At 40.2% G+C, this 144,179-nt stretch overlaps 3 protein-coding genes, 1 long non-coding RNA gene and 1 pseudogene across 4 annotated transcripts; 4 read left to right on the top strand and 1 right to left on the bottom strand.

The window, feature by feature from the left end:
• Positions 1-38,191: 38,191 nt before the first annotated feature.
• Positions 38,192-79,864, top strand: LOC128579024 (serine/threonine-protein phosphatase 2A 56 kDa regulatory subunit epsilon isoform-like). The gene is made up of 10 exons (XM_053581330.1): positions 38,192-38,308; positions 38,785-38,886; positions 47,211-47,303; positions 71,392-71,522; positions 71,736-71,795; positions 72,784-72,892; positions 74,848-74,901; positions 75,004-75,054; positions 77,836-77,955; positions 79,733-79,864. Exons 1-10 carry the CDS (start codon positions 38,192-38,194, stop codon positions 79,862-79,864), a joined length of 969 nt encoding a protein of 322 aa, XP_053437305.1.
• Positions 79,865-94,155: 14,291 nt separating this feature from the next.
• Positions 94,156-95,455, top strand: LOC128578985 (prostate and testis expressed protein 2-like). The gene is made up of 4 exons (XM_053581309.1): positions 94,156-94,207; positions 94,337-94,360; positions 94,844-94,972; positions 95,319-95,455. Exons 1-4 carry the CDS (start codon positions 94,156-94,158, stop codon positions 95,453-95,455), a joined length of 342 nt encoding a protein of 113 aa, XP_053437284.1.
• A 2,412-nt stretch (positions 95,456-97,867) lies between these two features.
• LOC128579023 (oxysterol-binding protein-related protein 11-like) lies at positions 97,868-98,384 on the top strand (annotated as a pseudogene).
• Positions 98,385-99,360: 976 nt separating this feature from the next.
• On the bottom strand, positions 99,361-102,305 carry LOC128578986 (prostate and testis expressed protein 1-like). Its single transcript, XM_053581310.1, has 5 exons — positions 102,254-102,305; positions 101,933-101,968; positions 101,311-101,346; positions 100,938-101,060; positions 99,361-99,494 (listed from the first exon to the last, which is right to left on the bottom strand). Exons 1-5 carry the CDS (start codon positions 102,303-102,305, stop codon positions 99,361-99,363), a joined length of 381 nt encoding a protein of 126 aa, XP_053437285.1.
• A 29,652-nt stretch (positions 102,306-131,957) lies between these two features.
• On the top strand, positions 131,958-133,986 carry LOC128579122 (uncharacterized). Its single transcript, XR_008378053.1, has 3 exons — positions 131,958-132,128; positions 132,258-132,382; positions 133,122-133,986. It is a non-coding gene; the product is annotated as an uncharacterized LOC128579122 (long non-coding RNA).
• The last annotated feature ends 10,193 nt before the right edge of the window (positions 133,987-144,179 follow it).

Genomic DNA, 144,179 nt, shown 5'->3' with positions numbered 1-144,179 from the left:
ATGCCAGAGAAGATGAAATATCTGGGAGTGTACCTAACAAAGGATGTGAAAGATCTCTATAAAGAGAACTATGAAACTCTGAGAAAAAAATAGCTAAAGATGTTAACAAATGAAAAAATATACCATGCTCATCGCTGGGAAGAATCAACATTGTTAAAAAGTCTATACTACCAAAAGCAATCTACAGATTTAATGCAATCCCCTTTAAAGCATCTCTGTCATACTTTAAAGATCTGGAAAATTTAATACTTCGTTTTATATGGAAACAGAAAAAAACTCAAATAGCCAAGACATGACTCAGAAAGAAAACCAAAGCATGAGGAATCATACTTCCAGACTTCAGACTACACTATAAATCCATAGTGATTAAAACAGCATGGTTCTGGCACAAAAATAGAGAGTTAGATGTATGGAAAAGAATTGAAAACCAAGAGATGAATCCAGACATTTATCATCATTTGATATTTGATATGCCTATCAAAAATATAAATTGGGGGAAAGATTCCCTATCTAACAAATGGTGCTAAGTGAATTGGCTGGCGACCTGTAGAAGACTGAAACTAGACCCACACCTTTCTCCGCTAACAAAAATTGCCCCTTACTAGTCAAAGGACTTGAACTTAAGACATGAAACTATAAAATCCTTGGAGACAGTGCAGGGGAAACACTTGAAAAAATTGGCCTCGGAGAATACCTTATGAGGAGGACCCTCCCCAGGAAATTGAAGCAACATCAAAAATACATTACTGAGATCTGATCAACCTAACCTTCTGCACTGCTAAGAACACGGTAAGTAAAGCAAGTAGACAGCCCTCAGAATGGGAGAGGATTTTTTGCACGTTATATTTCCAACAGAGGTCTAATAACCAGAATACACAGAGAACTCAAACTTATTAATAGGAAAAGAACAAGTGATCCAATTTCATTGTGGACAAGAGACATAAACAGAAGATTCTCTGAAGAAGACAGGCACATGGTCTACAGACACATGAAAAGATGCTCATCATCTTTAATCATCAGAGAAATGCAAACCAAAACCACTTTGTGATAACATCTAACTCCAGTAAGAGTAGCCCACATCACAAAATCTCAAAAGTACAGATGATGGCATGGATGTAGATTAAAAGGGAACACTTCTGCACTACTGGTGGGAATGCAAGCTAGTACATTCCTTTTGGAAAGAAGTTTGGAGGACACTCGGGGATTTAAATGTAGACCTGCCATTTTATCCTATAATTTCTCTACTAGATGTGTATCCAAAAGACCAAAAATCACTTAACAGCAGAGATATTTGCACCAGATTGTTCATCGCAGCTCAATTCATAATTTCAAAATCAGGGAAGTGCCCAAGTGTCCATTGATCCATGAATGGATTAATAAATTATGGTATATGTATACCATGGAATGCTATGCAGCATTAAGAAAAGATTGATACTTTACCTTTTTTATGTTTACCTGGATGGAGCTTGAAAATATTCTTCTTAGTAAAGTATCTCAGAAATGGAAGAAAAATATCCAAAGTACTCAGTAGTAGTATGAAACCAATTTATAATCACTCACACTTTCATATGAAAGATGAATCACAACTATAGACCGGAATGAAGGAGGGATAGAGAGGGGATGGGAAGGAAGGGATGTGGTTTGATAGAAGGAGGGTTAGTAGGGGGAGCACACCTACAGATCATATTGCAAGGGTACAAGTCAAATCTATCAAGTATAGAACACAAATGTCTGAACACTGTGATTAAGTAAAAGAGATAAAAACTATGTTAATTAGTAGGAAGTAAGCACTCCAATTTGTACAAATAATCAACACATTGAATCTCACAAAGGCATAAATATATTAATGATCTATGTATGTATTACTTACTAAAAAAAAGAGAACTGTGAAAACCTGAAAAAAAAGGAAATAGCAGAAGACATGGAAGAATAAATGAAAGAACATATCATGCTGTGTAGGAATAAACATCATTTAAATGTCCATACTACCCAAAGCTATCTTTAAATTTCATGCAATCCACATCAAAGCACACATGTCATGCTTTGAAGAATTTTAAAAGATAGTACTTCATTTCATACGGAACCAGGAAAATCCCTGAAAAGCTAATGCAATTCCTAGAAATAAAAATAAATCTGGAGGCATCACATTACCAGACTTCAGGTTATATTACAAGTCTATAGTCATCAAAACAACATGGAACTGGCACAAAATAGAGATATCAATCTATGGAATGGAATAGAGAATCTAGAAACGAACCCAGCCACTTATCGTCACTTGATCTTTGATAAGCTTAATAAAGCATGCACAAAATAATTCCTGTTTGATAAACTTAATAAAGCATGCACAAAATAATTCCTGTTTAATAAATTAAACCAGTTTAATAAACTGAAACTGGACCCATAGCTCTCAACATTGACATTGATTATCTCAGAATAAAATATTTAAATTTAAGATATAAAACAGGAGGAGGAAGGAATTTGGCCAATTTGAGGCAGGTTTTTCCAGAGACTCCTGTCCAGAGAGAGAGATACTGGAGAGAAGTGGACTCGGTGAAGGTGAAGTTGGGGAGCTGAACTTAGAAAGAAGATAGACAAGAGCACATCATCTTTCCTGAGGCAAGCTGACTCCAAGAAGAGAATCCAAGAAAGCAAATTCCAAGTAAGCCCATCACCAATAAAAAGAGAAACCCTCCCCCAAGTGGGATGCTCTGTGTAAGTGAGCAATGAATAATAGCAGTTATTATTTTACACTATGGGAGGGAGTTGAGAAACACTAAACCTCCTTCTCCAGGGAGATCCCAATTGTAAGCTTAGGTATCATCCTGCCTGACATCAAATCGAACAAATATTTTTCCCCACAATCCTGAACTTCCAGTCCACCTTTCAACCCTTGCCTGGATGTCTGAATGTCTGACCCCTGCAGAGCGCAGAGTGTATGGCAATTCTCTGACAGGCCTGGTGATTGTGTGGCCGGTTGAACAGCTGTGTGGAAACAGTAACACCAGTGGAATCAGGGGTCAGGGAGAGTGAAGGATTTGCAGGAGAGAGGGATTCACAGTCAACATGTGTGGACATCCTATTCTGACTATGGTAGGTGAACTTTTCTGGCTCCCTCACTCACCAGAGGTTGCTGGTGATGGTGCATGGCAAGGGCAGAGGCACTGGTGTCCCTGGACTGACTTTGGTGGGTGCTGACTCTGTTGCTCACATGAGGGAACCAGGCTCTAGCCCCCCAGGTTTGCAGGATAGAACTGACTGTGGATTCCTACTGTTGGGTGGCAGGAGACCCTTTGAACTCCCCCTGCTGAGCACTGATTGTACAGTCCAGGAAAATCGGATTAGAACCCTTGACCTTGGTGGTCCACCTGGAGACCCTGTGAGGTTGAGCTGTGCTTGTTGTCTAGTGGGGAGGGACTGATTCTCCATGTCCAGATATCTCTGGTGGATGACAGGGCACCACAGTTGCTTGTATCACTCCCAGCCTAATGCACAACTAATATTTCAACCTAACACCACAACTCGTTAGGATTGGGTAGAGGCTGGCTGACTACAAGACAGAGCCAGCTTGTGTGCTATCTCACTAAGCGATCCTCGGAGTTTCTGGCTGAAGCTCTGAAAGGGACCTTCATAAGTCTGTATGGGATAAGTCAAAATCACCAGTCCTAGCTCATTGGTAAAGGTGCTCTGAATCTAACCTCAGCCAACCAGTTTTAATTGACAAACTGCAGAAGATATTCATGGAGCAGAACCAGTAGAAGAACAGTGGTAATATGAATAATCAGAGTAAATCAACTCCCTGAAGAAAGTAAAAAGAGTTACAATGGAAGATGCCATTCATAGACAAGTGGCTGAATTGTCAGAAACGGAATTCAGAGTATAAATGACAAATAAGATGAATAGAATGAAGGAAAAGATGGAAAAAGAAATCCAAAAGTAGCTAAAAAAATTGTCTCAAGGAATTAATGAATTCAAAGACAAAATCAACAAGGATATAGACATAATGAGAAAAGAGCATAGCTCAAGGAAATGAAAAAGTTTCTTTGAGGAGCTTCAAAATACAGTAGAATCCCTCAGTAATAGAGCTGAACAGGTGGAAGAAAATATCTTTGAAATTGAAGAGAAGGCTGTTATCAATCCCAAACATTCAAAGAGGCAGATAAATGGAAAACAAGAACAAATCATTTCCTTACAGAATTGGGGGACCATTCCAAAATATCAAAAATCTGACTTATTAGGAATTCCTGAAAGAGAAGAGGATGGTCCTAAAGGCACAGATTCTCTACCCCAAGATATTATGGAGATGAATTTTCCAAACATTGCAAGAGATACCAAAATTCAGATAGATAGTTTCAGAACCCAAGTATTACTGAATCCAAATAAAGCATCTCCCAAACACATTGTAATTAACATTCCCCCAAGTTAGTATAAAGGAGAAAATCCTGTGACAGCCAGACATAAGAAAAGCATCACCAGAGAGGAAGAAATATAAGGTGGACTGAAGATCTTTCAGCTGAAACTTTTCCAGTCAGAATAGGATGGTTATTGACTTTCAATCTTCTAAAGAAAACGAACTTTCATCCTAGTATCCTGTATCCAGAAAAACTGAGTTTCATTTGTGATGGAGAAATCAAATATTTTATGAATATATACATGTTACAGAAATGTTTCAAAACTAAACCAGCCTTCCAGGAAATACTCAGACCCATTTTTCCATAAAGACAAACACAACGGTCTACCACCAAAGTAAACTCACCCAGAATTTATCAAAGAAAACATAACTTCCACATGATGAAAGAATTAAAAATATTCACTAGACTTTTGAAAAACATGATGGCCAAAACACTACCACACCTATTCAGTTCCCATTAGTGTAAATGGCTTAAATTGTCCTCTAAAGAGGCACAGGTTGGCTGACTGGATACAAAACCTCAGATCATGTATCTGTTGAATACCAGAGATTCATTTTACCTCAAAGGATAAAAAAAGACTCAAGGTAAAGGGATAAACTTCTCTAATATAGGCAAGTAGAAATCAGAAAAAAAGCAGGAGTGCAATCTTATTGGCAGATACAAGTGTTTTTAATCCAAGAAAGGTAAGGAAAGACAAGGCTGTACAGTACATATTTGTCAAGGGAAATGCTCAAAATGAAGAAATTTCAATAATTAACATTTAGGCACCCTACCTAAATGCTGCTCAATACAGAAAGTAAACCCTAATGGATATGAATAATTTGATATCTTCATGCACTATGATAGTTGGAGATTTTAACACCCTTTTGGCAGTTCTGGATAGACCCTTCAAGAAAAACTGAACAAGGAAATAATAGACTTCAATGTGACCCTACTAGAAATGGACTTAATGGACACCTATAGAGCATTTTAGCCTAATTAAATTGATTACACATTCTTCCCATCAGCCTATGTTTCATCTTCCAAAATTGATCATATCTTACGAAACAAGTCTTATCTCAACAAATTTAAAAGAATAGTAACTATTCCTTGTATCTTCTGGAACCATCAAGGCATAAAAATTGAAGTCAACAGGAGCAAAAATCTTCATACTCAAACAAAGTTATGAAAACTAAATAACTTAGACTCAATTATAACTGGGTCAAAGATGAGATTAAAAAAGAAATCATCAAATTTTTGAACAAAATGATAATGGAGACACAAGTTATCAAAAGCAGTAGCTACTGCAAAGGCAGTCCTAAGAGGGAAATTTATAATTTAGAAGATTTCATCAAGAATACAGAAAGAGAGAAAGACAGCATCCTAATGGGTCATTTCAAGCAACTAGAAAAGGAAGAACAATCCAACACTAAACCTAGCAGAAGAAAAGAAATAACAAAAATTATAGCAGATAATATTATATTAAAATTATAGCCTCTTTTTAATTCATTGCAGAATTAAATGAAATTGAAAACAATAGAATTATTCAGAAGATCAACGAAACGAAAGGTTGGTTCTTTGAAAAGATTAATAAAATTCATAAATGGTTGACTAGTTTAAACAGAAACAGGAAGTGAAAACTTTCATAATGTCAATGAGAAACAATAAAGGAATAAAACAATAAATACCACAGAAATTAAAATAATTCTCAATGATTACAAAAACCCCTCTATTGTGAGAAATATAATAATCTGAAGGAAATGGAGAAATACCTGAAAGCACACCACATTCCTAGACTCAACCAGAAAGAATTACCAATTTTCAGTAGATCTACATCAAGTGCTGAAATACCATCAAGTATGCAAAATCTCTTAAAAAAGAAAAGTTTGAGACCAGATGGCTTCACATTAGAATTCTACCAAAACTTCAAAGAGGAACTACTACTTACATTCCATGAGCTTTTCCAAAACGTAGAAAAAGAAAGAATCCTCCCCAACACATTCTATGAAGCAAATATAACCTTGATTCCCAAACCAGGAAAGGACAGAACAAAGAAAGAAAATTATAGACCAATATCATTAATGAATATCAATGCAAAATTACTCAGTAAGATCCTAGCAAACATAATTCAACAACACATCAAGAGAATTATACATCTTGGTTGGGCACACATAGCACAGTGGTTAGAGTGCTGGCCCCGTCCACCTGAGCTGGCTAGTTCAAACCTGGCTTGGGCCTGCTAAACAAACTATAACAAAATAAATTATGCATCACAATCAAGTTGGTTTTATCCCAGTGTATGTAAATCTGTAAAAATAACACACCACATAAATAAAATTGAAAACAAAGACTTTATGATTCTATCAGTTGATACAGAAAAGGCTTTTGATAAAAAGATGCTGTATCCTTTCAGGATTAGAACACTGAAGAAAATAGGCTTAGATGGGACATTTCTTAAACTGATAGAGGCCATTTAGAGCAAACCCAAAGCCAATATCATATTTTTATGAAGTCATTTTTACATAGATCATAAATATAGTTATGCCATTATGGGATTCCATGTGTTGGTTATTTGTACAAATTGGAGTGCTTACATCCTACTAATCAACATAGCTTACACCTCATTTACCCAATTACAGCATTAAGACATTTGTGTTCTACACCTGATAGATCCAACTTGTACTTGCAATGTGCTCCATAGGTGTGGTCCCCCTACTAACCCTCCCTCTATCAACCCACCCCTTCCTCTCCCCTCTACCTCCCATTCCCTCCTTCATCCAAGGCTATAATTGTGTTTCATTTTTCATATGCAAGTGTGAGTGATTATAAATTGCTTTCACAGTAGTACTGAGTACATTGGATATATATATTTTTTATTCCTGAGATACTATATATCATATTGAATAGAGTAAAATTGAAAATATTTACACTCAGATCTGGAACTAGACAAGGATGACTAATGTTACCACTGGTATTCAAAATAGTACTGGAAGTCCTAGCCATCACAATCAGGTAAGAAAAGGGGATCAAGGGTATTCAAGTGGGGTCAGAGGAGGTCAAATTCTCAATATTCATAGATGATACAATCTTATACCTGGAAAACCCTAGGAGCTCAATTACAAAGCTCTTAGAAATGATCAAGGAATATAGCAGTTTCTCAGGATACAAAATCAATACTTACAAAATGGTAGCCTTTACATGCGCCAACAAAGTGAAGCCAAAAATATAATCAAGGACTCTATTCCTTTACAGTAGTGCCAATGAGATGAAATATCTGGGAATTTATCTAACAAGGGACACGAAAGATCTCTATTAAAAAAAAATATGAAATCCTGAGGAAAAAAATACCAGAAGATGTTAACAAATTGAAAAACTTATGATGCTCATGGCTGGGAAGAACGAACATTGTTAAAATGTTCATACTACCCAAAGCAATCTACATATTTAATGCAATCCCTATCAAAGCACCAATGTCATACTTTAAACAACTTGAAAAACTAATACTTCATTTACTATGGAATCAGGAAAACACTCAAATACCTAATACATTACATAAAAATAAAAACAAATATTGAGGCATCACCTTACTAAACTTCAGGCTATACTACAAATCTACAGTGATCAAAATAGGTTGGTACTGGCACAAAAATATTGAGATAGATATATGGAATAGAGTAGAAAATCTAGAGATCAAGCCAGCCACATAGCATTATCTGATCTTTGATAAGCCTCACAAAACCATGCACTGGGGACAAGATTCCCTATTTCACAAATGGTGCTGGGTGAACTGACTAGCAAAATGTAGAAGATTGAAAGTGGATCCTCACACTTCACCACTAACCAAAATTGATTCTCAGTGGATAAAAGAGTTAAATTTAAGCCACTAAACTGTAAAAAATACTAGAATACAATGCAGGGAAAATGCTTGAAAATGTTTGCCCAGGAAAATTTTTATGAGGAGGACTCCTCTTCAATTAAAACAACACAAAAATATATTACTGGTATCTGATCAAGCTAAAAAGCTTCTTCATAGCTAAGGAAACTATAACTAAAGAAAACAAACAGCCTTCAGAATGAGAGACTATTTTTGCATGTTATGATTCTAATAAGGTTTGATAACAAGAATCTACAGAGAACTCCAATCAATAAGAAAAGGAAAAGCAACCCCATTTTTTTTGTGCACAGGAGATTTGAACAGAAACTTTTCTGAAGACCTACAAACACATGAAAAATGCTCATCATTTTTAATCATCAGAGAAATGCAAATCAAAACCACTTTGAGATATCACCTAACTCCAGTAAGATTAGCCCATATCACAAAATCACAAAACCGTGCATACATGTGAAGAGAAGGGAATACTTCTACACTGCTGGTGGGATTGCAAAGTAATAAGGCCTTTTTGGAAAGAAGTATCTCCACTTACCAGTTGATCTGGTCATTTCATCACTAGGTATCTACCCAGGTGAACAAAAATCATTTTACAACAAAACATTTGCACCAGATTCTCTATTGCATCCCAATTCATGATTGTCAAGTCACGGAAGCAGTCCAAGTGCCCATGGACTCATGAATGAATTAAAAAACTGTGGTATATGTATACCATGGAATATTATGCAGCCATAAAAAGATAGAGACTTTACCTCTTTTATGTTTACCTGGATGGAGTTAGAAGATATTCTTCTTAGTAAATTACCTCAAGAATGGGGGAAAAAAGGTATCCAATGTACTCAATACTATCATGAAACCAGTATATAATCACTTACACATTAATACAAATTATAAAACAAATAATAGTTCAGCAGGAAGGAAGGGAGAAGAGGGAGCAGAGAGGAGGAGGGAGGTCAAGTAGAGGGAGGAGTGAGGGCAATTGGTGGGATCTTACATAATGAACACAATGCAAGGGTACATTTCAAAACAACTAAGAGTAAATTATAAATGTCTTGCCACAAAAATAAGTGAGTGATGCTTATGTTAATCAGTTTGATTTAAGCATTCTCCATTGTATATCAAATCATCACACTATAACCCATAATGTATACAGTTGTGATTTAATAAAAATAAATTAAAAAGAGAAAGAAACTACATAAAGAATTGTACATGATAGGCACTGAATGTTACTCTTCAAAAAAATTAAAAAATAAAAATTAAATAAAAAATATGTCAAATAATAAAAATCCTAGAAGACAGTGTGGGGAAAACACTTGCAAACATTGTCTTGGGAAAAGATTTTATGAGGAATAACCCTTGGCAATTGCAGCAACATCAAAAATAAATAAATAGTATTTGATCAAGCTAAAAAGCTTCTGCAGAGCTAAGGGCTCCACAAACAAAGCAAACAGATAGTCATGGGAATTGGAGCGGTTTTTGCATGCTACAAATCTGAGAAAAGCCTGTATACTAGAATCTACAGAAAACTCAAATTAATCCATAAGAAAAGAGCAAACAACCCTATTTATAAATGAGCAAGAGACTTTAATAGAAACTTCTCTGAAGATGACAGATTAATGCCCAATAAACAAATTAAAAAATTCTAATCATCTCTAGTCATCAGTGAAATGCAAATCAAAACTATATTGCATATCATGTAACCCCTGTGATAATAGCGTACATCACAACATTCTGCAGCTGGAGATGCTGGCATAGATGTGAAGAGAATGGAACACTTTTGCACTGCTGGTAGGATTGCAAAGTAATACAACCTTTATGGAAAGAAATAAGGAGAATTCTCAAAAATACTAAAATCAGACCTTCCATTTGATCATGAAAAAAAAAAGAAAGAAATACATTGGTATATGATTTATATAAGGAACCAAACTAAGAAATTATCTCTTTACAATGTGCCTCTCTTGAAGAATCTTTGGAGATTTTTGTATATCATCTAGTGTTCACAGTGTTATGGATGATAAAAAGACTCTTTCTGAATAAAATCAAAGTGGTTAATAGTTCTGGGGTACTTTGTGAGTGGACTAACAAGACGAGGATTGAAAAATATCCTTTGATTTTGGCAAATGTCATGGAAGCCTTTGTGGATATTAGGGAGAGTGTCATGCATTACCTCTAAGTAGGGCTATACAGAGGAATTGAGAAAGGGGTCTTTAGATTTAGCTGCTGCCACAACACTGCTTTGAGGAGGAGGAAGGAAGACCATATGTTTTCAAGCACCTCTGGGAAGGGTCACACTTCCTTGCTGCTGGCTGTGGTTAAGATTAAGACAGAAGTAGATTGCACTCCTCATAGCTTCTTGCACATGCTGCATGACTGTGGTGGTAGAGATGCCCTCGCTGGTCAAAGGCCTTAGGTGCCACTTTGCAAGACTGATGCTCGACTGTGCAACACCCTCAGGCCAAGTTTGTGATAATGAGGTTTAAGCTGCTACCTGACAGGGAGGGACAGAGGAACAAGGCTATCTTAAGTGCCCTTAAGATAGTATTGACTGCCCTTCAATGAGCTATTATGAGGCTGAGATGTGGGCATACCACATTACCATGCTTCTTGCCTAAATAACATGCTTCCATTTATGACTGCAGATCCACATCCATTGCCATTTTGACAGTTTAGTGTCAAAAGAGAGAGGAAAATGAGTTATCTCTCATTCTGCAAAGCCAGGATTGCCGTGATACCAATATCAAACAAACACGCACAGAAAAGGAAATTATAGACCAACATTCTCAGTGTACATAGACACAATAATCCTCAGCAAAATATTAGCAAATCAAATGCAACAGCACATCAAAAATATCTTATGTCATGGTCAAGTGTCTTTTATACCAGGGATGCAAGGATGGGTCAACACATGCAAATCAGTAAATGTGATATATCGCATAAACAGAATTAAGGACAAAAACCATATGATCATCTTAATAGATAAAAAAAAGCATTCAATATAATTCAGCATCTCTAGTAATCCAGTAGGTTTAAAAAGTAAAATGAACTTACCAAAATTCATTAATGGATAGTCATTGTGGTAAGAAATATCCTCTACAAACTAATTTCCCTGTATTATAAATACACTCGTACATGAATTGACCACATTAGGTGTACAAATAACGAGTTCCTAGGACTTCAGGAAAATAATAATATAATTATGAATTAAAAAAAAATTGATATGAAGTCAGGGTGGAGGGAGGGTAATGGGTGGGGTCACACCTACGGTGCATCTTAGAATGGGTACAGGTGAAACCTACTAAATGCAGAATGCAAATGTCTACAGACAATAACTAAGAAAATGCCCTGGAGGCTACATTGAACAGTTTGATGAGAATATTGCAGATTGTATATGAATCCAGCACATTGTACCCCTTGACTGTACAAATGTACACAGCTTTGATTTAACAATAAAAAAATAAAGGAATTAAAAAAAATAAAATGTTTAAAAAATTGATATGGCCATCATCTTCCAAATATGTACAATAAACATAAGAAAAGAAAAAATTCAGCATCGCTTATGATGAAAATCCCCAACAAACTAAGCATAGAAAGAACATACCTCAAAATACAAAGTGCCATATACAAAAAAATGCACAGCCAGCATCATACTTAATGAGAAAAAGTTGAGGGCATTTCCCCCTAAAAAGTGTAACAAGACAAGGACGTCTATTTTAGCCAATGTTATTCAACACAGTATTTGGAAGTCTTGCTAGGGCAATCAGACAAAAAAAAAAAAAAAGAAGAAGAAGAAGAAGAAGAAAAGAAAAATAAAAATGATACAAATATTCTTGTTCAATGATGTTATACTTGGAAAATCCTAAATATTCCATTAAAAAACTTCTAGGTCTGATAACTAAATACAGAAAATTTAAGGATACAAAATCAATGTACAGAAACCAGCAGCCTTTCTGTATACCAACCTAGCAAAAAACAAATCAACAAAACAATTTATTTCCTGCAAAAAGGAAAAAAAAATACTAGGAATATATTAAATAAAATAGGAAAAAGATGTCTAAAAGTAAAACTAGAAAACACTTATAAAATAAATTGCTTCCATTGTTTCCACAAATGGAAACCCATCTTATGTTCCTCGATTGGAAAAACCAATATTGTTTAGAGGGCCAGATGACCCAAAGCAAGGTTCAGTGCAATCTCCATCAAAATACCAATATTATTTTTCACAGATTTAGAGACAACATTTATAAATACCATATGCAATTATGAAAACATCTGGATTTCCAAGGTAATCTTGAGGAAAAAGAACATATTTGGAGGCATCACTTTGCCTGATTTAAAAGTATACTATAAGTCTACAGTAACTGGTATAAAAAAGACGTATAGGTCAGGGGTGGTGGCTTATGCTTATAATTCTACCACTTTGGGGGGGAAAGGTGGAAGAATCCCTTGAGGCCAGAAGTTCAAATTCACCCTGGGCAATAAAGTGAGCTCCTGTTTCTACAAAAAAAAAAAAAGAAAGAAAAAAAAAAACAGCCAAGTGTGGTTGTATGAAGTCCCAGCTACTTGGGAGGCTGAGGTGGGAAGTCCACTTAAACTCAGGCATTTGAGGTTCCATTGAGCTATAGTCATCACACTCCACTTTAGCCTGGGAAATAGAGGAAGACCTCCATTTCTTTCTTTTCTTTTTTTGAGACAGAGTGTCAATATGTTGCCCTTGGTAGGGTGCTGTGGTGTCACAGCTTATAGCAACGTCCAACTCTTGGACTTAAGTGATTCTCTTGTCTCAGCCTCTCAAGTAGCTGGGACCACTGGTGCCCACCACAATGCCCAGCTATTTTTTTGCTTGTAGTTGGCCTGGGTTGTATTTGAACCCACAAGCTTCATTGTATGTGGCTGGCACACTAGCCACAGAGCTACAAGTGCTGAGCCAAGACACCCGTTTCTAAAAAGTAAAAGAAAGAAAAAAAAAGAGAAATAAATATATGTATATGAAATGGAACAGTGAACTTAGAAATAAACCCACATACTTACAGCCAACTAATCTTTAACAAAGTCAAGAAGAACATAGACCAGGGAAAATATATCCTTCTCAATAAGTGGTGATGGGAAAACTGGGTTGCCATATGCAGAAGGGTGAAACTGGATAACTATCTGTCACCACATATGGAAATAAACTCAAAATGGATTAAAGTCTTGAATGTAAGACCTGAAATTATAAAAAATACTAGAGAAAACTCTTCTAGACATTATCTAGGCAAAGAGTTCATCACTAAGACCTCAAAAGCACAGACAACAAAAACAAATACAGAAAAACAGAACTTAAACAATAGAGCTTCTGCACAGCAAAGGAATTAACCAACAGAGTGAAAAGGCAATATTCAGAATGCGATAAAATAAGATATTCAGAATTTATAAGTAACTCAAACAGCTCATCAACAACAACAACAACAAAAACAAGTAACCCCATTAAAACATGAAATTCTACTCTCAGAAATCTGAAAATTTGAAAAAAATAGACCAATACCTGGAAGTACACCACCTACCAAGACTTAGCCAGAACGAAATGGAAATGTTGAACAGTCCTATATCAAGTTCTGAAATAGCATCAACTATGCAAAATATCCCCAAAAAGAAAAGCCCAGGACCAGATTGCTTTACGTCAGAATTCTACCAAATGTTTAAAGAAGAACTTGTACCTATACTACTAAACCTCTTCCAAAATACAGAAAAGAAGGAATATTACCCAACACATTCTATGAAACAAACATCACCTTGATCCCCAAACCAGGGAAAGACCCAACAAGAAAAGAAAATTATAGACCAATATCACTAATGAATATTGATGCTAAAATGCTCAATAAGATCCTAACAAACAGAATCCAACAACACATCAAAAAAATTATACACCATGACCAAGTGGGATTTATCCCAGGGTCTCAAGGCTGGTTCAATATAGGTAAATCTAGAAATGTAATTCAACACATAAACAAACTAAAAAATAAGGAAGATATAATTCTTTCAATTGATGCAGAAAAAGCATTTGATAATATTCAGCATCCCTTCATGATCAGAACACTTAAGAACATTGGTATAGAAGGGACATTTCTTAAACTAATAGAGGTCATCTACAGCAAACCCACAGCCAATATCTTATTGAATGGAGTTAAATTGAAATCATTTCCACTTAGATCAGGAACCAGGCAAGGTTGCCCATTGTCTCCATTGCTCTTTAACATTGTAATGGAAGTTTTAGCCATAGCAATTAGGGAAGAAAAGGCGATCAAGTGTATCCACATAGGGTCAGAATAGATCAAACTTTCACTCTTTGCAGATGATATGATCGTATATCTGGAAAACACTAGGGATTCTACTACTAAACTTTTAGAAGTGATCAAGGAATACAGCAATGTCTCAGGCTACAAAATCAACACCCATTAATCTGTAGCCTTTATATATACCAGCAATAACCAAGCCGAAAAAACAGTCAAGGACTCTATTCCTTTCATAGTAGTGCCAAAGAAGATGAAATATTTGAGAGTATACCTAACAAAGGATGTGAAAGATCTATACAAAGAGAACTATGAAACCTTAAGAAAAGAAATAGCTGAAGATGTTAACAGATGGAAAAACATACCATGCTCATGGCTGGGAAGAAAAAAACATGTTAAAATGTCTATACTACCCAAAGCAATATACAATTTTAATGCAATTCCTATTAAAGCTCCATTGTCATATTTTGAACATCTTGAAAAAATAATACTTTGTTTTATATGGAATCAGAAAAAAAACTTGAATAGCCAAAACATTACTCAGCAATAAAAACAAAGCAGGTGGAATCACGCTACCAGACCTCAGACTGTACTACAAATTAGTAGTGATCAAAACAGCATGGTACTGGCACAAAAGCAGAGAAGTAGATGTCTGGAACAGAATAGAGAACCAAGAGATGAATCCAGCTACTTACCGTTATTTGATCTTTGACAAGCCAATTAAAAACATTCAGTGGGGAAAAGATTCCCTATTTAACAAATGATGCTGGGTAAACTGGCTGGCAACCTGTAGAAGTTTGAAATTGAACCCACACCTTTCACCATTAACTAAGATAGACTCTCACTGGATAAAAGATTCAAACTTAAGACGTGAAACTATAAAAATACTTGAAGAAAGTGCAGGGAAAACTCTTGAAGGAATTGGCCTGGGTGAATATTTTATGAGGAGGACTCCCCAGGCAATTGAAGCAGTATCAAAAATACACTACTGGGACTTGATCAAACTAAAAAGCTTCTGCACAGCCAAGAACATAGTGAATAAAGCAAGCAGACAGCCCTCAGATGGGAGAAAATATTTGAAGGTTATACCTCCGATAAAGGTCTAATAACCAGAATCCACAGAGAACTCAAATGTATTAGCAAGAAAAGAACACGTGATCCCATCTCAGGGTGGGAAAGGGACTTGAAGAGAAACTTCTCTAAAGAAGACAGATGCATGATCTACAAACACATGAAAAAAAGCTCATCATCCGTAATCATCAGAGAAATGCAAATCAAAACTACTTTGAGATACCACCTAACCCCAGTAAGAGTAGCCCACATAGCAAAATCCCAAAACCAGAGATGTTGTCATGGATGTGGAGAAAAGGGCACACTTCTACACTGCTGGTGGGAATGCACACTAATATGTTCCTTCTGGAAGGGTGTTTGGAGAATACTTAGAGACCTAAAAATAGACCTGCCATTCGATCCTATAATTCCTTTACTAGGTTTATACCCCAAAAACCAAAACTCACAATATAACAAAGACATCTGTACCAGAATGTTTATTGCAGCCCAATTCATAATTGCTAAGTCATGGAAGAAGCCCAAGTGTCCATTAACCCACGAATGGACTAGCAAATTGTGATACATGTATACCATGGAATATTATGCAGCCTTAAAGAAAGATGGAGACTTTACCTCTTTACAGCCCTCAGATGGGAGGGCTGTTTACAGCCATGTTTACATGGATGGAGCTGGAACATATTCTTCTCAGCAAAGTATCTCAGGAATGGAAGAAAAAGTATCCTATGTACTCAGCTCTGCTATGACTTTGCTAAGACTTTGCTAAGACTCTCTGCTAAGACTTTACCTCTTTACAGCCCTCAGATGGGAGGGCTGTTTACATCCATGTTTACATGGATGGAGCTGGAACATATTCTTCTTAGCAAAGTATCTCAGGAATGGAAGAAAAAAGTATCCTATGTACTCAGCTCTGCTATGAAGCTAAATTATATCTTTCACATGAAGGCTATAACCCAACTATAGCACAATACTAGGGAAAGGGCCAAGGAAGGGGAAGGGAGGCAGGAGGTTTTGGTGGAGGGAGGGTCATGGGTGGGGCCACATGTACGGTGCATCTCGGAATGGGTACAGGCAAAACTTACTAAATGCAGAATACAAATGCCTACATACAGCAGCTAAGAAAATGCCATGAAGGCTACATTGAACAGTTTGATGAGAATATTTCAGATTGTATATGAAACCTGTACATTGTACCCCTTGATTGCACTAAGGTACACAGCTATGATTTAACAATAAAAAAATAAAAATTAAAATTAAAAATACAAATTAAAAATAATACAGTAGGCCAGGCACGGTGGTTTGCACCTGTAATCCTAGCATTCTGGGAGACGGAGGTGGATGGATAGCTTGAGTTCACAGGTTCAAGACCATCCTGAGCAGGAATCAGACCCAGTCTCTACTAAAAATAGAAAAACTGTGGCAAGTGGATCACTTGAGCCCAAGAGAGAGAAAAAAAAAAACAAACATGGACATAGGACATGAATAGACATTTTTCAAAAGAAGATAAACAAATGGCCAAAATTCGTATGAAAAAATGTCACCATCAGAGTTATCAGAGAAATTTTAATTAAAACAACAATGAGATACTATCTTACATTAGTCAATATGGCTATGATTAAAAAAAAAAAAAAAAGATGTTGGCCAGGATGTGGATAATATTTAGATATTTCCCAAAGAACTAAAAATAGGAATACCACACAATCCAGCAATACTACTGCTGTGCATTTACCCACAGGAAAATAGATCAATGTATAAAAAGACATCTGAAGTTATATGTTTATTACTGCACTGTTTATGATAGCAAAGATATGAAATCAACCTAAGTTGCCATCAGTGGAGTGCTGGGTAAAAAAAAATGTGGTCTATATACACAATGAAATACTATTTAGCCACAAAAAGAATGAAATAATGTCTTTTACAGCAGCAAGGATTCAACTGGAGGTCATTATTTTAAGTGAAACAATGCAGATACATAAAAACAAGTACTGCATGATCTCACTTATACCTGGGAGCTAAATGATGTGTAAATGTGGAAGGAGAATGTTGCATGATGGACAATGGAAACTTGAAGTGGGGAGGCTGGGAAGGGGTCATGCCATGGGAGGTTGCTTAGTGGATACAATGTGAATTGGTCCAGTGATAGATGCACTCGAGGCTCTGATTTCACTATAATACAATATATCCATGCAAAAAAATGGCACTTGTACCCCATAAATGATCAAATGAAGAGAAATGGAAAAAATTACAAATAAATATAAATGTAGAGGCAAAAATAATTCAGGTGGAAAGGGTTGCAGAATGTATATAAGTTAAGAGGGGGATCCTGTTTCTACACAAAAATAGAAAAATTAGCCGAGCATGCTGTTGGAAGCCTGTAGTCCCAGCTACTTAGGAGGCTGATGTAGGAGAATCACTTGAGCCGAGGAGCTTGAAAGTGAAGAAAATTACGATGATAACATTGCACTCAGGGTGGGGCAGAGTCTGTCTCATGAAGAAGAAAAAAGAAAGGAATGAGTATTGTGGAAATAGACGTGACAAATATAAACCAATTGTAAAGTTTATCAGGGAAAGAAAGGGCAGGGGTAAAATATAACCTCAAGGATTATGAAGTATTGAAGGAAAGTTTGAAAATATATTTAATGGAAGATATAAAAATGCTTTTATTTCAAAGAGATTATACTTATTGCAGGCATTTGACTAACAGGAAAGGTTTGGTACATAAATGCATGATGCAGTATGTGTACTCCAAAGAGTGAAAAAATGCAACATGCTATGTCCTCAATATATAAAATACATGGGTCCAGGAATAGAGTTGGAACAAAAGTGGCACTGACAAAGATTACCAACAGTGAGTGATTGAGGAATTTGTGCTCCTGGAGGCCACAACTCTGACTTCTGCTTGTACCATAAAGAGATACCAGGTCAGAGCTATCCTGGGTTGTACATTGCTAGGAACCATCTGAATCTGTGAGCTTTCAAATCTAGATTCTGAATTTGAAGTTGAAAGTCACTTCATGAGTTCTTATGAACAGCAGGACAGCAAAGTTAGGAGTGTGGGCAAAGTGTCAGTTTCCCAGGATATAGTTCACCTGAATCTCAGTATCTTTCCTTGATAGAAAGATAAATGACAGAAAATAGCTAGAATAAATGTTTTCAGTATTAAAGTCATACATGTAAAGCAACAAAACAGTCCTGATATTGTAAACATTGCTTATGATACACTATGACTTTTATTTCATTTGGTAGAAGGAGAAAAAATGCTAAAGTGAAGAGTATTAACATTGACAAGAATAGTGTTTGAGGAAATCATGTCTGCATTTGATGCAAAATGTGCTATAAATGTGTCAGAAATTTCAGGAATGGTTGTCAGAAAACTGGCAAAAGATGAAATTTTCTATGTTTCTTCTTTTTCCTTGAGACATAGTCACAATCTGTCACCCTAGGTAGAGTGTAGTGCCATCATCATAGCTTACTGATACCTTAACCTCTTCAGTTCAAGTGACTCTCCTCTATTAGCTTCCTGAGTTACTGGCACTATAGGTTTCCACCACCACACATAACTAACTTTTTAATTTGTTTTGTAGAGATGGGGTGTCATTCTTGCTCAGACTGGTCTCCAAATACTATTCTCAAGTGATCCTCCCCATTCTGATTCCCAGAGTGCTAAGACTACAAGCATGAGGGACTGCAGATGGCCTAAAGATGGAATTTTCTGGACAAAATATAGGAAAGAAATGTCAGAAAGAAATTAAACAGGGAGTTTTGAATAAAAGTAACATGAAAACAAGTGAAAACAAAGTCAAAAATTTTTTTGGCAATAAAAAGACAAGAAGCATGTCTTGGGAGAGAAAAAGACATAGGATATTGAAATACACACCCATTGGCCTAGTTGCCCAAAGAGTTCAAGTACTTCTGAGGCTCTAATTAATCACACACAAGGGCTGCTATTCTGAGGAGTTTTCCCAGGGCTCCATTCACATCTTTGTTCCTCAGGCTGTAGATAAAGAGTCTCAGCATAAGGGTGACTACAACATACATTATCGAGGCAAAATCAAAAGTACCTAAATATTAATCAATAAATGAATGGATAAACATCTTGGGGTTTACTATACCATGGACTGTTACTCAGCCATAAAATATAATGTTCTAAGTTAACAGTAATGAACAAATGGCCAAACAAACACATGAAAAAAAAATGCTCACCATCCCTAATCATCACAGAAATGCAAATCAAAAGCACTTTGACATATAATCTACCCTAATGAGAATAGCATACATTATAAAATCCCAAAGCTGCTAAGACTGGCATGGATGTGGAGATAAGGGAACACTTTTACGCTGTTGGTAGGATTTCAAACTAATATAGCCTATTTGTAAAGAAGTATGGAGAATTTTGAAAGAACTAAAAGTAAACCTTTCATTTGATCCTTCAATTCCACTCCAACCCAGAAGACAAAAAAATCATTTTAACATAGAGACTTTTGCACTAGAAGGTTTATTGCAGCTCAAGTCACAATTGTCAAGATGTGGAATCCACCCCAGTACCGATCAATACATGAATGGATTAACAAAATGTGATATATGTGTACCATGGATTACTATTCAGCCTTAAAAATTGACGCACATGCATTTCTGAACTGATCAACCCCCCCACTGAGGCCCCAGCTCCTGACCTCTTGTTGGCCTCCGTGTCTGCAGGGACGACACGGTCCCCGCAGACACCGGAGGGCCGGCCCTCTGTGTCTGCAGGTTGCTGACTTGTTCTGACTGCGTGTCCCAAGGCAGCACTTTCGGGGTTTCTTTTTTCTTCTTTTATCCCTTGTTTCTCTCATTGCACATCTCACACTTGTGCTCGAACACATGATCATGACGCCTATGAACTACTAAAGGAGATGCTGCGACACACATCCCTCCGTCCTCCACTCCCTCTCCCCTTTCTTTCTCTCCTTCCCTCGTAACATCCCCCCTCCCCTGGTCCCCGCACCTGCCTATGAAACACCGGAGCTAGCTAAGAATGAGTACTCCGGGTTCTCCTGCCAGGCAGGCAGGCATGCATGACACCCACGTAGAGCACATGTGGGTGTTAGGAAACTTGGGTGTGCACAGTGCCCCGCGGATGACCAGACGTCCGTGGCCAACCTTAGACCGGGGATCTTGTCACCTTGGCGCCTGTTGGTAAACCAGATGTCACTTCTGCTGCTTTGGCCTAGTCAGTCCAGCAGGTGGCGGCCTTGCATAAGTTGTGGTTCCCCTGTGACTCTGCGACTCGCCTCGCTCCTCCAAACCCCGTGTTCCTTCTTTCGTGTTCGTCTTCTCTCTCTCTCTCTCCCTCTCTCTCTTTCTCTCCCTCTCCCTCTCCCTCTCTGCCTCCCTTTCTCCCCCCTCTCCGTCTCTCTCCCACCTCATTCTCACTTTCCCTTTATTCTGAAACTGTTGTTCTGACAATACGCACTGCTTGCCTCCTGTGTAACTACTAGAGCTAAGGAGCGAACTGGGCAGTGTGTGAGCCTAGGGGGTGTGTCATTCCTATCAAAAAAAAAAAAACTCTTCTTCATTCAGGTGTGCACAACCAGCTAGGACAGCATATGTGTGTGGGAATATATATTTATTTATTTATATATTTTTTGGCCATACACCCTCAGTCCACCTTCACTGGGAAGAGCGGCGTGGCGCCATTCACATGTCACAGCACACTCGAATTCTTGAGCTCCAGGGATGCTTTTGCTTCTGACTCCCGAACAGGTGGGACTATGGTGGTGTGTGGGGCGTTCGTCTCCTGTCTCCACCGGCCTCGGCCTCCCAGAATGCTGGCATTAGAGTGGAGATCAACCGCCCCCGACCCCATAACTTCTTTGAGTGTGTATGGAGCTGTTCCCCTGGGACAGATCCGTCCTCTCAAAGCCCAGTGGGGAGTCGCTGCGGAGAAGGGCAGGGACAGATCCTAGGAGTTCTTCCCTTCAACCTCGGCTCTGGTCAGGTCAGGTCAGGTCAGGTCAGCGCCTCTGTGCTTGGCTGCTTAGCTCTTCTGTAAAACGGAACAGATCAGAAATAAAGGTCGAAAACTTAACTGAGGGGCGGCGCCTGTGGCTCAGTCGGTAAGGCGCCGGCCCCACAGACCGAGGGTGGCGGGTTCAAACCCGGCCCCGGCTGAACTGCAACCAAAAAATAGCTATGCATGGTGGCGGGCTCCTGTCGTCCCAGCTACTCGGGAGGCTGAGGCAAGAGAATCGCTTAAGCCCAGGAATTGGAAGCTGCTGTGAGCTGTGTGATGCCATGGCACTCTACCCGAAGGGCATAAAGTGACACTCTGTCTCTACAAAAAAAAAAAAAAAACACTTAACTCATTACTGAAGTTCTTTTCTGGATTGGAAAGCGGGGGTTGGGAGAGAGGAAGGGTTTCTGTTCCAGGAACTGTGCTACGTGTCCATTTACTTGTTTATTGGATTAATTTTAATATTTATTAATTTATTTTTTGGTCCATTTGATTTTTTTTCTTTTTTTTTTTTGGTGAGGCAGACGTTCACTGAGTCACCCTCCGTAGATTGCCGTGGTGTGGTGTCACAGCTCTCAAGAACCTCCAATTCTTGGGCGTTAATGATTGTCTGGCCTCAGCCTCCCAAGTACCTGGGACTGCCTGAGCCCGCCACAGCGCCGGGGTATTTTTGCTTTGTTGCAGTTGTCATTGTTGTCTAGCTTGTCAGACAGGGCTGGAATCCGCCAGCCTCCTCGGTGGATGTGATTGGTACCTTAACCACTGTGCTATGCACCACCCCTCAACCCCACGCCAGCCTATTTATTTATCTATTTATTTATTAAATATTTTCCTTCTTCTGCGGTGTTTGACTGGGGCCCGGTTTCAACCCGCCGCCTCTTGTACTTGGGGCCGGTGCCCTACTCCTCTGAGGAACAGGCACTGAACCACTTTTACTCTTTCATTTTCCTTCCTTCCTTCCTTCCTTCCTTCCTTGCTTCCTTCCATCGTTCCGTCCCATCCTTTCTCCTTCCCTCCATCCCTCCCTTCCTTCCTTCGTTCTTTCTTGTTTTTTTTCTTTCCAGTTTTTTGCCGGGGCTTGGTTTGAACCCGCCACCTGCGAAATATGCGGGGGGAGGGTGGGGGTGCCCGCAGGCGAACTCTTTCAACTAAATGATTTTGAGGAGGGGGCAGTTTTTCTCGCCACCCACCTCCTCTGTATATGGGGCCGGCACTCTACTCCTTTCACCCACAGGCGCCACCCGTTAACTTGTATTCTTTTTCCTTTTTGTAGAGACAGAGTTTCACTTTATTGCCCTCGGTAGCATGCCGTGGCGTCACACAGCTCACAGCAACCTCCATCTCCGGGGCTTAGGCCATTATCCTGCCTCGGTCTCCCGATTAGCTGGGACTACAGGCGGCCGCCACAATGGCCGGCTACTTTTTTGTTGCAGTTCGGCCGGGCCTGGGGTTGAACACGCCACCCTCCGTATATGGGGCCGGCGCCTTGCTCACTGAGCCACAGGTCCCGCCCCCGTTATCTTCTATACTTAACAATAGCTTCCCCCCCACACATACATCTCTCCAGATACAGTGAAACCAGGTGTGGGAGAAGGATATTTAACTAAATCAAATTAGGCTGGGCCACGTGAGGTGGCTCAGGCCTGTAATCGTAGCACTTTGTAGGTCTAGGTGGGCGGATCGCTTCAGCTCACTGAGTTGAGCTCCCGAAAATGGGTTTGTTTGTTTGCTTTCCGGTTCTGGCGGAGTCCGGGCTTGAACCAACACCCACGGTATAATATGGGGCCGGCGCCCTAATCCTTGAGCCAGGGCTGCGCCCACTCACAGGCACAGGCGTTTCTGAACTGAGCCAACCCCCCGCTGAGGCTCCAGCTCCTGACCTCTTGTCGGCCTCCAATTGGCTGCGGAGAAGGCCGGTCCTCCGTGTCTGCAGGTTGCTGACTTGTTCTGACTGTGAGTCCAAAGGCACCACTTTCGAGGTCTCTTTTCTCTTCTTTTATCCCTTGTTTCTCTCATTGCACATCTCACACTTGTGCTTGAACACATGATCATGACGCCTATGAACTACTAAAAGAGATGCTGCCACACACATCCCTCCGTCCTCCCCTCCCTCTCCCCTTTCTTTCTCTCCTTCCCTCGTAACATCCCCCCTCCCCTGGCCCCCGCACCTGCATATGAAACACCGGAGCTAGCTAAGAATGAGCACCCCGGGTTCTCCTGCCAGGCAGGCAGGCATGCATAACACCCACGTTGAGCACATGTGGGTGTTATGAAACTTGGGTCTCCACAGTGCCCCGCGGATGACCAGACGTCCGTGGCCAACCTTAGACCCGGGATCTTGTCACCTTAGCGCCTGTTGGTTGACCAGATGTCTCTTCTGTGAGCTTTGGCCTAATCAGTCCAGCAGGTGCACCGGAAGCCTCAGCAGGGGAGTCGGAACCAGCAGGCTCACACACAGCTCCAGGGGGTGCTGGGGCTAAGACAGATGTGCTTTTGAAGTCTGTGTAAGAAGTAGCTAGAATTCCCTATTGCATTTCCACTTTCCCCAAACCATGTAGCCACATAACTGCTTCTCTCAAATCCCAGCAAAAGACTGAAGGCTAACTCTCCAGAGAAACTAAGTTGGAGGGAATCTGCACTTGGGGGCATCAGTCACGCCAGAGAACAGTGGGTACCTTTCAAAAAGTAGTGGACCACATTAATAGGAGAGCCCCAACCCATTCTGCTCCTATATGCCCTTATGCTCTCTAGCCAGGAGGCAGAGGATTCTCTCTGGGGAGAAGACAAAGGGGAGTTTGAGGGTGGGGAGCCTGAAAGGGTGATGGTGGTAAGGAATTTGCTCAGCCAGTCCCACAACAGGGAAGCCCACTTAGTTAGGGTCCCCATTTAAAATACAACTGAGGGTGGCACCTGTGGCTCAGTGGGTAGGGCGCCGGCCCCATATACCAAGGGTGGCGGGTTTGAACCTCGCCCTGGCCAAATGGCAACAACAACAACGACAACAACAACAAATAGCCGGCTGTTGTGGCAGGTGCCTATAGTCCCAGCTACTTAGGAGACTGAGGCAAGAGAATCGCCTAAGTCCAAGAACTGGAGGTTGCTGTGAGCTGTGACACTACAGCACTCTACTGAGAGTGATAAACTCAGACTCTGTCTCCAAAATAAAATAAAATACGACTGAATATGGCCCTTTGGTTAAGAGCACAGACTTTCGGGCGGCGCCTGTGGTTCAGTGAGTAGGGCGCCGGCCCCATGTGCCGAGGGTGGCGGCTTCAAACCCAGCCCCGGCCAAACTGCAACAAAAAAATAGCCGGGCGTTGTGGCGGGCGCCTGTAGTCCCAGCTGCTCGGGAGGCTGAGGCAAGAGAATCGCGTAAGCCCAAGAGTTAGAGGTTGCTGTGAGCCGTGTGACGCCACGGCACTCTACCCGAGGGCGGTACAGTGAGACTCTGTCTCTACAAAAAAAAAAAAAAAAAAAAAAAAAAGAGCACAGACTTTCTGGGTATGCACCCTCTCTGCTAACACTATCCTGATAATGCCATTAATTGGTTTTACCTGATTTTGAACTTTACATAAATGGAAATCGAACAAACAGTGTATGTATTTTTTATTTTTATTTTTTGGAGAAAGGGTCTATTTTCTTTCACTCAGTAATGTGTGTGAGAGGCATGCAACTTAGGGTGAAGAGCTATAGTTGATCTTTTTCATGGCTATTTATTAATAATATCCCATTATATACATAATAGGTTGCTTCCAATTTGTAGCTATTGTCAATTGTTTTATTAATTTTCTCACATGGAGAGGGACAGCTCACTCAGTAATCTTCCTTTTATAAAATCCTTGTCTCCAGCCCCTTCCCCGATCTCTTTTCTTTTTCTCTTTTTCTGTCTTTGGGGTGTCTCTTGTCTTCTGATGAACATCCCACAGGTCAAGGGGAGTGGAACAAAAGGTAAAAGTCTTTCTTTCACTTAGTTTCTCCTTTCTGTCCCCTTATAATGAAATGCTTATATAGTCCTCAGAACCCTATCTGTATTTTCATTTTATCTCTATTCTAATTCTGTTGATTCTCTTCTCCTTTCCCCTTCCCGTCCTCCCCTCCCTCCCTTTCTCTCCCCCTCCTCCTTTCCTTCCTTTTTTTTTTGAGACAAAATTCTTTTTTTTTTTTTGAGACAGAGTCTCACTATGTCATCCTCAGTAGAGTGCAGTGACATCACAGCTCTCAGCATACTCAAACTCTTGGCCTTAAGCTATTCTCTTACTTCATCCTCCCAAGTAGCTGGAACTACAGTCACCTGCCACGACATCCAGCTATTTTTTCGTTGGAGTTGTCATTGTTGCATAGCCAGCCTGGGTGTATGTGGCCAGCGCCCTACCCACTGAGCTACGGGCGCTGCCTAGTGACAAAATTCTTAAGTCTCTGGATTCTCTATTCTTGATGTCTCTTGGACAATTCCCTTCTTCCTTGAGAATGCTCTGATCTTTTAGAAACCTAGTGGGGTGGAAACCTGTGGCCTTGTAGGTCCTGAAGTGAGGCCTTTTGACTGAATCCCGATTTTATACAACTAATCCTTTTATATTAAAAAGGGGGTGCAGCAGAGAAAGAAGAAGCTCTTCTTTCTTCCTTTGGTGCTTAAAAAAGAACAATCTAGAAATCAGAAGGCCATGGGTCTCCCACCCCTGCAGATACCTTATATAAATTCATCAGAACAGTTACCAACTAAAAGCTCTTATTACTACCAACAGCCGTTGCAGTAGTAACAATGAGAACATTTTTTTTTTTTTTGACTGTGTAAATCTGTACGGTGAGTATTTTCAGTAGAGGGAAAAAGAAATACATAATGAAAGAAGTAGAAGTAATAAAAGTGTCTTCCTTGTGTGTTAGGAAAATAGTACATGCCCAAGATTTCTATTGCTTTAATATTTATCTTTGGAATATTGGCTGTATATTTAAAACTTCTAACTGGAGCAGTTTAAGTTTTTTTTTTTCTTTTTTTGCAGCTTTTGTCCGGGGCAGGATTTGAACCCGCCATCTCTGGCATATGGGGTCGGCACCCTACTCCTTTGATCCACAGGCGCCACCCCAGTCTAAGTTTTTAAACATTTTTGTTATTCCTTTTCTTAAGTTGCCTATTAGGCTTTTTACCATTTTAAGATGTTCCTTCTGCCTCATTTCAGAAATTGGGTTTACTAGAAGAGTTACTAGAAAGGCTTCTAATACAGATTTAAAGTATGGCAGTGAATGGGTAACAATAATTTGGTTGTAATCACTCTTGAAATCTCCTTTCAAATTTTCCTCTTCTAGATTTCCAGGTGTTGTAAAACAAGCTCATAACTGTCACAAGTAAATGCTTCTTCGTCACATGTAAACAGTGCCCTGTGTTTGGTTCAGTGAATGTTTCCTCGAAGGAAAGCTTTGTACACAAAGGAGGTTGGATGATCAAGATGTGGACAACCTTGCCATAGCGGCTTGGTCACACCTACACATTATGGAGTCTCAGACGATCTTCATTGTGCTGCTGAGACCCACGGTCATGCCAAACAAGGCTGTTGTGGGGATTGTTTGAGCTCAAGGAGTCATATGTTTGGAGTAATAACTTCTGAAAATTCTTGCCTGAAAATTATAATTGTATTGATAAGATTATATAACAATGACAGTTATATGTTTAATATGTTAGAGAATAAAGTTAAAACTACTGTGGATGGCCCATAATCTAGGAAATTATCAAACTGATTTAAATTTAAATACAGTAGAAGCCCTGTAAGGAACTGCAACAAACTGGTCCACACACAGAGGTGGTCAACATGAGGCCCCCTGTGTGGATATGTACGTGTGGTGCACGTCTGGCCTATGATAGTGAGGTCAGTTTAAGGAGGTGGTAAGTGTAGGGAGGTGATGAGCTATGGAGGTTCTGGTGTACATGCTCCTTAGGTGCTGAGGGCATGTGTTTATGCTAGAATAAGGGATTTTTTTTTTTTTTTTTTTGTAGAGACAGAGTCTCACTTTATCACCCTTGGTAGAGTGCCATGGCATCGCACAGCTCACAGCAACCTCCAGCTCCTGGGTTTAAGCGATTCTCTTGCCTCAGCCTCCAAGTAAGTAGCTGGGACTACAGGAGCCCACCACAATGCCCAGCTATTTTTTTGTTGCAGTTTGGCTAGGGCCGGGTTTGAACCTGCCACCTTTGGTATATGGGGCCGGTGCCCTACCCACTGAGCCACAGACACCACCCAGAATAAGGGATTTTAATGGTTTCACAAGTTCAGATAACTTAAATAGCTATGTTCACTCACATAGAAAAATTCACTTTATACCTGGTCTGAAGTGGAAACTATAGTAGATTTATTGTGGTAATTAAAAGACATAGTTTGGCTTTAGAAACAAATTATTGAATGAACAAGTTGACAGTGAAATTAAGTTAAGTGTTAATGAAAGCTTAAAATTTTTGCCATTTGCCTCAGTGCCCGTAGATCAGTGGGTAGGGTGCCGGCCACATACACAGGGCTGGCAGGTTTGAACCTGGCCAGGGCCTAATAAACAACATTGACAACTATAACAAAAAAATAGCTGGGCGTTGTGGCGGGCACCTGTAGACCCAGCTACTTGGGAGGCTGAGGCAGGAGAACCACTTAAGCCCAAGACTTTGAGGTTGCTGTGAACCACGACACTCCACCGAGGGTGACATAGTAAGACTCTGTCTCAAAAAATATATATATATTATTTTTCTTCTTTTTGCCATTTGTTTCCTGATCAAAGCATCCATCAGCTTAAAAGATATTTATCTGTTCTGATTTTCAGGCCCTTGAGCATAATTACAAATGCTTTGGTATCATTCTTTCTGTTCTTATTTATCACTGCTTATTTATCTGTATTTAATTCAAAGGGACTGAGGGTCAGTTTTGAAAGGTTATCATTGGGACCATTAATAATTTTTAAATTTAGGCTCTGCACCTGTGGCTCAAGTGCATAAGGCGCCAACCATATACACCTGAGCTGGGGAGTTCAAATCCAGCCCAGGCCTACCAAACAACAATGATGGCTACAACCCAAATATAGCCAGGCATTGTGCAGGTGCCTTTAGTCCCAGCTACTTGGGATATGGAGGCCGGAGAATGGCTTGAGCCCAGGAGTTGGAGGTTGCTGTGAGTTGTGATGCCACAGCACTCTACCCGGACGACAGCTTGAAGCTCTGCCTGAAAAAAAAAAATTTTTTTTAATTTAGTGTTAACAAAAGTAATGAGATACACATTTTTTTATTAATTATTTTTATGTTAGCACATTTTGTTAGAATATTGGTTTTTATTCCTGGAGTTGAATATTTCATATACAATCTACTGTGTCTGGGAATACCATTATGTGTTCAAGTGTCTGAGAGATTTAAAGTAGATCTTGCTTATGTTCTATTTTTTATTTCAGGTATAATTATTTTTTTAAAGTGGCAGTCATCGTTGATGTTGATGAAGACCTAGTTTTACCACATGTACTTAGATTCCTCTTTTGTAACAGCGTGTTATGGGAATGATACCTGGTGACCTAGTGTCAACTCTGCATTTGCGGGGTCCTCGCTCTGGTTGTAAATGCTTGATTAACTTATTTTGGCTTCTTTTTAAAACATGATGAGTGAAATGGATGAGAAAACTCAGGGATATCATTGAAATTGTTACTTGTATTAGGTCTTAATGTAAATAGTACTTGAGAAATAATGGTACCTTTTGATTTATTTGAATGTTCTTTTTAAAACATCATACAAATGATGAAAGAACTCCTATGGTCTTTTTTTGTTAGAAAATGTATCTTTTAATTTTTTTTTTTTTTTGCAGTTTTTGTCCGGGGCTGGGTTTGTACCCGCAACCTCTAGCATATGGGGCCGGCGCCCCACTCCTTTGAGCCACAGGTGCTGCCTGAAAATGTATCTTTTAGATGTAATCTCAAGAAATTCATTTTAAAACTCTGATGCCATTATTTTGTTTTTTTGTTTGTTTAGCCAGGCGTCCTCAAACAGCGGCCCACAGGCCACATGAAGCGCTGTGAATTGTATTTGTTCCCATTTTGTTTTTTACTTCAAAATAAGATATGTGCAGTGTGCATAGGAATTTGTTCATAGTTTTGTGTTTTTTTAAACTATAGTCCAACCCTCCAACGGTCTGAGGGACAGTGAATTGGCCCCCTGTTTAAAAAGTTTGAGGACACCTGGTTTAGACAGAGTCTCACTTTGCCGCCCTTGGTAGAGTGCCATGGTGTCATAGCTTACAGCAACCTTAAACTTTTGGACTCAAGTGATTCTCTTGCCTCAACCTCCTGAGTAGCTGGGACTGCAGGTACACAACTGAAGTAATTTAAATTATAAATAATGCCTGGCTATTTTTAGAGATGGGGTCTTGCTGTTGCTCAGGCTGTTCTCAAACTCCTGAACTCAGGTGATCACCTGCCTCAGCCTCCCAGAGTACTAGGATTACAGGTGTGAGCCACCACACCCATCCTAATGCCATTATTTTTGTACTTAGAATTGATAAGCTTGTAGTATCGCCTAATTATATGAAAGTGTATAGCATCACAGGCAAAAAGGGGAAAATATGCTTGAGGTGAACTAGTTGATCTACTTTTCTCGAAGAGAGATGATACTTTACTATCTAGAAGGTATATTCTAAAACATAGGAAAGATGAATTAAGTCAGTGTGTTAAACTGTAGTTCAAGTGGTCCTGGTCCCCTGCTCACACTACATGCCTCACCACATACATAACTAAAGGAAATTCAAAGTACTTATTAATTTTTTATAAATATAACTCTCACTGTATTGTTGTCCTTTTTTTTTTTTCTGTCTTAATCTTAATCCACGTATTTAGTGAAGAACTACTAGGTTCTGGCCACTCTGTTCTTTCTTAACGTGCTCATCATTTCCTTAACAACAAAGAAATGTCTGTGGAAACTGTGGCATAAATTCATGGTTTCTATGGAGATAAAGGGGTAGGGAATGGTGAATTATTTTTTCTGTAGTAATTTAAATGTTTAAAAATGTAACAGATGTATTTTGCTATTGCAAGTCAAAAAGTAATAACTTGTTTAATCTAAACACTTCTTCCTTTTTCGCTTATTGGGCCATGAAGTTGGAAACTTTGTAGTCTGCTCTGTCACATTAGGCCAAGAATATGAAATTTATTTTTTTTGTGCCATAGTTAAACTTAGTCAGTAGTTAATTAAAGTACTGAAAAATAACACAGCAGCCAGCCCCTCAGAGTAAACAGCCAGGAAGTTCTAGATCAGTATTTTTCAACTTTTTTTTTTTTTTATCTCAGAGCATACTTGAACCTATAGTTAAATTTCCATGGCACACTTAAATTATGTTGAACAAGAAAAAGAGTGAAAATGGCTCGTCGCCTGTAGCTCAGTGATTAGGGTGCCCGCCACATACACCGGGGCTGGTGGTTTTGATTCTGGCCCAGGCCTGCTAAACAATGACAACTACAACAAAAAAATAGCTGGGCGTTGTGGCGGGCGCCTGTAGTCCCAGCTACTCTGGAGGCTGAGGCAAGAGAATCGCTTAAGGCTGGGAGTTTGAGGTTGCTGTGACAGCACGGCACTCTACTGAGGGGGACAGAGTGAGACTCTGTCTCAAAAAAAAAAAAAAAGAAAGAAAAGGAAAAGAGTGAAAAAAGAATGTATTTATTGTGCTTTGAACTTCTTTTGAAAAACAATTTTCATATTACTCCTAAGATCCTTTCATGGCACACTGGTTGAAAATCATTGTTTGAGACTCTCTAGTGGAGGGTCTTAATTATTATTAGTATTGTTTTGGGGTTGTCAGAGTTAGCAAATAAAATACAGGCACCTAGTTCTAGTTACATTTGAATTTTAGATAATGAATACTTTTTTAGTCTAACATTGTCCCAGATACTTTGTGGGACAGGATTATACCCAAGAAATTATTTGTCATTTCTTTACATCACAGTCCATTCACATTTAACTTGTGTCTGGTCTGGTCTTTTATTTGACCACCATAGTTATTTCTATTTTTAAAAAAATTTTTAATATTTTTACTTTTTTTGGAGACAGAGTCTTGCTCTGTCGCTCTGGCTAGAGTACAGTGGTGTTATCATAGCTCACTACAACCTCAAACTCTTGGGCACCAGGGATCCTCCTGTCTTAGCCTCCCAAGTAGCTGGCGCTCTGGGTACATGCCCACACGCCTAGCTAATAACTCTTGCTCAGGCTGGTCTCAAACTCCTGACCTCAAGCAATCCTCCTGCCTTGGACTTTTAGAGTACTAGAATTATAGGTGTGAGCCACCCCACATAGCAGTTTTTATTTATTTTATATTAGATGCCAAGCGGTTCAGGGATGATTAAGGAGTTTTTAAGAGTCTCAAAATCTAACTGGGAGAGGCAAGAAGGAAGAGATGTGGAGAAGAGAACACCAGAGAGGGGAAAACATCACGGGAATCTATGTGTTTGGTGCTGGGGGTCCGAGCCACAGTGGGGGTGAGGAGATTGTTACAGTGCCTTATCAATGCCGAGGAAGGTCATCAGCTTGTTTAGACCCAGACGCCATCCAGGTCGGCAAACCGCGCCTGCAAGTGCCTTTGAGTGGATGATGGGAAGGGAGAGAGGAGGAAACTAGAGAGTAATAAAAATGATAAAAAGAAATGAGAATGGGAGAAATTAGAGGAAAATGAGAGAAAGAGTCGAGTCCATCCTTTTTCTTTGGTTGTGGTGTCTCAGAGAAGGAGCCCTGAGAACCCTCGGTGCCTGGCGTGGCGATTCCTTACCTTGAGAAACTAGCAGACTCTGCACCTCAGGCTCCTCACTGGTTAGATGAGGGGCTGGCTGAGACAGTCTCGGACGTGATCTGATTATCAGGCCGTCCACACAACAGAGGCCTAACCCCCGGCTTTCTGTCTTTGAAGAGGCATTATCCAGGTTTTGATACCCTTCCTCCCATTCCCTCAGACTTGCTCTGTCCTTCCAGCCACTTTTTGGAGGTTACAACGGTGCCTTCAAGCCTTTTGTTTGACCCCAACATTCAGTATCTTTGCAATGAAAATGGTTCAGACTGCCTCGAAGATATTTGTTTCTTAATTTTTTTTTCTTTGCACTGACACCAGTGTAGTTTAAAATAAACAGTTGATAAATAAATCCTTCTAATATATTTTAAAATTTCCTTTTGTTCATTTCTGATAATTCATTTCAGATTGAATAAAATGAAGGCTTAGAGCTAAAGCCTTGTATTTTAATATATAACAGAGGCAGTTTGTGAGATTGGAAATATTCAAATGTGTTTTGATCTGTCCCTTGTATGCTTCACTAAACTACCACGTGGTGGGGAATTAGGGCAGGGGTTACTTGTGGCCATTACCTGTTTAATACTCCATTTAAGCCTAGGCTATAAACTCAAAAGTGATTGCCAGTGATGATGGAACATTTAATAGAAATAAATTTACTATTTAAAGTAGTGTTTTTTAACCATTTTTAGATTTGGAAAGTGTTTTGAAAATCTGATGAAGGCAACCAGCCCTCTTATCTGTTGAAGATAATTCAGGGGATTTTAGAGACGTCCTCCTCTCACTGATGGATGACCAGATTTTAAATTCATGATTTTGGACCTCACCTGTATAGTTAAACTGGTCTGTTCATTCAGTTCTTAAATCATTCATTCATGAACTAAGCTTAGGTATTGTGGGAGGCTCTGATTTTTAACTCTCTCCAAACAGCAATAATAGTAGTAATATAAACAGATTCAAGAGACCATTTTCATCTTGAAATGAGAAGCGTTATCTCACATACTGTGTGTCTCTAGCACGTGCTTTCTAAAGATGTAAGACTTACTTGGTGTGTCCTAAGGGAAACACGTAGCAACAGCGACCTCCCTGGCTTGTTGTCCGTGGCCTTCTTGCTTCCTTTTAGTACCCGCATACGTTATTTATAGTTATAATCACATAGTATTCTCTCGCCTCCCCATCTAAATCTTTATTTATAGAATTTTTGTGCTTCCATATGACTGTTATCTTTTTTTTTTTTTTCCTTTTTTTTGGGGTCAAATATTAGTGTAATGTTAATTTACAAGAAAGTAAACCAAACCTCTGCAGCAGCTCATTACCAACTGGTAAAACATAGGGGTCAGTGTTCTAGAGCTTTAAAAGGTAAGTATCAATACAATTGAGGAACCCTCCTCTATAGATAAAATGGGATGCTGTATCCATATTGCCAGTGACATTCTCCCCAGGAAATGCAATCAGCCACATCCACCCTCCTTCAGACTGTAGAGCCATTACATTGTCACTGAAGACTCGGACCCAGCCATCCTTTTGCGTGTGATAAGAGGTCAATCAAACCTCCTGCGCAGGCATTTCTGTTGGTTTGGTAGATGGCTCAATGGGTCAGATCATAGGAGTAACCTTGATCCATGACCCCATAAGCATATACAAAGCCAGAACTCAGAGAGAAGGTGTCTCCCTGAGGTCCAGTTCCCTTCACTATCCACATAGTAGAGGCCGGCAACAGCTCCATGTCTTTGTAAAGATGCGCCCTGTTGGCCAACAGCTTGGAGGCAGCTGAGACCGAGATGCCTCCCTTATTTCAAAGCTTGTAGATTTGATGCTGCTGAGCCAGTAACTACTCCCGGAATCTGCAGGCTGCTGCATTCCAGTCATGGTGCCCAGCAGGTACCTTCTTCACCACCCGGGAGGCTATGTAAGTACCCAGTATAGTCCTGGAGTTGGCTACAACTATGACTGTGACAGAACTTGAAGGCCAGAGTGGTGTTTCCATGAAGCATTTCAATTCCTGTTCCTCTGGGATACCCCAGCTGGGCATGACCAGGCTCAGCCTATCAGCCTGGACTCCTTGAGCCCAGATCCAACAGTCTGCACCACCCCCAGGTCTGAAAAACTCACGCCAGTAGCAGCCTCTCTAGAGTGCTTACCACACCACGTCTACTGAGGGCAAAAGGAACTGACTGCTATCTCTAATGCTGCGCCACACTCCACTGAGTTGATGTTCCTCTCTAACGCTGGCCATAGATGCTGTGTCCTATTTTACACTTTTTGGAGAACGTTGAAAGTAACAATTTTAAGTTGCTTTTTCAGTCTTGTCTTGGATTAGTTTTTTCTGAGGGTAGATTCTCAAGGATGGAAGTAATGGTTCATTCGTTAACGTTTTTATTAAGTAGCTACTATATATCAGGCTGGGTCAAAGGCTTGGCTATTTCCGTGACACTTGATATGGTTTGCCATTCTTTCCCTGTGTATGGGAGAAATACTTAACCAGTCAAGTCAGCTCTGAATTATCTAACCCGATAGACATGTGTTTGGTGAATATTTAGAAGTAAACAAAAAGCATGTCAGAAAGGTAAATTTGAAGAAATGTCAGTATATAGCTAAATGAGATGTGGGTGTTTTTAGAATGATCTGCTGTTTGGTTTATTGACCCAGCTTGGCCTTCTTTTGATATGGTAACTGAGTCATGAAACTGATAAGATCAGAGGAGTAGAAACATACACAAAGTTAAACATCCTGATAAATAACCTAGATTTATTTAAATCACCCAGAAAACTTTAAATTGAGTATTGACTGGGCCAGGTGCAGTGGCTCATGTCTGTAATCCTAATGCTCTGAGAGGCCGAGGCCGGTGGATAGCTTGAGCTTACAGGTTCGAGACCAGCTTGAGTAAAAAGTGAGACCCCGTCTCTACTAAAAATAGAAAAACTGAGGGAAGAGTATCGCTTGAGCCCAAGAGTTGGAGGTTGCTGTAAACTATGATGCCACGACACTCTACCCAGGGCAACAGCTTGAGATTCTGTCTCAAAAAACAAACAAACAAACAAACAAAAACAGCAACTGAATTTTGATTAAAGCAAAACCATAGTACACAGCTTTATTAATATAGCCAAACTTCTATTTTTGAATATTTTTTGAACACAGTATGTTCTAGGAAAACAAATGTGTTGCCTATTCTTGATTATTTCTTGATTAGTGGGGAGAGACAAATATGCAAACAGATAGTTGTGCAGCATGTGGCAGACACTGGAAGAGAGTTTGTATGTCAGAAAATAGAAAGGAGCAAAAGTTTCTGTTTACCCAGATTTTTTACTATAGAGAGGCCTTTCTTTTCCTTTCATGGTTTACTTTTATGTCTTTGGAGAGGAAAAATAACACTTGTTAAAGAGTATGGTAAATATAAGTAACTTAGTTGGGATGAAAGTTCAACGAGTTTTTGACATACATGTATAATTTAATGAAGATTCAAAGTTGCATAATTAAAGGACCTTTGACTTAATGGATTGCGGTATGGCTGGCTGGTTGAAGAAAAGTCATGGGTTGATGGTTATCTGAAAAGTAGCTAGTTTCTTCATCAATATAATTTCTAATTATCTTTGGAAGAGAAAATAGAATTGTGCATGCTGTCATTAGCCATAGCAAAAACATATTCTAGGATCTTTTTTTTCTGTCATCTAAATTAAAGAGCAAAAGGGTTGGTTTACCTGCTCTTCTAGAACACTGTGGAGATCTCTGTGTCCTTGGTGGTAAATTGGGATATTAACAGCACACACTTGATAAGGCCGCCCAGTCCACTACTGTGCTGTGTTAGATACAGATACTGTACTGTGCTCATCTTTGTCAACCTCTGAGCAGCTTTTGTTACTCTTGACCCTTCTTTCATCTTAAAGACTCTTCTCATTTAGCTCCTGAGACTGCAAACTCTAATTCTTTTCTTCTACCCCCTGCTCCTTTTCATTTTCTCTTCTTGGCTCTTCTACTTAATTACTAAATGTTGGGTGCCAAGAACCTCTAATCTTTCTGTTTATTCCTTTCCAAGGTGATCCATTAGTCCCATGGTTTTCAGTATCATCTATATCCTGATGAATCTCCAGATATGACCTGTGCGACTCAGAAGTCCAGAGTCCAAGCTGTTACTCCTTTAATCCATCTCTAAGTCGGTCTCTGCATCTGTCCACCAAAACAGCAAACAGAGGTTCCCGTCCTCTGTAATCTCCATGTTCAGTAAATGGCCTCGGATCTGTGACTCGTCCATGATGTTTCCGTCTTTTCCAAGCCAGCAAGCGGCAAGTGCCGTCTCCAGAACGCATGTGTTTTGAATCCATCTATTTCTGTATTCCCTACCACCATTGTAGTCCAAACCATCCCTTGCCACACAGCCTTCTAATTTTTCCCTTTCCTATCTATTCTGTATAGATCTCAGATCACGTGACTTCCCTGTGTAAGATCCACTAATGACTTCCCATTGCAGTTAAAATTGAGTCTTTTTCCTTACACATCTGAGCTCGGTTTCCATAGCCAGGGAAATGGGGATAACTATAGCTTTAACTAGAATACATCCCTGAGGACATGGATTTTTTTTTTTTTTTTGAGACAGAGTCTCACTATGTCACCCTGGATAGAGTGCTGTGGTGTCACAGCTCACAGCAACCTCTAACTCCTGGGCTTATGCAACTCTCTGGCCTTAGCCTCCCTAGTAGCTGGGACTACAGGCGCCTGGCTATTTTTTGGTTGCAGTTGTCATTTTTGTTTAGCAGGCCGGGGCTGGGCTCAAACCTACCCCCTTCGGTGCATGTGGCTGGTGCCCTACTCACTGAGTTACGGGCGCCAAGCCGAGGACATGGATTTTTATCTGCTTTGTTCACTACCGTTTTCTCATTGTTTAGAATAATGTGTACATAGAATAGACAATAAGTATTTGTTGGATGAATAAACAGATGTAGATTGTCTGGAGCCCCCAAAGCCTTTTTTCTTTCCTCTTTGAGAGAAACATATTATAGCTCGGTATTTTCCACATTACATAGAAAGTTCATCAAAGGCTTCTTGTGCCAGTGTCTCCTTCCTTTGCCTTTCTCTGCTTCTCTGCACACTCTCCTCCTGCCCTCCTTGTTTTATTCTTTAGACCTGAGGACATTAGGAGAAGTTAGGTCATTAGTAAGTAGGGCAGGAAACAAATCAAAAAGGCACCCTAATATCAACAACAATTTATTTATTTATTTATTTATGTATTTAGACAGTCTTACTTTGTTGTCCTCGGTAGAGTGCCATGGTGTCATAGCTCACAGCAACCTCAGACTCTTGGGCTCAAGCCATCTTCTTGGCTTAGCCTTCCAAGTACTGGGACTACAGGTACCCGCTGCAACACCCAGCTATTTTTCTTTTTTGTAGAGACAGAGTTTCACTTTATTGCCCTCAGTAGAGTGCCATGGCATCACACAGCTCACAGCAACCTCCAACTCCTGGGCTTAGGCGATTCTCCTGCCTCAGCCTCCAAGTAGCTGGGACTACAGGCGCCCGCCACAACGCCCGGCTAACACCCAGCTATTTTTAGAGATGAGGTCTCACTCTGGCTCAGGCTGGTCTCGAACCTGTGAGCTCAGGCAATCCACCTGCCTCGGCCTCCCAAGTGCTAGGATTATAGGCATGAGCTACCACGCCCGGCCTAACAACATTTTAAAAGTAAACATTTTATTATAGAAATCTTGTCATAAGTAGACAGAAATAGTAGATAATGTAATGAATCCTCATCTCTCTATCACATAGTTAGAAGAGTTACCAGTCATGGCTGTTGTGGCATGTAATTTGATGCCTACGGTAACGGAATGCCTAGAGCCCTGGCCTATAGAGGTTTATATCACAAACATAATCTTACCCTGGGCATCGTGGCCTGCCATTTTGTAAATGAACTTATTGAGGACAGATCAGGAATATTTTTAAGGGTAATAGAAAGGTTCTAAAATATCTCTCCTGATTCATTTTTGTGAATATCTAAAATTTCACCATTAGTTCAACCATAAATTTGCAAATTGTGAATAAGCCTGAGAAGGGAAGGACATGAAGCCCCTTGCAGTTACTTTTATCTTAGTGGAAATTGGCTAATTATAAGCAGGCTTGACAGGTAAGCAAGCAAGAGCAGGCTTTGATGGAAGGTAGAGAATCATGAGGACTTAAGGTGGAAAGGGCCAAATAGAGACAAGACATGCAGCATTCAAGACAGCAGGAGGGGCTGCTTTGCTCCCTTCCCACCTGGCCTCCAGGTGATCCTGGTGGCAAAGCCTGGAGTGAGGGGCCCTTATTCCAGTTGAGGGTGCCCCTCATGCCGTTACCTGGGTTCCCATTAGCTGGCTCCTCAGGACCTTATGTAAAGCTGTCCAGAAGATGCTTCCAGCTAACTCTCCTGCTTGTTTATTTTTAGGTATCTTGCAATATATTCAGAACTCTCCCTCCTAGTGACAGCAACGAATTTGATCCAGAAGAAGATGAACCTACCCTTGAGGCGTCATGGCCACACTTACAGGTACTTTGAACTACCATTTGTTATAAAAGAAAGCTCCATTAACTCATTAGCTGATTCAGCATGGAAATTCCTTTGAAGGCCGTTATTCACCAAGATATCAAATTAGAGTACATCAATGGAAAATTGGAGACTGCTTTTTATGTTTTTACTCTTGATAATCGGGATGCCAAAAGAATAAAATAATAGGTGTCAATGTAATGCTTCAGTGTGGGTCCCCCATGTTGCAGGGACAGGCATAGTTCTTACTCTTTTGATAGAGCTTCTCGAAGATCCTGCCCACTGAAGTCTCAAACAAGAACAGCTCTGTTTCCACATTATTATTAGTTGGATGTGCTTAGGTCACAGAGTACATATCTCACTTTTAGCAGTCGGTACCCTGGGGACTTTGTATGCCTGTCTTCGTGATGACCACTAATATGTTCCTTTAAGGACAAAAACTGCGATAGCTATTTCTTTCAGTGTTGTAAGGGAGAGCAGCAGCTGGGAGAAAGCCTGGATGAAGGCCAGTTGTGTTCTCTGGCCCTGAGAAGGCCATGCTTTGCCATCATACCTGTGTGCCAGGACAGAATGGGGCGTCTGCGTCTGCTTGTCCAGGACAGATCGGGGCATCTGCGTCTCCTTGTCCAGCACCAGGCCCACCTGTACTGTAGGTAGTTACTCAGACTTGTTGCTTTGCAGCTCCTTTCTAGTTGCCTTCTCTATGTTGACATTTCTCAAAAGAATAGAACGAGGAAAATTGTACATATTGAGCCCCAAAGCCATCTTTCCATTCATTGAGTCAGAATGTCTTCAGAGGCTGGTTGACCAAACATAAGGACGGAGGATTAGAAGACAAGGACTATGACCTTGTGGGCCGTCTTCACCCCTAGGCAGAAGCCACTGCATCTCTGCAGAAGTGTGTTCACTTTGAAGAGCAAAAAAACATGCAGCAGGGAGCTAGAAGGCCTAGAGATATCTAGGAGTTAATTTTTTCCCCCACTTTGGAATTTTTGGCATGAATCTTCAACTTTGCCTGTCCTGCTTTGGCAACTCAGGGTTTCTACAGATACATGTGTGTGCTGTTTCTCTGGTTATACAGAGAGCCTTGGGGGGCTTTGTTTTCTTATCTCTTACTCAGGCACGTCATACATGGGTATATATTCCTGCTGCCAGGGCCAAGATTGGGTAAATTAGATAAAACACTACAGGTGATTTGCTATCTTAGATGTTTAATTTTTTTCTTAAGGTGCTAGACATGTTATCTGCATTCTAAGAACTTTGTAAGACTATTTATGCTTTGCCCAGATTGTGACAAGTTCCAAAAAAGAGTTACTCTTTTGAATGGGCATGTCTTATTTGTAATTCTAGGTCATCAGATTACAGTTTAGTCTGGGAGAAACTTTTAAAAAAAAGAAAGATAATCTCCTCAGGAGATCCCCACATCCTATGGTGGAAGAGGCAAAGAGAGAGATGCCTTTAAACATTCAACTTACTTTCTTCTCTGTATCCCAAAGAAGACCACCTTGCCATTTGTAAGAATTTTTTCAATACCTTAAATCATGATCACCATAGACAACTTCCCTCTAAATTACAAGAAAGTTTAACTCAATATTTCAGTTAATCCTTCCTATACTTAATAACTCTATAAAATATAAGATCAAATTATTTTCTGAACCTATTAAACTAAATTCTGCCACCTGAAAAACTCTAGGACTGTTAGTACTGTAGGAAAATTAATCATTAGTTGATCTGAAACCTGAAAACCAAAGTGATGATGAGATCTGTGCTCTTTTGGCTATGAAGTCACAAATTTCATTACAAAACTGGCTCTTTCATCTGGGTTGATGTCCTCTTCAAGCCTGAGATCCTTCTGGTCCCTTCTTTAGCTCAGATCCCTAACTAGATCATTTTAAAATTCCCAAACCAACAGGCACGCTACTGCCTCCTGCCTGTTGTTCTGTGTAAATCTTGTACAAGCTCCTGACTTGTCTCGAGAATCCTGTGTTTCCTTTATATATTCTTCTTCTTTTTTCAATATAATAGTCACTTTTTATTATTATGAGTTTAAAATATATATATTTTTTCATAGCTGTGTACATGCAATCATGGGTCCTGTATATATTCTTAACTGCACAAATGAGTTACCTGTCCATTTGCACCATGGGGTGGTTTTAGCACTGTCAAGAGCATTCATGGAGTGTGTAAGAAATGGTTTTTGTTTATGTATTTTCTGAAATTAAGTCTGTCTTTTTAGTAAAATACGGTTTTGTGGGACTTCCATTTTACAATTAAGGAATTGTTGTTAATGCACTTGAGACTGAAAAACGGGAATGCTGAAATCTTTTTATTCAATTCCTTGGAGAATTCATCTGTGTGACCTTGAGAAGCAGGGTGTCCTCCTTGGCCCTTTAGAAATCGTTCTCTTTAGAAATTTAAGAGAAATTTTTCATTCTGAGGTAATAACGTTTCTCTTAAGCTCAGAGAACATTTATTTATACTTATTAATAAATGTCTGAAGTGTTTCCACCAAACTGTTTTAAGCCACATCTGCTTTCAAGGGACCAGAGATACAGGAGAGCTCTGCCACCCTGCGTGCCTGGGAGATGAGACTCTCCCCATTTTGTGGGAATTAAAAGAGGGATAAAACCCACTTTGAATAAGGCTAACATTCTGTTTGTAAAACTGAGAGTTGGAAGATGCATAAATTAATAAAAGAACAATTCTATGAGGTGTTAGGACTCAAGCATTATTTTGACCAGAAGAACAACATATCAAACTCAGCAACACCCAGATCATTGGAAAGAAATTTTTCTGACTTCAGAGTTTCAGAGAGAAAAACATAGTTTTATAAAGAAGTAAAACGCTAATGTGAATACCAAATTTAAGTTTTAAGTGGAGTCAGAAGTCACAAGGTCTGATATATAGGAAGCACGTAAGTCAGTTGTATCTGTGGACAGGTAAGGGAAGCCCTAGACGTGATTTTCAGTGGCCTGCAAGGTTAAAACTACTTTAATGCTGGGGAGTACTCCCTATGCTGTTTGCCCATGTCACCATATTGACACTTGTACTATTCATTGTAAAACCAGTGGTGCTTAAAAGTCCTGCTGCCTTAGTGACAGGATGATAATTAAGGCATTTGTGCCAAACTGGTCAAGTTGTCATTGCATTCTTTTTTTTTTTGAGATAGAGTCTCAAGCTGTCGCCCTGGGTAGAGTGCTGTGGCGTCATATCTCACAGCAACCTCAAACTCTTGGACTTTAGTGATTCACTTGCCTCAGCCTCCCAAGTAGCTGGAACTACAGGCGCCCACCACAACACCCAGCTATTTTGTTGTTGTAGCTGTCATTGTTGTTTGGCAGGCCCGGGCTGGATTCGAACTCACCAGCCCTGGTGTATGTGGCTGGCTCCCTAGCCCCTGAGCTACAGGCTCCGAGCCATCATTGCATTCTTTACTACTGTCATGCATTTGCAAGTAAAAAAAAAAAAAAAAAAAAAGCCAATTGAACTTGTTGAACATCGTTGAAGAAGCACTATAAATTATTAACCTGGGCAGCGCCTGTGGCTTAGTCGGTAGGGCGCCGGCCCCATATACCGAGGGTGGCGGGTTCAAACCCGGCCCCGGCTGAAATGCAACCAAAAAATAGCCTGGCGTTGTGGCGGGCGCCTGTAGTCCCAGCTACTCGGGAGGCTGAGGCAAGAGAATCGCTGAAGCCCAGGAGTTGGAGGTTGCTGTGAGCTGTGTGATGCCACGGCACCCTACCAAGGGCGATAAAGTGAAACTCTGCCTCTACAAAAAAAAAAAAAAAAAAAAATTATTAACCTTATTAAAGTTTGACCCTGGAGCACATATTTAAAAACAATATCCTGCATGACAAAATGGAAAGTATTGATGAATCACTTCTGCACAGCGTACCAGTTATCTTGTGGAAAGGCACTGGTGTGATTGTTTTTATCTGCGGGGTAATCAGCAGATTTTCATGAAACATTTTTACTTGAAGAAATGATTAGCAGAGAGCAGGATGTCCAGCTTCCAGCTTAGAACTCTGGTGCTGTCTTTAACCAAAGAATGAATTAAACATGGGTGATACTGAGAAAGGAAAGACGATTTTTGTTGAGAAGTGTGCCCAGGGCCATACTGTGGGAAAGGGGGGCTTACAAGACTGGCCAAATCTCCATGGTCTCCGGGGCGGAAGACAGGTCAGGCTTCTGGCTCCTCGTACACAGAGGCCAATGAGAACAAAGGCATCACCTGGGGAGGGGATACACTGACGCAGTATTTGGAGAATCCCCAGAAGTACATCCCCGGAAAAAATAAAAATGATCTTCACCAGCATTAAGAAGAAGGGACAAAGGGCAGACTTGATAACGTGTCTCAAAAAAGTTACTTATGAGAAATAGTTGGCCACGGCCTTACTTATTACAAAAGAGAAATATCTCACTGCTTTTTTTTTTATGTGTATAGTAATTTGATCCGTCACATTTACCAGAATTTAGACCATGAATGAGTAGCAGAGTATTTTTGTTAGACAGTCCTGATTTAACTAAGACTGGCTTGTGGCTAAGTGAATAGGATTGGTTTTTTGGATTTTGATAGTGATTCCAGTTCAGTAGATGTTATAACTGTCTTCCCGTTCTAAAGATATGATTAGATTTAATTAGTGATGTTCACCTTTTCACAAAGGTAGTAAACTGTCATCCCCAAACCTACTGAAGAGTAGTTTATATTAAGATTTATATAACTGGTTATGTGAATATATTTAAATACTGGGGAAATCCCCTCACTGTCTCAGAACCAAACAAGACTCATTGGTGTTTTAATTGATGTTCATTAGGTGTTCAAGGCTGGAGAGAAGGTTAAAAAAAGAAAAAGAAATGATTAGCAAACTGTGGTCATTCAGACTTGAGTATTTGGCAAATTCTTTCTCTAAAACAAGGACACCAATTAACAGTTTTGTTACCACTGATCAAATTGGAGCATTCAAGCAAAATTTAAAATTAGAAATTTTAAAAACTTGTATCTGTTTTGTGTCAGTCACCATGAGCTGTATACAGCTTCCCAAAACTTGAAGTATTTTTTAGAGTAAATTTGGAGATATTAAATAATATATTTTTTAAAGATAAGGATCCATTCAAAGCATAAGACAAATGGTTGGATTTTAGTGTAACGTATGAAAAGTTCACTGATACAGTTTCAGATTCTACTTTACAACTAATCTTTAAGAAATGACACATTTTTGAGTTTTGGTGTAGTATCAAGGAATATCCACAATTATGTAAAAAGATAAAGTAGTCTTCCTTTTTCCAACTACTAGATCTCTGTGAGGCTTGATTTTCTTTATATACATCAACAGTGTATCACAACAGATTGAACACAGAAGCAGATGAGAATCTGTCTTCTATTAAGTGAGACATTAAAGAGATTTACAAAAATGTAATCAATACCTCTCAATAATTTGTTTTGGGAAAAAAGTTATGTCTCATTATGTTGCCCTTGGTAGAGTGCTGTGGTATCACAGCTCACAGCAACCTCAAACTTTTGGGCTTAGGCGATTCTCTTGCCTCAGCCTGCCAAGTAGCTGGGACTACAGGCACCTGCCACAACGCCCAGCTATTTTTGGTTGCGGTTGTCATTGTTTAGCAGGCCTGGGCCCGGCTCGAACCCACCACCCTCGGCTTATTCACTGAGCTACAGGCACTGGGCCCCCCAAATATATCCTTTAACATGTAATACATTTTATTGTTTTAAAATGAAATACTAAAAACATTTTAAATTTTCACAGTCTGGTGGGGTGTAGTGGCTCTGCAGTGCAGTGGTCCTAGTACTCTGGCAGGCCCAGGTGGGTAGATTGCTTGAGCTCAGGAGTCTGAGACCAGCCTGAGCAAGAGTGAGACTCTGTCTCTACTAAAAGTAAAAAAAGTAGCCAAGCTTAGTGGTAGGAGCCTGTAGTCCCAGCTACTTGGGAGGCTGAGGCAAGAGAATGGCTGGAGCCCAAGAGTTTTAGGTTGCTGTGAGCTGCAACACCATGGCACTCTACCCCAGTGCACCAGAGTGAGGCTCTGTCTCAAAAAATAAAATAAAAGTTCACAGTTTTATATATAGCATATAAACAAAAGCTTTTTTGTTTTTTGTTTTTTTTTTTTTTGCAAATGCTGTTCTAAGAATAGTGACAGTGATGCTATTTATTATTTGCTGTACAGAGGGCTTTATGTATATTATCAAATTCAGTCTTAGGGATTATTATCCCCAGTTTCAGAGAAATTAAATTGCTCAATTTTATACAGTTTGTAAGGGAAAGAACTAGGCTTCTAGCCCTAATGCTTTTCTCTTAAAAGTTCTGATTTTGATGTTCTGTTGTATATTACACCAGGATCGAATGTAGCCTTTAATAATAATTTATTATGTAAAGAGAATAAACAGTTATCTCCCACTGTTTATCAGAACAGTAATTTGGGTTTGACTCTTGGTAGATGAGAATATTGTGCTGTACCACCCTATGTTGCTTGGAGGAATGTACATTGCCGTAAACTTTCTGAAAGGAAATTTGACAATGAGTATCAAAAACCCTGAATGTTTTGATATTTTTTGCTCTAGCAATTTTACTTTTAGAAATAGTTCCTCATAAGGTAATTGAACAAGTGCACAAATGATGTGTGTTATGCCACGGACCACCCTGTCGGTGGGCTCCAGTCCGAGGGAAAGCAGGGAGAAGGAACGAGGAAAGTTGAGAGGTCGGCGCAGGAATGACAGTCTGACACACAGCACTTGGTGAAGTATGCAGCTGTGTTTTACTGAGTTCAGAAGTTGGTATTTATACATTTTACACAAAGCATTACAGGTTACACAAAGTATTTTTACAACTTGCTGACCTTTACAGGTTATATTTTAAATTTTGCAGACGTGAGTAGTCATCCATTGCTATTTCTCAATGTTCTGCCCTTAAGGGGAACAAAGGTTAGTGGTTATCAGCAAAACCTGCTTGCTTCCTCTTATCTGTGGAATGTTAACATAGTGTGATTCTTTTACATTTGTGTTTAAGTAATAGTAAAGGCATACTTTCTTTTAAAAGCTTTTGTTTGATATATAAATGTTATTTTACTGTTGATTATATATATATATTCTTCCTATATATTTATTATAAATCATATGTGCTTATTCTATTGTGAGTTAATTAGTAAGTGAAGTAAGATATTCTTTAAGGAAAGTTTTATGTGGGTGGTGATGGTGTATATCGTGATGGAACATCTTGTTTGAACATCTTGTTTGTTGTGCCTGCATTGTCTTAGCCCACTGGCGTTTATGGTGGGGACTTGCTTTTGTGCAGGCTTACTTGGAGCCACTGAGTCTGGCACAGTCATACTTCTTGTGCTGTTTCTGAATCAGCTATTATTGTGTTCATTCTGACAAGACTTATTGCTTACTTATCAGGACAAACAGACATTCAGCTTAACATACACTTACACTGTAACAGAAAGCCATACCCTTAGATTAATGCGATAAAAAACAGCATGCTGGGCAACATCTCTGTCGCTGCGCACACTGGGGGTGCTGGGGGCTTCGCTCCGGGGAGCACAGACCTCCTTTCCGTCGTTTTACAACGCGGACAGCGCCACCTCGCTGCGGCTTGGTGCCGAGGGTGCGGCAGTGTTATATGATTCATATTGTGGCATAATGACAGAGAAATCATTCAGAAATTACTTAAATGTCAAAGCATAGGAGATTGATTAAATTAATCGTAAATTGTGATGACTACTTAGTAGCTACTAAGATAGTTGATGTAAATTGTTTGCAATATATTGGGGTTTTTTGTTGTTGTTGTTGGGGTTTGGCCTGGGTCGGGTTCAAACCTGCCACCCTTGGTATATGGGGCTGACACCCTACCCACTGAGCCACAGGCACTGCCCGTGCAATATATTGTTTAAATGGTAAAAGTAGTTTGCAAAACTTTGTAAAATATAATACACTGGTATGTTGTAGAACAGCGGTTCTCAACCTGTGGGTTGTGACCCCTTTGTAACAATGAAAATACATCATTAGGAAGGTTGAGAGCCACTGTTGTAGGAGGAGGTATATACGTTAAAATGGTAATAATAGTGGTTGTCTCTGAATGGTGAGACTACGGTACATTCCTATTTGCTTTGTTTGATTGTATTTTCTAATTTTTAATTTTAAAAGTTAAAAAGCATAACAATAACTGTGAGCTACAAAAAGGCTAGCATGATTGTCAATTGATACAAAAATTAATTTTCTAAGCCCTGTCAGTTTTGGTGTTATAGGCTTTTCATGGTTTTTAATACTATTCTCAGCGACTCGTGATTTGAAATTAACTATAATCTGTTTGTTACAGCTTATATATGAATTTTTCATCCGATTTTTGGAAAGCCAAGAATTCCAACCTAGCATTGCCAAAAAATATATAGATCAGAAATTTGTATTACAGGTAAGCATATTCTTGTAGACATGGTTATCTGTTAATCAATTAACACTGTGTAATTTTCTATTGGTGTTTGTTTAGAGAAAGTTTGCAGTGACAGTTAACATCACCTCATAAACGTATATACGTGGGTTAATTTCCATTGCTGCCCATTAAAAGTTATAGGTATAGCTTTAATTTATGTATGGTAGAAATCAGTAACATTTTAGATATTTAGGAATGCTAGTGCCTGAATCCTGTGGTGTTCTTTCCTAAAGTTTAATTATAAAGGAATTTTATTTATGTAGTCCTAGTTTTTGTGAATCTTTGTGTAGCTTAAAAACTTATATTTACGTAAAGAACTATTGGATAGACCTGTTAAAACTGAGTAGATACGTTCAGACTGCAGAGCTGAATGCCTTTTAATAAACAATCTTAAAGTCAGGGTGCTGTGTGCTTCCACTGCTAGGGAACAGCACAGTTAGCTAATTCCATACAGGAGTTAACTCTGACCTATCCATTGGAAACTTCTCAGGGAGCATATTTTTTGTGATTCCTCATTTTGTATGTCACAATCATGGATTGCATCTTCCTTTTTACTGAGACTTTTGGGTACCTTCATGGCATTGGAATTTTAGGTAGCAGCTTTTTGCTCCTCTTGTTGCTACTCATGTATAAAAATGGGTACTTGAGCCAAACTGGTGTATGGGCTGTTGTAGCTCCTTTCTGAGTGACATATGAGGCACCTAAGGTAGAAAGGAACAAGTATCTATCTCCTAGTGAGCCAATAGCAGAATTTCAAATTTAAAACATTAAGTTTTCAGGAATTTAATCTATGCCTTACCTGGATAAAGTTGAATAACTTTCATCACAGCTGACCTCTTTTCCCTCCCTCCATAATTAAATTAATAAATTTAGAATTTGGAGCATGTAGATTGATCCATAGCCAATATTTAGACTGTTTTTAACATTCGAGACACAGTTTCATGGGGTTTAACCCAACAGAGTGCCAGCAGCAAGCCAGGTCCAGAGAGCAGAGGGCTGTGGTCATGTGGCTAAGTGGAATTAAACCTGAAGTACAGTGGTCAGCTCAGAACAGGAAAGGAGCTTGGTGCCTTGCCTGTGGGGCTCATTAGCACCAGTGTACCCTGCTCCCCCAGGTGCAGGAAGCAGTTCACTGAGCTATGATCTACTGTACATTTACAGTACTTTGGTACCATACTGGTGAATTATGGCTCTCTCTTCAACCTGGGAGGCTCTGGAAAACTGAGGTTTGAGAGAGAGTTAGGAGGAAAGGTGGATACGTGGATCACTGGGCAAATAGGTAGATTGATACAGATCCTTCCATTCCTGGAAAATGACAGTTTGCATGATAGACCTGTATTTTGTGTTGGAAAGTTGTTGTACTTACGTAACATGATGTAGTCGTCAGGGTAAATTCACATGCACTATTTAATTTGAGTTATACAGGGATCTTGTAGAACTCACGTGGCTAAGCTTTTATGCTCTTTCCTGGATGAATAAACTGAGGTCTAGAAAGATCATCCAGGTTATTCAAGCACATTCCTGTTGCGATTTTCTGTGCTTTATGCCATGGCCTCTCCTTGTGATTCCCCTCTCTGTCACTCGGAATGACTTCAAGGAAGGAGTAGCTCTCCTGTCTCCACACTAATGAAGTAATAGAGTTCTCAGATTTATGGTGAATTAACGTGCCTGTGAGGATCAGATAGTGATCCTCTGTTAGAGCCTGTGTTGGGCTGACATGGAATCAGCAAATCCTGTGATCTTACCATGAAGCCAGGGCTTTTCTGACACAGAAAGCAGGCAGCGCTCAGCCCAGTGTGCTGTGCATGGCAGATGGCCCTGAAGATGAAACTCGTAACGCTGAAACATCAGAGAAACCCAGATTTGGAAAGGAAGCTTTGGGTTGTATACCCTCGTTCTTTACCCAGGGAATCAGTCTCCTCTGAGACTCTTTTTTAGTGTGGAAAAGCCACACAGACAGTTTATTCCATTTTTGTTAGAAAGTTCTTTTTTGTGTTGAACCTCCCCATACCTTGTACCCTTTGGCCTTATTCTCTGTCAGCGTATCACTAGCCCAGACACAACCTTTCAGGTCTTAAAACACTGCTCTTGTTTTCACCTTTGGCTCTTTTTCTCTAGAACAGCTCACAGGCTCATTCCTAGTGTCAGACAGTAGGATATGGCCTGGCTCAGATTAAAGGGGTCTTTGTCTACACCTCTCAATTCAGTTACTACCAGGCTTTTCTTTCCCTTACCCCTCCTTTAAGAGAAAAAGAAATCCAGATTTTTACATGAAATTTTCTGATCTTACTAAAATGTTGCTCAGGATGAGCTAAGCCTGTTTGCCTTCTGGATCTGGCCTGCTGGCTGTCTGTGTGCATTCCTGCTCTAGACTGAGACCTTAGGTCTGTCAGCCTTTTCTGCATTTGCTAGTTTTTGAAGCCTTCATGGTCTTCTGAATGTGTCTGTTTGTCTTCAAGAATGACATCTGTCTCTGAGCACAGTGACCTGAGCCTGGTCAGCACAGTGCAGCTTGGAGTTGGAGTTTTCACCCTCTTGTCTACACTCTAAAAGGCCAAGTCTCACCAGCACTTCTTGCTGGAGCATGCCATTGCCAGCCTAGGTTAAGCTGTGGTCATAGCTGACTTCTCATTGAGCTTTACTCATGTTGCTGTAAAACCATGTTTTCCTTTTATTTCTCCCTTAAGAGATGATGTCTTGCTGTGTTACCCAGGAAGGCCTTGTATTCCTGGGCTCAAGCAATTCTCCTGCCTCATCCTCTCCAGTAAGTGGGACTACAGGCACGTACCCTGTCATCCAGCTTCCTTGTGCTTGTTTATGCAGTTTGCTTATTTTTTAATCTAAGTGTAGGACTTGACATACATTGCTGTGGAATATCATTTCTCACCAGTTTGTGGAGGTCTTTCTGGATCATTATTCTGTTATCTACTTTATTCACCATGTTTTCCTCTTTTATGACATCTGTAATTATTGGTCTCATCTAAGCCATTGATTAAAATTGTTCCAAGTCCTGAACATGCTTTTTAGAAATTCCCTGATTGTGCTGGTGCCCGTAGCACAGTGGTTACGGTGCCAGCCACATACACTAAGGCTAGAGGGTTCAAATCCAGCCTGGGCCTGCTAAACAACAATGACAGCTGCCACAGACAAATAGCTGGGCATTGTGGCAGGTGCCTGTGGTCCCAGCTACTCGGGAGGCTGAGGCAGGAGAATCTCTTGAGCCCAAGAGTTTGAGCTTGCTGTGAGCTGTGACTCCACGGCACTCTACCCAGGGCGACAGCTTGAGACTCTGTCTCAAAAAAAAAAAAAAAAAAAAGAATTTCCTGATTGTACACAGATTCATTAATCAGTAATCTTTGAATTCCATCCTTAAACTAGTCAGAAATCTACTAGCATGTTATCATCCCTTCTGCATTTTTTAATTTTGTTCATAAAGAGGGCATAGTGACTTTGTTAGATGCTGTGGTAAAAGCCAGGACTTTGTGTTTACTGCATTTTTCTCGTCTGCAGGTCTTGTAATGTCATCGTGAAAAGGAATGCCATTTGTCTGCCACATGGCCTTGGTGAACTCCTAGAGCCAAGTAGTGAGGTCCCTCTACGTATAGTTCATATTTGCAGCTCCTTCCTTGTTTTTACAACCTTTGCCTTCTTTACCTGCCATCTGTTAGATTTGTTGATGAATTTGACCTTCAGACCAAGGCTCAGAAGAGTTAATGCTCATATTTCATTCCATTATTCCACATTATTCCCTCCTTAGTCCTCCTTCCCGCTCAACGTGCCTTAACTGTCTTGAGCCAGCAGGTCTTTCCCATCTCTGCACTCTGTAGTCAGGTCTTTTTCACACACCCCTTTTTTCCCTTCTCTACTTCACAGACTCCTATGATAGCACTTGGTCCCAGTGTGTTCGTGCCCTAAGCCTGGTTCTTATGGCACGAGAACCATCAGACTTTTCCTTTTGGCAAGTCAGGATGATGTTTACCTTGTTCCTTTTATTTAGGTAGATTTCTTACTTTCTGTGGATTCTCAGTGATCTCAAGAAGAGTTTTGGTGATCTCAACTTAAAGCTTCTTTCTTCTGTTAGACATAATTTATTCTACGAAATTTAAGCTTACTTCCTATAAAAGCTAGATGTGTTTTTTTTACAGTCTTTTCTGACTCTGATTCCCTCATCAGTGACTACAAAAGCAAAATAAGAATTGAGCCATTTTGCCATGATGTAATGGAAAGTTGGTTAACCCTGGGTTTGAGTCCTGATTCCCCTCTGTACTATAAGCATAGGTTAGGAGCTGAGGATGTGAGCTGTGGGATGGGAATGAACTGCATACAAACTCTGGCTTTTCTGCGAACTTGCAGTATGACTTTTAGCAAGTTTGGACACTTGCTGCCTAAGCCTGGGTTTCCTTATTCAAGACATGGGCAAAACAGGAGAGACCCTGTTAAGTAAAATAGGAGATAGTTTCAAATTGACAACTGGTAAATCTGCTTAGTTAAGCTGTCAGTGTGGATACAAAGACAGGATCCCTACCTTCACTCCTAAATAGGTACCGAAAATCTTGCGCAGATTATTAACGACCCTGAGCCTCAGGTTCATCTGTAAAATGGCAGTAAGAGTCACCTCTGTCACAACAATTCACAACAAGTGGGTTCGATATGATGTAAAATGAGATGAGAATGTCTGTTAATATCATGCATGGGACATAATTGTTCTTTAAATATTAATTTTTCTTTTTACATCTTTCTTATATTATCTGCTCACATTGGTAGGGTACCTTATTTTTCTTGATTCCAATATTAATTTTCAAACCTCTGCCTTAAAAATGTATGAGAAACTTACAATGAAATTTTGTAAAGAAGGTTTGAATAAATGTAGACTTTTAACATATTTCCAGATTAGAAGGCTTGCTGCCATCATAAAGATATTAATATAATCTCCAAAATGAGTTATACGTTTAGTGTAGTTCTAGTTAAAATTCTACTCATTTTTATTTGAAATTTTCAGAGTTCACAAAATAAATGTTTGAAAAACACAACTAATGATATGGTACTTTACAAACTATTAGATAACAAAACATATTATAAAGGTGCGTTACTTAAAACTATATCATGTTTAAAAAAAACTATATTATGTTTAATAGGAAAATGGAACAGAGTAGAGGTTTAAGTGGAGGAAAAACTTTTGAATATGCCATAAAATCCATAAGAAAATATATCCATCAGTTAATAAATAGGCACATACATATGTACATGAAATTGTTATAATTGTTCAGAAGAAGAAACCGTACAGGTGTTCTGCCAACTCAAATATTGATCCAGCAATTCCATGAGAAACAATCAGATATGTACACAGAGAAACATGTACAAAGATATTGAATGCATCATTGTTAATTCCAATTAGAAAATTGGAAACTTAGAATTTCTGAGTAGAAGGTAGTTGAATTGTAGACATTTGTGTATGGAATATTCATCATTTAGTAAAAAGAATCTGATAGAGTTACTATCTGTTTTTAAGGGAAACATGCATTTTACAGAATAGATGAATTTTTGAGCCAATGGGAAAGGAATGTTGGTATGTTTGTCTTAGTTTGGCTGCTGTAACAGAATATGTGAGACGAGGTAATTTATAAAGAACAGAAATGTATTTGCCATATTTCGGGAGGTTGGGTCCAAGCTGAAGGCGCAGGCATCTGATCAGAGCCTTCTTACTGTGTCCTCAGAGGGCAAACGTGGAAAGACGAAAGTGAACTCCAAAAAGCCCTTTGTGTAGTGCTGTTATTTAGTTTGTGAGAACAGAGCCCTCATTACCTAACACCTCCCAAAAGGCCTTCCCTCCTCACAGTGGTGCCTTGCGTTGCCGACACATGAATTCTGGGGGACACGTGCAGACTACAGCAATCAATACGCGTTCACAGCTTTGGAAAGATATCAGATTGTTGTTAATTGTCTCAAAGGGTGTGATTACATGATGATCTTCTCTTTCTATTTTTTTTTAAATATTTCTCTATTTCTTGCATTTAAAAATAATGAGCGTATGTTACAATCAATAAGAATAGTAAAAAGATTTTAATTGCAAGTACATTCTCGTTTTACTGCCTTGGATTTTTCATAAACGTCAATTGATTTTGTGTGTTAACCTAAGACTATATTTGTAGGACTGCACCATTCTTTTATGCCCAATATTCGTAGTGTTTCCTTCCTTTCAGCATTTATATATGTCCTTTTAAAATCTGCAGCTTGAAGGAAAGTTTCCCGTGTTGTCCTAAAAGCCTTTTCCATACCTTGAGTTTTTATTCTTCACCAGGAAGCAGTATGTATACATTGGGGGTTAAGTGTATAGACTAGTTTGAATTTAGACTTGCCTATTTTAATTTTTTTCTTTTCTTTTTTTTTTTTTAAGGAGATAGAGTCTCACTTTTTATCACCCTCAGTAGAGTACTGTGGAGTCACAGCTCACAGCAACCTCCAACTCCTGGGTTTAGGTGATTTTCTTGCGTCAGCCTCCCCAGTAGCTGGAACTACAGGCACCTGCTACAACACCCAGCTATTTTTTGTTGCAGTTTGGCTGGGGCTGGGTTCGAACCCGCCACCCTCAGTATATGGGGCCAGTGCCCTACTCACTGAGCCACAGGTGCTGCCTGTAGACCGGCCATTTTTTAGTGTGTGACCTTCTGGGAGTTACATACTCTTTGCCTCAGTTTTCTCATCTGGAAAGTAAATGCAAAATATGTACAATAGTAATGACATTGTGAGGTTGTTGAGATTTAATAACTAAATACCTGTACAGCCTGAGCAAGAGTGAGACCCTGCATTTAGAATAATTCCTGACACATGGGGAGTCAGTAAGTGTTATGCTGGTTCTGTCAGTAATGTTTTCTTTAGGATCAGTTCTGATAAGAAAGGTTTTGAGAACTTGTGGTTCTTCTCAGAGTGTCAGATTCTCTTACAGTATCACATGCCGTCTCGTGTGTCCCTGGATCCTCATCAGTCCCACTTTGCCAACTGAGTTCTTCCAGTCGATGTTGGAAGTAAATGTTTATTAGTGCCAGGAGCATATAACTTATGTGAAATAAGGGATAGTACATTTAAATTTTGTAGAAGACAAAAGGAAAGGAGTGATGGTAACTGTGGTGATGTAGAGAGCTTGGACCCATTTGTCAACCCACTCCTGTTAGCTACTGGCCTCTAGGTAGGTAAACAAGACAAGTGTCGCTAGGTCTTCTGGTTTTATCCAGAGAAGCTGGAAATCCAGGTTTTTGTATGGGCCAGGCAAAACAATCCGTTTCACTGTTGTTGTTTGAGACAGAGTCTCACCTTGTTGTCCTGGGCACAGTGCCATGGCTTGATAGCTCAGAGCAACCTCAAATTCCTGGGCTCAAGCGATTCTCCTGTCTCAGCCTCCTAAGTAGCTGGGACAACAGGCAGCGGCCACAAGGCCCAGCTATTTTTTGAGACAGCATCTCACTCTTGCTCAAGCTGGCCTCGAACTTGTGAACTCAGGCAATCCACCCGCCTTGGCCTCCCAGAGTGATAGGATTACAGGCCTTAGCCACTGCATCTGGCCTTGTTTTGTTGTTTTTTATTCAAGGATCTGGAAGGGTCTTGAACCTTCATTCAAAGGTTCTTCATTCAAAAATAATATGGCTGGCTCACTTGAATTTCATAATTTTTATTAAATTTAGACTTACATAAGCTTTAGCATTTTTTATGTATCGTTTTAAATGTTTATGCAAGAAAGTTGTCAGATTTATCAAAGGTAGTCAATTTCATTGTGTAATGTACTTGTATCTGTAATAATGTTGATTTTAAGAAACTTGGTAAATTGTATTCTGCAGCTCTACGTGTATAGACTTGCCTTAGCTTATGGAATAATTTTGTCTATTCTCAATAAGGTTATTTTTTATCTATGTTAGTATGGTTGGGGAAATAGTTTCTTTATGACCTCCCCTACCCTTTCTTTGGACAGAAACGAATTGCCAAACCTTAAATTATTTCATCTGGTGGGTTATTGTGGCAAGAGTTTCGCAGCATATTTCTAAAGATTGCTTTTCACCACTCCACAAATCTGAAAAGCAGTCAGTGGTTGCTAAGAGACATACTATTCAAGTATCCCCATAAACATATGTACTGCTGGAGATAGCTGTTTAGTAATTTGTACTTCATGTTTGCGGTTATATTTAGCTGAAAGGTATTGTAATTATCATGAAAATTATGCAAATTATGCATCCTTAAAAGTGACCTTTTGCTATTGTGTTTTTAAAAACTGAAGACTAATTAGACATGACACAAAGCAACCTGTTGAAAAAATTTTACCTTCTAAACTGAAATAAATTCCAAAATCCTTGAATCTTAGCCCTAATACAAAGTACAAAATAATACTGTTTTTCAAATAAGTTCCTTGAATATGTCTAAATGTTTACATTTCTCTCTCAGAACCTATAGCAAATAAGCCTGTAGAGAAGTAATTTCTCCCTGGAATTCTATCAGTCATTGTCAGTTAGCAATAAATCACTTCATCCTGTCCTGTCCACCACGTAACTCAAAGACCTTTTTAAAAGGGCTTCACTGCTTCCAGCATCCAGAGCCAGCCTGCAACATGTGCAGGTAGGTGCTCCGGGCCCTGTGCTTAGAGGGCCCTGTGCATGGTTCAGCCTCTGCCCTTGCTGCCTTGAAAGTCTTAATACTTTTTGAACAAGCAGCACTGCGTGTTCACTGGGCACTGGCCCCACAAATCCCAGGCGTGCATCATCATTGAGCACAACAGCTCTTTCTTGAAATGCTGGCCAAATGAGTTGTCTTAAAAATTTAAATAACAAGATTTTCTTGAGTCAGACAGAATACAGAAAGAAAGAATACGCCTGAAATTAGAAGTAAAGTAAAAGCATGTGACCTGGTAGAGTTGTTCATATTTGTATGACTTATACCTTTCCCTAGGGGTCTGGGAGTCATAATTGCTAACTTACAACATTTTGATCCCTTGTCCCCACTGTCCTTTCTTGATGGCTGCCCCTAAATATAATCTTCTTTCTTTTATTCTTTTTTTTCTTTTTTTTTTTTGAGACGTGGTCTCGCTCTGTTGCCCTGGGTAGAGTGCTCATAGCAACCTCAGACTCTTGGGCTCAAGCGATCCTCTTGCCTCGCTGGGAGTTTAGGCACCTACCACAGCGCTGGGCTAATTTTTCTATCTAGATAGCCCTGTCTCATGTAGTGGTTCCCTTGAGTTCTGATTCGCTAGACTCAGACGACCATTCACTGTTGTTTCTTTGTTCTGGGCTTTCTCCACTTGTGTTGTTTGGACAAGATGAAGGCATCAGGAGGAAAGTCAGTTTTCAGTTAGTAGAATAGTTAAAGTTGCAAACAAAGCAGAAATGTGGACATCTGATTTAAGTGCTCTGTGATAATTTGGATGAAAACATTTAAAAACCAATTTTATTGACTATCAACTAAAAATGTCTTTTCTAAAATTGCTTTTGATGGAATAGGGCAGGGCACTTACTTCTTTATTGTGGAAGGGGGCAACTGGATTTTTTACTTGGAAGTCTTGCTTGCTCTTAACAACTTTTAAAAATGGTTTTAATTAACAAGGTAATGTCTACTTTAAAAACTCAAATATATTTATATGACTTTTAAATGAAAAATAACATTCTTTTTCCTCACCCTTTCCCAGTCCAGAGTCCAGTCCCTTGGAGGAGCACACTCACATCTTCAAGCTGTTTCCATGTATTTATATGATATTTCCAAATATCATGCTTGTACTGCTATTTCTCAGTCTTTCATTTTAGATTTTATCTATCTATTGACTCCCAATACTATAGGCATTGTATATCTCCTTCTATAGCTTCCTCCTCCACCTCCAATCCATTGCCACAAAATTTAACTAAATCAAATTATAGTATTTACAGTAGTATGACTATATGCATATTGTTCATACCTGAGGCATGTAATTACATATCTTATAGAGCTTTAAAAAATTCCTAGAATTAATTGTTGCCTTATTTCTTGCTGGCTTGTTTTTCTGTGTATTGATTGGTCTCTGGTTCATCCCAAGGCACCCTACAGATCTTTGCAGTACGGCCCATACATCAGCTGTTCTGTCTGTGCGTTTTTTGTTTGTTTGTTTGTTTGTTTCTTGAAGGACTTCTGAGATTCCTGGTCATCCTGCTTTCATGGGCACTGGTTGCCTCCTCTAGGCTGTATCCACAGTGGGCTTCCTGGGACTGCCCTTTCCACTCTTCCACACCACGTTTTTGCTTCCTTAACTTCCTCTCATCCCATGGAACGTAGCCTTCAGACGCTTCTCAAGAAAGCACGAACGGGACGTGATGTTGGAAGATTGCTTGTCTGAAACATACTTGACTGGCGTTTGGCTGGGTGTAAACTTGTACACACATGTTGGAACCCGTACGCCCTCCGATGTTAAGGAATTGTTCCTTAAAGACAATGTTGGCATTGAGAAGGCCTGTGTTAGCAGAATGCCCTGTCTTTTATAGTGATCTGTCTTCTCTGTAAACTTCTGAGATCTTTTCTCTGTCCCCAAGTCCAGAAAGTGATATTCCTTGGTGTGGGTGCTATATCTATGTTGAAATAATTAATTTTTTTTTCCTGAAAAATTCCATCAGATTTTTCCACCGTGGTTTTCTTTTCTCCGTTTTCTGTTTTTCTGTCTCTGTGTTTCTCTGAAGGCCTGTTGTTCGTGTACTAGACTTTCTGGATTGAGCCTCTAGTTTCTTATCTTCTTTCCTTGATGTACATCTTTTATACATCTCTCTGTCTTTTGGTTATACTTTCAGAGGTAAATTGGCTCATTTTAATGTTCTAGTGCTCTGCTGAACTACTTATTTCTTATATTTTGAATTTCCAAAAGCTCTTTTTATTTTCTGAATATCCACCTGTAATAGCATTCTACTTTTGTTTCAGGGGTCCGGTATATTTATCTCTGAAAATGTTATAGTTTCTTTTTGCAGTTTCTCTACTCTTTGCCAAGTAGAGAGCATCTGTACTTTTCCTCCAAGTTCCTTATAATTGTTTGTTTACATTAGAATATCTGGTGATCCTTGACTTCCTAGTCATAGTTGTATATTAGTCTACCGAGAGTCTGCTTATAACCTGTGTATGTGCATGTGGGTGTGCATGTGTGCACATGCATACGTGTTTATATTTGCATAGTAATACTTGGCAGCTGGTAACTTTTCATAATATAATTGGGCAGGAACCTTGTCATTTCATTAGAAACCCTCAGATGTAGGTATAGATCCTCTCTCTTGACAGGGAAGAGGGATGGCAGAGGTCTTAATTCTTAAGTACACAGAATTGTATTTAATCCATTATTTTAAATTAGTGCTTCACTTAATTGTCTCCAAGACTAGGTACTTACTGGTTCATTCTCTGCAGAGTTAGGTTGTAAACTTTTAGTGCTTGGGACAAGGATCTGGGGAATTTTGTTACTTCTTCTAGAAACTTGGAGCCAGTCTTCTGTTTAGCTCCTCTCACACCCTTGCGATCAGATTTATCTGGTGCCTTTAATTCTTAAGCCTTTCAGGGCTTCTCTAGAGTGAATTGGCCACCCTCTTTTTGCCTTTCCTTCCTGCTTGCAGAGTGGAAAAACACGTAGTGGACAGGAGAAGATAAGAGAGAACCTAAGATAGTCAGTCACCTGTTGTCATCCACTTTTTATCTTTGAAAAATTTTCAAATATGTCAAATTTGCTTTCCAAGCCTTTCTGTGCTCTGACTTTTTTCCCTTCTTATTCTTTTACTGTCATTTCAGGGGGGATCAAGAAAAGAAAGGTTCGAGCTCCCTTGTGTAACTTACTGCCTTTTTCATTTCACCCTTCTCATTTCACTGCAATTAATTATGAAGTTCAAAAAAAGATTCTCTGGCTAAATCATGACAGTTCATCCCTGTTTGTTAGCTTCTGGAAAGCTGGGTTTTTGTAAACTTGGAGCCAGCATGTTGACAGGTCTGCCTTTCCTCTGTAATGACTTTGGAAACTCTCCAGCTTTTCTTTGACCACACGCCATGTCCCATCTCACTGCCTGTTTTTTAAGCCTGTGTGTTATGGGTGGCACCGTCCACCTTGGCATTATGGGTCAAGTACAGGATTCTATTTCTCATAGCTTTCTTTTTGGTGGGAGTGTCTGGTAGTATATATGACTAAGCACACGCATTCTGTTTTGGAAATTAGAGCTCCTCCTCCCCCCCCTTTTTGGCCTTTGCACTATTATACTATTTCTTTTCTCTCACACATAAAGTCTCTAAAAGTATATTCATAGAATGAAGGAAAAATAGTTTAATACTGCAATTCATCTTTCTCATAACACATAATACCTTTAATATTTGTGGCTTTATAAATAAAGTTAGGTGCTTAATAGTGCATTTTCTTTGAGAGTGTAATGAAAACATTAAATCATTTTTGTTTAATTATTATGTTTTCACTAAGCTCAAGAATAACACTATATGAGCATAACTGACTCAAGTTGAGCTAACATTACATGCTCATAAGCCTTCTCTTGTGTTTGCAAATTATTCCTTAAACTCTGCAACACTTAAAAATGGAAACCAAATTTAAAAAAATAGAATTTAAAAGGTTAATTATTTTCATTAACAAAGAATGGGACAGGTGGGTTAGAGATCTCATGTAATTTTGAATATGTTATAGATAACGATATACTGAGTCTATACTGGACCTTTTTGCCTGTTGGAGCCACGTTCCTTCCTAGATAGAATGTTTTCCTGTGGAAATGTATTTTTAACCTGCTCTTTGCCTCCCCTACCGGGCTCCAAAATTATTTAACACTCTGTACGCTCAGCAGTAAGGACAGTTTCTGGCACATAGAAAGAACTCAGTAACTCAGTTCGTATTTATTTATTTTATTGCTGAATGGGCAGAGAGATGTTAACAGCAGCCTCTATTTGGATAGGCCCCTAGTAAGAGCGTGCACTGTTAAATCTTCTGTGGACACTCATGCTCCACTTCTAACTCACAGTTTCTTCCTGGGTCAGCCTAGATGTCATCACTTCCTCTAGAAGACTTCCCTGATCACTCCACTTCTTCCAAAAAGAGTAGACGTGTCAACGGTACGTTTATACAGCGTCCATGGTGTTTATTTATCTGTATTCCCCCTGTAGAATAGGCTCCAAGATAGCAGAGATTGTCTTGCTTATCATTACATCCCTGACACCTTGCCCACTGGTTAGCCCTTAATAGGCACACGGTAAATATTTACTCAAATACTCATTGAATGAATGAATGGACGGATGCATTGGTGATAATTGGAATTGTATAGACAAAACGTACGTTCCGTCTCATTCCCTATTTTGAAGATGATTTTTCGGTGTGTGCTTCCTGCCATATTTGAAGGGCTAGTTTTTTGCCCATAACTCAGCTTCCATTCAAAGAAAAAGCACATGTGATTGTTGTTGATTGAGTGATTCTCTTGTTGTCAGGCTCAGCTTTGGTCTTAACCACCAACACCAGAAGTCAAAGTTGTGTATATCTTGATAGCTTTTTGATAATGATGGTTGTCCGCTTTTGTTGTGTGCTCTGGTGTGCTCTTGAAATGTTGTGCTATAAAGATCGGAATTCTGAGTTTTGCATTATTGCAGTAATGATGAATATAAAAACATCAGTAAAATTCAAACCAATCTACCAAGTTTGTTTTCCATCCAGAGGAACTTACCCACTGTCATTTTTAAAAAGGTTGCAGATTTATTGGGTTATGATTCACATACCCCCAAATTCTTTCCAAGTTTCTAGTTTGTGTTTTTAAAGTATATTTACAGAGTTTTACAACCATCACCACAGTATAATTGGAGAACATTTTTATCATCCTCCAAAGAAACCCAGACCTCTTCTCCCCATTCTATTCTCTGTCTCTGGATTTGCCTATTCTGGATATTTCATATAAGTAGAATTTTACGTTATGTGGCCTTCTTTGGTTTCTTTTACTCATCATATTTGAAAAGTTCATTCATTTTGTAACATGTATCACTACGCATTTCTTTTAATGGGTTAATAATATTCCATTATATCACATTTTGTTTATCTGTTTATCAGGTGATGGACATTTGGATTATTTCAGTTTTTGACTATTATGAATATTGCTACTATTGAACATTTGTGTAAAAATGTTTGTACAGATACGTGTTTTCAATTCTGTTGGGTATATAGCTGGGAGTTGCTTTGCTTGGTCGTAGCATATCTCTTTGGAGGATGTTTCTTTTGAGGAACCACCAAACTGTTTTCCAAAGTAGCTGAACCATTTTACATTCTTACCAACAGTAGATGAGGTTTCCAGTTTTTTTACATCTTGCCAACACTTTTCATTATTCCTCTTTATGATTATAGCTATCTAACAAATGGTACCTCCTTCCTGTTTTGATTTACATTTCTGTAATAATCAATGAAACTGAGTACTTTTGAGCTGGGCAAGGTGGCTCACGCCTGTAATCCTAGCACTCTGGGAGGCCGAGGTGGGTGAATAGCTTGAGCACACAAGTTCAAGACCAGCCTGAACAAAAGCAAGACCCCATTTCTACTAAAAATAGAAAAACTGATGCAAGAGGATTGCCTTGAGCCTAAGAGTTTGACATTGCTGTGAGCTATGACGTCACAACACTTTACCCAGGGCAATATCTTGAGACTCTGTCTCAAAAAAGAAAAAAGAAATTGAGCACTTTTTTCACGTGTTTATTGGCCATTTGTATACATTCCTTGGGGTTTATCTATTAAAAAAATCCTTTGTCGGGAGGCGGAGCAAGATGGCAGGCGAGTAACAGCTTCCTTGCTTCTGGGCACCGTGAGTCTGGGGAGATAGGACTCCAGGCATCTCTGGCTGGTGGGATCTGCCTATCATCACCCCTGAGAGGATACAGGGAGTCAGCGAGAGACGTCTGGACCCCAAGAGGAGGACTAAAACAGTGGAAAACTGACAAGTGGTCGCATGTGTTCAACCCGTCTAAACCCGCTCGCAACTGTACAGTAGCAGCGAGACTGCAAACCAGAAAGGCCTTACCTGTGAACTGTTTTGGTGTCTTTGGACTTGGCACTCAGCTGAACTGCCTTGGGGAGAGCCTGAGTGGGAGTGCGGAGAACTTTGGCCTTTGTCTAGGGCCCCAGTCAGAGCCGCTGAGCCAGACGGAGCTAACAGTGTTTGGCACTGGGTCACAGGCAGCCATTGTGAGTGATCTGCCCTGGCAAGCTCCACCCTCAGGGTCCCAGAGCTAGAATTGGGTGGGAGCTGGTAACGCAGCGACCAAGTAGCCTGAGTGTGGGGTCTGAGCCGCCTTGCAGCACTAAACCTCGGGGCAGAGGGAGACGAGTTTTGGCAAACAGGGCAAGTGGATAGCCACTTCAGCAGTGATTCCAGCGACAAGCACTTCCCTGGGAAAGCTTCTGCTCAGCAAGTGAACAAGTTCAAAGTGCCTTTTAAGTGGGTTGAAGAGAGATTTAGGGTGTCTACCTGCTGGGGTTTGAGAAACTAGCAGCCTCCAGTTGTATCAGAACTGTGATTAACATCTCATACCCCAGAAGACCACGTGTCACCCAGACAATATTCAATAACATATACATACTGCTTTGTTTTTGGTTGTGTTTTCTTTTGGTTTGGTTGGGTTTTTTTTGTTTATTTTGATGTTGTTGATTGTTGTTTTGTTTTTTAAGTTCAACCTTTTCCATACAGATCCTTTTTTTTTCTCAATTTTTCTAGTTTAATTATAATTTCCCATTGCTGCCTATTTCAATAATTAGAACTTCATTTTTGTTAGTGTTTCTACTGCTATTATTTGGTTTTTCCAGCCAATTTTATCCCGTAAAGTTTTCTGTTTGCTTGTTTTGGTTTGATTTATAGCATTTTTGTCTTTCCTCTCTACTTGGTGGAGGTGGGGTACTGTGTATGATCAGGTTAGCAAAGAGCTGCTGACCTCCAGGGAACCACCCAACTGGCCACCCCCAGAAGGTGTTTTTTTTTTTTTAAGGTTGTATCAAAGTACCCTACTGTACACCTATATTGCTCTGTTTCCCTCTTTCTGTGCCTCTCTTCTTTTTGTCAATATTCCTTTTACCCACCCCCTCTCCTTTCTCCATTTTTCTTATCACTTGGTCCTTCTTTCTTTCATCCCTTTTTTGCTCTTCAACCTTCTCACCCTACTAGTCCTGTAACCCTTAGTCCACAGGCACAAGAACTTAAAGAGCAAGAGGAAGTGAAAGGAAAATTAGGGCAAGGAAACAGATAAAAAAATCACTCATGAGGAACAATCAGCAGAAAACTCTAGGCAACATGAAGAACCAGTCCAGAACAACCCTGCCAAGGGACCATGAGGTAGCTACTGCAGAGGATTCCACCTATACAGAAATGTTAGGAATGACAGAAAGGGAATTTAGAATACACATGTTGAAAACAATGAAAGAAATGATGGAAACAATGAAGGAAACTGCTAATAAAGTGGAAAATAAACAAAAGGACATTCAAAAACAGAATCAAATAAGAGATGAACAATATGAAGAATATAAAAAGGATATAGCAGAGCTGAAGGAAATGAAACAGTCAATCAGGGAACTTAAAGATGCAATGGAAAGTATCAGCAACAGGTTAGACCATGCAGAAGAAAGAATTTCAAAGGTAGAAGACAAAGTTCTTGAGATAACACAGATAGTAAAAGAGGCAGAAAAGAAGAGAGAGAAAGCAGAATGTTCCCTGTCAGAATTATGGGACTTTATGAAGCGTTCCAACATACGAGTTATAGGAATTCCAGAAGGGGAAGAAGAATGCCCCAGAGGAATGGAAGCCATACTAGAGAATATTATAAAAGAAAATTTCCCAAATATCACCAAAGATTCTGACACACTGCTTTCAGAGGGCTATCGGACCCCAGGTCGCCTCAACTCTAACCGAGCTTCTCCAAGACACATTGTGATGAACCTGTCCAAAGTCAAGACAAAAGAAAAGATTCTGCAAGCGGCCAGAAGTAAGCACCAGTTGAGCTACAGGGCCAAATCCATCAGAGTGACCGCAGACTTCTCTAATGAAACTTTCCAAGCAAGAAGACAATGGTCATCTACCTTTAATCTACTTAAACAGAACAATTTCCAGCCCAGAATTCTGTACTCTGCTAAGCTAAGCTTCAAAATTGATGGAGAAATCAAATCATTTACGGATATACAAACATTGAGGAAATTTGCCACAACAAGACCAGCTCTACAGGAAATACTTCAACCTGTTCTGCACACTGACCACCACAATGGATCAGCAGCAAAGTAAGAACTCAAAAGGTAAAGGACAGAACCTAACCTCCACACTGATGCAAAAGATAAAACTAAGCAATGGACTGTCACAAAATAAGACGAATAGAATACTACCACACTTATCAATTATCTCAATAAATGTTAATGGCTTGAATTCCCCACTGAAGAGACATAGATTGGTTGACTGGATTAAAAAACACAAGCCATCCATTTGCTGTCTGCAAGAAACACACCTGGCTTCAAAAGACAAATTAAAGCTCCGAGTCAAGGGTTGGAAGACAATTTTTCAGGCAAAAGGAATTCAGAAGAAAAGAGGAGTTGCAATCTTATTTTCAGATACATGTGGATTTAAAGCAACTAAAGTCAAAAAAGACAAAGATGGTCACTTTATATTGGTCAAGGGAAAAATACAACAAGAAGACATTTCAATTCTAAATATCTATGCACCCAATTTAAATGCTCCCAGATTCTGGAAACAGACCTTACTCAGTCTGAGCAATATGATATCTCATAATACCATCATAACAGGGGACTTTGACACTCCTCTTACAGAGCTGGACAGATCCTCTAAACAGAAATTAAACAAGGATATAAGAGATTTAAATGAGATCCTAGAACAACTGTGCTTGATAGACGCATATAGAACATTCCATCCCAAAGATAAAGAATATACATTCTTCTCATCACCCCATGGAACATTCTCCAAAATTGATCATATCCTGGGGCACAAAACAAATATCAACAGAATCCAAAGAATTGAAATTTTACCTTGTATCTTCTCAGACCATAAGGCACTAAAGGTGGAACTCAACTCTAACAAAAACGCTCGACCCCACCCAAAGGCATGGAAATTAAACAATCTTCTGTTGAATAACAGATGGGTGCAGGAAGAAATAAAACAGGAAATCATTAACTTCCTTGAGCATAACAACAATGAAGACACAAGCTACCAAAACCTGTGGGATACTGCAAAAGCAGTTTTGAGAGGAAAATTCATCACTTTAGATGCCAACATTTGAAAAACAGAAAGAGAGCACAGAAACAATCTCACAAGAGATCTTATGGAATTGGAAAAAGAAGAACAATCTAAGCCTAAACTCAGTAGAAGAACAGAAATATCCAAAATCAAATCAGAGATCAATGAAATTGAAAACAAAAGAATCATTCAGAAAATAAATGAAACAATGAGTTGGTTTTTTGAAAAAATAAATAAAATAGATAAACCATTGGCCAGACTAATGAGGAATAGAAAAGTAAAATCTCTAGTAACCTCAATCAGAAATGATAAAGGGGAAATAACAACTGATCCCACAGAGATACAAGAGATCATCTCTGAATACTACCAGAAACTCTATGCCCAGAAATTTGACAATGTGAAAGAAATGGATCAATATTTGGAATCACACCCTCTCCCTAGACTCAGCCAGGAAGAAGTAGGGCTCCTGAACAGACCAATTTCAAGCACTGAGATCAAAGAAACAATAAAAAAGCTTCCACCTAAAAAATGCCCTGGTCCAGATGGCTTCACTCCAGAATTCTATCAAACCTTCAAGGAAGAGCTTATTCCGGTAGTGCAGAAATTATTCCAAAAAATTGAGGAAGAAGGAATCTTCCACAACACATTCTATGAAGCAAACATCACCCTGATACCAAAACCAGGAAAAGACCCAAACAAAAAGGAGAATTTCAGACCAATCTCACTTACGAACATAGACGCAAAAATTCTCAGCAAAATCCTAGCCAATAGATTACAGCTTATCATCAAAAAAGTCATTCATCATGATCAAGTAGGCTTCATCCCAGGGATGCAAGGCTGGTTTAACATACGCAAGTCTATAAACGTTATCCACCATATTAACAGAGGCAAAAATAAAGATCACATGATCCTCTCAATAGATGCAGAAAAAGCATTTGATAAAATCCAGCATCCTTTTCTAATTAGAACACTGAAGAGTATAGGCATAGGTGGCACATTTCTAAAACTGATTGAAGCTATCTATGACAAACCCACAGCCAATATTTTACTGAATGGAGTAAAACTCAAAGCTTTTCCTCTTAGAACTGGAACCAGACAAGTTTGTCCTCTGTCACTTTTACTATTCAACGTAGTGCTGGAAGTTCTAGACAATACAATTAGGCAAGACAAGGAAATAAAGGGAATCCAAATGGGAGCAGAGGAGGTCAAACTCTCCCTCTTTGCTGACGACATGATCTTATACTTAGAGAACCCCAAAGACTCAACCACAAGACTCCTAGAAGTCATCCAAAAATACAGTAATGTTTCAGGATATCAAATCAATGTCCACAAGTCAGTAGCCTTTGTGTACACCAATAACAGTCAAGATGAGAAGCTAATTAAGGACACAACTCCCTTCACCATAGTCTCAAAGAAAATGAAATACCTAGGAATATACCTAATGAAGGAGGTTAAGGACCTCTATAAAGAAAACTACGAAATCCTGAGAAAGGAAATAGCAGAGGATATTAACAAATGGAAGAACATACCATGCTCATGGATGGGAAGAATCAACATTGTTAAAATGTCTATACTTCCCAAAGCAATCTACCTATTCAATGCCATTCCTATCAAAATAACAACATCGTACTTTCAAGATTTGGAAAAAATGATTCTGCATTTTGTATGGAACCGGAAAAAACCCCGTATAGCTAAGGCAGTTCTCTGTAACAAAAATAAAGCTGGGGGCATCAGCATACATGATTTTAGTCTGTACTACAAAGCCATAGTGCTCAAGACACATGGTACTGGCACAAAAACAGAGACATAGACACTTGGAATCGAATTGAAAACCAAAAAATGAAACTAACATTTTACAACCACCTAATCTTCGATAAACCAAACAAGAACATACCTTCGGGGAAAGACTCCCTATTCAATAAATGTTGGGAGAACTGGATGTCTACATGTAAAAGACTGAAACTGGACCCACACCTTTCTCCACTCACAAAAATTGATTCAAGATGGATAAAGGACTTAAATTTAAGGCGTGAAACAATAAAAATCCTCCAAGAAAGCATAGGAGAAACACTGGAAGATATTGGCCTGGAGAAAGACTTCATGAAGAAGACTGCCATGACAATTGCAACGACAAAAGAAATAAACAAATGGGACTTCATTAAACTGAAAAGCTTGTGTACAGCTAATTAGACAATAACCAAAGCAACGAGACAACCTACACAATGGGAAAGGATATTTGCCTATTTTGAATCAGACAAAAGCTTGATAACTAGGATCTATAGAGAACTCAAATTAATCCACATGAAAAAAGCCAACAATCCCATATATCAATGGGCAAGAGACATGAGTAGAACTTTCTCTAAAGATGACAGACGAATGGCTAACAAACACATGAAAAAATGTTCATCGTCTCTATATATTAGAGAAATGCAAATCAAAACAACCCTGAGATATCATCTAACCCCAGTGAGAATGGCCCACATCACAAAATCTCAAAACTGCAGATGCTGGCGTGGATGTGGAGAGAAGGGAACACTTTTACACTGCTGGTGGGACTGCAAACTAGTACAACCTTTCTGGAAGGAAGTATGGAGAAACCTCAAAGCACTCAACCTAGACCTCCCATTCGATCCTGCAATCTCATTACTGGGCATCTACCCAGAAGGAAAGAAATCCTTTTATCATAAGGACACTTGTACTAGACTGTTTATTGCAGCTCAATTTACAATCGCCAAAATGTGGAAACAGCCTAAATGCCCACCAACCCAGGAATGGATTAACAAGCTGTGGTATATGTATACCATGGAATACTATTCAGCCATTAACAAAAATGGAGACTTTACATCCTTCGTATTAACCTGGATGGACGTGGAAGACATTATTCTTAGTAAAGCATCACAAGAATGGAGAAGCATGAATCCTATGTACTCAATTTTGATATGAGGACAATTAATGACAATTATGGTTATGGGGGGGGAACAGAAAGAGGGAAGGAGGGAGGTGGGTGGGGCCTTGGTGTGTGTCACACTTTATGGGGGCAAGACATGATTGCAAGAGGGACTTTGCCTAACAATTGCAATCAGTGTAGCCTGGCTTATTTTATCCTCAATGAATCCCCAACAATAAAAAAAAAAAATCCTTTGTCCATTTTAAAATTTGATTGTCTTTATTATTGAGCTTTAAGAGTTCTTTATATATTGTGGATACTAGTATCTTATCAGATCGGTTTGCAAATACACTTGACCCTTGAACACCACAAGAGTTGGGGTGTCAGTATCCCCACACATTGGAAAATTGATGTGTAACTTTTGACTTCCCCCAAACTTACCTATTAATAACCTCCTGTGGGTGGGGAGCCTTACTGATAGTTGACTAACACATTTTATATGTTATATGCAGATGGCGTCCCAAAATGTATATACGTTTTAAGAAATTTTATTTAAAGTTGTTAACACCCACGTCACGTTTGATTTCTGCGATGACAAGAGGTGCTCAAATGTGTCTCACATTCATCTTTTGTTATTCTTGTATATTATTACAATTTTAATATAGTTTTTTCCTTTCTTAAAATGTATGTACATTTTTGGGCACAGTGCATATTATATACCATAGTCTTACCATTAAAGTAAATAGAATTAAATGTTATTAAGAAAATCACAAAGAAGAGAAAGTATATTTACTATTCAGTCAGTGGAAGGGGCTCACGGTAGAGTCTCTATCTGCAAAATCTTCATGTTGTGCAGGATAAGGAGGGGAGAGGAAGGGGGGCAGAGGCCGAGGAAAATTCATGTGTAAGTGGACCCATTTATAAGTTGGTCAAGGGTCTGTGTCTTTTCATTTGCTTGAAGGTCTCCTATGAAGCATGAAAGTTTCCAGTTTTCACCACGTCTACTTTATCTGTTTCTTCTTCTGTTGCTTATTATTTGGTGTCATGTCCAAAAGACCATCCCCTTATCTAGGGTTATAAAGACTTATTCTTATGCTTTCTTCTAATTGTTTTACTCTGCCCACAGGTTGACTATTATTTTGAGTTAATTTCAGTGTATGGTGTGAGTTAGGAGTCCAACTTTATTCTTCTGGATTGCAGCTACCCAGTTGTTCTGGCACCAGTTGTTGAAAAGACTTTTCTTTCCCCATTAAAATGTACTGATGTTCTTTGTTGATAATCAGTTGGTGTAAATGTGAGGGTTTACTTATTTGAATTCCAAATTCTATTCTTTTTTGAATTCTGTTTCTTTTGATCTGTATGTTTGTCCTTATGCCAGTACCATGTGGTCTTGACTACTGTGGCTTTGGCTTTATGATGCTAAGTTTTAAAATTGAGAAGTGTGAGTCTTCCAACTTTGTTCTTTTATTCCCAAAATTATTTTGGCTCTTCTGGGTTTCTTGTATTTCCATGTAAATTTTAGGATCAACTTGTCAATTTCTGCAAAAGCAAAGCAGGAATTTTTTATTGTAGGAGTTGGTTGCGTCTCTTAGCTTGTTTCCTCTTTTGGATTTGTCTCATTATGAGTACATAGATGTGATGTTACCTGGACTCTGTTCTTAACTTTAGATTACACATGATTTGGAACTTAAAAACGTCATTCGTGGACTGAGCGCAGTGGCTCATACCTGTAATCCTAGAACTCTGGGAGACCAAGGAAGGAGGATCACTTGAGTTCAGCCTAAGCAAAGTGAGACCTCATCTCTACCAAAAATAGAAAAATTAGCCAGGTGTTGTGGTGTGCACTTGTAGTCCCAGCTATTTGGGAGGTTGAGACAGAAGGACCCTTTGAGCCCAGGAGTTTGAAGTTGCTGTGAGCTAGGCTGACACCATGACACTCCAGTCTGGTCAATAGAGTGAGACTCTGTCTCAAAAAATAAAAATAAATAAATAAATAAATCCATCTTTTAAAAAAAGGCTATCCATGTATATAACATGTACCCAGAAATAGTAAATGTTCAGTTCAGTGAATTTTTTTTTTTTTTGTAGAGACAGAGTCTCACTATATCGCCCTTGGTAAAGTGCCGTGGCATCACACAGCTCACAGCAATCTCCAACTCCTGGGCTTAAGCGATTCTCTTGCCTCAGCCTCCCGAGTAGCTGGGACTACAGGCACCTGCCATGATGCCCAGCTATTTTTTTCGTTGCAGTTTGGCCGGGGCCGGGTTTGAACCTGCCACCCTCAGTATGTGGGGCCGGCGCCCTCCCTACTGAGCCACAGGCACCACTCCACCTCAGTGAATATTTACAGAATGAAGTATACCTATGTAAGAAGAATCCAGACCTAAAAGGGAAACATAGCTAGTATTACTGGAAATTTTTTGGTGTTTGCTTGATTGTTTCACTTATTTGCATGTTCTGGTATTGCTGAAGGCTTATCTTAATTGTGTGTTTGGAATGTAAGTTCAGTAGCATAGTACAGTGATTGAATTCATGGACTTTGGGCCTTGACAACTTGGGATCTAATTCTAGCACTTACTAACTGTGAGGCAATTGGCAAGTTACTTACCCTTTTTGTGCCCTGTGTTCTTCATCTGAAAAATGGGAGTAAAACTAGGGGGAGGATTAATATATGTAGATTGCTTAGAAAATTGCCCGATGATCATAGTAAGTGCTGCCTGTGTGTTAGCTGCTATTATTATTTTTATTATTGTTGTTATTGTTATTACTGTCGTATATTTCTTCACTAGAATATGAGCCCCTGGTCTGACTTATCACTATATTCTTAAAGAATAACACTAAGCTGGCACATTCGGATACTCAATAACTTTTTTAGGAAGGAAGGAAGGAAGGGATATTCCATAATGAGGATAGAATCACCACATCCTTTGCTGAAGCCGCCTTTGACAATACCGTGTTTCATTTACCACAGCTTTTGGAGCTATTTGACAGTGAAGACCCTCGGGAACGGGACTACTTAAAAACAGTCTTACACAGAATTTATGGCAAGTTTCTTGGTCTTAGAGCATTTATCCGAAAACAGATTAACAATATTTTTCTAAGGTAAGTGGAGGGTGGGGGATAGAATAAGAAGCAGCAAAGTTGGTATTTTTGTAGAAGTATTAAATAAACCTCAAATATGTGAACATCTTGTACTGATTTCTTTCTCTCCCTTCTTCCCCTATACTGTCTTCTTTTGTCTTTTTTTTTTCCCGTTCTTTTCTTTTTTCTTTTTCTTCCTTTTCTCTTTTCTGTTCTGTTTTCTTCTCTTTTAAGGTTTGTTTATGAAACAGAACACTTCAATGGTGTAGCTGAACTGCTGGAAATATTAGGAAGGTAAGCACTTTTTACCTCCCAACTAACCTCAGGTGATTATCATCTGAAAATGAGGCTCAGGCAGCAGGGGAAGCACCGCCCAGAGCTCTGCTGTCTGTACGTGGAGCCGCTCGCCTGTGCTTACTAGCATGTTCCCCAACAACTCCATGAAACACGATTTCCTGTTCCCTTTGTTCCACAATTACGTGTAACTATTTCCACTGGAATTACTGACAGAGCTAACAGTTCATTCATTACTACAGAGATGACATCTATTTGCAGTCAGGACAGTTACTCCAAAATATCTTATTTTCATTAGTTTCTAGGCTGTCTGTCCTTTGCCAAATCTGTTGAAAGCAAGTTCATAATAAGTTGGAAAGATTGCCCTTTTCAAAGGCACTGTGTACCCAGGTGTAGCTCTTAGGCTGCTGCCTAGAGTAGTGGGAGGGCTTGGAAAGACGCAGGTGTTGTGAGGTTTCTACACACAATGGAGGCTAAGACAGCTGGACAGTGCCGTGACTTAGTCTCCTCCTCCTGTGAGGAAAAGGAGAAGGTGGAGTCCCTTAGCCTTGTCTCAGTGACTTCCCTGGCCTGGGTGGAGACTTCAGACTTGAGAAGGCATGATGTCTAGAAAGGGAAAAGAGTCATTTAAAGAGAAGGTGAACAAGGCAGGTGATTATTTCAAGAAAGGAACGGAAGGGAAAATAAAGAGTGTTGACAAGGAGCTTTTGGGAGCATCCAACTAATTTTAAGACACAGGACCCTCTGTTGGGTGATCATAAGCAAATGTTCTTCTTCCCTTAATTCCTTCATCCTTAAATGTATTTTTTGAAGTGACTAAGAAATCTTGGGTGTCACTGGAATGGGTATTAGGTTGTTCTTTACAAACATAAATTGATTACTTTTAACTATCTCACAAGAACAGTATCTTCACTGCAATATAAGCCCCTGGTCTGATTTAGCTTGTTGTGGTAACATAGCTAATATTATGTCTCTTTCTTTTTCCTAGTATTATCGATGGCTTTGCTTTACCTCTTAAGGCGGAACACAAACAGTTCCTGGTGAAAGTGTTGATCCCTTTACACACCGTCAGGAGCTTATCACTCTTCCATGCCCAGGTAGAATTCTGTGCAACTATGTTCGGAAGCAAAAGGTTGTCATATTTCGTGTATCTTTGATGTTTCCTTAATTTCTAAAAAAAAAAAAAAAAAAAAAAAAAGAAACTTGTTAAAGTTTAAAATGCTTGGTTTGGCACCTGTAGCTCAAGCGGCTAAGGCGCTAGCTACATGCACCAGAGCTGGCGGGCTCAAATCCAGCCTGGGCCTGCCAAACAGCAATGGCAACTACAACCAAAAAATAGCTGGGCGTTGTGGCAGGTGCCTGTAGTCCCAGCTACTTGGGAGGCTGAGGCAAGAGAATCACTTCAGCCCAGGAGTTGAAGGTTGCTGTAAGCTCTGACGCCACGGCACTCTACCCAGGTGACAGTTTGAGGCTGTCTCAAAAAAATAAAAATAAAATAAAATGCTCCCTGAGGAAAATACATATAAATGTGTATATTTTCTTCTATTCATAGTAGAATCATAGGAATATTTTAAAAATAGGACAAGCCTTTGTTTGGCCATCTCATTTTACAAAGAACTTAGATGACCCAATTACATAGTGAACATGTTGCATGTAATGCATGTGAGTTTGTCAAATGTAAGTCTTCAGCACATGTAAACGTTTGTTAATGTTCCTGAGATTTTGTCCTGCATTAGTAAATGAGCTGGCCTTTTACCCCCTTCTAGTTCATTCACCATTTTCTCATGTCCTACACATGGATACTCTCACAAGTAACGAAACTGGCTGATATTTTCACACCTTTTTTTAAGCCTTCATTACTTTAAAAAGCATACTGTCTCGTCCCCACGCTAATTCTCGTCCTAACGCTGCCTTGCATGGTAAGGATGTCACTAGAAGGTAGATAAGCCGTCAAGTGGTATTCTCAGTTTTGGGATTTCAAACCTCTGACTCTCCACTCTCTGACAGGAATATTTTGAGTTTGCTCAAAAATGTAATACATGGGCGGCGCCTGTGGCTCAGTGAGCAGGGTGCCGGCCCCATATACCGAGGGTGGCAGGTTCAAACCCGGCCCCGGCCAAACTGCAACCAAAAAATAGCTGGTCGTTGTGGCGGGCGCCTGTAGTCCCAGCTGCTCGGGAGGCTGAGGCAAGAGAATCGCCTAAGCCCAGGAGTTGGAGGTTGCTGTGAGCTGCGTGAGGCCACGACACTCCACCGAGGGCGGTACAGTGAGACTCCGTCTCTACAAAAAAAAAAAAAAAAAGAAATGTAATACATTTTTCTAAGCAGTATTCCTCTTTAGATGTGAAATTCTGTATTTTGAGGAAAAATTAGTCCATATGTTTGTAATTTAGAACACTACCAAATGTTGTTTTGTGAAGGTAGTGTTCTTGTTCAAGAACCTTTACAAGCCCTTTACAAATCTTGCCTTTAGTTTTCAAAATGGTATCATATTCTGTGATTATTTAAAAGAATTCTCACTCTGATGTGTTAAATCAGATGTAGCGCTCTTTTTACATCTCCCCAGGTTCTAGCCGGCAGCCCCAACCTTTTATCTCTTCATAAACTGCTGTAGTTGGCACTTGCGCCATTTCAGGGAGTCAGCAAGGCTTCGAGTAAGTGCCTGTTTCCCATGGAGGCCTCTGCTGGAACAGTGAAGCCCAGTACTGTCAATGGCAGCAGAAAGAAAAAGGAAGCCCCCGCGCTGTGGCTTAACCGCCGTAGATGAAACGCTTCCCCTGCTCACGGGCCGTGACAGCGTACCCCTGCTCCACGCAAGCTGGGGACCTCTTAAAAAACTCCCCTGGAGTCTTGTAAATGTCAATTTGTGGCTTGAAAAAGTTTCTTATTTCACTTCATATATATATATATTTAAATAATAGTTAAAATGAATTGAATGTAAAGTTATTAAAGCCAGTCTGGAAACTTTTTAGGACGTGTTAATAAAATGTCCTATTGAGCTCTTACTATACAGAATTAAAATTTTTGTCTTTCATTTTTTTCATTTCTTTAGCTGCCGTATTGTATAGTACAGTTTCTGGAGAAAGATCCTTTACTCACAGAACCAGTAAGTATTTATTCTTAATTTCAAAAAGCTTCAGAAAAACCACCTTTTCTAAAAGTGTATGTGAAAAATTAAATGTCATTTATTCTTCCCTTTTCTTTTTAGGTTATTAGGGGTTTAATGAAATTTTGGCCTAAAACATGTAGTCAAAAAGAGGTAAGTCCTGGGTGGCGCCTGTGGCTCAGTTGGTAAGGCACCGGCCCCATATACCGAGGGTGGCGGGTTCAAACCCGGCCCCGGCTGAACTGCAACCAAAAAATATCTGAGCATGGTGGCAGGCTCCTGTCGTCCCAGCTACTCGGGAGGCTGAGGCAAGAGAATCGCTTCAGCCCAGGAGTTGGAGGTTGCTGTGAGCTGTGTGAGGCCACAGCACTCTGCCGAGGGCCATAAAGTGAGACTCTGTCTCTACAAAAAAAAAAAAGAGGTAAGTCCTGAATGTCAGAGGGTGTTACTGAATACTTTGTGGAGGCCAGACATTGGGCTAAGCATGTGATGTAAGATACACCATCTCATCCAACCCTCACTGTAGCTCTATAAGGGCTATGAATATTTTTGTTTTACTAATTATGAAACTTCTGAGAGCCTAAGTAGTCTGCCCAAGAACAATAAATAAGAACAGGTGATTAGGCCAGACCCCGCCTCCCTGACTCTGCACACTGAGGTTTTTTTTTTTTTTTCAGACAGAGTCTCACTTTGTCACCTTCAGCAGAGTGCCATGGTGTCACAGCTCACAGCAACCTCAAACTCTCTGGCTCAAGCTCACCACAACACCCAGTTATTTAGAGATGAGGCTGTTGCTCAGGCTGGTCTTGAACCTGTGAGCTGAGGCAGTCCAGCATCCTAGAGTGCTAGGATTACAGGCAAGCCACCACACCCGGCTGCACCCTGGGTTTTTAATTCATGATGTCTCTCAGCCTCAGGTCAGTCCAGGTCAGGGCCCCAGTCATGTGTCCAGTTGTCTAACTCTGTTGATGTCACTTTCCTAGTGACTTCTTTCATAGTATGGAGATTTTGCTTTCACTATAGATAGATGATAAGGCAACCTGCCCAAATGCGCACTTTAAAGCAGAGTATAGACAGAATCTCAACTGTCTTAAAATTTACAACAAGCCTTTAGTTTTAGCCATTCACAAGTGACACTGGAAAGTTCAGACCCACAATCATTTGTGTCTTGTGAGACACGTACAAGGTTGTTACAACGGAGGGAGTAAGTATCTTAGCTTGGAGGTGAACTTGACTGGACACCAGACCTGCAGCGCTCTTCTAGAAGGTTAGAAACTCTGGAAAATGGCCCAGAAAAAAGGTCAGCTTTTAGTTTTATGTTCTTGGAAGAACCTTGGTAGAATCGTGGAAGAACCTCTTGCATATCTTGGCTGATGGAAAGGGTCTACTGTATTTTACTTTTAGCAGAAACATCCCTCTTCTCAAAGTAACTTTAATTCTCCAAACCCTAGTTTATATAATACCTATTAGATAAAATTAAACTAGGGATTGCAACCTGTATTCATCTCAAGATAATAAAGCATGGCTATTTTCATACTTGAATTGCATACCTAATTTTTTCCAAGATAATTATTTTTTCATGGCTGAATAAGTACATTGGTTTTCATTTCTTCATCATTTTTCCATTATATTTAAAACAGTTGACTTGCACCATTGATTTGATGTTCCCTATTGTGGTCTAAAAGTTCTGTTTCTCAAGGCACACAAGATTCACTGTGCCCTGTAGAGAGTAATTGTGTTTGTGTGTGAGCATGGAGAATGGGTCAGCATGTGGTAGTGGCTTTAAAATCGAGCCTACGTGTGGCTGAGTCTGCTATTTTGTGTTTTTTAAGACTGTCTGGCCCAGGCACAGTAGCTCACGCCTGTAACCTTAATACTTTGGGAGGCTGAGGCAGGAGGATCACTTGAGCTCAGGAGTTCAAGACTAGCCTGGGCCAGAGTGAGACCCCATCTGTAAAAAAACACAGTGATGCTATTTCTTGGACGGTGGTGAGGACGGCAGATCCCATCTACAGCATTGGCACAGTGCCTGCCTGCAGGCAGTGCTGAGTATATATTGCCCTTACAGGGATGGGCAATTCTAGGCTTTCCTCAGTAGCTGTGGCTGAACACCAGCCACGTGCTGGGCCCAGTGGTTGATCTGAGTGTGTGGGATCAAAGTGGTGAGCCAGGAAAGGAGGCCTGGACAAGTCAGGAATTTGAGACCAGCCTGAGCAAGAGTGAGATTCTGTCTCTACTAAAAATAGAAAAACTAGCCAAGTGTTGTAGAAGGCATCTGTAGTCCCAGCTACTGGGGAGGTTGAGGCAAGAGGATCACTTGAGCCCAACAGTTGGAGGTTGCTGTGAACTATGACACCAGGACACTCAACCCAGAGCAACAGAGTGAGAGACTGTCTCAAAAAAACAAAACAAAACAAAGAAGCCCACCAAAGACTTAATGTGTTCTGTGCATCTGAGAGGGGCACATAGCTCACTGTGGGACCTGTAACTATCTGGCAAATGACTGCATTTGGACGTCTGCCCATCCATGCAGGAGGGCCTGCCTCCTATTATTTTTACAGAAGCCTTGAGGGGAAATAGCTAAGTTGGAAGCAACAGAGAGGAGAGCCCCACGGGGGCAGGAGTGATTCCCGGGAACCCCAGTGCAGGGCGTAATATACAAACATAGTGAGTAGAGTAGTTTTTCCAAGTAAGTAGAATTATATTTTCAGTGCTGTGGGGAACTTGGGGCTTTTAAGAAATACTCTATGGTGAATTATTTGTGAAACAAACATCTAACATGGAATAATGCCTGGTTCATTTATATTTGGTTTTATTTGTAAATTTTTCTTAAAATATTACAAACTTAAAATTAACTAAATGTCATTAATCTTTGTGATTCATATGGATTTTTAATAGAAAGCCTCACATTTTGTTTTTTACTTGTATTTATAGGTCATGTTCCTTGGGGAGCTGGAAGAAATATTGGATGTTATTGAACCTTCACAATTTGTTAAAATTCAAGAACCTTTGTTTAAACAAATTGCCAAGTGTGTATCTAGCCCCCATTTTCAGGTTAGTAGTAAAAAGAACATGAGCCAGAGTGGCCTATACAGCATGGATTTTTTAGGTTAAATTTCATTTGTGTTGAAAGAAATGTTTGTTTGCTTTTTTCTCCCATGAAGGTAATAATTTTAGCTGCAGTTACCTTTGTCTTGAGCACCTGCTACACAGCAGTGACTGTCGTGGTGTTTTTTCCCAGTAATTTTAATTCTCACAGTATTCTGCTGGGAGGTCTTGGGTGTTTTACAGATTGACAGATGTGAACACCAAAGCTCAAAAGTGTTAAAAAATTGTTCCAAGTAAACTGCAGAAGAAGTGGGCTGGGAGGGAGTGTGTAAGAGAGAATGCTGAATGATGCTCACGAGGAAAGAGAACCTCAGATTCCGCACTGTGCTAGGTGCTTTACATACATTGATTATAAACTTTTCTGTGTCTTCTGATGGGCAAAAACAGTGATGCTCAGCAAATGTTTTGCTCAGGCTCCCAGGTTCACAGGGAGTGGAGTCTAACGCGGATCTTAGGTTAGTTTCTTCTTCCAGTGGCACTGCCCTGCCTCCCCGTGGCCACTCAGGAACACAGGGGAGGTGAACCTGGGCAACTGGCTCTTTTCTTGAAGTCGTAGCTGTAGCGCTGTGGCCTCTGCCGGGAGGAAAGAAGGTTACGGGATTGAACACACTTTAGGTTTTTATCCATTGGCCTCTCACTGAAGGTCATATCATAAACCTGAGAATTGAGTCTTTCAATATTGCCTGCCAATTTGAAGAGGCTGTTCAGATTATAGTTCTTAACACAGAACCACACCTCTCATGGTGGACTTTTTCCTTAAGCTTTCATTATCTTTCATAGTTAGAAATACTGGCTGTTGTTTTAATTGGACCTAAAGACATGTTAGTATGTTAAAGCAGTGATCTCATAACAATCTGGCAGCTGTACCACAGAACAAAACAGAAACCCCGAAACCAGGAATATAGAAACTATTACATGAAGTGTTCAGATAATATAACACATGTAGCAGATAAATATTAGACTTGTAATTGGATATAGGAAAATCCTAGGTTCCTCCTCACTTGAGCCCAAGGGTTTGAGGTAGCTGTGAGCTGTGATGCCATGGCACTCCACCCAGGGCAACAGAGTGAGACTCTATCTAAAAGGAAAAAAAAAACCCTGTAATCCTAGCACTCTGGGAGGCTGAGGCAGGTGGATTGCTTGAGCTCAGGAGTTCGAGACCAGCCTGAGCAAGAATGAGACCTCATCCCTAAAAGTAGCTGGGCATTGTGGCAGGCACCTGTAGTCCCAGCTACTCAGGAGGCTGAGGCAAAAGGACCTCCTGAGCCCAAGAGTTTGGGGTTGCTGTGAGCTGTGACTCCATGGCGCTATACCAAGGGTGACAAAGTGAGACTCTGTCTCAAAAAAGAAAAAAAAAAAGAAAGGGGACGTAGAAGATGGCTAACATGATCAGGAAAATAGAATGGTACGTGGACAGATGGTAAACGTGTTTGTATCTTGGGAGCTATATTGGGAAAATCTGGAATCGGGTGACATAGACAGAATTACAGGAGAATATAAATTAACAGGCCAATTTCTTTTCCTTCCCCAAGTTGGTGAAACACGTCGGAACTTTCTGAGAGATTTTAAATCTATAAAAAAATGTAAAATATAATTAATATTTAATTTTACATTTGAGTGAATGATTTAACAACAGTCTTTCAAAATACTTCTGTTTGGAAAGATGATTTTATTTTCTCTTCGTCTTTTTCTTTCTCTTAACATTTTTTTTCTTTTCCCAAAGGTGGCAGAAAGGGCACTCTATTATTGGAATAATGAATACATCATGAGTTTGATAGAAGAAAACTCTAATGTCATCCTTCCCATCATGTTTTCCAGTCTTTATAGGATTTCGAAAGAGCATTGGAATCTGTAGGTTTTCAGTTTCTTTCCCCTCCCTCCTTTTCTCTCTCTATTTCCTCCTCTCCCCCATTCTTCTTTTTCTTGAAAAAAATGTCCCGAGTACTCACTGTGTGCCAGATGCCCTGCTTGCTGCCAGGGACAGATTTGTGAAAAGATAAAATCCCTTTTAGAATTTCACTGACTGGTTGGAGAAAACCACAAATAAACATTTTAATGAAACTGTGCCGTTTTGTTAAAAATACCTGTTTGCTTAAAAGGCTTCAATATTTATTGATTTAAATTAACATTTAGATTATCCCTTTAGAATTTGTCCTTCAAACAAATTAATATTTTTGAATGTATTTCTAAATGTGCTTCCAGTTAGCCCTAAAATACTTAAATGTTTGCATTTTTGTTCAACAATTGAGATGCCTATTTTATACTATATTTAATTTTCAGTAGCACTTATTCTATTCTGTAACTTAAGTTCTTCTCTCTATTATTCCCACCTTACAATATACACACACACAAAAAAATAAATTCAAAATGGATTGTAGACTTAATTTGAAAGGTAAAACAATAAGACTTCTAGAAGAAAGCATAACATGTCTTATGACTTTGAGATAAGCAGAGATTACTTGAACATGATCTAAAAAGCACAAACCATTTTAAAAAATTGAGAACTTAGACTTCATTATAATTAACAATGTCTATTCATCAAAATGTATCATTAAGAGAGTGAAAGGAAAAGGTAAAGACTAAGAGAAGATAGTTACAACATTTATATCCTACATAAATCTTATATCCAGAACATAAAAGTATTCTTTTTTATTATTATTATTTTTTTATTGTTGGGGATTCATTGAGGGTACAATAAGCCAGGTTACATTGATTTCAATTGTTAGGCAAAATCCCTCTTGCAATCATGTCTTGCCCCCATAAAGTGTGACACACACCAAGGCCCCACCCACCTCCCTCCATCTCTCTTTCTGCTTTTCCTCCCCCCCATAACCTTAATTGTCATTAATTGTCCTCATATCAAAATTGAGTACATAAGATTCATGCTTCTCCATTCTTGTGATGCTTTACTAAGAATAATGTCTTCCACGTCCATCCAGGTTAATACGAAGGATGTAAAGTCTCCATTTTTTTTAATAGCTGAATAGTATTCCATGGTATACATATACCACAGTTTGTTAATCCATTCCATAAAAGCATTCTTACAGATCAATTCAATAATGACATACTACCCAATAAAATGGACAAAATACTTGAACAAGTGCTTCACAAAAGAGAATATCCAAATTGTCAACAAGTATTTTTAAAATGTAGCTGATAAGACTGTAAATTGGTAGTCATTTAAAAAAATCTTTTCTATTCTTGTCAATCTCATCACAAGTGCACCACATGACTCAGCAATTTGACCCTACATATATAACCAAGGGAAATGAGTGAATAGGCTCACCAAAAGGCATTTATAGAAATGTTCAAAGGAGGAGACATGGCCAAGAGAGATAATGGAACTTGTTTAAGTCACATAATCACGTAATCCTAAACCAGGATTTCAGCTCTAATCCAAGATTTGTCTTTTCTCTCCATGTCACTCTGGACAACTGGGCAGGCTGTTTGGACTCCGAAATTCCCCCTCTTTCTTTAATAGAAATTAGCTCACTAGAAGCCAGTGTATATTTCCTGGGGTCCACATTAGTTGTGGTAAATGTGTTACATTTAATCTTTTAAAATGCCAAAGTTTTATAGTCTGCTACTTTTCTAGAAATAATTTTAGTTAAAATCCCAACCACCTGGGGCCCTTTAACTGTTCTCATCCATGTCAGGCCTAAATCAGATCAGGAAATTGCTTTAATAGCTATTTCTCCTTCTTTGAAGTCATTGGACATAGCTATTGCCCTTTCATTAGATAGACAACAACCCTCAGAGTCCATTTGTAATCAATATACATATTCTCTAATAAAGAAATTCCAAAAAAACTGAAAAAGATAAATAAATGTTCAGACCAGTTTTATTCATATGAGCTATAACCTATGAACAACCCAATTAGTTGTCAATGGTAAACAAAGTATGGTGTATTTATACAATGAAATTCTGTCCTACAGTATAAGGACAAACTATTGCAATGTGCAACAACATGGGTTTGTTTGTTTTTTTTTTAAAGCCAGGGACAACATGAGTGACAGGATACAATTTCATTTACATGACATTCAGAACAAATAAGACAAATATATGATGATAGAATTCAGAAACATAGCTATGTTTGAGGATTAGGATATGGGCAGGAACAGAAGGAGCTTTATCTCAAAAAAGGATTTTAAACTACCATTTGAATCATTAAGTAAATCTTTTCAAGAAGTTACTCTCTCTGACAAAGATTTGTAGTTGATTTCAATATTTGGAAAGGTTAGCCTCCTTCATTATTCTTCTTCCTCATTTTTATGAAATTCTTTTTTTGTCTATTCTTTTTTTAATTTCAGATTAATGTGAGGGTATGAATGATTAGGTTACATTGTTTGTGTTTGTTAAGTAAAGTCCAAGTTGTAGTTGAGCTCTTCACCCAGGATGTAGTGCCCTGTACCCCTACATTGTGCCCATTAGGCGAGAGCTTACCAACCTCCCTCTCTTCACCTCCCTCCCCCCAGTTGAGTTTAATTGTGTTTTGCACTCCTGTGAGCATTCAAGTGTTCATGTACTAGCTTCATATCAGTATCGAATACACTAGATACTTGATTTTCCATTCTTGTGATACTTTACTAAGAAGAATGTTCTCCAGCTCCACCCAGGTCAATACAAAAGATGTAAAGTCTCCATCTAGTTTATGGATAAATAGTATTCCGTAGCATATACCACACTTTATTAATCCATTCAGGAGTTGATTGGCACTGGATTGTTTTCACATCTTTGCGATTGTGAATTGAGCTGCTATAAACATTCTAGTACAAATATACTTATGATAAAATGATGATTTCTCTTCTTGGTAGATAACCAGTAGGGGGGTTGTAGGATCAGATGGAAGGTCTACTTTTAGCTCTTTGAAGATTCTCCATACTGCTTTCCATAGAGGCTGTATTAGTTGGCACTCCCACCAACAATGTAAAAGTGTTCTCTTCTCTCTTCATCCAAGCCAGCATCTGCAAATTGGGAACTCTTACTGGGGTTAGGTGATATCTCAAGGTAGCTTTGATTTGAATTTCTCTGATGATTAGGGATGATGAGCATTTTTCATATGTCTGTTGGCCATTAGTCTGTATTCTTTGGAAAAGGATCTGTTCAGTTCTCTTGCCCACTCATAAGTGGGATTGTTTGCCCTTTTCTTGTTGATTAACTTGAGTTATCTGTAGATTCTAGTTATTAGCCATTTGTCAGCCCTCTGTAGATTTTAGTCATCAGTCCTTTGTCAGATTTGTGGCATGAAAATATCTTCTCTCATTATGAAAGCTGTCTGTATGCTTAAGTTATTGTGCCCTTAGCTGTGCAGAAGCTTTTTAACTTGATCATGTCCCATTCATTTATTTTTGGTGTGCTTCAATTGCTAATGGAGTCCTCTTCACAAAATTTTTTCCCAAGCCAGGCTGATATCATCAAGAGTTTTTCCAACACTTTCTTTCAGAGTTTTTATAGTTTCATATCTTAAATTTAAATATTTTATCAAGAAAGAGTTGATTTTTGTCAATGGTGAGAGGTACGGGTCCAGTTTTAGTCTTCTATATGTAACTATTCAATTCTCACAACACCACTTATTACATAGGGATACTTTTCGCCAGTGTATGCTTTTGTTTGGTTTATCAAAGTTCAGATGGTGGTATGTGCCTGGTTTCATCTCTAGATTCTCTATTCTATTCTGTAGATCTATATCCCTATTTTAATGCCAGTGCCATGCTGTTTTGATCACTGTAAACTTATAGTATAAACTGAAGTCTGGTAACATGTTACCTCCAGATTTGTTTTTATTTCTTAAAATTGTGTTGGCTCTTTAGGATTTTTTCAAGTTCCATATGAAGTGAAGTACTATTTTTCCAGGTTCTTCAAAGTATGACATTGGTGATTTAATCGGGATTTCATTAAATAGGTAGATTGTTGGTGGGGAAGTATGGACATTTTTACAATGTTGATTCTTCCCAGTCATGAGCTTCCATTTGTTAACATCTTCTGCTATTTCTTTTCTCAGGATAAAACTGATAGTTTTCTCTGTAGAAGTCCTTTACATCATTTATTCCCAGGAATTTCACTTCCTTTGAAGATACCGTGAAGGGTATTGTGTTTTTTACTTGATTCACAGCTTGACTGTTATTGGCATATATAAAGACAACTGCTTTGTGGATATTAATTTTATATCATGAGATACTATTGTATTTCTTGATCAATTCCAGGAGCTTTGTGCTTGACTCCCTGTGTTTTCTAAGTATAAGATCATATCATCAGCAAAGAGCAAGAGTTTGACGTTCGCTGTCCCTGTTTGGAAACCCTTGATATCCTTCTCTTGCCTGATTAAATTGGCTAGAATTTCCAGCACTATGTGGAGTAGCAGTGGCTATAGTGGGTATCCTTGTCGGTCCCAGTTCTAAGCGGAAATGTTTCAGTTTTATTCCTTTCAGTATGACATTGGCTGTGGGTTTGTTGCATGTGCCTTCTATCAGTTTAAGAAATGTGCCATCTATGCCTATTTTCTTAAGTGTTCTTATCAGAAAATGATGCTGAATTTTGTTCAATGCTTTTTCTGCATGTATTGAGAGAATCATATGGTCTTTGTTTTAGCTTCCATTAATCAATTTGCAAATGTTAAACCAGCCTTGAATTCCTGGGACAAATCCCAGCTGATTGGAATGTACAATTTTTTTTTTTAATGCGTAGCTGTATTCTGTTAGCTAGGATTTTATTGAATAATTTTGCACCAGTATTCATTAATGATATGGGTCTGTAGTTTTCTTTTTTTGTATCAAGGTGAAATTTCCTTTGTGGAAGGAGTTGGGAGGGTTCCTTCTTTCTCAATGTTTTGGAATAGTCCCGCAGTATAGGTATTTTAGAGTTTTCTTGAAAACAAGAGCTAAAATAAGCTCTTCTTCGAAGGTTTAGTAAAATTCTGGGGTAAAACCATCTGGTCCAGGACTTTTCTTTGTTGGAAGAATTTTTATTGATGCAATTTTGGTGCTCAAATTGGTCTGTTCAAGGGTTCTAATTCTTACTGGTTGAGTTTAAGGAGGTAGTGCGATTCCAGGTATTGGTCCATTTCCTCCACATTTTCAAATTTCAAGGCATAGAGCTTTTTATAGTAATCAGTGATGATCTTTGGTATCTCTGTGGCACCTGTTATTTTTTCTTTTTCATTTCTGATTGAGGTTATTGAAAATCTTACTTTTCTGTTTCTAGTTAATCTTGCAATGAAGCCAGAATTAAAATCAATGAAGGGTTTATTGAAGGGTTTATTACTCTTTTCAAAAAACCAACTTTTTGTTTCACTAATCCTCTTAATGGTTATGTTCTCCATTTCATTTAATTCTGATCTACTTTTGGTTATTTCTTTTCTTCTGCCATGTTTTGGATTGGATTATTCCTAATTTTCCAGTTCCTTGAGACGGTTCATTGGGTTGTTGACTTGTACTCTTTCTAATTTTGAATGTGGGCATTTAATGTGATAAGTTTCCCTCACAGGACTGCTTAGCATCCTTAATCATCAGAGAAATGCAAATCAAAACCACTTAGAGGTATCATCCAACTCCAGTAAGAGGAACCCACATAACAAAAAATAAAACTACAGCTGTTGGCACGGATGTGGAGAAAAGGGAACACTTCTGCACTGCTGGTTGGAATGCAAGCTAATATGTTCCTTTTGGAAAGAAGTTTGGAGAACACTTAGGGAACTAAAAGTAAACCTGCTGTTCGATCCTGTGATTCCTCTACTAGGTATACATCCAGATGACCAAAAATCATTTTACAACAAAGATATTTACACCAGAATGTTTATTGCAACCCAATTCATAATTGCCAAGTCACGGAAGTAGCCCAAGTGCCCATTGACACATAAATGGATTAATCAATTGGGGTATATGTATACCATAGAATATAAAGCAGCCATAAAAAAGATGGAGACTTTACCTCTTTTATGTTTACATGGATGGAGCTGGAACACATACTTCTTAGTAAAGCATCTCAAGAATGGAAGAAAAAGTATCCAGTATACTCAGTACTATTATGAAAACAATATAAATTTCCCACACTTTCATACAAATGATAAAACACAACTATAGCCCAGAATGAAAGAGGGAAGAGGAGGGGGAGGGAAGGGGAGGAGGAAGGCCAGGTGGAGGGACCAATTGGTGGGACCTCACCTATTGTGCATAATGCAAGGGTACATGTCAAATCTATTAAGAGTAGAGAATAAATGTCTTAACACAACAATTAAGTAAGTGAGGTGAAGGCTATGTTAACCAGTTTGATGTAAACATTCTAAATTGTATATAAAATCAGCACATTGTAACCCATAAATGAATTAATGTACATAGTTATGATTTAATAATAAATAAATAAATAAATAAATAAAATAAAAAAAGAAAGTCATTTTGTTTCAGTAGGTTAAAGACAGAGGCCCACTTCTTCTGGCTTGAACAGTTTCTGCTAACAAATCCATTGTCATCCCGATGGTTTCTTTGAATTGAGTCATCCTGGAGTTTTGAAATAATCTACTATCTGTATTTCGGTGTCTCTCCTAATGCTTGAGAAATTCTCCACTATGATATCTTGAAGAAAAGCTTCCATGCTTTTTGGAATCTTCTTCTCCTTCAGGAATCCCTAGAATTCTTGTTCTAATGTTTGTGCATTTTGTGTAGTCCCACATCTGTATGAGAGATTGCTCTTTTTCTCTCTCTCTTCTTTTTTGCCTCTTTGAATGCTTTGACTTCTAAAACTGTCTTTTTCATGTTCTACTCTGTTACTGAGGCTCTTTACTGTGTTTTGAAGCTCCTTGAATGCCTCTTGCAATTCTTTAAGCTCTGCTATATTTTTCCTAATTATGTCATATCATTGGTGATTTTGTCTTTCATTTCATTGATTTCTTGAGACAATTTTTTTACTTCTTTTACTTTTCTCTTTCCATCTTCTCTTTGATACCATTCATTTTATTTTCCATCCATATACTGCATTCTATTTCTGTCATTTCAACAATTTCCCTATGGATGGTATTTTCAGCTATATCTCCCTTGTAATCTATTAGGGGAGTTGATCCTCTCTGATTTTTCATGTTGCCAGTGTTCTTCTGCTGGTTCCTCCCCTTATGTGTTTTTGATTTTATATATTTATTACATGATCCTTGTGGCATTATGTTGATACCTGAACATTTGAAAAGGTAGTCACTTCTTCCAGTTTATACAGACTGGCTATGACAGGTAAGTCCTTCATCATTCAGCCCATACAAGGATTCTGGGCAAGCTTCCTGGATCAAAGGTCTGGTTAGTACCTGGGTCAGAAGGTGAGAGAGACTTGTGCCTGGGTTCAAAGGGACTGGCCTGGCAATGGAGTGTACCAGGTGCCTGAGTCCACAGAAATGGGCTTATTCCTTGGGTCAAGGGAGCTAGCCTGACACCAGTGTTCACTGGAAGGATGGTCTTAGACACTGAGTCCATGTGGATCAGCCCAAGGCTGGAGTCCTGTCATGTGTGTTTGGATCTTGGGTCCATTTGAGCAGGACTGGAACCTGGTGCCACGGAAGAGTGGTGCCAAAGGGGCTGGCCTGGTACTGTAATGGACCTGGATTGTGTGCCTTGGGGGCCTGGGTTGGGCTAGAGCCTAGGTCTATAGGGACTGACCTGACACTGGGGAAAACCTGGAGCATGCAGCTGAAGAGGCTGGCCTGGAGTCTGTGGGGAGCAGGCCTATGGTCTTGGGCCATACGGGCAAGCCTATAACCTAGATGGTTGGGGCCAGATTGGAGGCTGGGACTGTAGTCCAGATCTAGAGCATAGGTCTACAGGGGCTGGCCCAGAGCTTGGAACCATGGGTCATATCTGGATGTTGGAGCTCAGTGGGGGAACCTAATACTGAGTCTGTGATGACATCAAGTGCTCACTTGCCTTATTCCATGCAGAGGTTATCTCACTCTATGCTGCACTGCTTGGTCTTGGGGAAGGACTGATGTGGGTAATATGGAATTGTTCTTTCTACCCACTTCAATACATTTTTTCTTATTTGTTTACTCTACTGAGGTATGGTAATCTCTCACCTGAATTCCTTAGCTCTTGTGAAGGTGTTTTCATGGGTGGGTAGTTGTTTATATTGATGTTTCTGCAAGGTAAAAGCACTTGAAAGTTCTGTTCTGTCATATTGATGGTCAATTCCTCATTTGGTTCTTTTTTAATACCTTCTCTTTCTCTGTTGAAATGCACATCCGTATTAAAGCTCCACTGTCATACTTTAAAGATCTTGAAGAAATAATTCTTCATTTTACATGGAATCAGAAAAAAACCTTGAATAGCCAAGACATTACTCAGAAATAAAAAACAAAGCAGGAGGAATCACACTACCAGACCTCAGATTATACGATAAATCAATAGTGATCAAAACTGCATGGTACTGGCACAAAAACAGACAGGTAGATGTATGGAACAGATTAGAGAACCAAGAATGAACCCAACTATTTACCATTATTTGATCTTCAATAAGCCAATTAAAAACATTCAGTGGGGGAAAAGATTCCCTATTTAACAAATGGTGCTGGGTGAACTGGCTGGCGACCTGTAGAAAACTGAAACTGGACCCACACCTTTCACCATTTACTAAGATAGATTCTCACTGGATTAAAGATTTTAACTTAAGACATGAAACTATAAAAAAAAAAAAAAAAACTAGAAGAAAGTGCAGGGAAAACACTTGAAGAAATTGGCCTGGATGAATATTTTATGAGGAAGACCCCCCCATCCCGGGCAATTGAAGCAACACCAAAAATACATAACATTACTAAAAAGTTTCTGCACAGCCAAAAATGCAGTAAGTAAAGCAAGCAGACAGCCCTCAGAATGGGAGAAGATATTTGCAGGTTATGTCTCCGACAAAGTTTTAATAACCAGAATCCACTGAGAATTCAAACATATTAGCAAGAAAAGAACAAGTGATCCCATCTCAGGGTCGGCAAGGGAATTGAAGAGAAATTTCTCTGAAGAAGACAGGTGCACAGCCTATAGACACTTGAAAAAATGCTCATCATCCTTAATCATCAGAGAAATGCAAATCAAAACCACTTAGAGATATCAACTAACCCCTGTGAGACTAGCCCACATCACAAAATCTCAAAACCAGAGATTTGGGGGTGGATGTGGAGAAAAGGGAACACTTCTGCACTGCTGGTGGAAATGCTAACTAATATGTTCCTTTTGGAAAGATGTTTGGCTATCACTTAGGCATCTAAAAATAGACCTGCCATTCGATCCTTCAATTCCCCTACTAGGTATGTATCCAGAAGACCAAAAATCACTTTATAACAAAGATATTTGCACCAGAATGTTTGTTGCAGCCCAGTTCATAATTGCTAAGTCATGGAAGAAGCCCAAGTGCCCATCGACCCATGAATGGATTAATAAATTGTGATATATGTACACCATGCATGCAGCCTTAAAAAAGATGGAGACTTTACCTCTTTCATGTTTACCTGGATGGAGCTGGAACATATTCTAATTAGCAAAGTATCTCAAGAATGGAAGAAAAAGTATCCAATGTACTCAGCCCTACTATGAAACCAATTTATAGCTTTCATATAAAAGCTATAACCCAACTATAGCCCAAGAAGAGGGGAAGGGATGTGAGGAAGGGGAGGGGAGGGAGGAGGATGGGTAGAGGGAGAGTAATTGGTGGGAACACACCTACGGTGCATTTTACAAGGGTACATGTTAAATTTACTAAGTGTAGAGTATAAATGTCTTAACAAAATAACTAAGAGAATGCAGTGAAGGCTATGTTAACCAGTTTGATGAAAATATTTCAAATGGTATATAAAACCAGCACATTGTACCCCATGATTGCATTAATGTACACAGCTATGATTTAATTTAAAAAAAAAAGAGAGCGAGAGAGAAAGAAATTCACATCTTGTCCTCATTTATTTAACATATCTATAATAGTAATTTTTGAAGTCCTTATTTCATAATTCCAATATCCGGATTGTGTGTAGATCTACTTCTATTGCCTATACTTTTTCCTCTAGATTAAGATCACATTTTCCTGCTTCTTTGTCACATACATTTTTATTATATTCCCAGCATTGTAAATACATTATCTTCCCCTAGAGCAAGCAACAGTTGAGAAACTCGTATCCAAGTTCTATTCATATTTGAGCATGATCAGGACTATTTTGAAGCTTTAGTTGGTTTCAGTTCAAACAAAATTTCTCTGTCTATGGAAAGTCTGGTTTTCTGTCAATTGTGAAAAAATTTAGCAGATGTCTTCAGAGAAGAAAGTTCCTATTGTTCTCTGCTCACCTAGGAAGGTTGCATTCTTTTTGGGAACTGAGTTTCTTTTTACTCTGAATCTATAAACTTCCAATATCATTTTAAAATATTTGACTTTACTACTTTTACTACTAAAAATATTTGACTTTTACTAATACATTTTTGCAGTTATTTCAGAAAGATACAGTGTTTTCCATAAGTCTACACATTGCAACCAAAAGCTAGAAGTACAATAGTCATTTTTTGAATCTTTTTCAAGTCTTTTTTGACATAATTTTTTTTATTTCTAAACGTCTCAATATTTTTTTCCTTTTTTACTAAAAGTCAAACATAAGTATTAGCCATCTCAATTTTAAGCTTTCTTAATGTATTTTTTTTCTTTTCTCAAATTGTATTTAAGGATCCAAACTGTAGGCTACATCATATAATTTAGATTGATCTTAGTTAGATTGAAGCCCTACTGTTTTTAATACTACAAAGAATATTGTTTTCTTACTATCATGTAATCTACAGGCCTCCATACAACATTCATTAATTTCCAAGTGACATTCTTCATAACAATGTTCAATCTAGGATCACTATATTGCACTTATTTGCTACATCTCTTTAGTCTCCTCTAATCTAGAATAGTTCCACAATCTTTTTTTTTTTTTTTCATTTTCATCATCTTAATACCTCAAACAGTGATTGGCTAGTACTTTGCAGAATTCTCCTCAAGGCAGGCCTATACAATGTTTCTACTGGATTAGATTCAGGTTATAGAATTTGGCAAGAACATCACAGAAGTGTGTTCTCAGTGGATCATATCAAGAGGTACATGATTTTGGTGTTTTTTTTTTTCATTACTAGTGATGTAAATTGATCACAATTAAAGTGATTTAGAGAAAGTGATTTATATAAAGTTTATATATTTTCCCTTTGTAATTAACAACTACTATGTGGGGAGATTCTTTCAAACTATATGAATGTCCTATTATCTTTCCACTTTCAACAACTATTTTATCATCCGTTAGTGTTTTTTGACTGAATTCTTAGCATGACTTTTGCCAGGTGATGATTTTTCAATTTCAACATCCCTTCTATGTTTGTTAGTTCTTTTCTTCCTAAGAATCAAGCTCTAATATTGCAAAAGAAATTTTAGTGCCTATTCCTATATTTCTGAGATCTCTGAGGGCTTTAGGCCACTCTGGTGGACCCCCATTTGTCTATGCCACTTTCCTTTTGCTATCCTAGTTGTTCTGTCTTTTATAAAAGGTTTTATGGGAGTTCATACTATACTTCTACCTCCAATGAATCCCAACTGAAAATGTGGGACTACCTTGATATTCCTAATCAAAGCCTTAAAATCAGCCCATGAATGCCAAGGCAGGTATCCTTGGCCTTCCTAACATAGCCTCTTTTCAGGGTCTGCTCATAACATTCTTCTTAGGGGCTGTTTCCCATGAATGAGAGCCACTGGGCATATTACCCTGCCAGAAAATATGCATTAAAACCATAATTAATTATATACCCACATAGCTAAAAACAGTACACATAATTTTTTGCCAACTTTTCTTCATCAGCAGCATTCTACCAGCTTAAATTTGGTGATCCACAGATATGTGTTTAACATTCTGAGGAAAAATTTTGAAATCTTCAGCAGGTACTTTAGAGCTCAGTCTATAGAAAAAAAAAATGAGATCAAATTTTAAACTCCAGATTATATAATGTCTCTAGATCAGTGATTTTCAACTGGTGTCCCTCAGGGCACACTGGTGTGCCATGAGAGGATCTTAGGTGTGCAATGAAAATTTATAAAGGTCACTAATTAAACTATTTTCAAAAGAAGTTCAAAGCACAGTAAGTATATTCTTTTTATTACTCTTTTTTTAATCAACATAATTTAAATGTGCTATCAGACAAAAAATGTTGAAAAGCACTGCTCTAGGTAAATTCTACAGAGATTATGGAGCCATAAATAAGGCCACAGTGCCCAGATGCAAGGAAGCTGTTACTCGGCCGCCATCTTGCTCCGCCTCCATGAAAACATTCTTGACAATGAAAGTATGAAGCCTGACAAAGTGAAAGAGCATCTTACCTCTGTCTGTCCTGAAAATGCATCTCAAAATATGGATTTTTTTTTCCTAATAAGAAAGCTCAATTGGAAAAAACTGACACATTTCTGAACGTACTTTTTCCATTTTACAAAATCTTTTTTCTTGGACCTCTTCATAGACTTTACCAGGTTGCTAAGAAAAAAAAAAAAAAAAAGCTCTGTGTTATTGGGGAAAATTTAGTAAACTAAGTCAAAGCTGGTTTGTGGACTTCCATGAAGGTGCAATCTATCATCCATTTTCCTTTTCAAACAGAATAGTTGATATTTGTCTTGAAATTTTTATGTAGTCATTGGGGACCTGGCATGTTTGCCATTCTCCTTCACTTTACCATTGGAAATGGGAGGTATCTTTCAGCATAACCAGTTCCCATTCTTTCTTTTGGTTTTGCTTTTGCCTGTGACAGCCACTAAAGATGAAGTATTACATTATGAGATTTTTTTGGGGAAACTACATTTTGGGGTAGTGGTAAAACGGTGGTTCTACCAGACACAACTGACTGTAAACAAAAGCTTCTCTTCTCTTTTCACAGATGAAGCACCTTCAATGCTTCGTAATCATGAGGTTTTGCTACTTTAGTGAAAAAGGAATTTGTTTACTTTAGTGAACGTCATGGCCACTTACTGGTTTTAGGAAAGACTTCTCAACTCTAAAAGAAATTGTGTCATCAGGCATTAAAGATATCAACTTTTATCGAAGTGGGTTTGTAAATCATCACATTAAAAATATTTTTATAGAGAATAGGAAGTCTGCAGATGTTCCTTGTCTTTCAAGAAGACAAACCTTAAGGTATCTGTTCTAATAAGAGAAGTTTCCTTTTTTGGAAAAAGAAAGAAAGATTTTCTTTTTTTCTTGAAACATTTTGAAAGAGAAAACTTTATTGTTTTTCCCTCATTTAGAAGGTATTTTTTAGTATAGCCTAACACATCTTTTTTAAAAATGTTTTTTTTATTTTGAATTATATATAAAAAGGAATCTTTCACCTGGGAACACCCCCCAGAACTGCTATAAAAATGTGAAAATATAAAGCAGGAAAAAGAGTGGGGAACACAAGTTGCTGTTTCTAGAGACCGATCAGGAAATGCTGCTCTGTCTGAGGGGGTGACGTCTGAGCAAAGATCAGAATGGAAAGGGGGAATGTGTTGGGAAAGGAGAGGTGGCTGTGGCTCAAATGAGGAAGGCTTTGCGATGAACTGTGGGTTTTCTTTTAAAGATAATGAGTACTCTTTGAGAGGTTTTGAGCAGGAGTGTGACATCTCTGACCTATGAAAGGGTTCTCAGACTGCTTTATGGAGAAACTATTGTAAAGGGAAAAAATAGGGAGCAGGGAAGCCTGAAAATAAGGTTATTACTTGGTCTGGGCAAGGATGATGATGGTTCATACTATGGTAACAGCAGTGGCCACAGTATAATAAATTTGTGGGGAGAAGTTAGTAGGTATAATGGATAAGACTTGCTGTCAGACTCCTCCTTGAGGATGGGACATGGGGAGTTGTAAAGAACACCCCCCAGATTTGCTAAGACCTGTAGCACTGAAGTAGGAGCAAGCTTGAAGTAGGAGGAAGGTCACAATTTTATTTTCATTAAATGCTTGATGAAAAATCTAGAGTGAGCACCCTCTTTGGAATGCGATGAGGAAATTGGATATGGTAGCTTGGCTCTGGGAACATTGAGGTACTGTCTGTCTTTGATCTTTTATGAGTATATGATTCAATGACTAGCCCAAGGGCAGAGCACAGGAGGAGGACAACCAGCTTCCCCAGGAAGCTGCACATGACCAAAGTCCCAGCATGTTTGCTCTGCTTCTGCTGGGCACAGTCTTTCTGCTTTACCCATACTGGGGTAAGTCCTGGAGATAGAGGTGCAGCTGGTGGTTGGTTAAGAGATAGGGGAGGTTTCCAAAATTGGTTCTTGGAGTTGTTGCAGATGTGTGTGAGATTATAACAGGGAAGACTTTTCTTCTCATCATAGGTGATCATCAAGGCCCTCTAAAAGGTATAAGCATGGCTTATCTGAAATCCTGGGTAGACAGGTCATTTGTACATTTAGAAGCAAACTTTCCTTCCATCTGCAGAGAGGCCTGTGATCCATTCTTACTATGGAAGTCAAGGAGTTCCATCGTCTTCCAGATTTGTCTAGTCCATTTCTTGGAGTAGAGAGACTAAGATTCCCTTCTTTGCTGCCTGGCTGGACGAGGGGTTCTTTATTGGTTATCCATGGATAAATTTCCCAAGAACCCCGACCTCCTGAAATCATACACAGCATTTGATTTATGTTTGTACAGGTTATCATTCACAAGATGATTAAGGGGATCCATGACCCAGGAAAGGTTATAGACCATCAGATAAGAGTAAGAGAGAGTAGCAGAGCCCCCAGGCCCAGAAAAACTTCTCCAGACTACATCTTCTAAGCATTGTGTGTGTGTGTGTGTGTGTGTGTGTGTGTGTGTGTGTGTGTGTGTGTGTGTGTGTCTAGCAGAGACTGAAACAATGTGTTATAAATGTGGAAAATATCATCTTGGGTTGTGCTGTGATGTCATGAAATCCTCCCGCGTGAAGCATAGACAGTCCTGTGCTGTTGAGAACATCTATGTGCTCACCATGAAAGGTAATGTGGGAGGTAGAGAAATGAGCACCACCTTCTCTGACAAGCAATAGTGTCTTTTGTCCTCAGAGCGAGTGGGTGAATGGGATGGGTGAGGATGGGATTGTCAGGTAGAAGGGGTGGTAAAGATGGGCTCTTCCTTAAGATGGTATGGGCAAAGGGAGGCTGATGCCTGTTGTCTGTTAGGGAACAAAATCCACCCTCTGGGAAGCAATATTAATAGACTCAGCCTTGGAGTTCATTTGGGTTTGGAGAAAAGTTAATAAGGATTTTAAGACAGGTTATTCCTAGGAATTGGTCAGGAAGAAGCAAGGTCATTGTAGTTGTATTCCTTTTTTCACCTCCACAGGGAAGAGTATGTACTATTATTCAAAACTGTCTTGTATGACCAAGTGTGAAGACATCAACTTCTTGGGCTTTGAAAAGAGGACAGAGCTCATCTGTTGTAACCACAGTAACTACTGCAACCTCCCAGATGGCCTCTAGTTCTACATCTCTCCTGGATTTTGAATCATTTTTTAGCCACTAAACCCCTTTTCCTGTTTTTCTAAACCTACATTTGCCCTGATCTTCCAGCCAGCTAGCAGTGAAAGGAGGAGCAGTCACACATACAGTGGAGGGTGAGTCTCATCATTGCTGGGACACTAGGCAGAATCTTTGAAAGTCTCTGTTGCTTATATCTGGCCTGGGGTTTTAGTTTTTCCTGGTGATGCTGACATAAATAAGCTCAGCCTTAGTCATTTATTATCTTCTATGTGAAAATGTGAAGGCTTGGGCCAAAATAATCCCAAACTTGTCCTAAGAATTCTGTGACTCTACCCTACCCTCATCCACATGCACTCTTTCAGGTTGGTACTTTCTTCCAATAAGCCCCAACACTTCCTGGTACTGTCTTTTTGCCTCTGAGAGCTGACCCTAGCTTCCCAATTTGGGGGCCACATGAACCAGCTCTTGGGGGAATCTTGCAGCAGAAAAAAGAGAGACATCAGGATAAGGCATCAAGAAAAATTTTAGGGGCATTTCAGTTTGTAGAAAATAAGATTTGAGAGGCAATTTGGTGTGGGTAGAATTGATTTGAACATGGCCTTAGCTGGCCAGGGAACCTCGGCACATAATTGAACTAGATGATTGGATTGAGAATGAGGCCATTGCTGAAGGAAAGCTAGTTCATTCCTTCTCATAGAAATGAGAAAAGGAAGCTGATAATGAGGAATGGTGGTGGAAGATAATAGAATGCACACAGATACTATGAGGTGGTGTTCAAGTAACGGATACCCTATGTCAAGTAAAGCTCTGAGTAAGCAGAAGGTGTGAAATGGCAGAAAGGTGACAGTGGTGAACGAGAAGCAGACAGACACAAAGTGCAGCAAATAGGCAGAGAGAGACCAAGTGGCATCTCTGTTGGAGTGGCACATTGAGGCAAAGATAGTAAAGTGTCTTTGGATACAGACTAGCCTTTGCATTTCTCTCCTTATGAGGCTTACTAAAGTTCCAGTCCCTTTTTCTCTTATATTATGACATATAAAATTTTCACAATGAAGCAACTAACACTCTACTTGAGTAGTTTGGTGTCTTCTATCTTTGTGTGTTGTCTAATAATGTAATCCTTTCTGAGGAACTCTCAGATTTTGCAGGGTGAGGATGGAAACATATATGAAGACAACTTTTTCTAAACAGATAAGCAGATTGGAAAAGCCAAACTAACATGGGTATTTTGAGCTTGAGTTGTGAGCTCTAGTTGTATGTGAGTATTAGCTGTCTTATCCACTGAATCACGGGGATGGTGAAAGTCAGTCTAGAAAAAAAAAAAAAAGAGAGAACATTGTCTAACTTTGGGTTTCAAAATAGACAGTAATAGTATTTTTGAATTAGTGTTTAACAAAGTCAAAGTTCGGCTTTCTTGTGCAAGAGGAGAGCTCCAATTATAAAAATCTTTATATTATGTTTCAAGAGCAAACACTGGCATTCTCAGCATCAGAAAACTGAATTTGATTTTACATAGTGGGTGATTTTGATGTGAATTTGGTGCCTCACCAAATTCTTTCTGCTGATTAGTGTACCCAGCTTCATTGACTGTTGGCTTATGACAACTCACATTTATTCAGTTCTCTGGATATTTGCTCTCTAACAGGAGCTGCCTTGCCCAGAGGCTTAGCTCTCAACTTGAGCATAGACTTCAGCCAGGGACCAGCTGGTCCCTTGCATGACAGGATTGTCTGTGGTGTAATTTGTGTTCCTGAGATTTTCCATGGATTCCAACTAAAGCTAGTCTCCAGGTGAGATCACATTTTGTTAATGTTTCCCCCTTAACTTTTCTTGCTTCTTTATTCCCTCTCTAAATTTTAAGCTGACAAGACCAAGCATTTTGTCTGAGAATGGAGCTTCAACTCAAGTTGAGGTCATGTTAGGAAATGAAATTAGGTGTTGGCATTTTTTAGTGATAGTGTATGTGGTTCTAAACTGACTCCTCCTTACTGAGGATAATCTTTCATGTTAGGGGTCCTTACAGTCTACATAAAATTGTTCTAGTCCTGGAATATTTTCCTTTTCTTTACCCTACCTTGGGATATTTTCCCAGTTCCATTTTCTAACTTGAGCAAATGAGCAGAACAAAAGCTCTTTTACCAGATGACTTTTTTCCTCCTTGCTTTTGCTAGGAAGGCGATATATATCTCTAAAGGGTATCTGTCCTCATCTTTACACCTGCCCTCTTAAATGCTTAACTTCAGTGGGAATGCATACTCCTTTCTTGGACCATTTGACAGTTTCCACTCTAGCCACCACCATCTGGCTTAGCAACTGAGATCACATTCAAATCAAATCTTATAATTACAACAATCACAAAAAAAAGCAACCTACAAAGCTACAGAGTTGTTCTCTCTTGCCCAAGAAGGGCAAATGGACTGTGGAGTTAAGATGTCAAAGGTGAAGTTCTCAGAAAGCCAAGGAAAGTTGGAGGGCCTGGCCACAGTGACCCCAGCAACAGGAGCAGCGGCAGCAGCAGCAGCTGTAGGGGTGATACAAAAGGCTGTCTGCACAGTGGTGAGGTGGAAAATGTTCATGGTTGTTTAATGAAATACACCAAGTTTGTCACTAGGTGGCAGTACAGAGTTTTTGTTTTAAACAATGAAGCTGGGCTACTGGAATACTTTGTGAATGAACAGTCGAGAGAATCAAAAACCTAGAGGTACTTTGCAGGAGCTGTGATACCACCCAGCAATGAGGATTTTCACACCCTCACTGTAAATGCTGCCAGTGGGGAACAGTATAAACTCAGAGCCACAGATGCTAAAGAACAACAACATTGGGTCAGTAGACTTCGGGTAATACACAACACCTCACGGAAGCTATTGGAAAGAATAATGTTCCTATGAAGCCATTGAGTTTCTCAGGCTTCATTCTTCCAGTTCGTTAGAAAAACAGCCTCAATTCTTGTGAGCAGACTTGTTGCAATCCCTATCTTCCCCCAGGATGCTTTAATTTTACACTGGAAGGCTTGAGTGTGTGTGGCAGGGAGGTGGGGGTGGGAGACACCTGGTTGTGGAACTTCTGTCCACAGGAGTTGCTGAGGAAATGTCCATTGGCTAGACCCAAATGGCCTCCTTAGATCCTGCAGCTCTCAGCTTCCTCTGTGCTGTGCCTCAGATATGGGAGTATTGTGAGACAGCTGCTGGTCTCGTCTCCTTGGAGGCACCCTGCAGCTTCTTTCTGTCTGTTGATGCCTCCTCATGAGTTGGCCAGGGAAGCCAGGGAAGACACTACCTCTAGAATCTCAGATTCCCTCTGTAACTCCCAACCTCAAAGAGAGTCTCAATCTAGAAGGTAGAAAATCTTTCTCTTTTCATGGCTCTGTTGCAAATTCACTTGTATGTACCCTGGGAGCAGAATGAATGAAGATGATCCAAGGAGACTTAAGCTATTTCTCTTCATGAAGAGAAATAGTGCTGTCAGCGTTAACACGCTTTGACTGGAGTGGGATCCAAAGAATGATACATAGAGAAAGAAACATAAAAAATAAAATATTCTTCTATAGAAGGAAATGAAGAAGCAAAAGAAAGATGAAGGGATATTTTGTAACATTGAATTATCCCTTTCCTCCTTTTCTGAACAGCTTGGTTACACAGTGGTAGCACTAGGGGTTATGGCAACCTGCAGGATATATTGACCTTGATCTTGTTCTCAAAGTTCATTATTTATTTAATTATTTACTTATTTATTTTAAGGAGCAGGACAGAGGCTTTAGAAAAGGAGAGGGATTTTTATTTCATATGCAGAAGGTATAACCATGTGTTCACAATCCTCCCTGAAGTGATTTTTTTAGGATGTCATTGTGAAGAGTCTTAGACAACAATCCCAGCCAGACATTGGAGCCACAGAAGAACCAGCAACTTCTAAAGCATTTCATTACAGAGGTCATAGCCCCTGCAGCAGTTGAAGTTCACCAAATAGACACCCCAGTTTATGTTTTTCACATTAGCGCACTTCTTTAGGCAGCCCATGAAGGTTAACCAGGGAGTTCCATCCTCTGTGGGAGGAAGGAGAGGCAGATATCAGCAAATCTGCCCCTGAGGAATCTGCAGACAAACCTCTCCAGATCACACCAGTGTTGAAAAATAACCTTATATAGTTTGAGACTCTGTTATTCATATGCGAAGAACAGGAAAAATGGGGGCCAGGCGTGGTGGATCACACCTGTATCCCTAGCATTCTGGGAGGCCGAGGTGGGTGGATTGCCTGAATTCATGAGTTCAATACCAGCCTGACCCAGAGTGAGACCCCATCTCTAAAAATAGCTGGGCGTTGTGGCGGGTGCCTATAATCCCAGCTACTTGGGAGGATGAAGCAAGAGAATTGCTTAAGCCCAGTAGTTTGAGGTTGCTGTGAGCTGTGAGGCCATGGCACTTTACCGAGGGCAACAAAGTGAGACTCTGTCTTAAAAAAATAAACACCTCCCCCCCCCCAAAAAAAAGAAAAAACAAACCTGAGCCGAGCACCTGTAGTACAGTGGTTACAGTGCCAGCCATATACACCAAGGCTGGTAGGTTCGAACCTGGCCCGGGCAAGCTAAAACAACAATGACAACTGCAACAAAAAATAGCTGGGTGTTGTGGCAGGTGCCTATAGGCCCAGCTACTTGGGAGGCTGAGGCAGGAGAATCATTTAAGGCCAAGAGTTGGAGGTTGCTGTGAGCTCTGTTGCCACAGTACTCTCCCAAGGGTGACATAGTGAGACTGTCTCAACAAACAAACAACAAAAAAGAAAAAAACTGGTTCTTTGTAACCTCAACGAATCCCCAACAATTAAAAAAAAAAAAAAAAAAAAACAACTAGAAAGATGTTGCAAGTTGGAGGCTTCCCAAAAGAAAAAGCAATGGTAGAGCTGTATAAAAAAATTTGGGACTCGGGTAGTAAGGAGAGCATCAATCCATGGATTGCCAAAGCTAGATGTTTCTACTGAGAATCTTAACACTGGTTTAAGCACCTGCCTCCACTTAAGCAAGAGTTATAAATGCTGAGGGATCATTTTAGCACAGAGGGTGGGAAAAGAGAGAAACCCCGAAGTCTGGTGTTACCGGTCAATGGCCATTTAGCTAGTGTCTACTTCTGACACTGGCCCCTCTTTTTCCATAGTTTAGAACTGTCCATGAGGAAATCTAGGCAGACACAGAGACCAAGAGCTCCCCCCAACCCAAGGATTCACTGTTACCCTTTGGGCTAGATCATGCCTTTTCCCCTACCTTCATTCATTCTATTTTGTTCAGGCTTCTCAAAATATCTCCTTAGCTACATACATCCACCCCCTAATGACAATCTATATCTCTTTTTCATTATGTATATGATGTGGGGAGAAATATTAGCCATCCCAGGTATGAGACTGCCTGTCATAAATTAAGGCACCCCTTTCACCGTGGCTGTAGTGTCCCGTCTGTTTCTTCCACCCCTTCCTTTTTCCCCAACCAACAACTTACGTCTGAAAATCCTCCCCACGGTGCAGGCTTCTTGTGTTGTTGCAGTGCATATGCCTCGTCCTCGGGAACACTTTTCCCCTGGAAACTGGAGGTGGCACATCCTGCACTGAACAATTTGTATGCCTTGGCCAGGGAGAAGGGAAATAGGAGGTGTCAAGACCATGAAAGGGTTTGAAGTCCGCTTGGAGCCAGGGGTCTTCCCCATTAGGCATGACACCTGCCTCCACTTAAATAGGCTAAGTCAAAAGAGTGACTGAAAGTTATGGTCACAAGAGTTTTAGCCTGAAAGGTAGAAGGGGAAGGAAAGGTGGAAGGGGAAGGAGGGAAATACCATTGAGAGAGAGGTGATCAGATTAGGTCTCTTCACACTCACCAGAGTAACTGTCTTCCTGAACAATTATTTCATTGACTGTGCTGGCAAAGAGAAATAAAATAAATCCCTAATTTTGTCTGAGATTCAGCCTTGCATAGGCTCTTTGCAATCTCCCCTTAAGGGTCCCTCCTTCACTGTCACATGGGGCTACGTCAGACCCTGTCTGCCCCTCCAAAACCTAATCACCTACTAGGCACCTTCATATCTCTTCTCTCCTCTTCATATGCCCATTCCTACAAGCGCCCAACAGACAAGAAGGCCCTATGTGGCATTCTTATCCATGTGTGCCTAGACTCTTACAAAGGGGACAAGGACCTGAAATTCATGACGATGCTATACTTCAAATTTGGCCAAGAAGGTCCTGCAAAGTCAATATCCCGTCTCTAGCTTTCCCTTATCCTGGCCCTTTATGATACTCCCTCTTAGCCTCATCAGTTACTACCAATATTACTTTGTCAACCTAACACCAGCTCCCAGTCTAGTCTGTCTGCTGAGAGAGGTTATTGAAACTCAAGGTCTATTTCTGTGTTGTTCATGGCTCCCCAACCCCACCCAAACTCACCCACCCTGCCCCTCCCATATCCCCTCCTCAAGCCTTCTCTCATATCATCATTTTACTCACCAGTGTCATCTCTGTGTAGAAGTGACCCAGATAGTACTGTTGGGGGTGGGGTTGGGGAAAAACCACACATTGTCTTCAGATCTCATTCTCCAGACCCCACTTCATAGCCTCTGTGAATTCCTCTCCAATCTGCCTATTTCCTCCCATAAGGGGAGAGTGAAGGCCTTTAAGTTCCCAGAGATGTGGCACACTGGCTGGGAGCACAGCATTTGAGCAGCAGCTTGCCGTGCCTCTGCTACCTGAGCAGGGTTCTGTGACAGGAGCTCTAAACCATTCCTGATGCTGGACACATCCCACCAACTATTAGCTCTAGGGACTGACCTGTAAAGCAGCACAACAGGATAGGGAGTACCAGCAGGAGGGACCTGTCCATTTTGGAAGAAGCCAGGGCCAGCCTCGGGTGGAGTACCTGTTTATATACCTGCAAGGTTGGGCCTCCTGGGGAAGGGTGGGGCATGAGACACTGTGGAAGTCCTTTGGAGGCCTACCCTGTTCCTAGGGAAATCAGTGACTCCTTAATTTCTCTTCTTATCATTTGGGGGGGAAGGGATTTCTGATTCCAGGTTCCATGGCCTTTTTACCATATTGCACTGTGGAAGAACACAAGGATAAATCTGGGCTGGACGGGTAGAATTCCCAGACATCTACACCAAGATGTGCATTACAGTTGAGAGCATGTATACACACGAGTAACTGGAAAGCAAGGAGGCCAGAAGGCAAGAAGAAAGGCTGAGAATAGAATGTTAAAAATTGTATAACTCTGGGCAAAGGAGAAGAGAGAAGATGGGAACTTTCTTCTCAGAGGTACCAACAGAGGATTCTCACAAGGGGAACGAAGTTCCTCACTCTTTATTTATTTATTTATTTATTTATTTATTTATTCTTGAGACAGAGTCTCACTTTGATGCCCTTGGTAGAGTGCTGTGGCGTCATAGCTCACAGCAACTTCAAACTTTTGGGCTCAGGTGATTCTCTTGCCTCAGCCTCCCGAGTAGCTGGGACTACAGGCACCTGCCACAATGCCCAGCATAGTTCTTCACTCTTACATGATGTCAGGCCTGGTTAGAAGGCAGGGGGTAGCAGTAAATTGCAATGAAAGTTGCAGCTTTGTCTTTGTTGTCATTGCAGACACTTGAGGGAAGGATCTGTGCCAATGCTTGGGGAAAAACAATAGGGAAGGGAAACAACAACTGAAAGGAGGCAGGTTGTGATAGGGCACAATATGGGTCTACAGCAAAGTGGGTTAGTGTTCTCAGCCAACTGTTGGCTGAATTCACACAATAGTGAAGCGTGGAAGAGATTTTTGCATCCATGAAATTGTGGAGGTTATTGTTAAATGCCAATAGAGAAAATTGGCATTCCCATGCACAGAAGAAGAGAGGCAGGCACCAAGCAGTAAGTTAACTGCTTCCCTGGAGCACCTATTGTGAAGCTTTGAAACAACACCAAGAAGTGCTCATGTGCCACATGTGCACACACAGACAGGACAGCACTGATTTTTGTGTTCAGTATATTCACTGGCAGAAATCTCCCTTTCTTTACTTCCACTATCGTGAAATTTAGGATCTACTCTTTCATCTTTCCATTTCTTTCTCTTGCGATCCCCTCTCCTTTAGGGATCCCATTTTTAAATCTCTGCCTAATGGCAGCCTATATAAAAGGAGGAGAGGTTCTCTTCTGCCCTGTCAGAAACTGTATCTCACCTGATGACACTTCTGTTATTGTAGGACTTCTACAGCAGAAATTTCCTCTTCCCCCATGTACTGATTCACTTGTATTCCTTGCACATATTTGAACCCTATTACCTTAACTTTTTCCCTAAAATATTCCCAAATGCATACTCTCTCTTTTAGTGGCCCTAATACCTAATTTTTTTTACTGAGTCTCTGTCACTATGGGTCTCATTTTATTTTTGCCTCTACTGCTTTTTTTCTTATCATCTTAAGGATTCCACCCCACCCCAAATTCTCCTTATGTCATTAATTTCAGATCCACAACTTAGAAGTATTCAGGGATCCCTTTTGAACTATTACTCCAGACTCCATTCAGTCTGTAAAGACCTTTTTACACAGAGTTCTGGAGATGTAGTTAGTCCACAAGAGTAAGCTCTGCCTTACACCTCAACTCTGAGCCTGAAAGTTACTTAATTATGTCTCCATGTGTGATCAGAACAGTGGTTCTCAACCTTCCTAATGCCATGATGTATTTTTATTGTTACAAAGGGGTCGTGACCCACAGGTTGAGAACCACTAGATTAGAAGATGCTTAGAGTACGGGCTAGAATTTTTAGTTTGTATCTCCAGTGTTCTCATGAAAATCAATGATGTATCCAGTGTATCATGTAACAATGACGCTTTTTGAATGGAAATTCACCTTTCATTTAGCTATTATTATTTTTTAAAAATCTGCTTCTCATAGGGGGTTCAGCAACACATCCTGAGTTTCATCAGTGATTGAGATGTTTTCATATAATAATCTTTCTGAATAGGTTGATGGGGCTGGGGTGAGCACCAGAATTGAGAAAATAAATCTCAGCTTGGACAGATCCAACACCTGATGAAGTAGGTAAACAAGACGAAGAACTACAGTTACTGTTTCAAGGTGGCACCAATAGCCTTAGATTCTGGAGTTTCCTCAAACCATAGGACTCATATCAGTGACCCAGCAGGGAAAGAAGAGTTTTTTCTCTAGCGGGGTTTGAAGGAATGGTCAGATCAGAACAGCCTGCCTCACTTCCCTCAGGCAGGTGAATAGTGCATCTCGGGCAGACTGGAACTAGATGAAATCAGAGTGGTTCCACCAGCCTGAGCAACATAAAAGATGGAGGAAATATTCAGATAATATTTGCATGTCTAAGACAAAATACAAAATAAGTGAATCTGTGGAGTCCTTATGTCTATTTTCTTTTCTATCATGACACTTACCATCCTTAAGATGTTCTGGGAATCCTTGAGCTACTCAATATGCCCACAGTCCCCTAGATGGTTCCTTTCTGCTGTGCTGAGGGTTGAGGAAGATATCATGGACACGGAAATGATGAGGGAGGTAGGTCTAGGATTCAAGGGTGAGGAAGTAGCTAATAATTTGTCCATTGTTCCTATTATAGCTTACAGATTAAGTAAAATTTTCTGGACTTCAATCTGCTGTGTCAACAAACCTAGCTTTAGTCTGAGAACTGTTTCTAAGAGTGACTTCAGCTAAGGAGAAATAAGAGGTTCCTCCATTGCTTTCTGCGGTAACTTCACCAGCACACAAAGGCCATGCTCAGAGACCTCTTTGCACACTGCCAGTGCTTCCCGGGGGGCGTGTATCTGTCTTTATTGTTGACTTTATTACATACTTTTAAAATGTCTTCCTCCACACTATAAAAATAATCCTTCTATATTCAGAGAGGCTGTCTCTGCCCAGTTACATAAGTAGTTTCCTCCTTTTCTCTCTCTCATTGTATATGTGCATAGGTGTGCATTGGCAAAATATAATACATGTACCAAAAATGCATGAAACATACACATAAGGTTCAAAAAATGTATACACATTTTAAGAAAAAAAACCCTGCATTTAATTGTAATACTCAACATACACCAATAACAAAGGATGAATACAAGTCACGTTTGACTTCTTACAAGAGGCACTCAAAATGTATCCATAATATATAATACATAGATAACATCTCTTTATAATGTGTATACCTCTTTTCGTAACCCCTAGTATCAATACTTTAAACTATTTTAAGGAAAAATAAGTAACTATAAACCAGGTTGGGAAATTGATTCTTATCTGAATCACAGAACCCCCCACACCAAGTACTCCTTCCTTTCTACACTCTGTTCATCCTCATTTATGGGAAACACTATCCTTTCTTCTATGGAGTCTAACCATTGTTTCATTTTATAGTTTTATCACACTATTTTTTTTGCTTGTTTTAAATATTGACATAAATGCAATTGTGCAGTATTCATTTTAGAAATTACTTACGTTTTGCATAAAGCATTAATGTTTTTTGCAATATGGTATTTCTTTATATATTATTGCTGAGGATTTTCCAATACCAATGGAAACTATGAACCCAGAGATTCAAGAAGCAAAGAGAAACAAAAAAATACAGCAGGATTGTGAAATTTCAGAAAGCCAAAGAAAATGACAAAATAGTAAAAGTAATTAGAGAACTAAAGACATTCAGAAGGTCATTAGACTTACAGCTAAATTTTCAACAAGAAAAAAGCTAGATGTTGGTGATATCTTTAATATGCCAAAATAAGATAACCACCAACATAGAATTCTATATCCAGAGAAAATATTCCTCAGGATTAAAATGAAATGAAGACATGTTTATCCAGCCATTAACAAACTTGCATTTATAGGCACTATATTCTATCAATAAATATTTTTTAAATTGACTCAATATGTGAGTCTGAACTAATCAAGGTTGGAGGACAAATGTATGCATTTTTGGATTACTGTAGAGAAGACACATGAGCTTGCTAATGTTCCCCTTCCCAGCAGGCATCTCAGTGTGTCAGTCTGACTTTAGCAGTCACCAGCTCCACAATCCTTTTCTTTGGTAAATCTTCCTGAATGCACAGGGGTTAATCCAGCTTTTCTGACTGGATCTAAAGGGACACAGACAGCAGTATCTTTTGGCCAGCAGTATCCTCAGTATTAAAGACGTTCATGAAAAAAAAAAGTCACCCAAAGACAGCAAGGATGATGCACAAATTCAGCACTAAATTCTAATAGATCGATTAAAGTGAAGCCTGAAAGGTGATAGTATGATTGAGCATGTAGAGGTCATGGGTGTCCACAATGAAAACAATAAGGGGGGACAGGGGAAGCCAGATGAAATGGAATGAAGAGTGAACTGTCTAGCAAAACAATTAAAAATGAAGTTTTAAAAAGCATAAGTAGTGTTAATATGAAATATCCAGGAATAAATCTAATATAAGTTGTATAACTTCTCTAAGGAAAAAGTAATATACTTTTAAAAAGTGAATTAAGATCCAAAAATAAATTGAAAAACAGACTATGATTGTTGACTGAAAGTTTCAGTGTAAACACTGCAAATTTTTCCAGATCTATTAACATAAATTCAATACAAATCTGAAAAAAATCAAACAAGTTATTTTAAAAACTGTTATTTTAAAATAATTTAAGAATTTCAAGAAGTTGCAAAAATTAGCTTCTGTGTATTTTTTACTCAGCTTTTCCAATAATAACATCTTTGATAATCATAGGATAATTTCTAAATCAGGAAATAGACATTAGTATAATACTATTAATTTGTGGACTTTATTTGAATTTCATCAGTTTTTACATGTACTAATTTCTTATTTTTTTTTTTTGACATAGTCTCGCTCTGTTGCCCAGGATAGAATACCATCATCATAGCTCATAGCAACCTCAAACTTCTGGGCTTAAGTGATCCTCCTGCCTCAGCCTCTCAAGTAACTGAGACTACAGGCAGCTGCCACAATGCCTGACTACTTTTTCCATTTTTGAGATGCAGGGTCTCACTCTTGTGCAGTCGGGTCTCAAACTCCTGGCCTTAACTGATGCTCCTGCCTTGACTTCCCAGAGTGCTAGGATTACAGGATGAGTGATTGTGCCTGGCCTATGCACTTATATTTTGGTATATATTACTATGAAATTTATCAGATGTATAGGTTCGTATAAAATCATCACAAGTAGTATACATAACTGCTCATCACCACAAAGAAGCTCCTTCATATTACCCCTTTACACCAGACTCTCCCCCTAACTTTAGAGCCAAATAAGACTGATGATTAGGCATCACTATAATTTTGCCATTCTGAGAATGTTGTATAACTGGAACCACTTGGTATGTAAGCCTTTGGAATTTGATTTTTTTCATTTGGCATAATAACCTTGGGAGACATCCAATTATTATGTGTATCGATAGTTCATTTTTTATTACTGAACAATATTCCATTGTATGGATGTCCTATTGTTTGTTTATCCATTTACTCTGAGTAAAATATGTGCTCTTTTCAGTTTGGGGCTATTACAAATAAAAGTGCTGTAAACATTCTTTTTTAGGTTTTTGCTTAAATATATGTTTTTCTTTCTCTACAGTGAAAATGTTTTACTGAGCGAAAGAAGATAAACACAAAAAGTGTTTGATTCTCTTTATATAAAAGACTTCAGCAGCTAAAACTTCTGTCTAGTGACAGAAAGAAGAGCAGTGGTTACATGGGATGGGAAGTGGAGTTGGAACCTAGTGGTCTATTCCATGGCCATGTACAAATGGAGAAAATCTCCAGAAGGTACCATGGATACAAGTCTGAGGAGGAAATGAAGGCAGTTGAGTCCCTGGATCATTGTAGGGAAGCCTAGGGGATCCTGGAAAAGCTCCCCAGGTGGGGTCCTGCTCTCTCTCCTGGTTGTCCCTTGTGCAATCGGTTTCACTCATCGTGCACTCTGGCCTTCAACAATGAAAACCCTAACTTATTTCCCCATGAGAGCCTCGTGCTCTTTTCTTTGCTTAGAAAACTTCTGCTCAACTTCAAGTATTAGCGTAAGTATTTGCCCGTCTAGGACTCCTTTTCTGATCCAGTTACTTCTGTGTGCTCTTGTAGCACAGGCAAAAGCCATGATGCGAACGCACAGTCAGCACCACCTTTGCCTCCTCTTCCTGCCAGGCTCCACGCTCATCCCGTGACAGTCTCAGGGACTCCGCCCATCACATCCCTATTCTCATTCTCCTTTCCATGCCCACCATTGCTCACCGCAGCCCATTATTTTTTTAAATATGTGAGCATTTTTTGAGTTACTTCACTGAAATCGAGTTCTATGAACATTGGGTTCAGGCAGGGCAAAAGTCAAGAACTCTTTGGCTATGCTCCTCTAAGGGGAGGTAGCGGGAGCAGGGATCCTGAAGTTTCCCAGGCTCTGGGAGCTGGTGAGAGAGGTTGTTTTAAGCAACTCACCTTGGGAAAAGGCTTGGAAGAAGGAATGAAATAATGAAACTGCAGAAAGATGTGTTGTATAAACGAAAGCCAAGAAGAAGGAACCCTGAGAAAAAATTTGTCCCTGGTCATTACTTAAAGTACCAGGGGAAGCCAGATTGATTCTGTTCTCCAGGAGGAGAAAGAATGTAGGAGTTCTTCCTGGGAGCTTCATGGAGCTCTAGACAGGGTGGGAGGAGAGAAGTTCCAGGTGTGGAAAGAGAAGTTCAGTGGTGTGAAACACTGATAAGCCTGGGACTCAGCACATGCCGTTAGGGGAACAGAACATTTTCTTCTTAGGCCCTGGAGCTGAGGTAGAATCTGGTCATTAAAGTGCATCTGGGAAGCAGATGAGAGAGGATAAGCTCATCCAGGTGAGGAAAGGGAACAAGGCACATTTGCACAAGGCAGCACAAAAACTCTAGGCAGCATTCAAAGGTGGGTAGGGAAGAGAAAGAAGGCATTAGTACACTTAGAAGATATAGACACACTCAAGAAAACATTCCAGCTCTTATAATGTCAAAGAGTTAAAAATGTATCAAAATGATGAAAATCCAAGGATGGAAGAGGACACAGCGTTTTCTACAAGTCTTTGAAATTTCCTGAGGATGTATGCTCACATATGCAATAAGAAAGTAAGATCTTTGTAATATCTGCATACTCTCCACCCCATCCAAAGCTTCTCCCCCAGAGAGAGATCCAGAATAGGTGTCCAAAGGCACTCTTACAGGGGCTCTATGCTTGGGTACTGCCAAAGTACACGGATGTCCACAATTTCAAAATTGATAGTCAAAAATTTTTTCTATTTTTTTACCTTAATTTTTATTAAATCATAACTGTATACATTTATGGGGTACAATGTGATAATTAGATATACAATGTGGAATGCTTAAATCAAACTAATTGACATAACCATCACCTCACTTACTTATTTTTGTGGTAAGACATTTACAATGTGTTCTTAGTTGTTTTGAAATGTACATTTGGATTGTGTACACAAATTTTAGCATCACGAATATAACAGGGCGTATTTTGGCTATAGGGAGCATGAGATTTGTTTTTAATTGTCAGCTTATATTTAGTCCTCAGTACTTGACAGTAATTTACCATTCTGTTCCTGTCCTGCCTCCCACCAATCAGTGCCACATTCTGGCTTTATGGGGACCTCACGGGGGCACTCCCATCATTCTTATGGCCTCCATTTTTCTAGATTTCTCCCCAGAAGGGACACAAATTTAACTCCACTCATCTGAGAGGATTCTTTGCAGGTGGCTCAGTCTGAAAACCAAAGAGAAAACACAGGCTGCAGTCTAAAAACCAAAGAGAAAAGACTGTACTTGTTTAGCAGAGCCTCTATGCAAGTAGGCACATAAAAGTTACATGAAACAATAGTAATACCAACATTGCAAATAATAATAATGCCTGGCAGCTTGGGTTTCAGATTCTTTTGTTTCTTTTCAGTAAACCAAACTTAAGGCTAAGGAACTGATAACCTTGCTCAGGCCCTGGCTCTCTTGCCCTCCAGTTATGTCATTTTATAGCACTAAACATTTTCTGCATACTGAAGACTCACACATTTTTATCTTCCTCTCTAAAATTTCTTCTGATGTCTAACTGCCCTCTTTATATCTCCACTTGACCGAGCATTTCCCACTTAACATGTTCAAAAACAAACTATTGATTCACGTCCTAACTCATCCCCACATTGCGCTTTCCCCCACCACTCACTGCTCAGACATTCTTTCTCATCTGGGTGAATACCCGCATAGTCCACCCAATTGTTCATGCTAGACCGTAGGGGCAGTGATAGATTCCTCCTGTTTCTTTCCTTATCTTCCTCCCCCCCTTCAAGCTATTAGCAGGTTTTGTTGGCTGTACCTTCAAAGTAATTTCCTAAGTTCCACCATTTCTTACTACCTCTCCTCTAAGCCTGTTGTCCCCAACTCCTGGGCCATAGACAAGTACCAGTCTAGGCCTGTTAGGAAACAGGCCACATAGCAGGAGGTGAGTGGCAGGTGAGCAAGTGAAGCCTCATCTGTCACTGTCTCCCAGTATCTTCAGATGGGACCATCTAGTTGCAGGAAAACTAGATCAGGGCTCCCACTGATCTTCATTATGGTAAGTTGTATAATTATTTCATTATGTATTACAATGTAATAATAATAGAAATGAAGTGCACAATAAATGTAATGAGCTTGAAATACCCTGAAAACATCCCACCTGTCCCCTGGTCTGTTAAAAAAAATTGTCTTTTGTGAAACTGGTTTCTTTTTTGGTGCCAAAAAAGGTTGAGGACTACTGCTCTAAGCTACCATTCTTTTTCTTTCCTCATTGTTTTATGCTTTTAAAAAGATATTTGAATTTATCCTAATTTTGTCTCAGCCCTCCAGTAATTCTTACTTGTGTAATGTTTCTGCTTTGGGTTAGGTTAAGTTTCTGTGTGTATATTAATTATACATGAGGTAATTTTCTTTTTAAATCATTTGATACCCATGTCAATCCTGTGGTAGGAATTATAATTGACCTTTCTCAGATAAGAAAACCAAGTCTCAGAAAGGCAACACTATCTGTGTAGGAAGCTGGGGTCCCCCCTCTTGTTGGTCTGATGTATGAAAGGTGGTACTCCTTCTCCCACTTCTCTGAGGGCAACTAGTCAACAAGGAATATTTACCGGAGCAGTTATGTAGAACAAACCAAACTAAACATTTCTTTTTAGAATTTAGAGACATGCTAGTAAATTATTTCTTTAAGAAATAAAATGGATTTGTGTCTTTCATTCAGAGAACTGAAGCATCCAGCCATGCTTTAGATATTCCTTGTCTTTCCTGAATTTTCTCTGCTTCCTCCCCAACCCTTCCCTGTCACATCAACTGCATTTTTGCACTAAATGAATACAGGTCTTCAATTCCTTACATTTCTAAAGTTTTTGTGTCAATTGTTGGAAAGATGTTAAAGAATCTCACCATTGAAGGAATAGCTTTTCTTCTCATCCTAGTCAGTGGTGAATGATTCATCCTCTGAACAGCTTTTAGTCTTATTAGGTGGACTATGCCATGAAACTTTCTGAAGGGAATTTAGCTCTATAGCTGTGGGCCTCAGAATAGGCTTCTTGGATGAACAGATAAGTTTTTAATTCACCTATATCTCATATTTGAAAGGAGAGCTAACTAGAAGACTTCAAAAGAAGCTTCTTTTAGCCAAGCTAAATAAGTTGAGGTTTAGACTTGGGTTGTGGCCACATAAATGGTCCCAAAATAACTTAGTCCAGAGACATGGACTAAGAACATGGAAAGAAGAACAAGTAGAGTTAGTGAATGATTTGTCAGAAGAGAAGTGGATGAAAGAAGAATAAAACATATTGGAGTGTTGGCAACCATTCAGATTCCTTTGCTTTGAATAGGTGCCATGGTTTCCTTAATACAATGAATTTAATTATGCTTACATAAGTAAAATCAAATTGTTGCAAATTGGTCAACCAACTCTCTCCTTTATTTTTCCTGCGTACAATTTGTCCTAACTGTGAACTGATGAGTATTGTTCCTAGATTCTCTATCCTGTGGTTGTCTCACCATTTGGAAAAATCTGATATGTCTATATCTTGGGTTCCTTGTGGTGGACCTGTTTTCAAATGATAATTGGATATGGAATCTACAACTTCATTCTTATCAGACATGCTGATAAGAATCAGTATAAGGTGGGCTAGTTCCTCATGTTCACCCAAATGGTCTCCCCTTCATCAGCCCAGTGCTGTGCAATATGGCTGAATCAGGGACTGTAGCACAAACTATAGGTATGCTACGCACTTACATGTCTGTGAAGCAAAGCTATCTTCTCTTCCCCTGATACTAGGCTAAGGGTCACCTCTTCCTTATACAGATTCCTTGGTTGAGGCCTTGAGTTGACTTTGGAACAGGAAGAGGAAGCAAAACACCCACTCTCCTAGAGGTGGGACCCCGCCACTCACCACCAAATAAGTAAGTTAATCGTACCTTTTACAGCCCAAGTCATGCCTCACTGAGCAGAAGACCAAAATAACTTAGTCAAGAGACATGGGAAAGAAGAACAAGTGGAGTTAATCAATGACTTGTCAGAAGGAAACCACGTCTCCATCCCACATCCTGTCCGGCTCACTATTACTAAGTCCCTCCAGGAGCTTGAGTGCCTGCCTCATTCTTTCCTTCTACTTCTTTCCCCAACATATATGGACTGGCTTCTATTCCTCCTGCTCTCAGGAGCCTTACAGGTTTTTTGCTGGTCTCCCATGGAAGGTGAGTCCCATGGCAGGAAGGCAAAGGGAACAGGTTGATGGGGTCAGGGAGTAATGTCCTGAAAGTCCTGATCTGTAGGAGCAGGTGCTATAGGGACAATGTGTGTTGCATCTAGGTCTCTGAGCCCTTGGCTGGGGCAAATTCCCTTCCTCACCATGAAGACTCTTCCTAGGGACCCTACTGTCATTGCTGCCCACCAAACTATAACTCTGGTAAAGCTGTGGAGAGAGAAAGTTTAGAGGAAAGAGTGATAAGGAATCCTTGCAGGTCTATGGGTGGGCAAATCAGAGAGCAATAGCGCTGTTTATGTCAACCAAGACCTAGGACTTGGTAAGCAACTCAGAAAACAGATATTGTTCTTTCTTTCCCCCCCACTGAATCCCGAATCTTTTCTCTCAGCCAACCTCGTCCAGTGTTAGCAGCAATTAAATGTCCATCTCAGTGTCCCCTTCAGAAAACAGGGCTATAGGCAGAGATGACAAGATAAAAAGAGAGGGCTTCCTGTTAATTTCGTGTCTCCTAAAGTGAGATTCCCTGTAGACCTGGACTTGGCTGAGAGAGATCCACCTAGAAGAGAGGGTCCTTAGAGGTCCCTATAAGTCTGGATAGGGAAATCTAGGGCTCTAGCCTCAAGGCAGACTCCTGCATCAGTGATCCTTCTTTCTCCCCTGGTCTCACCCTGTGATTCTGACATAATATCCAGAACCTACAAGGAAATCTACACTTTGCACCTCCTGTGATGAATTTGTTGGCAACATCTGCAGAAAGAATTCTGGTTTCTGTCATTCCAAATATCCTGACTTTGCATGTCAGACCAAAGAAGTGTATATTCAACATTTCACTGGAGGTAAGGTGGGGGCAAGAGAAAGGGGAGGGATGAGAGATTGACATTTATGACTTGTCTGGGGATAAAAAGACTACCAAATCTAGAGTCAGAATTCTCTAGTGACACTAGCTCTGGCAGGAACTCAGCTGATGGTCTAGAATATGTTACTCCTCTTCTCTGAATTCAAAATTCTCAGCTGTACAATGATTGTGTTTTAATAGGTGGCCTTCTAATTCCCAATGCATCTCTGATATTCTGTGCTTTAGATCCTAATACAGCATGGTTGGTACAGCTTCTTTGCTGTAAATGCATGTGTATGCTGGGAGCAGGGGTAAGCTGCCCTGGGAGAAGACTGCTCCTACTGTGGAAGGGCCTTCAAGTCTCAGGCTGTACCTGAGGGGAAAAGAGGGAAGGGAGATGATGCTTACTCAGCCACGTTCCCTCTCCCATCCCAAGTCTAACCTGTGGCCTCTGTTATTTTCCTGCTCTCTTTAGAATACGTGTACCAATATTCCATCTTGCGCTGCCCCAGGAGATGTGTGGAATATGTACGTATCACCAAGTCAGAGAAAAATAGATTCTTCTGTTGTAATGAAAACTATTGCAATAAGCTGCCAATAAAAGACAACATTCCATTCAGTCCCTTTTCACTACAGAATTTTGTCTGAGATACTCAATTGATTAGAAGAAACCTTCTGACTGCATCCTGACCATTCCTTCGTGAAAAACATCAAGATCCAGAAATGCCTTTACTCCCAACCTCCACCCACATTGTCTTTCGAGAGCGAAGAGGCCTAAGAGAAATGATCTGTGGATAAAGAAGGAAGGTGGTGAGACTTTGAAATGCTATCTGTATCTGAATCAGATCTGCCAGGCCCAGCATCTGGTTTTGCTGTTTGGGCTGGGACCAAACCCCAAGTCCAGGTGGGGGTGGGAAAGGGTATCGGCGACATCTGAAACTCCCTAAATGGGTTACTGTAACAACTCTAAGGAATGACATATACATGCATGGGCTCAACTTAGTTGGGGTGGAGATGATTGCAGAGAAAGCAAGGTGAGGTTACTACAGGGTCAAACTCATACACTAGAGACTTGAACACAAACAAGAAGATCTAAAGGGAGTTTTCTCAACAAAGTGGGGATGATGTAGATCTCAAAATGGTCAAATTTAAAGAATAGAAGATGGTATGTGAGGATAAAGTTAAATTCTCCAGAAATAGAAGATAGCTGGAGATTATCCCGGTAAGACATAAAATGACCCTTCAAGGCCCCTGTAGTGGTTCCTCTCCTTGGGATCAGACTTTATTGGTCCTCTTCCCAGAACGTCTCAGATTCATTATCAGTCTTGAGGACATTAGTCCAACCCAGCCCTTCCTCACTTTTCCAGGAGAATGAAGGTTTAGTGACCAATAAGGGTGGTCCAGGGTAAGACTAAGTAAGACATTTTGCACATCAGTGCTACTTCAATGTCTCTGTGGGTTATGGGATGAAGACGGTCCATCTGTCTGCCACTGGTAGTCAGATGCAGAAATGGGGATTAGGTCCATCGAACTTTATTTGGGAGAAGGTCAGCAATTCTGGAGAACAGTGAGAGTAGTCTCTCAAAGACTGTTCTGCCTCAGTTAAAGTTCTAATAATTTTTATAGTGAAAACACTGGGAAACAGATCTAGAAAATTTTAACTTTCTCTGACAGAAAATATGATCAGTCTTTGTTCTAACAATGTAAAACTGTTTAAACAAAATAAAGGTAATTTTCACTTTAACAAAATATCTAAGAGAATCATCAAGGAAAACATATTATCAAAGTAACATTTACCAATATCACAACACCTATTATCTATGTGTGACTACTTCCTCAGAGTCTCCTGAGATAAACAGTCTCACCATCATGGTGAAACCTTAACTAGATAATCAAGCGTGGGTGGTGTGGTAAAGAATGTGAGCTATGCACATTAGGTCATCTGTGCTGCTTCAGCTGAGCGCCTTAGACTTCATCCTGCAGGCCGCTTTCCCGGCTTCATTGTGATATGCTAACACACTCTGAGTTCTCTGTCCATAGTGATTTTCTAATAGTGAAAACATGAACTTTTTTCTCTTATCCTCCTGAAAGCACTGTTTTCTGTCCTGATCAACCATATGAGAGAAAAGTCTATAAACTTTGATAGAAAATTTACATTTTGAGGGGCAGCGCCTGTGGCTCAAAGGAGTAGGGTGCTGGTTCCATATACCAGAGGTGGTGGGTTCAAACCTGGCCCTATCCAAAAACTGCAAAAAATAAAAAATGAGGCTATTTATCCACTATGTTAAAGGTAATTCCTTGATGGGATTGGTATGAGATCATCTGAATCAAAATCCTAACTTGTTACCATTAAGCTATAGTGTTTGGGAGGTCTAAGAAAAGATAAAATACTAGCAGGCAGATGTAATCTGAAAGCAATGAGGAAATGCTAACAGATTTCAACATAGAAAGTGACATAATCAGATTTACATGTTGAGAAATTACCCTTGCAGGAGAGTGGAAAATGGAACTTCAGGAGCAGGCTGGAGTCAGGAAATAATAGACTAGTACAATAAAACAGATGACATAAAAGAGAATATGGAATATGAACCAGAATTCACTGAGTGTTGGGGGGTCCTTGTGAGAAACCAACAATGGCTTCAAAATTTCTTATTTCAGCTGTAAGAAATGCATGGTGGGTCCACGAATCCTGATTGGGAATGCACAAAGAAAAGCAGATTTGGAAGGGAACAGTGAGCTGAAATCAAGGGGAGAAGAGGCTTTTTTTTTTTTCTTGAGACAGTCTCAGTACGTTGCCCTTGGTAGAGTGCCATGGCCTCACAGCAACCTCAAACTCTTGAGCTTAAGTGATTCTCTTTCTTCAGCCTCCCAAGTAGCTGGGACTACAGGCACCTGCCACAATGCCAGGATATTATTTTGTTGCAGTTGTTATTGTTGTTTAGTTGACCCTGGGCTGGGTTCGAACCCACCAGCTTCGGTGCATGTGGCCGGTGCCATAACCACTGTGCTATGGGTGCCTAGCCAGAAGAGGCCTTTTTGAAAGGAGAGCCTGACACAAAACTTAAATATGACCAACACATTGAAAAATCAAGGACTAAAGGGCATCATTTTGTTGTGGTAATTGGTGGATCATCACTGAAGTTGTTCAGTAGAGGAGCTTCAGGGTAGATTGTGGTTGAAAGGTGGACTAGATGAACAATCCTTAGGAATTTGAGGGGAAGAAGTGGAGATAATGAATGTAGATCCTATGAGGCACCATGCAGAAAAGGAAGAGATGAAATAGGGCAGAGCCTCTTTCTTTTAGTTGTTGTTTTACAGAATAGTGACTTTATTGTATTAACGTAAGATTAGCTGACATCACAGAGTCCCCAAACTGCAGATGCTGGGGTGGGTGTGGAGAAAAGGGAACACTTTTACACTGCTGGTGGAATTGCAAACTAATAGAACCTTTATGGAAAGAAGTATGGAGAATCCTTAAAGAACTGAAAGTTGACATTCCATTTGATCCCACAATTCCATTACTAGGTATAAAGGGGTCCTCAAACTATGGCCCGCGGGCCACATGCTGCGGTGTAATTGTGTTTGTTCCCGTTTTGTTTTTTTACTTCAAAATAAGATATGTGCAGTGTGCGTAGGAATTTGTTCATAGTTTTTTTTTTGTTTTTTTTTTTTGTTTTTTTAAACTACAGTCCAGCCCTCCAATGGTCTAAGGGACAGTGAACTTGTCCCCCTTTTTAAAAAGTTTGAGGACCCCTGAAACAGAAATCATTTTACCACAAAGATATTTGCACCAGAATGTTTATTCCAGCCCAATTCTTTTTTATATATATTTATTTATTATTATTATTATTACAACCCTAATTTTGGTTAAATCAGTCATCTGTGTCATCTGCAGTCACCACAGGCCTTGTAAAATGGGATAATTTTTCCTTTCCAGCAGAACTTTTTATTTTTTCTGGAGTTGTTAGTTATCACGTTTATTTACTTGCTTCATTTTGTTTATTTTTATTTTTATTTTTTATTAAATCATAGCTGTGTACATTGATATGATCATGGGGCATCATTCACTAGCTTTACAGACCGTTTACCAAGTTTCACATATACCCTTGTAAGATGCACTGCTGGTGTAATCCCACCAATCCCCTTCCCTCTACCCACTTCCCCCCTCCCTCTCCTCCCTTCATGGCTGGGAAGAATCAATACTGTTAAAATGTCTATACTACCCAAAGCAATATATAATTTCAATGCAATCCCTATTAAAGCTCCACTGTCATACTTTAAAGATCTTGAAAAAACAATACTTCGTTTTATATGGAATCAGAAAAAAACTCGAATAGCCAAGACATTACTCAAAAATAAAAACAAAGCAGGAGGAATTACGCTACCAGACCTCAGACTATACTACAAATCAATAGTGATCAAAACAGCATGGTATTGGCACAAAAACAGAGAAGTAGATGTCTGGAACAGAATAGAGAACCAAGAGATGAATCCAGCTACTTAGTGTTATTTAATCTTTGACAAGCCAATTAAAAACATTCAGTGGGGAAAAGATTCCCTATTTAACAAAAGGTGCTGGGTGAACTGGCTGGCAACCTGTAGAAGACTGAAAGTGCAGCCCAATTCTTAATTGCCAAGTGGTGAAAGCAACCCAAATGCCCATCAACCCACATGTGGATGAACAAATTGTGGTATATGTATACCATGGAATACTATTCAGCCATAAAAAGATGGAGAGTTTACATTTTTTATGTTTACCTGGATGGAAGTGTAACACATTCGTCTTAGTAAAGTATCTCCAGAATGGAAAAAAATGTGTCCAGTGTACTCAGTACTATTATGAAACCAATGTATAAACAGTTACACACTCATATGAGTGATAAAAGACAAATATAGTCTAGTGAAGGGGAGGAGAGAGGAGGAAGGAGGGAGGGCAATTGGCCAGAGGAGGAAGGGCATTTGGTGGGATCTCACCTAATGTGCACAATGCAAGGGTATATTTCAAACTAAGAGTATATTTTAAATGTCTTAACTTCCCCCCAACAAACAAATAAACAAACAAACAAAAAAATAAGTAAATGAGGTAATGGTGATGTTAATCAGTTTAATTTAAGCATTCCACATTATGTATCAAATCATGACATAAATGTATAGTTATGATTTTAATTAAAATTAATAAAAAGAGGATGGTGCCTGTACCTCAAAGGGGTAGGGCACCGGCCCCATATGCCCAAGGTGGTGGGTTCAAACCCATCCCTGGCCAAAAACTGCAAAAAAAAAAAAAATTATTGAATGAACTATGAATGAACCCAAGTTAACCATACATAGATCAATATTCTCTCTATCTCCCACCATTTCATTTGGATGCTTGAAATGCAATTCTGATGTCTTTGGACATGACTTACTTGCAAACTGCCTAAATGAAGCAGAAATCATTGGTTTTGTTTTTGTCTCAGTGTGTCTATTTACTGTTTGTAAAAATTACTTTAAATTTTTCACTTTTTGCAAGTGTTAATAAGTAATATCTTATCAGTGTCCAGGTTTTACACAACTTTTTTCAAACTTCATCCTACGTATTTAGTATTTTTGATGGTATTGTACATGGAATTACAGTATTAACAGACTTTTCCTTTTAGAACAGTTTGATATTTACAGAGCAGTTCAGCAGATAATGTAGAGTTTTCAAATACCCCCTGCACAGTTGTCATGTAATCCTTACATTAACAACTTTTATGGTACATTTGTTTTAATTAACGAACCAATATTGATAACATCATCAAGTATCCATTTGTGGGAGGAAGATCACGGATAGAAAGTGCCACTTTCGTCACATTGTATCAGGATACATACTGTCAACATGATCTATGACTCTTGACATGGACCTTGCTCATCTGGCTGCCATAGTGTTTGTGTGATTTCTCCAATGTCAAGCTATTCTTTGTTCCCTCTTCCATCATGTGCTCATTGGAAGGAAGTCAGTATGTCAAGCCCACACTTATGAAATGGGGCGTTGTGGTCCCGAGTATTAGGGTACAATATCTACACCATTTATTCAAAATGGAAGATTTCTCTCTTCTCCCCCACTTATTAATTTATCTATGTAGTAAATATCTATGGACTCAAAGATGTTTAGCTTATGTTATGAGTTATAATTCTATACTCCATTTTTGTTGCTTAAGTCGTTAAAGCTTTTGCCCTTGAGAGCTTATTCTACTGGTTTTGTTTGTACTGTCGTGTTGAAATACGATACTGATGGATGGTGTTGTGGTTTGGGGTTTTGCTTTGTTTTGTTTTTAAGCACTTTTGAGTAATGTTAATCAAGGCTGAATAAAATAGTTTGCGATTTAGAACTTTTTCATTTTTTATTTATTTGCATTCTTCAAGTTTAGAACAGCAGAAACCCATTTGGAATAAGTAAAACAAAGTACTTCAGTGGCTCAGGGGAAACAAAGTCCACCGGTCAATCAGGCATAGCTAGATCAAGGTAAACCATGTAAGAACCCAATCTCTATTCTCTCCTCCACCCCAATCTCTTTGATTTATGTTCTGTTGTATTGGCTTCTCTTTGGCCAGTTTCCCTCCAGGGATGGCTCCACTGCATATTTAAAGCCTTAGAATTGTAACGTCATCATGGAAAGAAAGAGGATTTTACTTTCAACACGTGCATAGAAGTCTCCAAATTGAAACTTTGCCCTGTCTTGGGCACATGTACGCTCTTGAACCAGATGCTGTCGTGGAGGGAATTGAATTGTCAGATCAGCCAGGTCCAGTCACCAGCCCAGATGAATCTCATTGAGGTCAGCCCCTGTGAAGCGTTGGGACTGAGCAAAGGGGAGGTTCCCTGATGAAATAAGACATCCAATACCAGCTGATAGGAGTAGATGCTGGGCAGGTGACAAACAGAAGTCCTCACGGGTGATGATTAGCATGCACATGTTTTGGTTTGCCTCTTCTGCACTGCAATAGAATTCTTCTTATTTCTCCTTATTTCTCCTCCTTCAGGCTAGAAGTCATACCAAATTCATTTGTGGATACCTTCTTTCTCTTCTTTCCAGATTCATCTTCAGCGTTTGGAAAGTGACCAATCCTGGAACATGTCTTGTTCTGATGAATGAATTTTTTACACTCATGATGCATCAATTGGTGTGTGTAAATAATGAAAATAAAATAAATCCATAAACACAAGATAATCTGAGAAACGAATATTATATAATCTGATGAATGTGATCCTCTTCTTGTTTCTGAAAGACTAATTATTTTACATATCTGCTGATAATCATAGATGAGTCTTATATAGCGCGTCTTAGTTGCCAGCATTTTCTATCTGGTCATTTAATCTTTATAACAATCCACTGAAGTATCAATAGATGCCTTTACAGTTCCATGTTTCAGTAAGATGAATGCCTCAGTAAGAGTGAGAGCTGGGCCTATGAAGATGGGGAGTCTGGATGGAGTCCACATCCTTTTTTTTTGCAGTTTGTGGCCGGGGCTGTGTTTAAACCCACCACATCTGGTATACGGGACCGGTGCCCTACTGTTTTGAGCCACAGGTGCTGCTGGATTCCACAGTCTTTACCACTATGTATTACTGTCAGGCACTGAGCTGAAGCCTGCCATGTGAGTAGGACAGAGTCTCCCATTTTAAAGACTTGTGCAAGCAGGAGGCAGACATCGTGTGCATACACATGAAAAGTGCTTGTAGTCAGAACAGCCCTGAAGGGGAGCTGTGTGTTGGTCCATATCACTAAAAGATATGGTGTGAGGGCGTGTTCACTTACCGAGGCCGTAGTGGGGCAAAGTGGTGTACTTAGAACCTCCCAATGTCATATTGTGTGGTGAATGCTTTACTGTGTTTGTGCTAAGGTTGGATTAATGTTGACATAGGACTGACTAGTCTTAGATTAGATTATATATCAGAAAGGGCTCTTATGAGCATGTAATTGTTTATATATTGATTTCATATGACCTTAATAACTGGCACACTAGGATGCAATGTATGGTGTACATTGGATATTTATTTTTCCATTCTTGCAATACTTTACTAAGAAGAATGTATTTCAACTTCATCCAGGTAAATGTAAACAATGTAGAGTTTAATAACACACTAACATAGTCCAGTTCAGAAGTAGAGGGAAGCAAGGTGTGGGCATTTGGCAGAAGGAGGGAGAGCGTGAGGCAGGATCTCACTTAATGTGCACATTGTCGGGGTGTATAACACACCCTGTGAGGGGCTCTTCTACAAAGTTCTTCAGGAACTTTACCTTGAAATGGGAACAATGTAACCTAAATATTGTAACCTCATATTAATTAAAAAATATATAAAAAACATATTCAAAAAAAAAAAAAAGAACTGAGAAAGATAATTAACTACTTACTGGTTGTTTCCTAAGGATCAAATATAAAATTGAAAGATAAAGGCGTTGCATATGAATGTGAACATTTTAATTATTTGTATTATCAATTGTGAGTCTAGGCTTTGGGAGATAATAAGGCAAATTCCATGTCAGAGGAACAGTGATTCCGTTCATTTGCACCTCATGTCAATATGACACCAATGGGATAATATTCCCTGACCCCAGTGGGACAATATCCCTGACCCCTCTGCCTTTTACAGAGAATCAAACTGGATCATACCGTGATAAAAACCAAACTGATGGGAGCATATTCACAGATACACTTCAACGGCTGCTGATCTGTGGTTCAGAAGACCATGTATGGGTTGAGGGGAGAGAGGGGTTAGGTATATGCTGTAGAAAATAATTTTCTCTTCTTTTAGTGTACTTAGTGGCAAAGGTCATCATCAGCTGGGGATGGTTGTTAATCCAGAGCGTTCTGATTTCTTTCCTCATATTTATGCATACTAACAAAGCGAACTTGGCATTCATCTGTTCCTGATGGAATTCTGCACTCAGGTGGTGGCTTTCAGCAGCAGGTTCTGTTAAAAAAAAAAAAAAAGGAAAGGAAAGGAAAGATTATATTACAGAAACGAGCTCAAAGCTAAGCTAACTCCTCACTTCTCTAAGGATGGTATGTGGACCAGCAGCTTCCACATCACCTCAGAACTTTATAGAAATGCAGAATTTCAGCCCCACCTCAGAGCTACTGAATCAGAATGTACCTTTTATGAGATTCCTAGGAGATGTCTGAACACAGTAAAATTGGAGCTAAAGTAAAAATAGAAAGTCAGCAGTTGGATTTGTCAGTATCATCTGATGAATCCTGATTGTCCTTAGCGGCTGAAGCAGTTTATCTTTATCTGGCAGCCTGGACATTCAGATTCCGTTCAGCCTGAGATCCTGGCACATGATTAGAAAAGGCTAGCCTGACCACCAAAGAAGGGCAGAGATTCCTTGCAACACAGGCCCACGCAATCTGGGGCTCCTGGCTACCCTAATGTGGTCAGGGTTGAGAGGTGGAAACAGCAGAAGCCCCTCAGGCAGCAGAAAGAAAAACCGCTTGGGGCCAGGCACTGGAGTAAGCAGTGAGCTCTTCAGGAGCTTGGTGAGCAAGCCACCCCTGGAATGGGAGGAGAATAGTACCCTCTGCTGACAGGGCTGGACATCCCTGCTTCTGGCAAAGGAAAACAGTTTCCTAGGTCCAGGTCCATTGTCATAGAGCAGGCAATGAAGCGTGAATTTGGAGCTGATAGGCAATACCTTAATAACAGCACAATAGGATGCATTTAAGCAGTTTCCTATTAGCGGACGTGTTGGTGTTTCCCATTTTTCACCATTCTCAAGCATGTTGCAATGAGTGACACTTGAATGATTATTACATGAGAATTTGAAATTGCAGAGTGGGACATGAGGGGTTTTGCATCCCATTCTAGTGTTAATCAAGTAAGTCCTGGGTTGAAGTTTACTGGTGAAAACATAGAAATAAGCAGCTGCCCAGATTATTTAGGGATGCTCAAAGGCCTTAGTGGGAGTTAGGCAACATTGCTTTTTTTTTTTTTTTTTTTTAAGATTCACTGTAGATAAAAGAAGAAGAGTTATTTACTAAATCCTCATAGGCCCCAGGTTTCCTCTTTCATCTCTGAATGATCTTAGCCATTGGGGGCTCTCCCAGGATAACACACCCCTAGCCTGCCACACCAGAGGACCATCATAGCTCCTTCGATTCCTTCTTTATTTGGTACCTGAAGAGCCTATTTTTCACCCTTGGGAATATTTCTATATTTGTCTTGTGCTACTTGAAACACATACAGGTGTTTGTACACAGAACCAGGAGGTCCAAAAGGCCCTGTTTTCTGCATGGAAGGCATGTCCATCCTTCCTTTCTTTGCCCCCCTTTATCCTCAACACATCCTCACCCAGAAATCCCTTCAGTTCAGCCTATGGGTGGTCACTGCTTGAAGACATACTTTAATCCATTCATCAGCTAAGCACCCACATTATGCCAGGCAATCCGTACACGGATCCTGAAGGATAGATGCTGTTGCCTCCATTTTGTACACATGGAAACTATGGGTAAAAGCCTAAACGACATCTGAGGTGACAGTGCTTGACTGTGACACCAGATTCCCCAGTGGAAGCCCAACGCATGGCCACGTTTTAGAAAATATGGTAATTACTGGAAGGGGGAAAGGGCCAGTGGGCTTCTGTCCTGACTCAAAAGGCCTCACTGTGCCGTGCCTATGGTCTCTGGTGGCTTCTAAGGAAGTCCTTCCCTGTTAGTTCTGGCCCAGGTGGGGGCTTCCTCCAGTGACCCTTCCCATGGTCGCCTGAACACCTGTTCACACATACAGAGGGTCTTTCCTAAGTCTTTGTTTCTCAGAGGCACCGTTGTGTTTGGAGTTCTTGATCCAGCCAGGTGTTACTAGTCAAGGTGTGGTGCTTCCTTCCAAGAGTCAGGCCCTTCTGGCATGGTTCACCTCTTAGAGATGTTACCGGGCAGAGATTAACAACAAGCAGTGAAGGTTTCACCAACCTTTCCTGAGCATCAGGCGGAAGTACAGGATGGGGACCACCCACCTATGTCTTTGATTATTGCTTCCCAGAAGAGCCAGTCATCCGTTACTTTTGTTAACTTACATATTTTTCCCAATTTCAGATTCACACAGAACACACACAAAAATACATCCACAAAGACCCCGAAACATCATCGCAATATGTAACCAAGACGATCTTCAAACTATTCTTCTCTCCTTACAATTATTAGTAACTGTTTGGTATGTTACTAATAACATACTAATTAAATTTTAATGGACTATTTCCTGGGCAAAGTCAGGTGCTCAGCAAAATTGAACAGGGAGTTCCATACGGCGCCTGTCCCCACTCGCTCAGAGCCTTCAGACTACCAACATCCCCCACTGGAAAGGCACATCTGGAACAATTGAATAACGTACATTGATATGCCCTTATTATCCAAAGTCATAGCTTACATCAAGGCAACAACTTGATATTGTACATTCTCTGAGTTTGGACACATGTCGTGTATCCACCACTATAGTATCATACCGAGTAGTTTCACTGCTCTAAATATTCTTTGTGCTCTGTCTGTTCTTCCCAACCTTCCCCACAACCCCTGGCAACTACTAATCTTTTCACTGTCTCTAGTTTTATTTTTTCCAGAATATCATATTTCAGCTAGTATGGCATATAGCAATTTCAGAGTGGCTTTTTTGTATTTTTAAAATGTTTTGTGCCTAAGCTTACATGACTGTTCGTGTATTATATATTCATTAACTAGTGATAATATCAAACACAGTTTAGCAACTTTCTTCCATAAAAAGTAAGTTTTCACCATATTTTCTCAACAGTATGAACAAAGATTAGGGTATCAACCACAATAGTCACTAACCGACTTGAACATTTACTGTGCCATGTACTGTTCTACTGTAACTGTTTTCCACCTGTAACGTGGACTGTATTGTGCCCCCCTGAAGAGCATATGTTGACGTGCTAACCCTCAGTATGTCAAACTGTGACTGTACGTAGACAAAGGACCTTTAAGGAGGTATTGAAGTTACAATGAGGTCATTAGGGTGAACTCTAATCCAACGTGACGGTTGTCCTTAAATACTGTGGAGATTAGGACATGAACACACAGACACACACAAAGGAATGATTATGTGAAGAGGGATGAAGAAGACAGCCATGTATAAGGCAGGGAGAGGGCTTCGGAGGAAGCCAATCCTGCAGTCATGATCTTGAACTTCCAGCCTCCAGAACTCTAGGAAAATAATTGTTCATGCCACCAGGTCCGTAGTACTTTCTTATGACTTCTCTAGCAAACTACTACAATGTGTAACATTTATTCTTGCCGTAGCCTCAAAAGGCAAGTACTACTGTCTGCGTTTTATAAGAAGAAACCTGAGGCCCAAGGAATTTTATAAGAAGATAAATAACTTGCCCACGATCCACCACAGTGTAATATCCAGCTACCAGGATATGCTGTGCTACCATAAAAATCCCCAAATCTTAGGTGGTTAACACAACAAACGGTTACCACTGACTGATGTGGACAGTGTATCAAGGGTTGGTGAGGGATACTTCTTCCTAGTTTCTCAGGGTCCCAGACTCATGGGCCCTTCATCCCAACCTGTTTCCACAGGCTCCTGAGATCAGGGAAGGGAACATGGTGAACCTATGTTGATTCTGAAGTTTCTGCCTTCTCATTATTTCCTCTTACATTTCCCCTACTAAGGCAAGTCATTAGGGCACATCTGTCTTCAAAGGGCTAAAGGAAGGAAGCATAACCCCGCTACGTGCCCAGAAGGAGAGGAAAACCAGGATGTTTATGGATAGCGTCATGGTAGGTACACAGGGCAAGCAAGCTCAGGGTGAACATGTCTTCCCCGATACAGGCGGGGCAGTGTGGGGCAAAACATTCTTTTCACCTGGAGAGAGGTCTGGTCTCTGGCTTCAGCTACTGGGAGGAAATCTCAAGGTCCCTGGAGTGTCCTGCCTCATCACAACATCGTTATCTGCCTGGGGGCTTTAGCCATGAGACAGTCTAAGAAGGTGATGTATGTTGGGGGCTTTGGGACATGCCATATGACTTCTGACCTCCTGAGGGGCTGAAGGCTAATGGTCAGCTACACACACACAATGTGATCAAGTTCACAAAAAAGCCTGAACACTTGGGGATCGACTGAGCTTCCTGGGTTGGCGGGACTCTGTGTGTACTGCCTCACCTTGTTGATACTAGGAGGGGAACGTGTTCCCAGGACACGAGACTGCACATCTGGACCTGCTCCAGATTCTGCTCTAGGTGTCTCTTACTTCCGCAGTTCCAATATGCATCCTTTCACTCTAAGAAACTATACTCACTAATGTAACACTTTCCGGAGTTCTGTGAGTCATTTGGTCTTTTCGACCAAAAAGGTGGTTGTGGGAGCCCCTAAATTAATAGCCAGCTGGTCTGAAGTGAGGGTGGCCCTGGGATCCCCTGAATATCTAAGTATTCATCTTTTCCTTTTTTTTTTTTATTTTCATTTTTTAAATATTTATACTTAACATAACACTTTATCCTATTGCTCTGCTGAGACTTTTCCTCCATTTAGAGAAGAGAACCCATCTTTTAGTGGTTGCCACTTCCCTCTTTCCAAATTAGGTATAATTTGACATAGGAGAATTACAAAATTCACTTTTCAGTAATACAATCCAATTTAATTTTTTATACAGCTTGAAACTGAGGGTTACAATACATACATTTGAAAATAAAATGACATCTTTTCACATAACTTATTCTGAACAGTAAAAATTAACTTTATGTACCTGACCGTCAACTTCCATGCAAATGAAGAAGCAACATTGTCAAACAATATATCAATATTCCCAATGATGGTTATTACTGAGGGTTCAATTTCTGACTATTTATCTTACAAAGTTAAAATTTGTTCTCAGAATTTTGTTTTTAAAAACCTGCCTTTTGGAAGTACTTTTATTTCTTCAGGGTGATGGCAATGTAAATTGTGAAAACAATGTGTAAGGTGTCAAAGATAGTATAAAAATACACACAGATACACAAATATGATCAATATTCCTGTTTTTTTCTGATTCCAAAAGCAGATATCTAGACATCTTCCTTAAATGGTATCGAAAATCTCCAAAGAGCATCTAGGTAACTGGAATATGCAAAACCACTCTATAAGAAACAGATAAATTGGAAGTAGGGCTTCTGTCACGAACAGGATGGCTATAAAGCAAACAATCTATGGAAACATTCGTATGTTGGAAGTGGCGACAGAAACACAGGTATTTTTCTTGTTGTTTTAAGAACAGCTATTCTGATTTTTATAACCCTAAATTCTAATACATCAAACAAAAGGTATTAACATTTCACTTAAGATCACTCAGCATCCTCAGCTTTCAAAGAAATATAGTAAACACCTTAAAACCATGAAAATAGTGTTAACAAACTATACTCTAAATTAGTATGTGACCCCAAATGTTGGTCTTCTTAACAGGTGATGGGCAAAATCCCAATCGTAGAACACTCTTCAGAAAAGTTGGCATGACACTCGTATTCACTCTTCTCCCAAAGAGGATGGGCATGACAGTGGGGCTCCTGGGCCTAAGCATCTGGTTGTAGTATAAAGCAGGAAAGGGGAAATGAGCGGACAGGGCTCTCGGAGGGGAAATCACTAAGATACAGCCTGAAAGTACGGCTCAGGAAGGTAGATTTTGTAACTTAGAGTGTGGGTGAGGTAGCCCCCAGTGAGGTCTCATAAGTGGAGGGTAATACTCCCTCATCCCTTGTAGGATTTCATTGTTTGAAAATGATCTTGAAGTTCAGCTTTATCTTGGAGACCACAGTATGTGCTGCCTTTGCCATTTTCCTCCTGCCATTTCTCAGTCAATGTCTCATCTCCGGTTCTCTCTGGCAGTTTGGCCCCTAAGAGCTTGGTGGCAAAAGACTGTTAGCATGGCAGAGCCAGACGTGAGCTACTTCCCTCCAGGAAGGCAAAGCTCTTAGAGCCGGCAGGACACCCAGGCCCGCTGTCTGCTGCCTCCTTGCCCCACCTCCCTGGTGGCCTCATGGGACCATTGTCTGCCTCTCCGAGATTATATGTGGGTGGCCTTGTCCTGTGATATTTGTGTGACGCTCATGCCTATGAATGTGGACAGGGTAGAATTGAATGGTATGAGTGTTGGCATGTTGGGAGTGCCAGGCTCAACGGCTTCAAGTTTACGGGCACCCAGCTGTCACTGGAAAGTATGTACTTCCTGCCTCCCCACCCCCACTGTCCAGGTCTGCCAGCCCTTAAAGGCAAAAACCTTTTGAAATTCAGGGTCAGCACTTGCAGCCAGACAGTGGTTGTACTGTCCACCTTCAGATAGCTGGGCCCCAGAAAACTTGAAGCAGTTAAGTCCCAACATGCCACCACTCATACAATTCAATTTCTCCTCAGACATAGGCAGGAGCATCAGACAAGTAACAGGACAAGGCCTCCTACATATCATCCTGGAGAGGCAGACAACGGCCCCATGAGGCCACCAGGGAGGTGGGATAGGAGGCAGCTGACAGCAGGCGTGGGTGTCCTGTCTGCTCTAAGATGAGAGCTTTGCCCTCATGGAGGGAAGTGGCTCACCCTGGCTCTGCCATGCTGACACTCCTTTGCCAGCAAGCCTTTAGGGGCCAGGTGGCAGAGAGGTTGGGAGATGAGGTCTTGACTCAGAATATAAAGGATAAAAAATGACAAAGGCAGCACACACTGTGATGAAATCCTACAAGGGACAAAGCAGCAGGAAATGGAGAAAGAGTCCTCTAATGCAGTGGTTCTCAACCTGTGCGTCGTGACCCACAAGGACTGTATTAAAGGGCCACGGCTTTAGGAAGGTTGAGAACCACTGCCCTAAGGGAACTCAGGGAAGAGAGCCACTTCTGATAGTTAAGCCAAGTAAGGAAATGTTTTAGGGATAAGAAGTCTTTCCCAATCCTATCAAATGCACAGACATCCAAGTGGGCTGCACCTTGTAGCTGCCAGCAAAGATGGCTCTCAGGGATTAGTTTTGGCAGCAGGGCCTGGGGTTAGTTTTGGCTTTTTAGCTGGGGGCGCGGCTGCAGAGTTTCCACAGCTTGGAGGAAGGCGTCGCTTGGGAGCTCGGCGTCGTGGCCCATCAGTGGCCTTATATGCAGTCTGGGGACTGGCTCCTGGATTTGATGGGAGAGGAGGTTTCTCACTTGAGGCAGAACTGATGGTCAGCGCTGGCTGGCTGGTGGGGGCTGGGCGTGAGGCGGTCAGGGTGCCGCCCAATGTACGGAAGCCACCGGAGCTGCTGCTGCTGGCTGTCTGAACAGCACTGGGAGGGGACTGGCTGAATCCAGAGGTGGTGACTGTGCTTGATGTACGGTTGGGAGTAAACTTGGCAACCTGGACGATGGAAATCTGGGCTGGGATAAACCTGTCAGCAGAGGCAGGGAGTGCCCCAGAGAGAAAGGGCTGTGCAGCGTAAGTGGTGGCGCTCCTCACGCTGCTCCTGGTGCGGCTCACACTGCTCAGGGGAGATGAGGAAGACACAGCAGGTGCCGCAGAAGATGGAGGTGCCGCAGAAGGTGGGAGGGGTAGAATGCTCAGCATTCCAGACTGAAATCGTTGCTTGGCGGTGGCGGATGGGGCAGATAGGGCTTGGGATTTAGTAAACGTCTTCCCAGGGGACAGGGATGCTGGAAGAGCCACAGGTTCTGGGCTATCCTCAGTCATCTCGACGTCTTCGATGGCAGGGGGGGCTGCTGGCGGGTCCACCTCCATCATCTCGACTGTGGAATCGGTGGTGGTGTCAGTGTCTGGTGGGTCCACCTCCATCATCTCGTCTTCAGTCGTGTCTGCCAAAAACTTGTTCAGCCAATCGAATGAAGCTTTCTTTTCTAAGTCCAGGTGTTTAGCAGTGACTGAATAGCCAGGGTCGGGAGCTGGAGGCAAAGTCAGAGGTTCCCCTCGCGGACAGCGCAGCAGCGGAAACTTCCGTTTTCGCGGCCTAGAGCTGTGAGTTGTAGATGGGGAACTGCAGACGTTTGTGGTCGTTTCTGCAGCCTTCTCTCCCCGGGACTCCTTGTCTGGGACAAGTGGAGTTGAGGAACTGAAATGATGACCCAGCTCTTCTCCTCTTATTTTCTTTGCTGGCCTCAGTTGTGTCTTGGAGCGGGATGACGAGGGTGAGGAACTGGGGCCGCTTCTCTTCTGGAGCTGTGAGAAGCCTCGGGTAGAGCTGTAGGAGCTGGTAATGGCATTGCGCCTGGGGACAGGGATGCCACATGTGTACGTGCTCGCACAAGATGTGCACGATCTCTTATTCAAGGGGTCCTCTGAGCTCTGGGAATCGGGACCTTTCTTCAGACGCTCAGGCTTAGGCAGCAAAGGAGCCCGGACTCCTTTGGCCACCAGGGGCTCAAGGGCTGAAGGTCCAGTCCCACTGCTGTCATGGCAACTTCTTGTATTTTTCTGGCCATCAGCAAATATTTGGTCTTCCCCCCTCACTGTATTTTCCATCCTGTCTTTGAGGGCACTTGGGTCTGAGACATCACGTGATAGTGAGGACAGTGCTGAGCTGATCACCTGCTCCCGTCCTGCAGAACGAGTCCATTTTCTGTCAAGAGGGGGGATCCTCACAGTCCCCGGGCGGCCCATCCACCGGAAATGATGAACAGGTAGCCGGGTCTTCTTCTTGGGGAAGCCATCCCAGCACACCCTGGGAAGTACCCCCACATGGGAATATCCGGGCTGTCGAAGGGGATCCCATCTTCGAGGTACCATCATGGAGTGCCTTGAGGACATCCCACCGTCCCTGTGGCAAGGCCTCCTGGAGGCCGGGAGCAGAGGAGTGGGGCGCAAGGGGTAAACATGGCGGACAGGATGGGCCACCCGGGCTGGAGGTGAGGGCCGAGCGGGTGGGCTGCGGTCAGGCCTCTCCTGCGGGTCCCTGCCCTCCTGAGCTGGCGCAGGCTGCTGCGGGCCAGATTTGTCCAGATAACTGCCCATGAGGGCAGTTGAGCAGAGTCAGGTCCTTCGAATAGGGTCCGCTACTCTGGGAGGTTTGTGTTGACTACAGACTTTGCCAAGGTGAAGGGATCAGTGTGTTCGCTGACGTTCTGTGTTCTGAGCAGCGGGTTCTGAGTTCCAGCATCAGGAGCCTCCATGACCAGCCTGACCTGAGCACCTACAGGCAGCACCAGGTAGAGCACGAGGGCAGGAGGTGGAGCAGTAGTGGAGGAGAAACACCCGGGACGGCCCTGACACTCGCTCTCGGCCTGTATATGTGCAATGTTGTCCATCTTTTCCACATGTGATGCTGGTGTTGACAGCATGGGTACTACAAGAGGGCATACACACTACTCAGACTATGATGAAATTAATGGCCTGATTCTTCACCCTTGTTGGTATCCACCATCTCAGCCATGCAACTTTGCACTGCTCTACTACTCAGCAGGTGGGTGTAATCTTTCAACCCCGAGCTCAGCATGTGTCTGGCTTTGGTCAATAGGAAATCAGCCAAAATGCAAGCTGCTGTGAAGGTATCATTTGGCCTACTGACCTTGACTTTCTGTCATCCCTGGGAAGACATATGGGGTCCAGCCATCTAGTCTGTGTAGGATGAGGGATTTGTGACACTGAGCTGCCCTAGCCAAGGCCAGATGAGAGCACATCTCCTAGGAAGCCTGCTGATGCACAAGAAATATTCATTGTTCAATATCCCTGTGTTCTGTGGTTATTTGTTATGCAGCTACAGCTAACTGCCTTATATTCTAATTAGTTAGGCTCCTTGGGTAGTGCACCAGCCCCATACACTGAGGATGGCAGGTTTGAGCCCTGCCCCAACCAAACTGCAACAAATAATAGCTGGGTGTGGTCGCAGACACCTCTAGTCCCAGCCACTTGGGAGGCTGATGCAAGAGAATCACCTAAGCCCAGGAGTCGGAAGTGCTGTGAGTTGTGATGCCGAGGCAATCTACCAAGGGGAATAAAGTAAGACTATGTCTCAAAAAAAGAAAAAGTCACTTTTAAACACTCTTTTCTTTAAACATCCCCCTCCACTTTCAGAAATAACACATTAGAAGCTGAGTGAAGATTGCCTCAATCTATCCCATTCTCTTTTTTCATTTTATCTTACACTATGACTCTTCTTTCAAACTATGACTTACTCTTACTAACACTTACTATTTTTTCAGCAGGTCAAGTGCTGACCCAGCACCCCTTTGCACCAGTCTTTCAAACCCTGGCCACACTAACTAATCAACCTGATTGCTGTTTATACCAAGATCTAGACCATACAAAGCAACCTGAATTCATTTTCATCCCTGCTGATGTCAGTGCCTGGTGGAACCAATCTGGAAAAAGCATGAATGATAATATGTGGTACCCACAGCCAGAGAAGAAGCAACATACGACTTCACCTGCTGGTGAGACAACTGGTCTGTAAAAACTGTGGAGATATCTTTTGCTCAGGGACACATAACAACCAGATATGTGAATATGCCAGTGAAGAGGACAAGACATGACAATCCCCAGGCTGGAAGGTCACAGGTTCTAACCTGACTGTCTATAAATAATACTGGTCTTTTTATCTTGTGTGGTAATAAGGTATACAAATGGTTCCCACTCAAATGGTTAGGATGCTATAGTCTTGGCTATCTGACACGCTCTATTACCAAGTATTCCACTTTAAATTCCAGTCAAATTACAATCTTGGGCTCTGTTGCTCATAAGGTTGTACCTTATAAACATACAAAATGTGACATTATAAAAAATCCCCTTGTATATCATAACTCAAAGTTCTTTTCAATGCTCAGGATCCTTTATTCAGCATTTGGAACTTAACAGAATTGAAAGTGCAGTCATAAATCTCTCCATGGTAATAGAATAAGAGCTAAACATCACCATGTGGGCATTGGGAACACTTCAAGCAGAGGTTAACAGCCTAGCATCTGTTGTAATTCAAAATCACCACATCCTGGATGCTTTGATAGCTCAACAAAGAAGAGCTTGTGCTGTTATTTGGGGGAAAATGTTGTTTTTGCATAAATCAGTCAGGGAAAATAGAGACTGATCTACATCTCTTAAAGAACAAGATAAACGTTCTTCATCAAATTAATGAAGTGAAACCATTCTATTGAACTGACCTTTTCCCAGGAATGGGAGACTGGTTTAATGGGGGTATGAGGAAATGTGCTTAGATCTGTTCTTTTCTGCTTATTCATTCTCATCCTAATTTATAGTCTCTTTTTTTTGAGACAGAGTCTCACTATGTCACCCTTGGTAGAGTGTTGTGGCATAACAGATCACAGCAGCCTCAAAATCTTGGGCTGAAGCAATTCTCTTGCCTCAGTCTCCCAAGTAGCTGGGACTACAGGTGCCCACCACAATGCCTGGCTATTTTTGTTGTTTTTGTTGTCACAGTTGTCATTGTTACCTTAGCCAGCCAGGCTGGGTTCAAACTTGCCAGCCTCAATGTATGTGTCCGGTGCCTTACCCAAGGCAGGTATGGGTGCCACCTCTAATTTATACTATTATATGTCTTATCAAACATCTTATCTTATTACTAAATTGCTAACCTGCTTTCTCTCTCTCTACATTTACCACCTCAGCTCTTAATGTTTGAAACTTCTAGGGAAGTTCCAGACCAGAGAAATGAAGGAGCTAAGGAAATTTCACCCTCAAATATAATTCCTTGGTATATATTTATTAAAAAAAAATGAATTAAAAGGCAATTCATGATCAGAAAGCACTGGCCTCCCCTCTATAAAACCCAAGTACCCTGATTTAAAATCAGAAAAGGCTGCTGGCCTCCTTATCACATGCTAATAGAGCTGGCTCCAGGGTCATTTGAATCTCAATACCTGTCTCTCACATTAGTTTACAAATCAATCTGTTTCCACTCATCTACACTCTCCCGCCATAGCAACCACTTGATACATGTATACTTTCCAGTTTCTCTCCTCTCTTCTTTCTAAAAAGCATCTTTAAAAGTCACTGACCATCACTGAGACTTTGGGTACTCATTCTTATTCTTTCCCCCATTCACGTGGTATTTGGAAATAACCTTTCTCTTACTGTTGCAGAAAGACAAGGCCCAAAGGAGAGAAAGAGCACCCAAACACCACATTTATAAGAGGAAGGGCTTTATTCACCAGCTGGGAGCTTATAGAAGAATTCCAAACAGCCGCCGTGCTCCCTGACTGCCTTGGTCTTTCTCTTTTTATTGACAGTCAAAAAGTTCCACCCCACAGGTACCCTTCTCATTGGCCAGTTTGAATCAAGCGGGAGATGCTATTCCACCCTTACAGAACTACAGGATTTCACAGAACTTAGAAATTTCCAAGTTTCAGGAAGTTAAGTTTATAAATTCCCAAAAGCTGAGTCACCGTGGAGCAGACCCTGCATATGTATCCTGGTGGTCTCCTTGAGAAGACCTGTTCTTCTAGACCTCACCCTTCGCGGCTATCCTCTCTCATTCCCCTCTTTTGAGATTCCAAGATATTTTAATTTGAGGTCTCACTATCAGCTTGTTTCTGCAGGTGCCAATATTAGTTACTTTTCAGCACTGAGGTTTTAGGGACTGTGACTCTTCTTGGGTTCTCTACTCGGGCCTTAATAGTACCATGGTGGTGGGCTAATATATATATGAGTTTTTATGTTTCCCTGTGACATTCCCCCACTTTTCCAAAGTTCAAAGTCCAAAAAGTCCCTTGAGGAGTTTCCTCAAGCTTCAGCTGTGCATTGACCAGCCAGCTCCCAGTATGTGGCTGGAGCATGGCATGTTGATTGTTTCAAAAGTTACCTTTACTTTCCAAGAAGCAGTGAAGCCCTAGTCAGCCAGCTATGATGATTCCAGGTATTTCTTTCACCTTTACTGCTGTGCATGTGGTCAGGATGATGGTGTAAATTTCTTTCTACCTTGGTTTCAGGGGGACCAGGTTCTGATTCCAGACCTAGACTGGGTCCCCTTGATCCTCCAGAGAGAAAGGATGTACAGACAGAAAAGACTAAACAGAACACAGTTAATTATCCCAGTGGAGATTTTCCTTGTTACTCTTTCTAGGGTTTTTATCTATTCAGTTCAGTCTTTTCTAGTTCTTTTAGGAGTTCCTGCTAAATTGCAGAGAATTGGCAGAGACCTCTTTGAACAACACCAGTGGCAAGGCCTGCATCCAATTAAGCTTTGCTTCCTAGCAGAGTTTACCAATTTCTGCTTTTATGGTCCTGTTCATACACTTTATCCTGTATAAGCTTTGAGGCCTATAAATTATTTAAAGCTTTAGCTTATTATTTGCACTAGTTCTGTTATGAAGGCTAGCCCATTATCAACTTTTAAACAGAGTGGTAACTTAAACCATGGGACGATTTCTCCGGGTAATACTTTACTACTTTAGGAGTCCTTTTTATCCCAGTGGGAAAGGCTTTTACCTATTCCAAGTCTGCTAGACCATCGCCAGCCAGTACTTGTTCCCTCTAAACCTGGGCATTTCAGTAAGGTCTACCTGGAAGTCCTTGAAGGGCGTTGCTCCATACGAGTGGATTCCTCGGGATACTGTTAGTCCTTGGCACGCGTTGAACTGGCTGCTGGTGATACACTGTAGACTGACAGTTTTGGCCAGGGATGCCAGGTGGGAGATGTAGAAGTACTGGCCCAGCAACTTTATCAAACACTCTTGTCACCACGGTGGCTCCTAGAATCTGGGGGACTGCTACTTGTCCATCTGGCATCTTTATTCATTGTCCCTCTGCTTCCTGGCTCCCTTCTGCTGCCAAACATTCCCTCTCCTCCCTGGAGTAGATAGAGTGAGTTCCGGGACCCATGGGATGAGGGGAGCCACTTGCGACACCTGGTATGGCTGGGAGGCAGCCCTTTTTGCCTCAGTACTAACCCCAGTGTCCCTTTAGTGATGATGGAAGCATTTCTTTGATGTCCACAACAGTGCATAACTGCCACTTTTTGGGGATTCCATACTGCCTCTCGCGATTGGAGCATTTCTTACTGATACATAATGTCCTTTTTTCCCCAGAATTTAATAGTCCCTTCTCCTTGTACAATGCCCTGCGTACTTGGAGAGTCAGAAAAGCATTCAAATTTTTCCCTTGACTTAGTTCTAAGGCTCCAGTCAAGGCAATGAACTCAGCCTTCTGAGCCAATGTTCCTTGGGGTAGGGGCTTAGTCTCTGTTAAGGTAACCACTGCATACCCAGCCCTCCACTCACCTTGCACCGTCATGTAACTGCTTCCATCTGCATACAAGTCCCAATCTGCATCTGTCCAGGGCTGGTCACGCAAGTCAGGTCTGCTAGAGTACACATTATCTATAACTTCCGTACAGTTATGCTCAGTCTCTCTTTCACTGACTGGAAGGAGCGTGGCTTGTTTCAGAGTGTTGCATTAGAGAGCCAAAAATGTCCCTTAGTGTCCATTAAATTGACCACAGAGTGGGGTACTTTCACTCAGATCCTGTCCTAGAGTCAGCTTGTCAGCTTCTTGCACAAGGAGAGCAGTAGCGGGTAGAGCCCGTAAGCATGGTGACCATCCTTTTACCACTCCATCCAACTGCTTAGAGAGGTAAGCTACAGGCCTTGGCCAGGACCCAACCAGCTGGGTTAACACACCCACAGCCATTTTATCTCTCTGAGACATACAGAGTAAAGGGTTTGGCCAAGTCTGGCAGTCCCAATGCAGGTGCAGCCATCAGCCTCATCTTTAGCTGGGGAGAAGGCACATTCCTGTTCTCCTTCCCACTCCAAGGGCTCTTCCTTGTCTTCTTTAGTTGCGTCATACAAGGGCTTAGCTAAGACAACAATGTTGGGGATTCAAATATGACAGAAGCCGACCGGGCCTAAGAATTTCCAAACCTGCTTTTGGCTCATGGGGCTGAGGAGGCAATTAATGACCTGCCTCCATTTTGTGCCTAGATACCTCTACCCCTGCTTGACAGTAAATCTTAGATAACGTATTTGCTGCCGGCAAATCTGGGCCTTCCATTTGGATACTTTATAGCCACATACCTCTAGATGTCATAAAAGATAGTCCATGCCTTGGGCGCAGCCCTCCTGGGTAGGGTGTCCTGAAAGGAGGTCGTCGACATATTGGAACAGCACACATTCTAATTCCTCAGCTGGGAATTTCTGGAGGTCACAAGCCAGCGCTTCTCCAAAAATCGTGGGTGTTTTGAACCCCTGTGGCAACCTGGTCCATGTGCACTGTTTCCATGTCTGGTCTCTCCCACTGGAAAGAAAACAGCCTCTGGCTTCCCAGAGCCAGCCTTATACTGAAAGATACATCTTTTAAGTCCAGACAAATGGGCCGCTTGGCTTCTGCTGGCAGTAGATTCAACAGAGTATGTCTCATTTTATAAGTTGACAGTACAGACAAGGCTGGGATCTAAATACAGGTGGACCACAGCCTCTTTTTTCTCCTTTTAAACTATTTTTCTCTCTCCAATTTCTCTCTTTACTAAAGGCAAATTATAGTAGAACTAACTTATTTGCCAAAATAAACTGTACCTTCAGTATATGGGGTCTGATTATTTCCATAAAGTGCAGTAAGAATAATTAATTATTAGCCATCTAGGCTCTTCTTTCCTTTAAAATTGGCTTTGCTGGAACCTTTTATAAAGGAATGTCAGGCTGGACTTTTTGAAAGCCTTTCAGAGCCCAAGTTTTATCTGTGCCATTAGATACCTGTATGTATTGGGTAAATCCCTCTTCTCTTGAGGTCCCCAAGCACATTTCGTTTCCTGGACCCATCAGCAAGCGACCTTCATTACTTACCAGAGATCAGGAAATGTTACTGATGGGTATCTGGCCAGTTTTCCAAAGGGCTTTTTTTATTGGCCTTATAAAGTCAACCTTAATTCTTTAATGCAGTCTGGACACCTCTGGAAATGCTATTCCAGCCAAAGCCTTGGTAAAATAATGAGTGCCTTCATCATGTCATATAGAACAAAACAGATTCTTATTGAACTTATGAAAATAACTGTATTGTCAGAAATTAAGAATACATACAAATGGCTTGCAAATTCCGGAGAAAACAAGGAGAGAGAAAAATACATGTTTCAAACTCTGCTCATAAGTACACACATTGCTTGAAAAACTACAAATAGCTCAAAAGACAGAAAATTATTTCTTGACTTCTGGAAAACAGAACACAGAAAGAATCAACAATATTTTGACCAAAAAGCCATTACAAACTAGCCCAGATCCGCTTAACCGATTTCTATTCTGTTGAGTTAGGTTAGCAATACTCATAGACATGTTAACTTTCCAATGAACGTTCTAAAAATCTGCTTTTTAGTCTGGCGGTATTCAATTTCCAAAGACATCAGGAATTTGAATTTGAGAGAATTTGTCAGCCTCTCTTAATATTTTTTTTTTTCTTTTTAGGATAAACTTTGGACTCAGCCAGTTACATAAAAAATACTTTCTTTTTTAGATGAATTAAAATTATTACCAACAATATATGTTAGGACAGACCAATGTCTTATACATTAGGACAGACCAATGCTTTATAATATTGGAACATATATATAACCATAACCTACATAAAATTAATCACCATTTCATATTTGACAATGTTTCCTATATATTTTGAATAAATCAAATAAGTTTAATTTGTTTTCCCATGACTTTCAGTGGTCTTAATATTTCAAGAAGACTAAATTTAAAGTTGTGTTTTTTTTTTTGCTGTTGGCCTTGGCCAAGTTTGAACCCACCAGTCTCAGTGCATGTGGCCAGCGTTGCAACCACTGCCCTGTGGGCTCCAAGCCCCAGATTTAGAGTTTTTATTTTGAAAGTTTTGTCAAATATCAAAGGCCTAAAACATTTGTTTAAAGAAAATTACAAGCCAAAAGATTTTAAAGGAAATAAATAGTCAACTGGATCATATGTAAACTCTTTCACAAATTCTCTTTTATGAGCTTCATTTAACCTACACAGACCATTTACAAACATTCTAAACTTTCTTTAACTTTTTCCCTGCCTTTCACTTTCTTATACAACCATTCTGTTTTCAGTGCAAATTTTATCACACAAGATTCTTTCTTTACACAATGCCATTCTCCTTTCTGTTTAATTTCTCTTACTCAAAAACTCACTTCCCACAAAACAGGATCCCAGTTTACCATGAAGTCACCCATTCACTCGGCCAAACTGATAACTAGAAGGTTTAAAAGGCAAGAATCTTATTCTTTGACAAAGATTCAGTTTCCACAACAATTTAAACAACCAAATTATTACATTTTACAAATGAGAGACATTTTATGAGATATAAGATTGATACAGGATTTTCCCACTCAGTGCTGGAAAGGGAACCCCCACTTTTCAGGCTCAGGTGAGCTTAGACATCAGACTCCCATCTCCAGGCACAAACCCTCCGAGCCCCAGCAAGGTCATAAACAAAGGAGCCGAAATCTTTTGGAAGGCTCCACCCTAAGGAGCACACACCTTAATCCCCTCTCCAGACAAAAACTGCAACAAAGACCTAATAACCTTGTCCAGGGTGAGGCGCTGCATTGATTCATTTGATAGAACACCCTTTCAGTTTGTAAAGTTATTTTTCCATCTACCAAGTCCTGGACAAAATATCTCTCAGAGATAATTATTTACCCCTAGAAAAAGGACTTATGCAGGGAACCTCCAATCTGGGCCTCCTCCCCACTTCCAGAGGCTGTTCACCTTGGAAACCTGTTGCTTATATGGATACAGCCTCATTCAGCATGAAATTTACACTCTCTTCCCCATATTTCCAAGGGCCATCCAGAGCTCACTGGACTGCCTAAACCACAACACTTTTCAAGGCACAACCCCTCTGCCAATAGCTCTGGCACTCTCCACTCTCACTGCGTGCCCCTCAGTCCAACAAAATGCCATTTTATCACTGATCTGTGGCCCGCTGGCACAATTCTCAAATTACTGAGACCAAACACTCACTGAAGAAATTCCGGTAACAAAACTACAACAACATTCTTTCTAATGTCTTTTCATACCCGCCCCCCCCCCAAGTCCCACATGGCCAAGTCAGGAAGATTGTTCAAGTCACCACCAAAGACAGAAAGCAGAAAACCTGGAACTTCCAGTTTCTCTCATAATAGCCAGGAGGCAAAGTTGGAGCAGGAAAGAAAGGCACACTCACACATTTGTTTCACCCCATGAATGGAGGGGGGGTGAACCCCACCTATTGTTACCCATCTCGGTCGTTCTCAAAGCACTCACATGCACACAATTCCAACCCAATTCTTTTTTCTTTTATTAAATCATAGCTGTGTACATCAATATAATCATGGGGCATCATTCACTAGCTTCACAGACCATTTACCAAGTTTCACATATACCCTTGTAAGATGCACCGCTGGTGTAATCCCACCAATACCCTTCCCTCTACCCCCCTCTCCCCTCCCTCCTCCCTCCTCTCCCTATCCTCCTTCCCCCTATTCTTAGGTTGTAACTGGGTTATAGCTTTCATGTGAAAACCCTAAATTAGTTTCATAGTAGGGCTGAGTACATTGAGTACTTTTTCTTCCATTCTTGAGATACTTTACTAAGAAGAATATGTTCTAGCTCCACCCATGTAAACATGAAAGAGGTAAAGTCTCCATCTTTCTTTAAGGCTCCATAATATTCCATGGTGTACATATACCACAATTTATTAATCCACTCGTGGATCGATGGGTTACTTGGGCTTCTTCCATGACTTAGCAAATATGAATTGGGCTGCAATAAACATTCTGGTACAAATATCTTTGTTATGATGTGATTTTTGGTCTTCTGGGTATATGCCCAGTAGAGGGATTACAGGATCGAATGGCAGATCTATTTTTAGATCTCTAAGTGTTCTCCATATCTCTTTCCAAAAGGAATGTATTAATTTGCATTCCCACCAGCAGTGCAAAAATATTCCCTTTTCTCCGCATCGGCGCCAACATCTCTGGTCTTGGGATTTTGTGATATAGGCTAGTCTCACTGGAGTTAGATGGTATCTCAAAGTAGTTTTGATTTGCATTTCTCTGATGATTAAATATGATGAGCATTTTTTCATATGTCTGAAGGCCGCGCGCCTGTCTTCTTCAGAGAAGTTTCTCTTCAAATCCCTTGCCCAGCCTGCGATGGGATCCCTTGTTCTATTCTTGATAATGTGTTTGAGTTCTCTGTGGATTCTGGTTGTTAAATCTTTGTCGGAGACATAACCTGCAAATATCTTCTCCCATTCTGAGGGCTGTTTGCTTGCCTTACTTACTGTGTTCTTGGCTGTGCAGAAGCTTTTTTGTTTGATCAAGTCCCAGTAGTGTATTTTTGAAGCTGCTTCAATTGCCCGGGGGGTCCTCCTCATAAAATACTCACCCAGACCTATATCTTCAAGGGTTTTCCCTGCACTCTCCTCTAGTATCTTTATAGTTTCATGTCTTAAGTTTAAATCTTTGATCCAGTGAGAGTCTATCTTAGTTAATGGTGAAAGGTGTGGGTCCAGTTTCAGTCTTCTACAGGTTGCCAGCCAGTTCACCCAGCACCATTTGTTAAATAGGAAACCTTTTCCCCACTGAATATTTTTAATTGGCTTGTCAAAGATTAAATAACGGTAAGTAGCTGGGTTCATCTCTTGGTTCTCTGTTTTTTTCCAGACATCTACTTCTTTGTTTTTGTGCCAATACCATGCTGTTTTGATCACTATTGATTTGTAGTGTAGTCTGAGGTCTGGTAGCGTAATTCCTCCTGCTTTGTTTTTATTTCTGAGTAATGTCTTGGCTATTCGAGGTTTTTTCTGATTCCATATAAAACGAAGTATTGTTTTTTCCAGATATTTAAAGTATGACAGTAGAGCTTTAATAGGGATTGCATTGAAATTTTATGTTCCTTTGGGAAGTATGGACATTTTAACTATGTTGATTCTTCCCAGCCGTGAGCATGGTATGTTTTTCCATTTGTTAATATTTTCAGCTATTTCTTTTCTTAGAGTTTCATAGTTCTCTTTATAGAGATCTTTCACATCCTTTGTTAGATAAATTCCCAAATATTTCATCTTCTTTGGGACTACTGTGAATGGGATAGAGTCCTTAACTGTTTTTTCAACTTGACTATTGTTGGTATGTATAAAGGCTACCGATTTATGAATGTTGATTTTGAAGCCTGAGACGCTGCTATATTCCTTGATCACTTCTAAGAGTTTTGTAGTAGAGTCCCTAGTGTTTTCCAGATATACTATCATATCATCTGCGAAGAGCGAAAGTTTGATCTCTTCTGACCCTATATGGATACCCTTGATCGCCTTTTCTTCCCTAATTGTGGTGGCTAAAACTTCCATTACAATGTTTAAAAGCAATGGACACAATGGGCAGCCTTGTCTGATTCCTGATCTGAGTGGAAATGATTCCAATTTACCTGCATTCAATATGATATTGGCTGTGGGTTTGCTGTAGATGGTCTCTCAGTTTAAGAAATGTCCCTTCTACACAGATTTTCTTAAGTGTTCTGGTCATGAAGGGATGCTGGATATTATCAAAAGCTTTTTCTGCATCGATTGAGAGAATCATATGGTCTTTGTTTTTTAATTTATTTATGTGCTGGATTACATTTATAGATTTACGTATATTGAACCAGGCTTGAGACCCTGGGATAAAACCAACTTGGTCATGATGTATAATTTGTTTGATGTGTTGTTGGATTCTGTTTGTTAGGATCTTGTTGAATATTTTTGCATCCATATTCATTAGTGATATCGGTCTGTAATTTTCTTTTCTTGTTGGGTCTTTTCCTGGTTTGGGGATCAGGGTGATGTTTCCTTCATAGAACGTGTTAGGTAGTCTTCCTTCTTTTTCTACGTTTTGGAAGAGGTTGAGTAATATAGGTACTAATTCCTCTTTAAAAGTTTGGTAGAATTCTGACATGAAACCATCTGGCCCCGGGCTTGTCTTTTTAGGGAGGTTTTGTGTGGTTGATACTATTTCCGAACTTGATATGGGCCTGTTCAACATTTCCACTTGATTCTGGCTAAGTCTTGGAATGTGACGTGTTTACAAGTATCGGTCAGTCTCCTTCAGATTTTCATGTTTCTGAGAATACAGTTTCTTGCAATATTCATTAGGGATTTTTTTTGATTTCTAAGGAGTCTGTTTCATCTTTGCTGTTTCTGATTGATGAAATTAGAGATTTTACTCTTTTTTTTCCTGATTAGGTTGGCCAAAGGTTTATCTATTTTATTGACCTTTTCGAAAAACCAGCTTTTTGAATTATTTATCTGTTGTATCATCCTTT

Source organism: Nycticebus coucang, chromosome Y, assembly GCF_027406575.1.
Source record: "Nycticebus coucang isolate mNycCou1 chromosome Y, mNycCou1.pri, whole genome shotgun sequence".
NCBI lineage: Eukaryota > Metazoa > Chordata > Mammalia > Primates > Lorisidae > Nycticebus > Nycticebus coucang.
The sequence above is the reverse complement of the archived record's forward strand: the minus strand, read 5'-3'. Positions and strand labels throughout refer to the sequence as shown.

Bases quoted from the DNA above. Each gene is read 5' to 3' on its own strand.
- LOC128579024 (XM_053581330.1), top strand. From the start codon at position 38,192: ATGCCTAGAGCCCTGGCCTATAGAGGTTTATATCACAAACATAATCTT. The intron at 38,887-47,210 runs GTACTTTGAACT...TGTTTGTTACAG, and splicing joins CGTCATGGCCACACTTACAG to CTTATATATGAATTTTTCAT. The intron at 47,304-71,391 runs GTAAGCATATTC...CATTTACCACAG, and splicing joins ATCAGAAATTTGTATTACAG to CTTTTGGAGCTATTTGACAG.
- LOC128578985 (XM_053581309.1), top strand. From the start codon at position 94,156: ATGTTTGCTCTGCTTCTGCTGGGCACAGTCTTTCTGCTTTACCCATAC. The intron at 94,208-94,336 runs GTAAGTCCTGGA...TTCTCATCATAG, and splicing joins TCTGCTTTACCCATACTGGG to GTGATCATCAAGGCCCTCTA. The intron at 94,361-94,843 runs GTATAAGCATGG...TGTGTCTAGCAG, and splicing joins TCATCAAGGCCCTCTAAAAG to AGACTGAAACAATGTGTTAT.
- LOC128578986 (XM_053581310.1), bottom strand. From the start codon at position 102,305: ATGGACAGGTCCCTCCTGCTGGTACTCCCTATCCTGTTGTGCTGCTTT. The intron at 101,347-101,932 runs GTGAGTAAAATG...TTGCCAGCACAG, and splicing joins TCTACACAGAGATGACACTG to TCAATGAAATAATTGTTCAG. The intron at 99,495-100,937 runs GTAAGTTGTTGG...TTCCTCCCACAG, and splicing joins CGTGGGGAGGATTTTCAGAC to AGGATGGAACTCCCTGGTTA.